This window comes from Macrotis lagotis, chromosome 8 (assembly GCF_037893015.1).
Source record: "Macrotis lagotis isolate mMagLag1 chromosome 8, bilby.v1.9.chrom.fasta, whole genome shotgun sequence".
Taxonomy (NCBI): domain Eukaryota; kingdom Metazoa; phylum Chordata; class Mammalia; order Peramelemorphia; family Peramelidae; genus Macrotis; species Macrotis lagotis.
In genome coordinates this window covers 178,680,650-178,824,828 of record NC_133665.1, presented here as the reverse complement: position 1 = coordinate 178,824,828, position 144,179 = coordinate 178,680,650, and the positions used below count along the sequence as shown (strand labels likewise).

Here is a 144,179-nt window from a genome sequence, read left to right as displayed (position 1 = left end):
AATGGGAAATTTTGTAGCAAGTTCTCTGCTAAAAGTCTCATTTCTCAAATATATAAGGAATTGAGTCAAATTTAAAAAAATTGGAAATATCCTCCAATTAATAAATCATCAAAGGAAATGAACATGTAGTTTTCTAAAGAAATTAGATATCAATAGTCACATAAAAAAGTGTTCCAAATAATTACTGATTAGAGAAATACAAATGAATACAGTTCTGACATACCAGCTCATATCTATAAGATTATCTAACATGGGGGGCAGAACCAAGATGGTGGCATGAAGGCAGGAATTCCCAGAAACTCATTCCCCCCCAAACTCCAAAAGCCATCAAATTATGACTTGAGCCAAAATTTAGAGGGGCAGAACCCACAGAAAGACTGAGTGATACAATTTCCCAGTCCAAGACAACTTAGAAGTTCCATGGGAAAGTTCTGTTTCACTGGAACTGGGGGTTGGGAAGAGCCACTGCAAGCACAGACACAAGCATAGTGCAGTACAGCTGGGTCAGGTGCCTAGATCCCTGGGGGCACCTGGGTCCATGGCGGAGACCCTTGTTTCTAGACCTCCTGACCCAGGGATCACTGGGAACAGCTTGAAGGGGTGATAGAGAACTCTGCCACACCAGAGTAAGTGAGGAGGGAACACCAACCTCAGAGCAGCCTTGCAGTGAGAACCTGCAGTGGGAATCGGGGAAATCAGCCTGCACCTCCAGAGCACAGGCCATAAATGGTAATGGGGTTGGGGAAGACTGAAGAGGTCCCTCTGACCCTCCTGGGGCAGGACTCTGCTGTTTACCACACTCAGATCCAGGTTGCAGTCTGGGTTCCCACACCACCAAAGCAGAGCAGGGACCCTCCTCACAGTTCCAGGGAAGAGGGAAGGGCCTTAAGCCTCTCATAAGACCTTGGAGGAATTAAGGACCCCGAGAGCTGTACCCCAAACCCCTAAAGTTTTGGAAGTGTGGCAAATCAGTCATAGGCTGAGGAAACGAGCAAACAGAAAAAGAAGAATCTGCCCATAGAAAATTACTTTGGTCCCATGGAAGACTCAGAAAATGACAAAATTAAAGCTTTTGTACCCAAACCCTCCAAGAGAAATAGAAAATGGGCTCAGGCTATGGATGAGCTCAAAAAAGACTTTGAAAAGCAATTAAGGGAGGTAGAGGAAAAATTGGGAGGAGAAATGAGAGTGATACAGATAAATTATGAAAACTAAATCAACAGCTTGGTAAAAGAAATACCAAAATTACTGAATAAAATAATATGTTAAAAACCAGTTTAGGCCAAATGGAAAAAATGAAAAATGAGAAGAATTCCTTAAAAAGCAGAGTTGGCCAGCTAGAAAAGGAGGTAAAAAGCTCTCTGAAGAAAATAACTCCTTCAAATGCAGAATGTAAGTAAGGAAGCTGATGACTTTGTGAGAAATCAGGAAGAAACAAAACTATTTCAAAAAACCCCCAAACTAGAAGAAAATGAAATATCTCATTGGAAAAACAACTGGCCTCAAAAATAGATCTGGAAGAGATAATTTAAAAATTATTGGACTACCTGAAAGTCACAACCAGGAAAAGAACCTAGACTTCACTTTTTAAGAAATAACACAGCAAAATTGGACTGAGATCCTAGAAGCAGAAGGCAAAATAGAAATTAAGGGAATTCACTGATCACCTCCTGAGATTTCAAAAGAAAAACTTCTAGGAATATTAAAGCTAATTCCCAAAGCTCCCAAGTCAAAAAGAAAATACTGAAGGCTGCCAGAAACAAATAATTCAACTACCGTGGCTCTGTAGTCAGGAATACAAAGGATCTGGCAGTGTCTACATTAAGGGCTCATAGGGCTTGGAATATGATATTCCAGAAGGCAAAAGGTCTTGGTTTACAACTGAGAATCAACTACTCAGCAAAACTGAACAGCCTCTTTCAGGGGAAAAGATGGACTTTCAATGAAACAGGGGACTTTCACACTTTCCAGTTGAAACAACCAGAGTTGAACAGAAAGTTTGATCTCCAAGTACAGGACTCAGGTGAATCATAGAGAAGATAGACAAGGACTAATTACGAGAAACTGAATGATGTTGAACTGTTTATATTCTTGCATGGGAAGAAGATGCTAACTCCTATGAACTTTCTTATTCATAACAGCAGTTAGAAGGAGCATATATAGACAAGTACAGGAAGGAGCTGAATATAATGGTATAATATAGTAATAAGATGGAGTTAATGGGTGATAAAGGAAAGTACTGGGAGAGAAAGGAGAGGAAGAAGGAGCTAAGATATTTCACATGAGTCAAGAAAAAGCTTTTTTTTTTTTTTTTTTTAGATTTTTCAAGGCAATGGGGTTAAGTGGCTTGCCCAAGGCCACACGGCTAGGTAATTATTAAGTTTCTGAGGTTGGATTTGAATCCAGGTACTCCTGACTCCAAGGTCAGTGCTCTATTCACTGTGCCACCTAACTGCCCCCAAGGAAAAGCTTTTTCAATGGAGTGGAACAGGAGAAGGTGAGGGGAAATGAGTGAGCCTTCATACTCCTCAGAAATGGCTCAGAGAGGAATAACATACACACTTAATAGGGTGAGGAAATCTATCTTACCTTAGAGAAAAATGAGATGATAGAAGAGAGGAAAGATTGTAGGAAAGGGAATTCAGATACAACACACTTTTGAACAGGGACAGGGTGAAAGGAGAGAGGAAAATAGAATAAATGAGAGTGGGAAGGAATAGTGGAGGGAAATACAGCTAGTAATAGCAACTATGGGAAAAATATTGAAAGAATTTCTTTGGTGGACTTATGATAAAGGGCAACTCATTCCAGAGACAGAGCTATTGGAATCTGAACACAAACTGAAATACATTTTTTTCTCTCACTATTCTTAAGGTTTCTCATCTTTTTAGGGGGGGGGAGGGGTTCATGTTTACTCTCACAACAAGATTATTGTAATAATATAATAAATAACCCCCCCCCGAAAGATTATCTAGCATGAAAGAAAAGAAAATGACAAATGCTGGAGAAGATAATGGCATTGTGAACTGGTCTAACCATTCTACAGAAGAATTTGCAAGGGATTCTGAAATTATGCATATCTACCCTGTGACCCAACAATATTACTACTAATTCTGTAACCCAAAGAGATAAAAGAAAAGAGAAAAAGACACATTTGTATAAAAATATTTCTAATAGCTCTTTTTAAGGTAATAAAGAATTGGAAATTGAGGGGATGCTCAACAATATGGGAATGACTAAACAAGTTGTGGTATATATAATTATGATGGAATACTATTATACTATAACAAATTGAAAGGAGAAGAACAAGGAGATCATTGTACACAGTTGCAACCATATTGTAAACCATCAACTATAAAAGACAGCCACTCTGATCAAAACAATGATGAAAGACAATTCAAAAGGACCTGTAAAGAAAAATGCTACATCTACATAAAGACAAATGATGAACTCTGAGTGGAAAATGAAGCAGACTTGTAAAAAACTTTATTTTTATTGGGAGTTTTTTTTGAGTGTTTTATCTTGCAACACTGCTAAATGTAAATATTTTTGCATGGCTTCACATGTATGATTGAAATAAAGCTTCTTGCCTTCTCCAGGAGGGCTAAGGGGAAGGATGGACAGAATTTAGAACTCAAAGTTTAAAAAATATTAATTTTTTACATGTAATTGAAAAAATGAATATGAGAAATATATTTTATTTACAATATGATATGTTATAATATATACTCATGTTATTAATATATTAAAGTATACAGTATATATTAATTATATAATGTGAAACATAATATAGATATCAAATAGATATAATGAAATAGCTTTTTTAAAAATAAAGCATTCCAGTCTTCAAAGTCTTTGTTTTATCGTACTTCCCTTCAACATGTCCCCAGTGTCCATTCCCAATGCTCAAGCAGCCCCATTTGACTAACTTTCATTTGGTGGTGCAATTTTTTTTCTTCTCTTGTATTTCTTATTTTTCCCTGATCATTTTAATCAATCATGGGTTACAAAAGGATAGGTTTTCAGTGTGATTTTTAAGTAACTGCTGTTATAAACTATTCATCATCTCAAGTTGGGCTGATTTATAATGAATCTAACATGCTCATGTGTTCCCATATCACTATTTCTTCAGGCACTGATATCTATTATACTTTTTCTATGATAAAACAAATTATTTTCCTTTCTTTTTGAGTTGTAGATAAGAACTCAGAACTCTCTCTAATTGTGATATAAAATATAGTGGTCTCAAACATCCAGGAAATTAAACTACCACAATTCTATGTGACGTTTCCACAGAACTTTCATGTTTACAAAATGCTTACATATGTTATATCATTTGATCCTTAAAACACTCTATGAATGTGTGCTATGAAGAGATTGAATAAATTGCGGTACAGAGGCTAAATAACTTGCCTAGAAGTATTTGACTAGCTAAATACACAGCTGAAACAGAATTCAAACTCAGATCTTCCTGACTCTAAGCCCGATACAGTGTCTACTTGGCTACCTAACTGACCAAACATGTTTGTCATTTTTAACATGCAAAACACAGACCCTTTGTCAATTAGATTTTTTTTTGATGACTCACACCTGCCAGTCTTGAAGGAAGAGTGATCACCAAGAGCCAGCATAGCTTCACCAAGAACAAGCCTTGCCAGGCTAACCTCATTTCCTTTTCTGTTGTGGCTGCTATCCAGGGCAGAGGAAATCTTCTATTATTTTAATTTTAATTTTATTTTATTTTTAGGTTTTTTGCAAAGTAAATGGGGTTAAGTGGCTTGCCCAAGGCCACACAGATAGGTAATTATTAAGTGTCTGAGACTGGATTTGAACCCAGGTACTACTGACTCCAAGGCCGGTGCTTTATCCACTACACCACTTAGCCACCCCGGAAATCTAAAGAATACATTGTGATGGGGCTTGTTATCTCTGTTTTGCAGATGAGACACTGGTTTTTTGAAAGAATTTTTTTAAGGACAAGGAGTTGATAGTAGATCCTAAGAATCTTAAGGAGATTCTCAAGTCTCTTGCCTTCTAATTAACAAACTTTCCAGTTGGATTTTCTGTTTTTCTCATTACTAATGAAGTAGTTTGCACTGCTCTCTAGGCTTTTTCAAATTTGCATGCACATGATTAGATTTCTTTCCATGTTTAAGAAATGTGATGATTTAACTCAGACCATAGTTTTCTGCCATTTAAGTTAGCAATGAGATAGCAATTTAAAAAGAAACACATCAATAAAACCTAACAATAAAATGATTTGAGTCCAATTCTATATGCTTTGCTTTTGGTGAAAGATAATTTATTTTTCTTCTAAATTCTTTTTGAAACTTCTATTTTCATATGCTTTTCATTACTATTATATATAAACATGTATGCCTGTGTATTTATACATGTATGTATGTATGTGTGTGTGTGTGTGTGTGTGTGTCCAAACCTTTTAGGGAGCCAAACTTGTAACAAAGATTAGAAAAGAGCAGTTTAGCAAAATTGAACTTCACCTCCACTGTGTCTGACAGTATATAATATATGCTGTACCTATAGTCTCCCTATTCCGCAAATAAGGGAAGGAGATATATTTTTTCCCCTCTTTTTGGGGGCTAAACTTGATCATTATAATAAAATGACATTCATGTTTATAGTTTTGTTGTTCTCATCTTTCCTCTTATATTGCTGTATATTAGTTTCCTGCTTCTTTCCATTTCATTTTGTTCATATAACTCTTTTCAGATTCCTTGTATTCCTTAATTCTCTCAGAACAATGAACAATAAACCTCAGTACCTTAGTGTGCATTAATTTTTTTAATCATTCTCCATTCACAGAGTATCCTCTTCATTTCAAAGTTTTGGATTTTTTTAGCTACCACAGAAAGGCTATTAATAACTTAGCGTTAATTGGAGTTTTCCCTCCGACTTCCTGGGCTATGTGTTTAGCAGGCAGACCAGAATGCTATAGTCATTTTAAAAAATAATTCTGTGCTTTTGTGATCTAATATTTAGCTGGGATGTCAACATCAAGTGTGAATGGTAGCTCAATGAGGTTGCCTTTTGATGGAAGAAGTTTGGATTCTCACCTCTGTGGGGGGGGAAGAGAAGAGAGCATTGCCTCTGAACTTAGAGGAATTGGGTTCAAATTTCACCTGATGAAGGAACTGTGTTCATTTGGACAAGTTACTCTATGTGCCTCAGTTTCCTTGTCCATGAGAGACTTGGACTAGAAGGCCCCTAACATTCCTTCTAGATCTATGATCCTCCTAAAATTTTCCAGTCTGCCAAGAAAACTTGGAGTTCGGAGGCTGGGGAACATTGCCCACTCCCACACTGTCTGGTACTGTTTTGTTTACCTCCTGATTTCCTTCTATATGCATGAAGTTTACCCACCGCTAACTAGTCTGTAAATGCTAATGTTAGCACTATCATACATTAGTCAGAGTGTAGGTGGAAGGATGTAAGCTTCACAGAATTCAGAGCCCTTTTAATGAAAGGTGTTATTCAGAACTAAATATTGTTTTTCTACTTTTTTTATATTTAAAGAGGACACAGCCTCCATTTCTTCCAGCAGTGTAATCACCACCAACTCAGGCAGGGTAAAAGTTTGACTGCAGGATGGAAACGAAGATACCTTGAACCTGGGGGCTGTAGTAGATGTTTTTAATTAAATCGTGGTTGCTAGGATTTCATGAAGGTTTGGCCATGAAGGTTCTATTCCATCCCTGATTAGTTGCACCCCTACATCACGATTCCCAGATTTGAGGTTATGAATAATGAAGTACTCAGCAGGAAATTAGGGAGGCACTTTGCTATAGATGGAGAAGTTGGAAGGGATATGCAGCAAGAGGGTATATAGCTGGATTCCAAAGGTCCAATGGCTAACCTAGAGGTTGAAAAGACATCCATTTATTTGTTTGTCTATACCTTCAAAAAGCATTTATATTAAGTTCCTCCTATGTACCAGAAACTACAAGGCATTCAGATTATAAAAATAAAATTTAGTAGATAAATTAAGGTTGTGTGATTGTTTAGAAAGAAATAAAACCCCAACCACATGATATTTAATTCTGGTATCATTAGGCCCTAAGATCAGAATATTTATATCTAAGGAAAGATCTTGGATGCTATTTTTAGGTACAATTCTCTCTCTCCCATTTCAGATGAGGAAATCGAGATAGAGAAATGGAAAATAAAATCAAATACTGTGCACTCTTGTCTCTGAAGAAGAGACTGGGAAAATGAAACTTCTTTTTATTAATGAGATAGAAGTTTATAGGTGTTGATTGTCCCATGACCTATCAGACATTTTAACTCAGCATAGTTGGTTTAGCCTAAAGTACAGTTTTTTGGGGGGGGAGGGAGGTGGAGTTTAAAAGGGAAAGCTCACTGGGTGGTGTTACTATGCAGTAGGAAGGCATATGGGCATGGCTATGATTATAATATAAAAACAAAAGGAACCAATATTTTTTCCTAAAGAAGCCAATGAAGTGATAACTTTAGGCAACTTAAATTGTAGAGGAAGAATTTGAATGCCAGACTCTTTAGCTTGGAATACACTTCGCTGACTGTTCTCCCTGATTCATTTACCACTTGTTCAGAGCCAGATTCCACCTCAAACCTATTGGGAGGTTGGGCAGATGGCATAGAAGTGACTAGAAGCTAAACCCCATAACATAAAAATATAGTTTGAGTAAGAGATATAATGGAAATTCTCTTTTATGTAGCCTATAGCAATTCCTAAATCAGAACACAGATATACAAAGGAATCAAGAAAGATTCCAAAGGGATGAAAATAGAGTTCTGCATAACATAACTAAATAAAATCATACACAATTATAGGAAAGAGACAGAGAAAGAAAAGAAGGAAGAAGAAGAAGAAGAAGAAGAAGAAGAAGAAGAAAGATCTTAGAAAATGTAACTGAAGCCTTTCTTGCTGCTTCTATTCAAGTCATCACATATCTTCTTGTTAGGCGACAAACCATCCTGAGGATGAGGCAATACATTATTTACCCGTCTATCTCCACCAGTGAAGGAGTTGGCATCACATAACTACAGAGTACTTGAGGCAGGATGTGGTCCTTGGTTTTACAGATGCTGAATTCAGCACACTATCCACCATGCTAAGCTGTCCCTTCTTGTTATTAGTATTGAACATTTATTGAGAGTCTACCATGTATTAGATATTTGAGGTTTTCTTACAGCACATGCCTAAGATGTGCTCTCAGATCTATACCATTACATTCTTTCCTAAAAACAGTAGGCTCCACAGATAGCATATGTCAAAGATATATACCCATCTTATTTCTAAATATGGCTATAATACACATATATCTTCACTTTTCAGAATTAATGATTTTCCATTAAAAAAAAAGATATTAAAGCAGACCCTATGATCAAGAGCAATTGCCAAGATTATGTTTGCAGGAAACAAGAGGAGTCCTTATTTAATTGTTTTTTTGCAATCTATTATCATATGGACAAAATGATTTAGTTTTAACCAAGATTTGCTTGTAAAGATGGGATTATACATTTTAAGATCAGACATTTTGAAAGGTATCTAACATTTTATTTTATTTTGAAAATAGTTATTTGTATGTGTGCCAATGTACTATACCCTTATTCAATCTAAGGGCTTACTTTACTTTGAAGGAACCATGAATGAATTACTAAATGAATGCTTAATTATTTTTTTCTATGCTCACTACTGAGTGAAGGGTTGGAGATATAAAGAAGAGAGAAAAATAGTCCCTACTATCAAGGAACTCACAGTCTAATGGGAAGAGACAACTTCTTTAAGAAGATTTAGCTGGAGGCCTTAAAGAAAGATCTGGGAATCCTAAGGATAAAATAGCAGGGTAGGTGGCACAACTTAAGAGGGCCTTCTCAACAAGGGAGGAAAGCAACATTGACAGAGTTGGTCTAGTAGCCTAGTGGTCCTCTATTGACACCATTAGAACCCCTCTGTCCTAGGGCCCTTCTCTCCTCATCAGTGATGTCCTTGATGGGATCACAATTTTAAGAAGCACCCCAGTCATTCTTTACATTTTCATTTCAACTATTTCTGGATTCAACATTCTTCTAATCTGCTGCATTGCCCCCTCTTTTTTTCCAGTAACTCTTCCCTGAGTTACTATCTCTGTCCCAGAAAAAATTGTCTTATTTGCTTTTATTTGTATCTTCACAGTGTCTGATATACAGTAGGCATTTAATATGCTTTCTTATTTATTCTGTCCATCTACCATCATCATTATATACATATTCATCCATCCATTCAAATCTAGTGACACAGCTACCCTCTCTTTTTTTTGGAAGAACTACAGTTGGTGAAGCCCTTATCACCCAAAGTGGATTGAGCAATCATACTTGCCCTGAAAGGCAGGGATTCCCAGAGACCAGGATCACCACCATTGGAAAAAAGGAGTGGTTCTGAGGACTGAAGAGAATTGAGGATTCTGGATTTCATCCTGTAAGGATAAAAATGTGTACAGATAGGAGAGGAGTGGAAGAAGGCATTATTGACTGAGAAAGAGTATCCCATAACATGTGCTCCACCTGACGTCTTCCAGGATGGGCTTATTTTTTGTGGGCAGGGTGGGGGGGTGGCAAGGAAAGGGAAATCCATTATTTTATCCACTAGCACACTGTAATTCCTGCACACTTTCTTGTCCTTTTTTATTCTTGTCTATGTTTCCTGTGTATCAACTATATAGGATTTTAGCCCCCTCCCCAAGTCTTTTTCTCTTTGAGTATAAAGCAGTAACCAGTCATTTCTCGTCTCTTTTACTGCATGATTGTACCTCATACTTTTTTTGTAATCGCCCATCTTGAATAGTGTGCTTTATGCTGAAATCTTCATTTGAAACAAGTTGAAATCTCCTGGCTGCTCTTTGAGATGTGCCCTTATGGGATTCCATGATTCACAGGTAGATGGCATCATGGGGACATGATGGTTGTTCCTGGGATGGGTGGGTTGCTAGTGACACAGGGAGGGATTTGGGAGGTCAGGAAAAGCACCACAAAATTTCTCAAAGGCAATAGGTTCAAGCTTCTCTTTCTGATAAGTTCTGAAGCTAGTCTGATATAGATATTGAGGGATTCATTAGGCAGGCTGTCCATGCAGCCAGCTCAAGATAAGACAGGAAGGAAATAAACAATTTAAAAGGCTCTGATACTGGGCTAAGTGGTTTACAAATATTATCTCAATTGATCTTCACAACATCCCTGCAAGATAGCTTCTGTTAATATTCCCATTTTATAACTGAGGACAGAGGTTATGCCTGGCCCATTGTCACAGAACCAAATGTCTGAGGCAAGATTTGAACTGCACAGTGTTATCAATGTGACCTTCCTAAATTGCAAGTTTGATCTTATCACCCCTTCTCCCCCTTACTTAATAAACATCAATGGTTTCCTATTACCTTTACAATCAAATAAAAAATTCCCTCTTAGGCATTTAAAGTCCCTAACAACCTTACAACCTAGCTCTTTCTTCATTTCTCAGACTTATGTTTTTATCCCTTCATATTTCCTTTTTCTAAACTTTCCTGTGTCTTTCAATTTTACTACCAACTCTTCCATGACTCGGAGTTTCAACCTTGGAGAAGATCTTTATTGTTCTATCCATGTTACTCATGTCCAAGAAGATGACATGGTTTACTAATTACTTTCTTCATGATTGCTTGGGCCTCCACACAGATTCTCCCATTATTTCAATTCTAAAATATTATAGTAGTCACCCAATTGGTCCCTTTGCCTACAATCACTGCTTTCTCTAATCCTTGTTCACAAAACTACTAATAGTCCTAAAATGAAGGGGTGACCATGCCATCCTTCTGCCCTATAGGCTCCATGACTTTTAGGATAAAATCCAAATCCTCTTTAGCATTTAAATCCCTTTATGAGATGGTTCTGGTTGACCTTTCTACATAATCTACATTTCAGCCCAACCAAGTAGCTCTGGTATTTTTTAAATTTTATTTTAAATTTCCAAAATAAAACAAGCATTTCCATAACACAGTACAATAAAAAAGATGATTGCATATGAAACTGCAAATCTATTATGCATAACTTGCTATTCTATGCAGATATATACAACAAAATTATCATGTAAATTTCTTTTTTTCTCTTCCCTCCTCCCTCCCCCTCCTAGAGAGGACTACCCATAGATACAAATACACACATACTTATATTTTATAGATTTACATATATATATATATATATATAAAATAATTCTATACACACTTCTATCTATCATTTCTTCTCTGAATACAGAGAGTACTTTTCCTCATATGTCATTTATAGCTAATTTGGATCATTATGATAGAAAAATAACCTATTCATTCAAAGTTGTTCTTCCAACAATATTATTATTATTGTATATGTTATCTTCTTGGTTCTTCTCATTTCATTCATCATTCATGCATATTTTTCCATTTTTTCCATGTTTGAGTTCTGCATTTCTTAGTATTCCATCATAATCCTATACCATCACTTGTGCAGCCATTCCCTAATTGATGAGCACCCTTTCAATTTCCAGTTCCTTGCCATCATAAAGAGAGATGCTATAAACATTTTAGAACATATAGGTTCTTACCCTTTTTCCCTAATCATCACTAGTAATAGACCTAGTGGTGATATTACTGGGTCAGAGGGTAGTGGTAGTTTAATTCCAGATTGATCTCCAAAATGGTTGAATCAGTTCCCAATTCCCCCCCACAATGAATTAATGCCCCAATTTTTCCACATCTTCTCCAACATTTGTCACTTTACCTTTCCATCATTTTAGTCTATCTGATAGGTGTAAAATGATATTAAGACTGTCTGCTATTCCTAGAATGCAGTCCCTTCTCTTGAGTCTTAAAATCCTAATGCCCTGCAGAATTTGGCTTAAGCATCAGCTTTTACATGAGGTTTTCCCCCAATAAGAGCCATAATATTATATTTCACTTTTATTTAGAACATGAATATTTATAGAACCCTTTACATTGGTTAACTTATTTAATCCAATGACTCAAAAAGCTGCTACTCTCTTCTGCCTAAAACAGCCTTGGCTTTCTTTTGTATGTATTTTCTATGGACATCTATGTTTACCTGCTGTTTCTCCAACTGAACGGCTCATCAAAATATGCTCTTATGAATCCATTCCTAGAATGGGCTAACATCTGTCATGGAGAGGGGATAAGCACACACTGGAAACCAGAGAACTATATAGTAAGGGAGCTCTTTCAGGTCTCATCAATGGAAGAATGAAGGAGAATAGAATGGAAAAAAGTCCTTCCCACAACAACTGTCACAGCACACCTCTGGAAAAAGGAAGACAGAAAGGGAAATGATGTGAAAATCGCTAAGACAACCAGTAGTTCACTTGAACCAAAATTAGACAGAGAAAGAAGCTGCTACTGAGCAAGACTTCAACAATTCAGGAAGAAATGGTGATGGATAACAAATCTGAACGCATTGTTGGGGTTACCCTTCTTGTAAAATTGTTCCAACACCAGGAGAGGTGAAAAGAATTCTGAGTTTGGGGTCAGAAGATAAGGGTATCATCTTTGTGTCACTGGACTTTCTCAGATTCCTCTAGTCTGAATTGATTATCTCCTTTCTTCAAACGTCACAGATCACTCTGCTTCACCTTTTCTTAAATTTCTTGATACTGAAAGTTTTGCTTATAGGTTCTCCTCTCTCCTCCCTTCCTATATTATTAACTTGTTAGCCTGTCAAGGTGGTGGGTACTGGATCCTTTCATGATATATCCTAAGCACTTCAGATAAGTCCTTGAACATTTGGTTCAATATTCAATATCATCATCATCATCATCATCATAAGAGAATGTCAGAACTAGAAGGGATCCTTTAAGACAGTCCTGACTTTCTAGATGACTAAACTGAGGTTGCAAGAACTGCAGGTCACATAGCTAGATCTGGAAAGCCTAGTGATTTGGATTTCTAGACTATACCATGGCAACATCAAGGATCTCATTCAAACATATTAGTATTTATTTAAAGTCTACTGGTGGCAAATGCTGCATGAAATGATGACATACAAAGACAAGAATAAAACAATTCCTTCTTTCTTTTTTTTTTTTAGGGATTTTTTTGCAAGGCAAATGGGGTTAAGTGGCTTGCCCAAGGCCACACAGCTAGGTAATTATTAAGTGTCTGAGACTGGATTTGAACCCAGGTACTCCTGGCTCCAGGGCCTGTGCTTTGTCCACTGCACCACCTAGCTGCCCCACAATTCCTTCTTTCAAAGAGTTTTTGTTCCATGAGGCAGATAATACATGGAAATGCATGAACACACACATACACATATAGATATATAGATATACCTGCCCATAAATATCTCCCTAAGGTTATATTTATACTAATATGCTAATATATTGTAGAATATATAGAAATATACTAATATATAAATATACTAATATTTCTCCATATATACACACACATACATACACACAAATATATATATATATATATATATCTGTATTACTTAAATTTATTACTTAAAGTTTAATCACTTAAATTTTCTAAGCCTCAGTTTCTTCATCTTTAAAAGGAAATAATAATAATAGTAATGATAATAACAGTAACACCTTCACCATGGGGTTGTTGTGAGTTTCAGCTGACATAAGAAATGTCAAGTGTTTTGCAAACCTTGAAAAGTCATATAAATGCTAATTTTTAGGAAGGAGGTTATGTGAAGGGAGGAATGAGACAGATTTGAGATCTGAGAGGATTATCACCTAGCTCTAATTCTTCCCAGGAAATCACTGAGGTTATCTTTCTGTGCAATTAAGCAAAGAGGAGACAATGATTAATTTTGAAGCTCCTCATTATCCCATCTATTTCCCTATTATCATAAGATGCAGCAGATGAGACCCACCATGCTTTCTGGGCTTTGCATTTCTCATTGCTTTGAAGATATATCATCATGATTTTATGAAACACTGCAATTGATCACACTGTAAAAAAAAATTAAACCTTGGCACCAAAATTCAGGAAAAGGAATGCAAAGTCTTTTTCTTCTTCTTCTTCTTTATTTTTCTGCTCTATTTTTAAGTCTCAGGAAAGAGATCAGAGTGGGTTCTCAAGAAAATATCTGCAACAACAAATGCAATACTCATGTAAATCTAAAGAAAAGTTAGCTTTGAAAGAGCTGTTAGACCCATCCAAGTATGAGGTCATTACATAATATTCAAATTTTCAGTCTTTTCTACCTGTTCAAAAGTAGCTTCTTAGAAATTAAGTTGTCCCTAAAAAAGGCATTTCTTCAGATTTTGATTGATAATTCTCAGAAGACACTTTGCTTTCCCCAAAAGAAAGCAAATCTAATTCTTCAGGCCTCAGTTTCCTTATCTGAAATTGGAACGGTTGGACTAGTTGACTTTGTAGCTCCTGCAATACCTATCATTTCTCTCATCATGCTTGCCTACTGGCACCATAGTAACAGATTAAAGATATATCATATATTGGGGCACTAATGTAGGTTGGTAGAGAGAGGGCTAGTCAGCGCGAACTTAGTAATTGGGTAATCCTGGAAATATCATTTTGTCTCTTTGGTTTTAATTACTTAATTTGTAAAATAAGGATTTGAACTAGATTTTCTTTGAACCCTTTTCTAGCTCTAGGTATATGGTCTTATTATTACTAAGATTCCTTCTAGTACTTAAACCTAGAAGCTTATGATGCTTTCAATAAATAACCTCACACGGATAGCGTCCTGTGAAGATCTTTGCTGAGTCTGTCTCTACTGCTAAATGAGCCAAGGGCTCTACTTTCTAGGTGATGAGTTAATTCCATGGTTTAAAGTTAGAGTGAGCTTCTCTTTACCTCCCTCCCCATGGGCACTCACAGTATAGTTTTTATTTTCCAGGCTGCTCTTAAATATAGCAAGGAGTTCATTTATGTTTTAGAATTTTGATAACGAATTGAATACAATCCCTAGAACTCCCCCCTTAATATTTAAGAAATAATCAGAATGAATAGATATGGTTTTAGGCTTTGAAATTCTATATTATTTTTTCTATAAAGGACTCAATGAGTTACAATTCTGTTCCTGCAGATAATACTCATATTTTCTTAAAAACTGGAGGGGAAATTTAGCTAAAGATGTCAGCTCATTAATGGCAAAAAAAATGTAAACACTGGATTACCTCCATTTTCAAGTAGATTAGAGCTTCCATTATTGAAACGGAATGTAGGGACATCAAACATTACTTTCCTAATCTAATTCATAATATTTTGTTGGTTATTTTTTAATACTGATTCAAGTCCCCTGAGGGGAAAAAGAACAATTTTTTTTAATCCTAAAAAAAAACCCTATGGTTTTCAGCAATTGCAAACATTTGAATCCTGGGGTCAGATTTCAGAGATATTTTTGACTGTATCAAGCAGGCAAAGTGAAATGAAGAATTGAAGCAATTATGGAGATACATTTTTTGGGAGGGGTGGGAGGGAGGCTGTGAGTGGGAAGGAAGAACAAACTTTCCAGATTGATACTCTCTGTAATGACTGAATTCATGAGGCATTTGGCAAACTTTTTACTTTGCTTTATATAGGTATGAGTGAAGGGATTTTTCTTTGATCAGGATTCCTTTTTTGTTCTTTTTCTGTTTTTTTCTTTGGTAGTTCTTGGACTTTTTGTTTCTGGGGCCCACTTTGGGTAGGGAAATGATGCTTAAAGATCAAATACTAGGCTACCTCCTCTCCCTCTGCAGTCTTCTACAAGTATAACCATAAAATATTTCCTCTGATTAATTCTATCCAACCCTCAATTTTTTTCCCCTGGGAAAATAGAAAACAAAACACAAAAAACACTCTGAGATTGGTGGATTTTGCCCAAAACACTGGATTTGAAGTCATAAGACCCGGGGCTCTTTGATTTCTGGGATTTTAGAACATATCATTAATAACATTGTTATCAAACATAAAAAAAGAAGTGTTGCCTACAAAGAACCAGCATGGATTCGTCTTTAAGATTTCATTCCAAACTGACCTTATTTTCTTTTTTCCTCAGAATTACTTACCAATAGAACAAGGAAATGGGATTAATAGAGTTTAACTAGATTTTGGCAAAGCATCTAATAATTTGATCAGGCTATTTTTGTAGAAAGGATGGAAAGATATGAACAAAGTCATGGTATAATTTGATTGATTTGGAACTGGTTGAATGGCCACACTCAGAGTAGTTGGGGGTTGCTCAATGTTCTTGGAAGCAGACCTGTAATGAAATGCCCTAGAGGTTGCCTTTTGTATATTTTATCAAAGATTTAGTAAAGGCATAAATCATATGCATATCAAATTTTCCTTTGACACAAAACTGAAAGAGATAGATATTATACTGCAAGATAGAGACAGAATCACAGAAGAGGTTGAGAATTAGATAAATTTAATATGTTGGATTAAACATGATAAATGTAAAGTTACATTAGATTTAAAAAAGTCAATGTCTCAAGTCCAAAATGGGAAGATGTAGTTAAGACTGGCATTTGTCTGAAAAAGTTTTGGAAGTTTTCGTGTATTACAAGCTTAATATGAATCATGAGAGTGATAGACTACCCCCAAAAGATGATGAGATTAATTGCAGTGAGAGGCACAGTTTCTATGAATGAGGATGGCATAATGCTTCTGTACCATGTCTTGATCAGATCACATATCTGCAGGATTACTTTATGTTCTGGGAAACACAGTTTAAGGTAAAGTAGGGGGAATTCAGAAAAGGGCTATGAAGAAAATGAAGCACCCTGAATACATGTAGATGGGGATCAGTGGATGGAATGAGAGGCTATGTTCTGCAGAGCCTGGAGAAGAGAAGCCTCAATAGTATGACACGTGTCAAAAATCTGAAGGGTTGTCATATTAAGGAGGGATTTATTTTGTTTTTCTTGGTTTCAGGAACTAGTTAAAATGCATATAAATTACATTGAAGCAGTTTAGACTGGATGTAAGAGGACAAAAAGAGTCAATAATTTGTTGTTCAGTTGTGTTTAACTCTTTGTGACCCCATTAAGGGGTTTTCTTAGCAGAGATTGAAGTAGTTTTCTGTTTCTTTCTCAATCTCATTTTACAGATGGGGAAACTGAGGTGATGTTATAATGATGATAATGATGTTTGGCCTTTGTTCTTGAAGAAGATTATGGCATCAGGAAGGTGGTACCATGACGAGCATATGAATTAGATTCGAGTGGGGGTGGGTGCGCTATGCTAAGTCACCAGCCTCACTTCCTCCTTCAGAGCCACCTGGATTCAATGGTCAGATACGAATCAGGATGGTGGGAGCTGGTCCTGGATGTGAGGGAATCATATTTAAGTGACTTGCCCAACGTCACACTGCTAGTAAGTAGCAAGTATCTGAGGCTGGATGTGAATTCAGGTCCTCCTCCTTCTAAGGCCAGTGCTCTATCTACTGTGCCACCTAGCTGTTTGAAAATTAGGTATGTCTACATGTAAGATGAGCTGCCTTGGGTAGTGGTAATAGGTTTCCCACTGCTGGAGGCCTTCAAGCACAACATCGGGGTGGGTTTAGTTCACCTAGATGACTAGGTCTTTTTCAACTCTCCAATTGTATGATTATGATTCCTGGTGTCAGGTGGTATTAGGACATTACAGTCTGTCTGAGTTTCCATTGTCTTTCCTATAAAAGGCCTAAATGATCTCTAAGGTTAATTTGGACTCTTAGATTCCATGGTTCTATGGCTCTGTACTATAAGTTTGAATTGAGAGGGGAAAAGACAGATTCAGTTGTGGTCAATTTTGAATGGTTTCTCCCCCAGCTCCTGCAGCATCAGAGGAGCTAAGTATAGTAGATAAAGTGGCAGATCTACAGTCAGCTCTGATTTCAAAACATCCTTACATACTTAGGAAATTATTTTCCTTGGACTCCTGCCTCAGTTTCCTCAACTGTAAAATGAGATTACTAACAGCTACTACCTCCCCAGGTTGTTCTGAGCTCCTAATGCAATAATATGTAAAGTGCTTGGTAGTAGTAATAATAGTAGTAGGAGTGACAGTAGTAGTAGTAGTAGTAGTAGTAGTAGTAGTAGTAGTAGTAGTAGTAGTAGTAGTAGTAGAAGTGGTAGCAGCAGACATAGCAGTAGTCCAGACCTAGCATCTATTTTTAAAATATATATTTTTTATTTTTCCAAATACTTGCAATGATAGTTTTCAACATCATTTTTGCAAGATTTTGAGTTTCTCTCTCTTTGATAAAAGCTGCTGGGAAAACTGGAAGTTAGTATGGAAGAAATTTAGATTAGACCAACACCTCACACCCTATACCAAGATAAGATCCAAATGGATACAGGATTTAGACATAAAAAACAATATTATAAGCAAACTAGAAGATCAAGGACTAGTTTACCTGTCAGATCTATGGAAAGAGGAACAGTTCATGAGAAAGGAAGAGAGGGAGAACATCACCAAAAACAAACTAGATGATTTCGATTGCAATAAATTAAAAAGCTTTTGCACAAACAAAACCACTGTAACCAAGATCAAAAGAAATGTAGTAAACTGAGAAACAATCTTTACAACTAATGATTCTGACAAAGGACTCATTTTTAAAATATACAGAGAACTGAGTCATATTTTTTTTAAAAAGCCATTCCTTGATTGACAAATGATCAAAGGATATGCAAAGGCAATTTACAGATGAGAAGATCAAAGCAATCCATAGTCATATGAAAAATTGCTCTAAATCATTACTTATTAGAGAAATGCAAATTAAAGCTTCTCTGAGGTACCACCTCACACCTTGCAGACTGGCCAATACGACTAGAAAGGACGATGATAATTGTTGAAAAGGTTGTGGGAAATCTGGGACGCTATTACATTGTTGGTGGAGCTGTGAACTCATCCAACCTTTCTGGAGAACAATTTGGAATTCTGCCAAAGGGCAATAAAATGTGCATACCCTTTGACCCAGCAATACAACTACTGGGTAGTGCTTCATACCCTGAAGAGATTATGAAAAAGTGTAAAAACATCACTTGTACAAAAATGTTCATAGCAGCTCTGTTTGTGGTGGCAAAGAAATGGAAACTGAGGGATTGTCCATCAATTGGGGAATGGTTTAACAAACTGTGGTATATGTTTGTGATGGAACACTATTGTTCTATTAGAAACCAGGAGGGATGGGAATTCAGGGAAGCCTGGAGGGATTTTCAAGAGGAGCAGAACCAGAAAAACACCATACACACTAACAGCAACATGGGGGCGATGATCAACCTTGATGGACTTGCTCATTCCATCAGCACAACAATCAGGGACAATTTGGGGCTGTCTGCAATGGAGAATACCATCTGTATCCAGAAAAAGAACTGTGGAGTTTGAACAAAGACCAGGGACTATTACCTTCAATTTAGAAAAAAAAAACCCTGATATCTTATTGTCTGATCTTGCTATCTCTTATATTTTATGTTTCTTCCTTAAGGATATGATTTTTCTCTCATCACACTCAATTTAGATCAATGTAAACCATGGAAACAATGTAAAGACTGTCAAATTGCCTTCTATTGGGGTGGGGGAGGGAAGTAAGATTAGGGGGAAAATTGTAAAACTTAAAATAAATAAAATCTTTAATGAAAAAAGATTTTGAGTTTCATATTTTTCTTCTTCCCTCCCTTCCTACCTCTCTCTCTGACAGAAAGCAACCTTATAAAGGCTATACATATATAACTAGGCTAAACATGGATTTATATTAATCATGTTGTGAAAGAAGAATAAAATCAAAGCCGGAAAAACATTAGAGAGAAAAACCATAATACAGAAGACAAGACTTCCAAATTGAAGAGAGCAAGCTTTGGAGACCAAGTATCTATAGACTGGTTTCTGGAGCCTAGACTGAGAATGGGCATGGTCTATTGGTCTATCATGGAAGGCTTTAGTGTGGGAACTCATAAGATCAGAGAGTGAGTGAGTTGAGAGATAGTATGTGTGTGTGTGTGTGTGTGTGTGTGTGTGACAGAGAGAGAGCAAGAGAGAGAAAAGAGAGAGTGTGTGTTTGTAAGTGGAGCTTAGACGCCAGGGTAATACTTCTGGGACTTTACCTGAGAATAGAGACAGCTACTTTACTGTATCTGGGAAGTCCCTTGAGGCATGCTGGAATAAGAATGGAAATTTAGCAAGGAAAGTAGGAGAAGGCAGGCACCCTCAGCTTTCCTCATCACATAACTCAAGATGGCAGAGATCCCATCCAAATTTGACTTGTTTATTGCCAGTACTAAGAAATGGCACCTCTTCCAGAGGAGGGCAACTAGAATGGGCCAAATTCACACTATATGAGCTTAGGTGCTTCTGGCTCTCTTGTCTGTCCTTTTGAATTCATTCAACCTTTTGGAAAATGAAGGCAATGGGAACCAGGCATAAAAGAAAAGCAAAATGTAATCTACTTCATGGGGGGGACACAATATGCCATTAACTATCTACATACAAACTACATAGCAGATAAATCTGAAGTAGTCGACAGAGGGGTGGCCCTAGTATTGAGAGAGCAAGGAAGAGTCTTGGTTGAAGGTGAGATTTTGGTTGTAAGTCAGAGAAGTCAAGAGGCAGAGATGAGGAGGAAGAGAGCTCCAGGCCTCTGGGACTTGGGAGCTGGAATATTTTATATGAAGAATAGCCAGAAGGCCAGTGTCACTGGATCTCAAAGTACCTGGTGGGGAAAGAATGAGGTGTAAGTGTACCAGGAGGTGTAAACATAGGAGGGAGATTCACTGAAGAGAGGACTGATTTCATTACAGTCTCACATAGCAACTTCCTTTTTTTTTAAATTACATGAAACAAGTTTTCAACAATCATTTTTTTGGTAAAGTTTTGAGCTTTACATTTTTCTCCCTCCCCCTTTCCCCTGGACCTTTTCTTGCTCTACATATCCTTTATGAGTTCTATTTTTAATTCTCTGACTCCTCTCTCTAGAAATACCTTTGAGCATATTGTAGGTTTAATTTTTTTAGGCATACATCATCTCCTTTACTATAGAATGTAAACTCCTTGAGGGCAGGGGTCAGAGGGATTTCCTGGTGAGCAAGAAAAACGAGTGAGGAAGGAGAGTTAGAAGAAATTATGGTCAGAATAATGCAAACACTACTTACTCTTAGAAGATGAAAATGATTCTTATAGACAGAATCTGGATCGTTTTTGAAGAACTCATTCTTCTATTGTTAGGGCATTTCTTGGAGGACCAAGAAAGTCAATCTGTATAATTGTTATGAAAGCAATCCAACATTGACTGTCCATGTATAATCATGCTAAACATATATCCATGTTAGTTATATTCATATAGCATTTTCTACATACACTCATATTCAAATAGATCTTTGGATTAATTGGATTGGATGATACCTCAAATATTTGCTGATGATATCTGGACTCTTTCTAACCAACAAAGAAACCACAAACTTTGGATTATTATTATTATTATTATTTCTTTCTTCCCTCTGCTTCCCGAGCAATATTCATTATTCATTCACATCTTTCCATAGCAGAGGGAGGAGTTATAACTTTGAATCTCCTCCCCATAGGTAGGATTTTTCTGCTTTTTAATCTAAATCAGATAATATGGGCAGCAGTAAGAAGGACAGAATCCATCTTACCTCTGAAACTCCATGGACCAGCAGGGTGGCTCTACTCCCCAGTCCACTGTGAAACAGATTGGCCTTTTACAAATTCTCTGGGGAGCAGAGCAACCCCTGTCTTCTTTAGGCAATAAGGAAAGGTTTGGACTAGTTCAAAAAGAAAGCTAGTTTGTGGATCAGTAGTTTTGCCCCTGAGAGGGACATAAGGTCCAGGACCCCAACTCTCAATCTTTATACACATGGATACAGACATAATCTTTTCACTCAGGAACTGACATTTGCCAGCCCCCAGAGGGATCTCAAGCTCATTCTATTTTCAAATGCTAATCTCTGCTCTGAGAAATCAATTCTGTTGCTTATGAGTGCTGACCAATCTAACTGGGGTCAGTGAATTTAATTTCTTGTTTAAAAAACTTGTCTAAAGAAATCCAGCATTCCGAAATGTGGCCAATGAGCTCCCCTTGGTACTTTCTCTTTGGGAATGACCGAGGCTATTATTTCTTGTCCCTCACAGGTGACTCCTTTCTGTAAGGTCCCTTACAGGAGACCCCTCTGAAATGGATTCATTGAGATGCTGCTCTGGGTTTGTTTTTTGTCAGTTACTGAGCATCACCTCAGAAAGATGCAGGATCCTGGCTCCGGCAAAATTGCCCTTCCTGAGCCCTAAAAGACTTGGCTGCCCTGATCTATGAGAAAAACTACTGAGGAGAGTTCAGCTGAGAGTGTGCTGTCGTGTGAAGAGGGCCGGGCTGGAAGTAGATCTAACTAAATTTCAGCTCTGATTCATCCAGTGTCTGGAGGTGAGTCACTAAGTGTCCCCAGGACTCAGATTTTGCATCTATAAAATATGTCACAGGGTAGTTATAGTGGGAAACATTTTGCTCAATGTACCCTTTATGAGTTCTATCTTTAATTCTCTGACTTCTCTCTCTAGAAATACCTTTGAGCACGTTGTAGATTTAATTTTTTATGCATACGTCATCTCCTTTACTATAGAATGTAAACTCCTTGAGGGCAGGGGTCAGTTCCATTTTTCTCCTTGTGCAGCCAATATCTATCACAGCATACACGTAGGGGCTTAATAAATATTTAAGATGGTTCATTATACAAATTGACTTTCTTGGCCCTCCAAGAAAGGCCCTAGCAATAGAAGAATGAGTTCTTTATTTAAAAACTATCCAGATTCTGTCTATAAGAATCATTTTCAACTTCTATGAGTAAATAGCATTTGCATTATTCTGAGCATAATTTAGTCTAACTCTCCTTCCTCATTCGTTTTTCTTGCTCACCAGGAAATTTCCCAGACTCCCTGATGGATGAAAGGCAGATACGACAGCACTGGTCTTGTGAGGGCCCCAACTTTTTCCTGGGAATATTTTTAGAGTGGTTACTTGACCGATTTTTCTACCCTTTGCTGGAAAATGGTTTCTTATCATTCTGCCTTTCTATGAGTGTGTTACCCTAATGCACCAAGATTTCTCGGCAGGGTGCAATCCTCCTGTGAAAGTTTTGACAGTGAACTCCGATATCATATCACTGCTATTCCAATAGGAATTCTTCTATATCAGAATAAACAGACAAAAACAGCATAATGGAATAGATTAAATAACAATGACCCAGAATCAAATGGATAGTCTTTAATAAGCTCAGTGTAAGCCTGATCTCAAAGGGTTAATAGTAATGGGACCTTCTCCTTATTGGTGGAGATTAATGCCTCATGCCAATGTGAGGGGGGTAGGGCAGAGTGTTCTAGAAGTGGGATAGGAGAGAGACCTAATTTCTTCAGTCTCTTCATGCTCTTTTAACTTCCAGCTTCAAGGAGATGAGTGATGTCAACCTTTCTTCAGGGCACCGAAGAGAAACAAAGGCTCAGGGAACCTGAAAATTGCAACTTCTAGGTTAAATGATTATCCCCCAGAAGGGGAAATATTTAAGAGAGCAGACAGATGTACTTCTACTCCTGTACCCTTCTCTCAGAGGAGACCAGAGTGGCAGCCAACCAGTGGCTCCAACCTTTTGCTTTCTTTGGAGGAAAATGGGGAAGTAAATGCTAGAAATGTATTAGTTCTGACCTTTCTGCGAGCTGTACATGATTCCCCTCTGCCTCCATTGTACATCAGAATTTAAAGTAGGGGAAAGATTTGTTTTTCATTGAAATTGGGGGAGAAAATTGGAAAAAATTTGACAAAAACAGGCGTAGACATATATCTCATTCCATTCAACACAATAAAACAAAAATGAATAAGTATTTCAAATATTTTTAAAATGCATCATTAAAATTAAAGAATAATGGAGTGTTATCTCTTTCATGATGTGGAAAAGCAATGATTTAAGGAATTCTAAGAGACAATAGCAATAATAATAGCCAACATGTCGCTTTGAAGTTTGCAAAGTACTTTACATGTTATCTCATTTAAAATATCTTCATTCAATCACATAACAACTGCCACTTCTAGGTAGCATATCAACCACTTTACAATTATAATCTTATTTGATATAAGAAAAAGGGAATACTTCTCCTTAATCTCCTTAATAATATACAATGAATCCAGAATAAAGATGAAGCATTGAAAAGGGAAAATCATAATAATAAATATATTTAAGAAAATCTGCTAACCAAAACTGATAAGGACTTTCTATCAATTTATAAGTAAGTGTTATTACCATGGAGGTAGCTAGGTGACCCAGTGTATAGAACACTGGGTTTGGAATCAGGTAGAAGCGAGTTCAAATCTTACTTTAGGTATATACTAGCTATATGACCCTGGGCAAGGCAAGTCATTTAGCTTCAAGATCCTCATCTGTAGAAAGGGAAATAATAAGAGTCTTTCCCTGAGACCACTATTGGGAGGATCAAATGAGGTAACATCTGAAAAGTGTTTTCTAAACCTTAAAATGGGGTACAAATATTATTTATGTGATAACTATTATTAGATAGAGAAAAGATATGAATGTCAGTTCTTGAAGAAACAAAATATAATTACTCTAATAATGACAGGACATAAATTCAGCCTCTTTATCTCTTATGATTCTACTTTAAATGTAACTAGTATCACAGTAATTAGAATTCTGGATTTGGAATCAGCAAGAGCTGAGTTCAGATCCTACCTCAGATACTTGCTCCTCTGGGCAAATTGCTTAACATTTTTACCCTCAGGTTCCTCATTTGGAAAATAAGGCTACACATTGAATGCACTTCACAGAGTTATTATGTGAACTAAATAACAGAAAAGTACTTTGCAAGTTTTAAGGTATTATAAAAATGGTTCTTGTTATTAGATATAGGGGACTATGTCAAAAGAGACCTGGACTCCAAAACCATCCCTGATTCCTAGTAGTGTTGTGATCCTGAACTTCTTTAAATTTCATTTTTTTTCCATCTGAAAAACTGGGAGAATCAGTCCTGTTGAGTCAGATTCACTAGGTTGTTGTGAGGATCAAATCTGATATTATATATAAAGTATTTTGCCATCCTGAAGGTACTGTGTAAGCATCAATTATGATTCTTATTAAATGAGATGTAATTTCATTTTGGAATGATTATATAAAAACAGGCACACTCTCTCATTCATTGTCAGTGGAACAATGAATTGACTCAATCTTTTTACTAAGCAATTTGGAATCTTATAATAAGAGCCATAAAAATGTCTGTACCCTTTGAACAAGGATCATGCTATGTGGCTTGTGCCCTGAGGAGCATCTTGACAGGAAGAGATCCAGCTGTGTGAAAATATTCTGAGTTGCATTATTTGTAAGAGGCAAAAGGGAAAAAAATCATTCTAGAAATTGTGTGTGTTCATTGATTAGAGAATGACTGAGTACATTAGGGAATAGGAATAAAATGGACTATTACAGGCCATAAGAATTGATGGATATGGTAAATATGAAGAATAACCTCAGAATACATGTGAAGGATGGTGGAAGGATGGTAGAACCACCACAGAGAACAATGTTCTCTTGGGTTTTTGTCCAGATTTATGATAATGATGGTTTGTCCTTCATTATTGAAGAAAGCCATGACATCAGGGAAGTGATACCAAGACAAGCACATGAATTGCATTTGAGTGACAGGGGATGGGGATGGGGCACTGTGCTAAATCACCAGCCTCATTTTCTTCTCTGGAACCATCTGGGGCCAGTGACCAGATAGGAATCAGGATGCCTGGAGATGGTCCTGTATTGGTAAAGGGAACTCATGGTGTGAAATGTGTTGTTGCTGTTGAAGAGGGTCACTGGCATCTTGGGTGTGAAAATTCCCCTCATTAAGGCAGATAGAAAAGTGTTGATGTTAGTATTGGACACTCTTTAGAATTATTTGGGGCCCCAAAATGTGGAACAGCTTGCAGCTAGGTAGGAAAGAGATTATTGCACTAGACTCAGAGTCAGAAAGACCTTGAATCAAATCTAGCTTCAGACAATCATCTGTGTGACCCTGAGCAAGACATTGAATCTGTCTTAGTTTTCTCTTCTGTAAAATGGGGATCATGATAGTATTTTATTCAGTAGGTCAAATTAGAAGAATATTGGTAGCCCCTTGCTTTCAGACACAGGAGTGACTTCTAAATAAGAGCAAAGGTATTTTGATTGAATCACTTTATCTTGAGGAGGTGGGAATAATGCTGCTCTTCTCTAAGGATTTTGATAGGTCTACAAATCAAATGAAATGGGCTTAGTGAACATGCACTACCACCATCTTAAGCAGGCCACCTTCCACTTGTTCAAGCAGAATTTTAAAATAAGTTGCCCAGAATGACTCTATACAAATAGTTTACTCTGCATAGAACAAGAATGGACATCAACACTATCATTTTTGCAAAAGACATCAACCAGCTGTCCTCTAAGACCTCACTCATCATTCCTGTGATTTCCCAGTTGAAAACACCTTTCCTTGGTCATTAAGCCTCTTTAACTTTTTATAGTTTTCACCTATTAAAATGTGAGCTCCCTGAGAGGAGGGACTATCTTGACTTTTGTATTTATGTGCTCAGAACTTAGCACACTATCTGGTAATAAAGAAAAACACTCTTCATTCATTCATTCATTCACTGATAACAGGATAGCTATGTCTGGCATTGTAAAATGTGAAGTGTTAAAAATCAAATTATGAGTCTCTATTAAGAGAAATTACATAACTGTCCCTAAGATCTTCATAGCTCATTTAAGGTTTCCTTATGGGAATGAGGGAGAGAGGAAAAGAAGACACATATCGGTCTCTGTGATACCTCCAGCCACCAGATCTAAAAGCTCCCCTTTCTTATTCTTCTTCCAACAAAGTCATATCCTGACCTGAAATTCTTTCACATTTCTTTCTACACTGATGAAGAAGGATAATTTCAGTGCCTGAGGGAAAAGCTCCACTGTAGGTCTCCCCAATATTAAGAAATGAACTTAAACACCTTTCTAATGAACTCTAGCATGTTCCTTATTTTCAGGCTAGAGCACATACTGGTTCATGAAACTGGAAGGTGGATTTCCTAGCCCTATCCCTGGCTTGGTCATGGGCCATCTATACAAACAGGCAAAACCATAATTTCTTTGAATTTTTGAATTTTACAATTTTTCTCCCAGTCTTACTTCCCTCCCCACCACCCAGAAGGCAGTCTGATAGTCTTTACATTGTTTCCATGCTGTACATTGATCAAAAACTCCATAATTTCTTAATATTTTCTGATAAGCTTTCTGCTTTTGAGGAAATAATTGGGTTAATAGGTCTGGTGACTAAGGAGTTTTTAAGCATACTATTTGCTTAACTAACAAAGCAAAGGTAGGATGGAGATGATTATCTGGATAGTTAACACTGACATATTTCCTGCCCCTGGAACTACCTGGGTGATTCACTTCATCCTCCACTTCCCTTTTCTAACAGAAACTTGTTTAGAAGTGCTACAACACTAATTCACATCAGTACTTGGGGCCAATTTAGTAAATTGTCCCTTTCAGGGCTATGGGACAAAAATAAATATTTCAAAATATATTATTAAAAGAATACTGTGGATTAAATTATATAGAGCCAATTCTTTCTCATGGGAAAGAGCAGTTAAACGTTGTATCTGGAAAGGCTTTGTGGGAGTGGTACTATCTTTTTACATGGTGAAGTGACTATTAAGATAATTGGGGCACCCCAATTCTAAAAGAAAAATAGGGGGGCGGCTAGGTGGCATAAGTGGATAAAGCACTGGCCCTGAAGTCAGGAGTACCTGGGTTCAAATCTGGTTTCAGACACTTAATAATTACCTAGCTGTGTGGCCTTGGGCAAGCCACTTAACCCTGTTTGCCTTGCGCCAAAAAAAAAAAAAAAAGAAAAAAAAAGAAAAATTACATCTCCCCAAAGTTCTATGTTACTCTTCATTTTGTTTATTAAAAAATCCGTTAAATATTGGAATGCAAGGTGGAATCCAGATGGCAGATAAAAAAGAATCAATCCAAAGTCTCTCAACATTCTCCTTAAAACAACTATAAATTAATATCTTAATTCAACATTTAAAGGAGCAGAGCTGTCAAAACATCTAAGTGAGACAATTTTCCCGTTTAAGACAACTTTGGAAGTTGTTGTAAGAGGTGAGTGACATCAGAATGGGGAACAATCCCAGAATACAAGTGGAGGCAGCATTAGCGCAGGGCTTGGAGGCAGATGGGATGGTGGTATCTGAAGCTTCCAGGAGCTTCCAGCGCAGACACTACTTGATCCACGTTTCAGAGTGGAGAAATTCAATTGTGATCAGTCATAAGGGATTAAGGATTTTGGCTGAAGTTTTAAGGTAAGGAGGGGGTTCTAGAGCTACAGGGAAGTAGGGGCTCTATCTGGGTAAGGTCAAAGTATAGACCAGGAGAACAGTGACCATACCTATCCCTCTATCACTACATTTTGAAAGTATTGAAAACTTGAAGACCCCCCCAAATTAACACTAGAAACAACAGCATAGAAATTTTTGGACATGCCTCCCCACCTCCAGGTGAGCAGAGCCTAACCTTAATGTGAAGTCAAAAGGCAATAAGTAGACTTAAAAATGAACAAACAACATAAAAAGAGAACTTGACCACAAAGAGCTACTTCAGAGGTGAGGAAGACCGAGACATAAACCCAGAAGACTACAAAAAATATGTAAACAGAAACAAAGCCTCAAAGTAAACAGTTAATCAAACCCAAACCAATAAGAATTCCTGGGAGAGTAAAGAAAGAGAGAAGATAGGAAGGGGGAAATTTTGAAAAATAAATGAGAATTTTGCAAGAAAATTACAAAAAGAGAATGAACAATTTGGCAAAAGAGGCACCAAAATATTAAAGAAAATAGCATCTTAAAAATAGAATTGGCCTAATACTAAAAGAGGAATAAAAATTCACTGAAAAGAATAATTCCTGAAAAAGCTGAATAACCAGATGAAAAAGGAGGAATAAATATTCATTGAAGAAAAGAACTCCTTAAAAAGCAAAATTGGTCAAAGGAAAAAAAAAAAGAGGTACAAAATTTCACTGAAGAAAATAATTCCTTAAAAATTGGAACTGGAGAAGAAACTAATGACTTCTTAAAAAATCAAGAAACAATAAAACCAAAACCAAGTAAAAAATAATGAAACAAGATATGAATGATTACTGGAAAATTGGAACATGGCTGACCTGGAAAACTGATTGAGGAGAGATCATTTAAAAATTATTGAACTTAGCTGAAAACTATAATAAAAAAACCTAGACCTCATATTTCAACAAATTATCAAGGAAAAGTGCCCTGATATCTTAGATCCATAAGGTAAAATAGAAATTTAAAGAATCTACAAAACACCTCCTGAGATTCCAAAATGATAACTCCCAGAAATATTAAAGCCAAATTCCTCAACTCCTAGATCAAAGAGAAAATATTGAAAGCAGCAAGAAAGAAGTAATTCCAATATCATGGATTCCTGGTTGGGGATCACACATGATTTAATGGCTTCTACATTAAAAGAAAGTAGAGGACTTGGAATATGATATTCTGGAAAGGCATAGGAGCTAGGAATATAATAAAGAATCACACACTCAGAAAAAAGTTGAGTATAGTTGAAAAAAATATTTAATGAAACAGAGGACTTTCAAGAATTTTTGATGAAAATATCAGAGCTGAATAGAAAATCTGACTTCCAAACAAAAGACTCAAAAAAAAGCATAAAAAAGGTAAACAGGAAAATATAATCACAAGTTAAACTATTTATCTTCTTATATGAGATTATAAATGTAACTCCTAAGAACATTTTTTTTTTAGAAAAGTTACAAAAAGTCTACATAGAGAATATGGATGTGATCTGATTACATTACGATGATCTTCAAAAATAATGATGATGTGAGAAAGAGAGATGCATTAGGGAAAAGAAGTGGCAGAATAGGGAAAAGAATACATGGCAGAATAGGGGAAATTTTCTCAAACTTGGAGGCAAAATCAGGGAGGATATAGAGGGTAATGCTTGAACCTCAATATCATTGGAAATTTCAAATAAGAGCACACATAGTCATCTCCATAGTCCTGTTTCATAGCCTTATTTGAGTATTGAAATGTATTTATACCAAAAGTAAATTTGATGGGAATAAGAGAAAGAAAGGGGATGGTAAAATGGAGGTTAAGTTAAGGGAGGTAGTCATTCGGTGTAAAACAGACTTTGAAGAAAGGATAGGATTAACAAAAAGGGAAGAAAATGGTATGGGGGAAAATAAAATTAATAATCATAACTGTGAATGTGAATGGATTGAGCTCACTCATGAAATAGAAGTGGATAGCATCATGAATTAAATTAGAACCCAACAATATACTGTTTATGACAGACACATCTGAAACAGAAAGAGTTAAATAATCAGCTGGACATCACTTACTTTACGTTTAGATTTTAAAAGGTTTATCTTTAATAGATATATGAGATTATGACTCTGCTTAACTTTATCTTTCTGACATAGAAACATGGAATTATGATTTTATAATACTCTTGGCCACAGTACCCTTGTTTCTGTTGTAAGACTAAGCCCCTTAACTATTAGACATCAATACTTACTCAAATTGATTTGACACGAGCAGCAGAGATTATAGGATGATGCAGTTGAGGATAGAGGATAGGCCCTATTGTGATGCTGCACCATGAGTTGTTTTATCCTTAGTTTTCAAAGAGAATCAATGACATCATGGGGTGATGTCTTGACTCCTGTGTGAATTGGTTTTAAATGAGACAGTACTGCTGTCAGCCTCACTCTCTCTTCTAAAGTCACCTAAGTCCAGTAGCAGAACAAAAGTTGAGATGACTGATGATGACCCATGTACAGTGGATAATCTTTGCAAATTAGCTGTCTGAGCAAGCTCGGAGCACTGTTGAACAACTGCTTCAGTCCCCTTCAAGGCCATTGAACAAGTGTTCTTATCTGCTCATTCCACCTGGAAAGAAGTCTTCACATGCTTGGGGTAGATACCCTCTAACTCATGAATGGGTTTGAAGCCTATAGGTTTCCCTCAACCTGGTTTAGCCCATCTACTGACCTGTTTATCAGAATGTGGTCACTGCACAGGCCACAGCTTCTTGGATCCACAGGTGAGAGTTGAGGGGCAGGTAGACACCAAAAGTGGATAAACAGCCCTCAAAACAACATCTCTGCAAGCCATCACACCAGAGGTACCAGTTCTCAATGAACATCCCTATATTCCACATATATGATTAGCACTAGAGGGGTGCATGTGTGTGTGTGTGTGTGTGTGTGTGTGTGTGTGTGTGAAAGAATCAACATGAGTGACCCCTTTGTTTAACGTTATTCAGTCTTTGGGTATTGTACTCATCCATCTTACCAGAGAGGGCAGGGTTCACTTAGGACTTATCCTACCTACCTCCTATCAACTATTCCTATCTTCTGAAGGCTACTCTTACCACCTGAGGGATTCTCTCATCTCCATAGTCCTGTTTCTATCTCTAGATAGAGGTGACACTAGATAGAGCTGAGGTGACACTAATCCTGCCTCCCCATTGAAACCAATCAGGATTGTCTTAACCATACACGAAATTGTTTTATTCCTGTCTATAAAATCAACTAATGGTTGGAATTAGGAATAGGACCCATTTCAACTCATGCCTTGGGGTGTTAATAAGCTATTTTTTCCTCAAAAATAAAATAAGTGGCTGAAATAGAATCTAATATGCTTCAGCAGAAGTAAAAAAAAAGTAAGAATAGGAATCATGATCAAAGCAAAAGTAAAAATAGACCTAATTATAGATATAATCAGGGAAACTACATTTTGTTAAAAAAAAGTATCACAGACAGTGAAGTAATATCAAATTTTTTACAGCAAGTCTAATAAAGATGTCATTTATTTTTAAAGTGTTTTTATTTTATTATTTCTCAATTACATTTATAAACAATTTTGAACATTTTAAAAATAATTTTGTGTTCCAGATTTTCTCCCTTTTTCCTCTCCCCTTTTTGAGAAGGCAATACCTTTAATATAGATTATACATGTGCAGTCATGCAAAATATATTTTAAAAAAGAAAACAGACAAACTCCAAGAAAAATAAAGTTAAAAAAAAGTATGCTTCAATCTGTATTTAGATCCCTTCAATTCTTTCCCTGGTGGTGAATATTGTTTTTCATTCCAAGTTCTTAAGAATTACCCGGTATCATTGTAGTACTAAGAATAGCAAAGTCATTCACAGCTGATCATTGGACAATATTGTATTTACTTGTAAATGTAAATCTTTATGATTTAAAATGATCATCATTTTTGTCATTACAGCCCAATAGTTTTCCATCACACTCATATGCCACAACTTGCTTATCTATTCTTTAAATGATGGGCATCCTTTCAAATTCCAATTCTTTTTCACCACAAAAATAGCTGATATATATGTAACAAGACAGATGGAGATAGATACCACACATATTATATATGTGTATTTATATTATATGACCCACATTTTCTTTGATCTCTTAGGGATACAGATCTTGTGGTGACATAGTTGGATCAAAGGTAAGGCACAGTTTTACAAGCCTTTTAAGCATAGTTCTGAATTGTTATTCAAATACTTGGATCATTTCAGAACTCCACCAAGATTACATTAGTGACCTAATTTTTGTACATTTCGTTCAATGTTTGTTTTCTTTTTCTGTTTTATCAGCCAATTTGATAGTTTTGAGTTATATGACAGAGCTGTTTTAATTAGAATTTCTCTAACAGTGATTTAGAGCATTTTGTTTCATGTGACTTTCTTTTGAAAGCTGAATGTTAATATTCTTTGACTATTTGCCAATTGGGGAATGGTTAATATTCTTGCAAATTTCACTCATTTCTCTATATATTTGAGAAATGAGACTTTATCAAGGAAATCTGTAGTAATCTTATCCCCCATGCCCAATTTCCTGCTTTTCTTCTAATCTTGGTTATGTTGGTTTTGTTTGTATAAAGAATTTTTAATTTAATGCAATGAAAATTATGTATACACACAAATATATACATATATATTTCATAATACTCTCTATTGTTTGATCATAAATTCTTTATAGATCTGAAAGGTAAACTATCCTTGCTCCCTTAATTTGATTACTATATCAATTCTTATTTCTAAACCATGTATCTATTTTGATCTTATCTTGGTATAAAACTGTATTTGTTGGTCTTTAACTAGTTTCTGCCAAATCGCTGTCCAATTTTACCAGCATTTTTGGTCAAATAGTGAATTACTTTCCCAAAGCTCTTTGCATTTATCAAATACTAGATTACTATGATCATTTACTAATGTGTTCTGCATCTAGTCTTTTCCACCGATACCCCTCTATTTCTTAACCAGCACCAGATGGTTTTGATGATTACCACTTTGTAATATAGCTTGAGACCTGCCAGTCCACCTTCCTTCATATTTTTCATTAATTCCCTTGAAATTCTTGACCTTTTGTTCTTCCAGATGAAATTTGTTATTTTTTTCTTGCTCTATAAAATTTTTTAGTAGTTTGATTGTTATGGCACTGAATAAATCACTTAATTTAGGTAAAATTATCTTTTTATCATATTGGCTCATTCTGCCCATGAGTAAATTAATATTTCTTCAATTGTTTAGATCTGACTTTATTCAACTGAAAAGGATCTTTTAAGTGTTTTTATTTAATTCCTGGATTTGTCTTGGCAGGTAGACTCCCAGGTATTTTATATTGTCTAGAGTTATATTAAATGGAATTTTTATTTCTTTCTCTTGCTACTAGACTTTGTTGGTAATACATAGAAATTTTGAATATTATTTGAGTTTATATTATATCCTGCAACTTTTCTGAAACTGTTAATTCTTTCCAGTAGTTTTTAAGTTGATTTCCTAGAATTCTGTAATTATGTCATCAAATCACCTGGATTGTTTCTACATTGCTTATTAAGAAGGAGTCAGTTACCTGCATTCACATGAAAAATTCTGATGAACTACTTACTTCACACCTAACAGAAATAACATGCTAGAGAGGTGAAAGGAATATAATATACTGCTCATACAGTTCTGGACTGATCCAACCTTCCTAGAGATCAATTTGGAACTATGAGCAAAAGGCCATACAACTGTGAAATGATATGAACTGATACAAAGTCAAGTGAGAACTAGGTAATCATTGTACATGCTAACAACAGTGATGTAATGATGATCATTTGTGAAGGACTTGGATTCTCTAATCAAGACAATGATACAGGACAATTTCAAAGAACTCATGATAAAAACAAATGCTATGACCCCCCCCCCCCACCGAGAGTGAGAGAGTGAGAGTGAGAGGGAGAGGGAGAGGGAGAGAGGGGGAGAGAGGGAGAGAGAGGGAGAGGGGGAGGGGGGGAGAGAGAGAATAAACTCCGAGTGAAAATTGAAGTATAATTTTCTCACTTTATTTTTATTACTTTTTTTGGAATATGGCTTGAAAGTTCACATGTATTGTTGATATATTGTCTTTTCAATGGATAAGGGGAGGGTGAGAGAACTTGCCATGCAATTTTTTTTAAAAGAATGCTAAAAATAAATCAATAGGGGTAGTTGGGTGGTGCAGTGGATGGAGTGCCAGTCCTGGAATAAGGAGGACCTGAGTTTGAATCCAACCTCAGACACTTAAAAATTACCTAGTGTGGTCCTAAGCAAGTCACTTAACCCCCACTGCCTTGTAAAAGTAAAAAAAAATCCATAATAAATTTTATAAAAAATAATAAATGGGAAAAATCTTGAGATGACAGATGCAGTCATGGGTATTAAGTAGAATCTGAATATTAAGATACAATGGACTACTATATATATTATTATTTTGTGATATCAGTCTTTCCTCAACACCATGGATCTTGCAAATCCTTCTTTTCCCCCTTTTAAGTTTTTTCTTCCTTTCCAGTCAAACTGGAAAATTCGGAGTCCTGAAAGCAGGATTTAGGATTAGAGTCAATACCAGCATTTTAGGATTAGGGTATCCTTTTTTTGTTGTTGTTTTTTGGTTTTTGCAAGGCAATGGGATTAAGTGGCTTGCCCAAGGCCACACAGCTAGGTCATTATCAAGTGTCTGAGGCCGGATTCGAACTCAGGTACTCCTGACTCCAGGGCCTGTGCTCTATACACTGCACCACTTAGCTGTCCCAGATTAGGGTATCCTTAATGGTACACATACATCCATAGCTCAGTTTTTCTTTCTGAAATTGTGCACTAGTCAGAGTGAGGGGAGGGTGTCCCTGGGATTTGTGATTGGATCTGTGTTGGATGCCACTATGCCACCTACTTGAGGGAAGGCATATCTTTCCCTTTAAGGAGCTCACATTCTACTACAAGGAGATGATATCAATAAGATTGCATATAAGATATTCACATATGAAAATATGTATCTCATAAAATAAAATATAAAGGACTTTGCTAACCATAATCTAATGTAAGGATATGAAATACAAAAGAGTCTGTATATTCAAAAATAACTTTTGCTCCAGTGAAATGATGTTATGTTTCCTTAAATTCCTTCAAAATTAGCCTGTTTTTCAAAATAAAAATTAAGGATAAATGAGCCATATTATAATAGCAGATATGTGGAAGGAAGCAGATCTGGGCCACCAGGCCTATTGTTTCACACAAATACAATGAATATTGGGATCAGTGGTAATGACTACATAAGAATGTAAAAAATAACTGGAATGTTAATTAGTTTGCTAAAATTCTGTATTCAGACACTGTAAGTTATGAAATTAATTGCACTCTTTCTTTATATGGTTTAAGAAATCAGTTGCTATTGTCACTGCCAGATACTACAGAATTGACTAAATTATTCCAAATGTTATATAACCCACATAACCTTTTTATCTTGAATTCAAGTTGTATTTGTATGAGAAATATTATAGTGATGGCTAGAAATATTTGCTATTGCAATATATGAAGCCTATGACACTGTCTCGTCTTTTATATTTTTTATATCCTATTTATAAATATTCTCTTAATGCTTTGAAAATCATATTTCCCTAAAAAACGAGTATAAGATATTTTCTCATAAAAAATATGTAACATTATCTCATATAAGCTAAGTTAAGGGCTTTGCTAACCAGAAAACTATATTAATGTTAATTCTTATTGTTGAGCTGTGGGTTTAAGTAGTTACTGTCCAAGGTCCCTTCCTACTCTAAGATACTGTAATTCTCTTACAAACCCACAATATAGAATGACTTGCATGTGTATATAACAGAGGGGACAGTTCTCCACAACTCCACTGTCATTTATGAGAACATGCTTCTTTAATCATCTTGGTGGAGGCAAATGGAGCAAAATACCCCATTTATCTCAGTCTTGCTAGAATGTTCCCTTTGTGTCCCTTTCTACAGTTAAGACCAAAGTGGACCAAATTTTACTGGGCACTTCAGTCTCTAGTGTCTTCTTGAGTGAGGTCTGAGAGAGACTCAGATCCTAAAAAACTCTCATTCTTTATTGAATGGCATATTAGGAGAGGGCCACATTTTGTTTTTAATTTCTAAAATGAGAACATTGTACTATGTTATCTCTAGGGTCCCAACAGGCTATAAATCTTATGATGCTAAGATAGCAAGGTCCAAGTATATATTTCTTATATTCTTCTATGCTCTTTCATTTCAGCTTTTTTTTTTTTTTTTTTTTGGAAATGGATGGTTTCTTTTTGTAACCAAGGCATTTTTGTTGTCTGGTTCATCCATCTTTCTAGACTCATCTATCATCTCTCCCCAAACTGTCCCTGACCAAAACATCTCAATTTTAATCTGTAGCCCTTAAAACATCACTCCCCTGTGAATACCACAAGGCACATCAGTTGGAGTTCCTGTTGGTCTCTCTCTACTTTTGGAAAGCCTAGTAGAAAACCCTACTGACTCATAAAAATAAAGTTCTGTACATTTATTTCCATTCACCCAGAAATCCCAATGCATTTTATAAATCATAGATAAGTTTTCCTTACATCTTTCCCCTTGTCTCTGGGAAAGGTCTTCAGTCAAAGCAGCACAGACCATGTCAGAAGTAGAAATACCTCCAAGTTTACCTCTCTAAGTCAACACAAAGCATAAGAGATATAGAAAGGGTCCAGTCTACAAACACAGAGGGAGGTACACGTGTCACTTCCCTATTTAAAAATTCAAGCACCTCAATGTTTGTTTAAATTAAAACTGTCCTCAGTTACGGCATAACTTAGCTCTTGCCTTCTTTCTATTTTTACAGAGGCTTGTAATAATATGAACATGTTTTCTTACAGTCAGGGGCCTTCAGTCCTCTGACTTTTTTTTTTTTTTAACAACTGTCTAGGCTCCAGCCTCTTTTTTGGATATTCACTCTGTATTTTCTTCCCTATCCCTGTCTTGGAATCCACTCAAGTCATCCTCCTCCACCACATGTGGGCTCCCTTGGGGTAATCAGACAGTTTTCCAGCTGAATTTTGAAAGAAGGAGTGGAAGAGTAGGAAAAATCATCTTCTGGGAATCCTCGGCTCCCACCCTGTTCCGACTAATTAGCTTTCTCTGTATTTTACCGTTGTGGCCCAGACCATTTCCATACCTTCAAACTCAAGTTTTATGTTCCTGCCTCAGTGCTTTTGCATCACTGTCAAGATAATTTCTCTCCTTCTCCTGGACTTGGAGAGGATATGAGAGCATACTTTGTCCTGTTCTTTTTTTTTCTCACTTGGGTCTCCAGGGCCCACTGGATCCTGTACCATTTATCTCCTGCTTGCTTTCAGCTGTTACCACTTTGCTCCCCAAAATGTTCTCCCTGTATTTGATGACTTTGTCACTCGGGCTTATCACTCTGTTGACATATTATGTAGTCCTGGGTTTCATTAACTGAACATCCTGACTGTTCTTTCGGAAAAAGCAAACTGCCTTGATGCATTCAAGCTGCTCACGGCTGGGAAGAAGAGCATTCTTTGCTCTTTTATCGCCTGGAGTGAATGCTTTGCAAACCCACTTTTCCATCATTGTGTTTCTTTTTATCCTTTATGAGGACATAAAGAATGTTAGATTTCTGGGATTTTAAAACCGCATTATAAAATGATGAATAGTCAGGAAAAGGGGAGAATCGTTTGGTTATCTCTTCCTCCTTCCTTTCTTACCTAGCCATTCAAATCTCTTGTTAGGATTCTGACAATGCATGGATGGGAATGGGCCCAAATCTGTTGTTAAGTTTCTTAAGCCGGGGGCTTTTCATTGCTTCCTTTGGGATATAATTTTGCAGACTGATAGATCGTGATTTCTATTTCTAATAATTGACCTCAATTTTACTTTTTCCTAATTCCTTCCAGTTACTTTTAGTAAGACAGTCCTTTCAAAGTTATTTGCCTTTCAAATTACATAATCCTAGAATCTTGGAGCTAGAAGGCCCCATGAAGATTTTGAAAAATGAGGAAACTGAGGACTAGAATTAAGCGGTATCCTTGCCCATATCTTAGAAATAGGAGAATCATGCCAGTGGAGCCCAATCTCTGCCAGAGTGTAGAGTCCTGGAAGGTAATCGTAGTGATGTGCCTAGGCTGCTGGCTGAGGTACACAAAGGCTCATCAGCACTTGACTGGGGACAATGCAATGAATCATTTGGCCCAGAAATAAAGCAAATTTCTTTTGAATGATCCTCAGTCTGTACAATGTCTATCTGTGGTCTGAATGATGATGACAGAAGGGTGCTGGTCAGGAGGCTCTAAGGAGTCCTCAGGACTTTATTGCTTAATGCACAAATACTGATTTAATACAACATACTCTAAATATGAGATTCAAAATAGTGTATTGGAATTGGTAGTTAATTTCTTGGGTAAATCTCTCCCCCTATTAATGACTCAGTTTCCTCCATTTATAAAATGAAGCAATTGGATTAATAGGTCGCAGCCGCCAGGAGTCAGTGGGTGTTGGGAGAGTAATCCTTGAATTTGTGACATTTCTGCAACTATGGTCCTAGAGATTGCCCAGGGTCATATGTTCACCTAGTTATTTTCATATTTGAAAATAATCAGGTTTTTGTCCTTTCTTTGTAACTCAAGAGCTTAGGGCAGAGCCAAAAATAAAATATTATTTGGTCTTCATCTTCAAAGAGGAAGCATGACTTCATAGGTGATGTCTTGACTTTCTAATGAATTTAATTTTAAAAAGACAGAGTTGTCCAATGTTGGCTACCTCACTCTCTCTTTCAGGGTCATTGAAGACTAGTAGCAGGACAAAAACCAAGAAGTCAAGACAACTGGTGATGGGCTAGGTAGGATACAGTGGATGATCTTGGCATGTTTTGATGCTGACCAAGCTCTAAATGCTCCGCAGCACCTTCATGGCCATTGGAACAAATTGTTTTCATGTGCCCATTCCTGGGGAAGTCTTCAATGCTTGGAGTAGATACTCCCTACTCCCAATCCATCAATGAGTTAAAAACCCCTCAGTTACCCTCAGCCTGGTTTAATTCATCTGCTGGTTGACTATATCATGAGGAGGGTGTGAATGCAGGTCTTCTGACATATTCTTGCAATTATCTCATAACTGAAGATACCCAACTTTGAATCAGAAATAGATTGTGCTTTTCTTTACTATCAGCACTTAATTCATTTGTTTTATTCAATTCAATTTCTCTAAACTTAAATCCTTGTGACATAATAGAGAGATGACCAAGAAGACTTGGATTTGAGTCCTAACTCTTGCACATTCTGGCTGTATGACCCTGGGCAGGTCACTTAACTTCTTTGTACTCTAGGTAACTCTTTAAGACCATGAATTATGGAGAAAGTATAGGCCTACATTGGGGGGAGAGGTAGTTTCCTTATCTGGGAGTTGCCCAAAGAGATTAAATCATGCCTGTTAATATTATTTCTTTCCTCTCTGTCTTCCTTCTTCAACTTTGTTCTGCTTACCATTGGCTGGTATTTACAGTCAAAGGGTCATTTCTTCAGAGGTTTAAAAGGACCTTACAATCCACTTAGTCCAAACTCCTTATTTTACAGATAGAGGAAACTAAGACATTGCAAGGGGGAGTGATTTACTTGAGCTATTAAGTAGCAAAAGTTCATTCTCTCCAGACCAAAGAAGGACCTCAAACAGAGTGAGCAAGGATCATTTAGAAGAAATGCTTCTTCATTTCATTCTTTTCCAGACCAAAGGGCTCATTACCTTGTCATAAGCCAAATGGGGATGATGAGCCTCTCCATATTTAGAAGTAGAGTTCATTTCAGTCGGCACCTTCAAGTCATCTCAGATTGTCCTCTAGGACTCTCCAGCCTGACAGAGTCTGGCAGGGCCTGGCAGAGCCTGGGGGAGATTGAAAATAAAGAAAAATCAGTTAATTCAGCCATTTCCAGAAGTACTGCAACATGAAATCCAATACTGAAAAATAAAGAGAGAAGGGTTCTCACCTCCTTTGTATTCAAATTAAAACAAAACCACATCCCTGCTTTCTCTTATACTCCAAAGTCTATGGCACTTAAGGCTCAGGACCAAGCTCCAGGTTGGATATTCACTGAGATATTAGCCTGATTAAAAAAAGGTCATGATTCAATTTAAAAAAATGAAAATAAAAAATCCATTTCCTTGGTTCCACTGCATATTTCCAACTTTTATCACCCCTCATTGATAAAGCAGCATTTTTATTCTTAATGTCTCTTTGCAAATAAGAATTGAAAATGAACTCTTTTATTCTTACAGATAGGAATCTCCCATTAATATTCAGGGAGGGTCCCAGTGTTTGGCAGAATCATTGGATTCCTATTTGCTTTGAATGCTTCTCCAGCACCTAGCTTTCTAAACTACATGGCTTCTTGGTGGAAGGACCTCCCTTCCTTCACTAGAAAATTCTCACCTTTCATAGCATCTTGGATTTAGAGCTCAAGGGAACTGTGGAGATGAACAAGTCCAATGCTCCCACTTTATAGATCAAGACACTCATCTATAAAGACACAGAGAAGTAAAGGGACTTTTCCAAAGACAAACAGCTAGTCACTATTTGAGGTAGTATGTGAACTTGGATTTTCCTGATTTCAAAGTCAGCAGTCTATCTCCCATATAATCTAGCTGCCTACCTGCTTTAATCAGTTCTCTATAGGAAGGAGCCTAAGCTTCTGAGGATTTAGAAGACTTCCTAACAATCACTCAACATTTATCGAATCCTTATTTTGTCCTAGGCACTGTTATCATAAATTTAAAGCCAAAATGTCCTTAAGAGACCATTGAATCCAATTCCCCCTTTTTATATATGTTGAAATTGAACTACAGCTTTGATTATTAGGGTTGCTCAAAATGCAAATATCTGAGTCAAAATTTGAACCTGGGACTTCCTGACTTCTAACCCAGTGTCCTATTCACTACACTTTCCAATTCTTATAGGCAATCCTTTAGGAAATTCTTTCTTTTTCCTACTATCTAACTTTAGGTCTACCTTGCTATCCACCTGCAACATTTTTCTCAGATGTATTCACCATTACACAAGCTCCATGAGGTCCATAGTCAACCACAAGTCAGAATCAGAACAATAAGCATTCTTTATCCACTTGGATTTTCCTGTGTGAATAGTTAAGTCAAACATTTTTGCGAGGAGATCTGACTGACACATCTATTACTACAATAGGGTTTGTTTTGTCTGATTAGAATGGCTAGCATGATGCCCCTTCAAACCATGATTTTCCATGTTCATTCCTCTCAAAGTTCCTCATGAAGTCAAAGATGGGACATTTCTTAATATCTTAATTATTTCATAGTCCATCATTCAATCAATGGTGTATTATCAGTCTACCCTGGTACAGCAAGCTCTCACAATCCATATTATTTTTATTATTGTCAAAGAATGAGTTTTCAATTCTGCTACTGTGTACATTTTTCATACTTTAAAAGACTGATTATTTTATATTGGCAATTATTTACTATATATACTGAATGTGAAGCTAGAACTATGACATTAGGTCTTTCTAATTAATTTTCTAAACTTGCCTAAGTATAATACTCTTATACTAAAAATCCAAGGGCTATTCCCCCCTTTAAATCAAATGCTAATTTAGTTTAAATAATTTTAAACCAAAAAATAGTAATTTAATAAAAGTCATTCTATTTAGTTAAGTAACATCAACTGTTATGATAATAGAAATTAACAAACATTTTAAATTTTCTGTCATCATACTGTCTTCTACTTATGTAGTTACAGGACTCTTAAGATTCCCAAGGATTCACTGAACATTTTCTCTTTATGAGGAATGTAAACTGGAACAGTTCATGATGGGGCATTTTATAAATGAGGAAAGTGGAGGTCAGGCAAGTATAGAATGTTGCACATCTTGGCAGGCAAGGTCATTTTGTGGGATGTGGTAGTTTGTGCCTATGATTTCGTCAGCATAATAACTCCTAGCCTAAAAGCACCTTCCACTGCTGCAGATCAGCAGGCAGGCCTCCTACTTATCATTAATTTCTGGATCTACTCCCCACCCACAGGATCTCACTGTCTTGATCAGTGATCAACTCATCCAATCCATTATATCTCAGCAGGCTGATTCCTTGACTCCTGAACAGCTCTTCATCAGTCACATTGACATTGGTCATCCATAGCAGAGATATGTGTTGGAAGATTTAACCCCTTTGACTCCCCCACTCCCATGTGCTCTTCTTCCTCTCCCCATTACTGTCCTATTTGGAGAAGTGTATTATTTAGTTCATTATATCTAGGTAGTTAGATGATATGGGGGAATAGAACTCAGCTATACCTGAATTCAAACCTTGCCACGTTTCCACATTGGCAGCTCTTTGTGCTGATTAAGCATAGGTTTGGACCAAAATAAAAAGTCATGTGTGTATGTGTGTGAGATAATGTATCTTGTGTTTAATCACATATAACTATAGCAGCAGCAGCTTACTGGGACTTGGCTAGGGGATGAGCAGGGGAGGGGTCTTCCTGTAGAACTCAAATTTTCATTTATCAGGTTTGCTGTTGGAGGGGAAGAAAGAATGCAAGGTCCCTCTTATAGGTACATGTGTAGGGGACAGAAAAGAAGATGGATGGAAGCAGTCAACCCTTTGTAATACATATACTCATCTCCTCTGTCACTGGGGACCATTTGACAGTAATGGGTTGCAATGGGGCAGGGATATACTGGCAATTTGGATGCAAATATTTAAAACTCTGCTTTACTAATTGCTCTTTGGGGAGTAAGTGAAGGAAAGCAGAAAAAATTCAGGGACGTGAAAACCAGGCTATGAACAATTTTGTGGAAGTGTTCCTCATATGTAGGGTCTTAGGTGAAACAATTTCCTCTCTAACTTCAGGGTTGTATTTAACTAGTGGAACCTATAGGGCAGCAGGTTTCCTATCATTAATATAGTAATCATTGAAAGGAACCATCTGAATAGTGTGTGTGTGTGTGTGTGTGTGTGTGTGTGTGAGAGAGAGAGAGAAAGGGAGTTATCTAACTGGAATATCTATTAATGAAATAAGAGGGTGAGGAAACCAATTATATTAAAATATAACTATCAAAAATTATAAAAAATCAATTTCAAGAGCCTTAGTTTTAGAATTTTGGGGAGAAGAAATTGTCCACGCAGCATCACCATGCTTAGGAAGTGTCCCCAGTCAGAGCTAGTAGAGGCCCTGCCATGAAATGGACTTAGGTTGTTGGCACATATTCCCTCCCATCCCAAATCCCAGTGAATCTTCCTCCATCCAGGGAGAAGGACATACATAAATAGAATTGCAGGTTTACATGCAATCATTTTTTTTTTCAAATTAAGCTCTGTAATGGAAATGCTTGTCTTAGTCCATAAATGAAAAATAAAATAAAATTTAAAACTAAAAACTCTCTGAAGGCAGGGATTACCATATAAGTCCAACACTTTGTACAGTACCTCTACATAGTAGCCACTTAGAAAATATTCGGCACGTGAAATGAAGCAAAATGGAATTGAATTCCAAGGCCAAGACCTTAATTTTGCCTCTTGGCTGTCTGAGATGCTCTGCTTTGGGTTCTTCCTACTATCCTAGATGCCGTACTCTTCTACCCTGACCCCTCCATCAACATTCCCCTGACCTGGATCTTGTTCATTCAGAGCCATAAAGCCAACTGTGAGGGCCACAAGATGGTGGACTCCAGAGAAGAAGCATTATGTATTGGATGAGCACACTGGACAGGAGCCAGGAAGAGGTGAATTTCAGTCCTATTTCAGACCTTATTAAGTGCGTGAACCAGGTCAAGTCACTCCACTTCTGTCTGTCTGTCTCTAAAATAAGGAAAATTATAATACAACTCCCAGGACTGTTCTGAGGGTCAATGAGAGAATATTTGTAAAGTTCTTAGAACAATAGCTGGCACATACTAGATGTCTGAAAAATAAATGCTTCCTTCCTCCTGCCCCCTGACTTCTCCCACCATATCTGTGTCTCTGTCTCCCCTCCTCCTCACCTCTCCCCCCCTCTCTCTCTCACACACACACACATACACATACACTCTCACCTCTCCAGTATCTTTGCCAAGAAAAACTCCAATAGGATGACAAAGAGTTGGACATAGTGGAAATGACTGAACAATATGCCCTTATGGATTCTATTCTTTCAATATGAGCATTATTGGTACACAGTAGGCACTTAATAAATGCTTACTGCTTTGTTGGTTGCTATTAGACATTATAGTGTTGATTTAGGGGAAAGTGTTAGTGAGATATTTTTGGATCATTAGTTTTCTTGATGTCCTTCAATTGCACTGATTACAAAGGCCTGCTATAATTAAGAATTCAGCACTGAAGCTGTTGAAAAAGAGTGACTTTGAGTTGAGAAGACCTAGGCTCAAGACCTATCCTTGAGATTTGATGTCTACAAGTTCCCATACAAATCAATTTCCTTTTATGTTTCCTCATCTTTAAAATGAGTGAATTAGGGGGTGGCTAGGTGGAGCAGTGGATAGAGCACCGGCCCTGGAGTCAGGAGTATTTGAGTTCAAATCCGGCCTCAGACACTTAATAATTACCTAGTCGTGTGGCCTTGGGCAAGCCACTTAACCCCATTGCCTTGCAAAAAAAAAAAAATCTAAAAAAAATGAGTTAATTAAACTTATTTGCTGCTGAATCTCTTCTAACTTCTAAAGCCATGATAACACACATGATATACATGACACAAGGCAGGCTAATTCCTGTCCAATTAAAGCAATATATATGGAATTTCAGGAGACAACTGATATACCTCTCAATTTTGCCTCCTACTATCTCCCTTTCTCAGAAAGTACAAACCATGCAAGAGGCCCACCTCCTTTGCCATCCCCTTTACCCCCAAATGATGATTGGACATGTTCCTGAGAGTTAACAAGAATTGTATTATTCTCACTCATCCCAGGCTTAACTGGATATATAGGCATAGCCCCAGGTCAGGCATTTAGTCAGAAAGCAGCAACCTAGGCAGATAATTTTTAAATTTTGCTTATACTGCCAATCCATTCCAATTAGCCAGCAGAGCTGTAAGTAGAGCAAGCCAATCAGGAGTGTGCCTCAGGATGTGACAGAACTTATATTCTTTTGGCTGACAGAAGTAACTGAACTCAACATTCATTTTGAAAAGAGCAACTGGGTAAAATCATAAACTACCAGATCCAAGCTTTAGTTGTGATGAGAGCTTTGGCTTGAATAGCTACTTTATTGTCCAGGGTCATGACTTTCTTGGGACCATGAGTTATGACTGCTTTCTTGGCTGGTGTGGTGGCAACAACAGCTACTTTGACTGCTGGTACTTTCTTTGTTGGTGTAACCCTTCTAAGGGATCACAACCTCTTCACTGCCTTCTCCTTCCTCTTCTGACTTGTCCTCATCTTCACAGTCTTCTGTTTCTTTGAAGAGAAGAGTCATTTTCTTTGGCTAATTTGATTATTAGCATCTCTCTTGAGCTTCATCATGGTGGTATCTTGGGACTAAGGGGTGCAGAGACCTGGGCAATGTTTATGGGCACAAAGGAGGAGTTTGTTTATGAGTAGATCTTTGCTGGCAGACAGTGAAATAAAGATCTTCAGATGATTCAAAGTCAGCTACAGACAAAGCATTGCTTTATTAACTAAGGATAGTCATGGAAACCTCTTCTTGTTTAGGAACAGACAACCTACTTTGTCATCTTAATAATCAGACAGGTATCCACCTGTTAAAACATTTTATCATATTGATGAAGCCATCATGTAACTTGAATTTGAGAAAAGCCCCAAGTACTAATTACTTCTTTCACTGCTATCAGCAGGTGGGTATTTTCTGTGAGACTCTTTAGAATTAAAGGTTTTTGTAAAAATTGCCAATATATCAGCAATTCCGCTAGAGACTTGCTATAATGGAAATACTGAGATCGAGCATATGAAGGACTGAATTAATTTGGGTGCTGAGAAAAAAAGCACTTTACGTGTCATCAGAAGAACTGGGTTGTATTGTCACTAGCTGTACAATCTTTTAACAAGTTACAAACCTTCTGTAGATCTCAGTTTCCTCATTTAGATAAATGAGGGGTTTGAACTAGATGATCTCAAGGTCCCTTCCAGCTCTAATTTATTCTATAATTCATTGAATATATCTTCTTCCTCCCCATCTTCCCCTTCCTCTATTTTGCTACTTCAGTTCATTTTATTGCCAATCTTCCAGACAACCAACTCAAAACCTCAGTTTCTTCTCTCTCCCTCATCCTCAGTGTCAGTGTCCCTGAAACGATCATTTATTCAACCTTATCAAGAACTGTCTTCCCTCTTTTGCTCACTTCCTCCTTTCTGCTCACTCAACCACTACTCTATTTCAAGTTTCAACACTTCTCACCTGGAACATTGTTCCAGCCCTCTCTGCTCCTCTGGCTGCCACTCTAACAACCTCCTCTGCACCACCCCTTTTGTTACTCTGGGATCCTCTTGATCTTACCAATGATTGGTTCTAACTGAAAATTATTTCTGGAAAGCCCTAAACACTATGACTCCTCTACATGTTACTTTTCACTCATATTCTCTTCAACAATCCCCATGCTTTTTCTGCTCCATTTCCTCCAATCTTATGAGCCTAGTCTCTACCTGGGGATAAGGTGAGATGTGTTGAGGTTCAATAAATGAGTAACAAACTTGGAAAGAAGAACGATATTCCAGTGAGGGATATTTTAACTACCCAGATATCTTCTCTAGCTCTCTTTCTGCCAAAAGCAAAGCAGTTAATAAGTTCATTACTCGCCTCAATGATAATTTCACCCTTTAAAAGGTGAAGAAAACAGTAACGGGAACTGTTATTATGCATCTAATTTTGTCTGACAAAATGGGGTGAATTGCTGCAGTGAAAATGGCAGAACTTTTAGACCTAAGGGATGACTCCATGACAGTTTGTGCTGGAGATGGAGAGAGAGAGAGAGAGAGGCTGCATGTAATTTGACAAACACCTACACTTTGACAAATCAGATTTCAAGACTCTTACAAAGGATAGATAGGATCCCATGGATTTATATTTTGTTAGGCAAACAATCAAAGACATGTATGAAGCTTCTATAATGCCCTATGATAGGACAGGAAGACAAAAGCAAAACCATCTCTGTGCTTAAGGAGCTTACATTTTAACTTGGAGAGTATAATCATGGATAATATGTATACAAAATTAAAACAAGATTTTTGGGGAGATGAAATCATAAGCATCCAGGGCAAGGAATAGGAAAGGTTTTATATAGAAAGTGGCTCTTGAGCAGATCTTTGAAGGAAATCAGGTACCAACCGAGGCAAGGAGAGAGCATTTCAGTGTAGTCACTGAGACAAGAGAGGGAGTATTATGTATGAGGAAAAGCAACTAGTCCAGTATCATTGAACTTTAGAGAGAGGAAAGACAAATAATGTATAAGAAAACCATAGGAGTAAGAAGGGGCCAGGTTGAAAAGAGCTCTAAATCCTTAATCTCCTTTGACTTCAGTTTTTTTTTTTCAACTGTAAAATGAGAGAGGGGGATGAGATGGTCTCTGAAATTCTCCTAGCTCCAATCTATGCTTCTATTTACATTTGATCAAGTAAACTGGAAATGGGAAGTGCTCTCTCCACCTAGCCGCCCCCTAATTCACAGGATGCCCTTGAACTTATGGAGTTAGGCATGTGGTTTGATGACATGTGATGACCTGTGTTTTAGGAAAATCACCTAGGTGGTCAAGCAGAGGGTAACTGGAATGCACTCGGTCCAGGAAGGATGGTAGACACTTGAGAATGAAATTCTAAACACACGAACAGGAATGATTGCAGTGAGAAGGAAGAAGGGCGCTGCCAGAGGCTGTGTCTATAAGAGGAATACATAGAGTAACTTAGATCTTTGAAAAGACATTTATAAAAAATAGGAACAAAACACAGTGAATTGCAAAGGAAGTCACGATATCAAAATGACTCTGTTATAAAGAGTGCCAGAGGCATTCAAGTCTAGGATAAAATAAGGCTAGTAAAGAGGCATAAAAAGCTTTGTAAAGAGACCGGGTTGGGGTGGGATGGAATGAAAGGCAGTACAAAAAAAGCTTCCTGAAGTACAGGAAATAATGATGATGCATGAGAGGGCTCAACCATTCCATAGTTATGTTGTTTATGTTTGCTTTTCCAAGGATAATAATCTTTGGATAAGGAAAGAGAAGGTGAAAATGGTTATCAGTGAGTACAAACTCAAGAATGAAGAGATAGTAAGCAAACATCCAGCTGACCTGAATAAATTCAAGTCACTGGGCTGGCTTCATTAAATCTCAGGGTTTTAAAAGAACTAGCCGCTGTGATTGATGAGCCCATGTCAGCTATTTTTTTGAAAGAACTTGAAGAATGGAGAAGAACCACAATATTTGAGATGGACAAACGTTCTCTTTTCAAATAAAGGAAGCCTGGAAATCATTGGCCAAGGGGCTTGGCAACATTCTAGAATGACTTATCTTCAAGATGGCTTATAAGAACTTGGAAAGATTAAAAAAATGATTCCCAAAAGCCAGGACAACTTTAAAGATAGATTATGTCACACTATCCTACTTGATCTTTTTTGATAGAATAAGTCAAGTTGAAATTTTGTGTTTTGGGGGTGAAACAGACTGAGTGTCCTTAGATTTCAGTGAGACATTGAGACAGATGACAAAGACATTACGGAGAAAAGTGAGCTAGATGACCTGCTGGTAATATTCATTAATGCAAGATCACTGAGGGCAGAGATTATATTACAGCGTTCTAGAGTTGTCTACTGTTTGGGTGCAAAGTGCTCACGCTGGATGATGCAAGAGATCAAAGAGATGCAAAATTCAGTGTCTGCCTGCCGAGACATTGAAGTATAATTACGGAGATGAGATACATAGACCCCAATAACTGTGATGCAAAGCAGCATGTTAGATCTGTCATACACAGGTTATGTATGAGAATGGAAGTCTAAAGAGGGTTTCCTAAAAGAAATGGCATTGGATCTGAATCTTAATAGATGGATATGATTTAAACAGGTAGAGAAGGACTACAAAGGGTGAGGCTCATGTAGCAACTGACATGGAGGAAAGTAGGAAGAGCTGAAAAGATAAATTTAATATGTAATATATATAATTATATATAATATACAAAATCATAAATAAATATATTATGAACATAAATATATTAGAAATATAATATAAATTATAAATATATTACAAATACATAAATAATATGTAATTAATATATAATTTTATCTAAATTGAATAAACATTTAAAACAAAAGGGAGGACAAATATGGAAAGATCTAAGAACTCTGACATTTTGAAGAATGACAGTAAAACTTAGCTCCCTTCCCTTGATAAAGCAGTGGTGGACTCTGGGTGCAGAATGAAGTACATATGATCAGATGTATCTGATGTATTGGTTTGTTTTGCTTAACTTATTACTTAACTTAATTTATAATTATTTTAAAGAAGAGTTCTAAGGGGGGGAGGCATTGAAATTGATTTAGCTCTGTGTGTATATGTTCATATATATTATCATATATAACATATATATATATAGCCTTGTATATTCAGTATGCAAACTCTATATTGCACATACGTATATCTATATTTGTGAATTTACATAAATAGCTATGTACATACTTGCATATATAACCATAGTTGAATATTTATTAATATTAATATTCAATATGTATATTATAGAGTGAAGACACACATAAACTCTCACACATACATATAACACATACACAAATAGGACTTTTTTAAGCACAGAAGCAGCAATGGAATGGAATGCCCAAATTAGCTCATCAGGTAAGAAGACAGGTAACTAAAATACTGGGCTGGACCAAAGTGAGAGTCTGGAAATGTCAGGAGCTTTTGTCCTCAGTGGCAAAATGATGAGCGCTCAGTTCATTAGACTTACTGAATGATCCTGGGGAAGGACATATATCTTCATGAATCAATCAGACAATTAGGCATGTATTTATTTAATGCCTGCTACCACCTGTGTTTCTGTGCTTAGGAATGCAAAGACAAAGATGATACAGACCCTGCCCTCAATAAGCTCATATGCTATCAGGAGGAGCAGTTCCTATACATGAAAATATACACAAAATATAACACACATGAGTTTGGCCCTCCCCATAGTCACCCTGAACATGCCCCAATTCAATAAATAATCTTAAAAATATTTGAAGCTCTTCATATTCAGGATTTTTACTAAGTTACAGCATGTTCTCATCTCTGAATTTCCTTGTGGTATTATTCTACCTTGGGGATGATAAATTTGTAGATTGTACTCCCCCCTGTAAGATTTGATCCTTCTAACATAATTCCAATGACTTTAGACATCAAGCTCATTATTTCATCCATGAGGAATCTGAGGGCTTTAAGAGGGAAAGTGACAGACTTGGGGGTACATAGCTTGTTGGTGGTGGTCTGAAGTGAGTGAGAAGTCCTAAAACCCTCCCATTTGTGGGGAGAAAGACTGAAATGATGTGTCTTGATAAAGATTTCTAAAGTCTTCCTGTTTATCTTTAGTCTTTCCTTCTCTCCCTTTTGGTATGCCTGGTTTTCCCATGATCTAATGTACAACCTTTTAAGACTGATGGCTATCAATTACTTTGATATGTGAAGACTAATGTCATGAAAGGGGGTGTAATTTTTCCACTAGGCTCCAGATCCAATGCATGATTTAATTTGTTGAGAGGGGGACTTGAAATCACGGCACAATAAAATCACAGAATTTGAGAGATGGGGAAAAAAATATAGAGAGGAGGTCAGATAGCAATCTCTGCTACCCTAACCTAGGTTTCTTCCCATGTTGCTCCATTCCTATCACCACTTGTAGAATTTAGAAAGGATTTTGATGAGTTGGAGATCATGCTGAAAAGGAGGCAAAGGATGATGAAGGACTTTGAATCCATAGCATATGATGATTGATGGAAGAAATCAAAAATTTTTAGACAAAAGAATGGAAGAGTCAGGGAAGAAACCAGATCTCTTCAATTATTGAAAAACTGGTGTGTGGAAAAAAAAGAGATTAGATAAATTCTTCTTAGTCCTGGGGACCTGATCTAAGAGCAAATTTTAAGGAGACAGATTTAGGCCTGACCTCTAGAAAGATTTTGATGTCAGGAAAAGCTTCCTAATAGTATTCTTCAGATGGGAATTGAATTGCCTTAGGAGGTAATGGGCTCCCCCCTACTTGAAAAACTTCAATCAATAATCTACATGGTCATTTATCAGATAGTCAGTAAATAAACAAGTATTTAATAAACACCTAAAACTCTGGAGTTACCACTCCAGACTTGGGAACTCAGCACAGTCTCCTCCCTCAACTCAATGCCAATTCACATGCTTGTCTGGGCCTCATTGCCCTGATGTCATGTTCTTTTTCAAGAATGAAGGATAAACATCATTATCATCATCATCATCATCATCATAACTCTGGAGTTTTTATGAACTATGCATTCTAATAATAAATTAAAGGGAAGATTCTTTTTTTCAGATATGAATTAGATTGGATTGTTGCTGAGATCCCCTCCCACATTTAACTTTTGTCTTAAATTGTATTGATATCTTTGTTTTTATATGTTTCATTTCCACATTTAATGTCCAAATAGCATCAGTCATCAAAACTGTTTGGTATTGGCTAAGAAACAGATTGATTGACCAATAGAATAGACTTGGTGCAATAGCAGGAAATGATTATAATAATCTGCTGTTTGAGAACCCCAAGGAGTCCAGCTATTGGATAAAAACTCTCTTCAATAAAAATTATTGGGGAAAATTGTAAGTTAGTATGGCAGAAACTTGGATTAGATCAACACCTCACACCCTAGACCAAGATAAGATCCAAATGGATACAGGATTTAGACATAAAAAAAATATTATACGTAAACTAGAAGATCAAGGAGTAGTTTACCCATCAGATCTATAGAAAGGGAAGCAGTTTACAACTAAGGAAGAGATGGAGCACATCACTAAAAACAAACAAGATGGTTTTGATTACATGAAATTAAAAAGCCTTTGCACAGACAAAACCACTGTAACCAAGATCAAAAGAAATGTAGTAAACTAGGAAACAATGTTTACAACTAGTATTTCTGACAAAGGACTCATTTCTAAAATATGCAGAGATCTGAGTCAATTTTTTTTTTAGGTTTTTGCAAGGCAAATGGGATTAAGTGGCTTGCCCAAGGTCACACAGCTAGGTAATTATTAAGTGTCTGAGGCTGGATTTGAACTCAGGTACTCCTGACTCTAGGGCCGGTGCTCTATCCACTGCGCCATCTAGCTGCCCCTGGTTCAAATTTTTTAAAAAAAGCCACTCCCCAATTGACAAATGGTCAAAGGATATGTGCAAAGGCAATTTACAGATGAGATCAAAGCGGTCCATAGTCATATGAAAAATTGCTCCAAATCATTACTTATTAGAGAAATGCAAATTAAAGCATTTTTGAGGTACCACCTCATACCTCTCAGACTGGCCAATATGACCAGAAAGGACAATGACTATTGTTGGAAGGGTTGTGGGAAATCTGGGACACTAATACATTGTTGGTAGAGCTGTGAACTCATCCAACCTTTCTAGAGAGCAATTTGGAATTATGCCCAAAGGGCAATAAAATGTGCATACTCTTTGATTCAGCAATACCACTACTGGGTAGTGCTTTATACCCTGAAGAGATTATGAAAAAGGGTAAAAACATCACCTGTACAAAAATGTTCCTAGCAGCTCTGTTTGTAGTGGCAAAGAAATTAATGTCTTATCAATTGGGGAATGGTTTAACAAACTGTGGTATATGTACATAATGGAACACTATTATTCTATTAGAAACCAGGAAGGATGGGAATTCAGGGAAGCTGGAAGGATTTGCTGAGCAAGATGAACAGAACCAGAAGAACATTATACACCCTAACAGCAACATGGGGGTGATGATCAACTTTGATGGACTTGTTCATACCAACAGGGCAACAATCAGACACAATTTGGGGGTATCTGTGACAGAGAATGCCATCTGTATCCTGAGAAAGAATTGCGGGAGTTTGAACAAAGGCCAAGGATTATTACCTTTAATTTAAAAAAATGTTACCTTATTATGTAATTTTGCTCTATCTCATACTTTATGTTTCTTCCTTAAGGATATGATTTCTCTCTTATCACATTCAACTTAGATCAATGCATACTAAGGGAATTATGTAAAGACTAGCAAACTGCCTTCTGTGGGGAATGGGGGAGGGAAGCTAGATTGGGGGGAAAATTGTAAAATTCAAAATAAATAAAACCTTTCTAAATTTTTTTTTAAAATATAAAGGCTTTATCTTTTAAAAATAAAGATTTGAATTCAAATCTTCACAACACAAAATCCAACTGTAAAGAACTTTAACTACATGGGGTTTTTAGGGAAAGACAAGATATTGGGAGAAACATTCTGTGGCAAGCAATTTCTTGATGTAGTAGCTCAGGGCCAGGTATGGGAGTAGGATTATGTCACAATATACAAACCAGTAGAAAATCTTGAAGTTCAAGGCTTAATAGTCTCCAGACAGTCATAGGAAAAAGTCTCTTCCATGTTACCACCCTGGGACAAATCTCTGATCACTCCCATCCTTGTTATGCCTCTGTGCTAAATTTAGACAAATCATACTGCAATAATTGGTTAATGAAGATGCTATTTTTCTTCTAGCTTTTTTCATAACAGTTTGATCATATTAACCAAATAAATAAATCCATCAAACACCATTTCCTTCCTGGAGGACTTTAAGTTACCCTTCAAATTTTGTACAGTTTTTTATGTAACTGCTGTTGCCATCACCTGCGGATAGCTAGCATTGGCAATTCACCACTTTGATTGGCTCTGTCAGCACCACTTGGCCAGACGCTATTCCTTGTGGTTATGCATTAGATTCTTTATTCTGGAGTCACGACTCCTGCAACCAGAAAAGACACCATTTGAAAAATTGGTCCCATGTGTTTGGAATAGTGACAGGGAGAATTGAGTGTCACACTGAGTGTGTACTATTTATCAACATAACCTTGGGAAAAAACAATTGCAAATGCTCCAGGAAAGCACCAAAGATGCCATCCAAAATGGGATTATCCAGTAGAAAATAGCATCACATGTACATGAAAACTTCTGTCCATTTTCTTGCTGAAAATAAAACTGTAACTAGGGCAGGGCAACAAGAGTTGTGCTCCTGGGAAACAAATTAAGAAGATGCCAAACTTACAAGGTTTTTAATGGGTTTGAAGTCCTTTGGGACTGTCAAAAAACAAACTCAGCACCTAGCACCTAGTTAGCAAGAATAACTAGTTAAAGCAGTAAGCTAGTATTGGGAGGGTTGGAATAATCTGCTCCTCTTTGGTCTCCTCAAATGAGAGAAGACTTCAGGTCACTTGCTTAATGAACACCGGTTCATGCTCCAGAGACAAACATACATGATTGGGATTATGGCTATGGCTGAAATATCATAGAAGTCTTCAGTTGTGATTCTAAATCTAGCATCTTGATTTTTTGCATCCTCTGTCCCAGATGGCAGGAGACTAGGGAAGTCTCACCAGTGATGTCCCCAAACCATTAAGCAGTAGTAAATTAGACAGGCACAACATTATTTTTATTTCTATCCACATTGAATACTGCTATCCTCCTGCCACTTTCTATTGAGCCTCCCATTACCGTACTGAGAACATTTCCTTGCAAGCACTATTGCTCCAAATACAGATTCCTGAGAAGACAAAACTTAAAGGACAGGCAGAAATAAAGTCCATTGCATGGTTCCAATTAACCCTTAGTTGGACTCCTTCAAAATCCCAGGATGCAAATGAAATCAAAAGGCATTTATCAATCACCTATTATTAAATGCCACACATCAGGAACTGTGCTAAGCCTCAGGGGTACAGAGAATGGCAAAACCAGTCCTGCCTTTCAAGATCAAAGACTATTAAGAGTCACAACAAGACAGCACAGTTTATCAAATCCTCACAATCTTTCCAAAATAGGAAATGTGTTCAAGAGATAAAGCAATTTCAGATGCATTAATAGTCCTAGAAATCATGAGTCCAATCATAGCACAATGATCTAACATTAGAGAAGGCTAAGACTTGCTTAACACATGCTCTTAACTTTGGCTTCACAACTCAATGGATGAACTTGCAGTGGAACTCAAACCTGACCCCGGTACCCTTCAAGAAGGAGATAGAAGCATAGGAGAGCAGGAAGCTGACTATGCCTGCACAGCAATTATGGTATCATGCTGAGGCAGAATACCAGTGTATATGAGGCTCCACCAAGTCTGAATGAGAGGGTCCTAGCATCCATCTCAGATCAATTCTTTCCCCAGGAATCATTTGGGGCCAGAGATTGGGGTCAATGAAAACTGAATTCCCCAGCTGTGGGGAATCTGAGAAAGCTTTGAAGTCCAGCCCCAGGGAAATCATCATCAAAGGGGATGGAGTCAGAAGGTATACAACATAAAGGGGTTATAACCTAAATATAAAGAGAAAGAGATTGAAATTACTAAACATTCCAGGAATAAAAAAAACTCACTTAATGAACTTGAGGATAAGTGGAGCCAACAGGTAAGATATTAATAATAGAAAGAAATATGGCCTCCAGATTATTTAAACAAATCCTAAGATCTGTGAATAGATACTGCTAGATGAAGGAAAAGGAATCAATGTCCAATGAGGTATAAAATTTTATGATAAATTATTAAAATATCATGGAACCATAACAGGATGTTCCTGAATAGTTAAACAGAATGGGGGAAAGAATAAGGAAAACTGAATTCACGGTCTGTACAGCAGAAACAACTGGCAGAATAGGAAACTTTGAATCTAGATTGCCAAAGTTCATAAAAAAAAAACAAAAGGAGTTATTGAGAATGTAAATACCTATAAGTGAAGGACAATCTGGAAGAAGAGAAGTACATTGCCCGACACTTCTAAATATGTCACTTAGAAAGCTAAGTGTCAATTCAAATCAATCCAATTATTACCTTGAGAAAAGCATTTTTTTTTAAAAAGTACTGAAAATTTCAAGTAGTTAAATTTAATAGTTCCAGTGACAAGCAAAAAATTAAGTGTGCATCCAGGAGAAAGATCTTAAAATATAAAGGGAAAGAAATCTAAATAATACAAGATTGTTCTGCACCTATCAGGAATCATAGGAGGGAATGGAATATATTTCAAAAGAAAAATTAAACCAAGATAACCCAAGTTGACACCTTGAAAACCATTCTTTATGACATTTAATAATGAAGCATTTGAAATATTCCCACAAAGACAATCCACCAGAGTAAATTATTTGCTTGGCAAACATTCTAGACAACAGGAATACAAGAAATATAAACAAATACAACACACAAGAAAGGTTTAGATAGAGAAATAAACTATCCTAGGGAAAAAAGGAAAAAAATAACTAGAAATAAAAGGGTTAAAATCCACAATGACAACAACAAAATTACAACAGACGGTTCATACCGAGTCTTATTTCTGAACGTATTAGGAAACAAGGCTAAGCTTGGAAAATCAGAGGAACTGATGGTAGAAAACCAGGTCTGAATCAACATGAATGAAACTTCAAATTATCTCATCTTGGAGTGAGTTAGTGTTTTTGTAGGAATCAGCTGCAGAATTAGGTGGCACATAAAATGGAAGAAGCAAGAAGAATATAGAAGGGAATATACAATTTGCTCCAATCAAGTGAATGGTAAATGATGAAAGGAAAAGAATTCTTATGGATGGAAGAAGAGGATATAATGGAAAATGAATGTATTGGCAAAAGGAGGGATTAAATAGATGGAAAGTAAGAGAGGAAATTAGTTTCAGTGGTAAGAAAGGATCACAATTACAAAATATCTAAGTTGGGGGTGAGGGAGAGACAGATGTTTTTACAATGGGAGAAGGGAGCCTTCTGATGGGCACAATCTATAAGGCTATGTTCTTTAGAAAGATCATTATATTTCTGAAGAAATATTGTGCTCTATGGGTAGCATTCTGTCTCAGGAGAAAAGGAATTGGGGTTCCTAGAGGCAATGGATGGTGTAGCTAGGAAGTTATGTGGCAAAAGCACCAGACCAATAACTAGAAGGACCTCAATTCAAATTTTAACACAGATACTTTCTACCTTGTGACCCTGGGCAAGTCATTTCATATCTGATTCATCTGTAAAATGGGAATAATAATAGCACCTACCTCTCAGAGTTGTTGAGAGTTGAGATAGTAATTATAAATCAATTCACAACATAGAAAGTGCTGCCGTGTAAATATTAGCTGCAATTAATAATAATAATAATAATGATAACTGAAACCCAGAAAAGTGTGAAGGCACGTACATAGGTGAAATGAGTACAGTATTCATGGAGTAGACACAGGTAATAAAAACTACATAATCAGAGACATAGGAAAATTCCTACTATGGAGCAATACTTCTATATACTCCTGCATGAATTAATATTTCTAAGAAGTAACCACAACAGAAATAAGAGGATCTATAATTTAGAAATATGAAGAAACTGTTTAAAAGAGGGATTTCAAAATAGCTACATCAGAAAGATTAATCTCAGGTGGCTAGGTGGTACAGTGGATAGAGCACCAGCCTTGGAGTCAGGAGTCCCTGAGTTCAAATCCAGACTCAGACACTTAATAATTACCTTAGCTGTGTGCCCTTGGGCAAGCCACTTAACCTGATTGCCTTGCAAAATACCTAAAAAAAAGATTCATCTCTGAGGAATACAGAAGCTAAGGAAGGAATGAATAGTGTAAGGTTCATGAATGAAAGAAGTCTATCATTGAAAGGTAAAGGAAATAATTCAGACTAAAAGGGGAAGAATTTTTTTTTTAAAAAGGAACACAATTAAAAAAAAGATAGCGAAACAAATTGAAAGATACATTTTACCTGATTAATTAAATAAGAGGGAAAAAAGGAGAAAACATAATTAGATAAAAGAAATTAAAAAAATTAATTCTTAAATAAAATTCCTAAAACAACAGAAAGGGGTAAATATAGGGTAGGTGGGCTAGAGGGTAAGGGGAAGAGAACCAGGGGGAATAGGATTATCTGGGATTTAATTAAGCTGAAAAAAAGAGAAAAAAATACAATCATTATAGATAAAAAGAAAAATCAGAAAAATACAGAAAAACTGAGGAAAATATAACCTAACTCACATTACTTTAAATATGAATATATTACATAGCTCAATAAAATGAAAAAGTATCAGGGGAATGATTTTGCTGCTGATCTACCTGAGTAGTATAGTTCTGTTGCTGGGTTACTATGGAAACAGGAAAGTTTTTTGCTGATAGGTCCCATGGTGGCATCTCAATATTGGCCACCTGCATGGCAGGCCTTCACTAATGGTCAGCAAAGCGGTCAAGGCTTTGTTGGTGTCTTGTGCTGGTGGTACTGTGGTGGGGTCTTGTTGCATTGTACAGACTGCTCACTTGCCTAGGAAGCTGCTGGCTTGCAGAAGAATGGGACCTCACTGGTGGATTGCCCCAGGTCTGAAGTCTTGGTACTGCCCCCTTGCTTTGAAACTGTCTGCTGCTGTCCTTGGAACCTTACTACTCCCACTCCAGTGAGATAAACCTTTCCTCCTGGTCTGGTTAAAGTGCTTCCCTGCTCCTAGAGCAATTATGAGGTGGTTTTCTGGTTGTTTAGAGGGAAATTTGGGAGGGCTTTGGAGGGTTCTTTCCTCATTCCACCATCTTAACACTAGAAGTCATCTTTTTAAAATTATTTGAAATGCAAATTCAATCTATTAATTCTTTTTTCATTTTGTTAACAGATGCAAAAGCATTTCTCAGAAGGAAAAATAGTGGCTTTTCCTTCTAAGAAATACTAAATAATGATCAGATCAGAGAACAAATCATAGAAACAATAATTATGTGAAAGAAAATAAGATAAAAATGTCAAAAATTGCTGGGGTGAAGCAAAAGCATTTCTCAGAAGGAAAAATCATATATATATATATAAATGATACATATAAAAGCATTTATATATAAATAAGATGAAAATATTTCAAAAATTGCTGGGGTGAGGCAAAAGCATTTCTCAGAAAGAAAAATCATTTATATATATATATATATTTATCTTATTTTCTTTCACACAATTATTGCTTCTATGATTTGTTGTCTGATCTGATCATTATTTAGAATTTTTGCAATTTTCTCTTGGGGCCTGCTGATTGTTTAGTCTCTGAAGCAATGATTGTTTTTGATTGTATTAGATATTTAAGATTTCTGCTTTTCAAAATGTTTTGTAATTTCTCTGTACCTAATAGATGTCCAATTTCTGTAAAAGTTTCAGATAGGGCTGAGAGATGTATGTATTTTTTGCTGTTTCATTTAGAAGACCCCTTAAGTTTTTCAACTTTAATTTTTATCAGTTTGTTTAGTTCCATATATTTTTCCTTTTATCTTTTATACACACACACACACACACACACACACACACACACACAAAACAGAGATCTTGAAGCCTGCTGTCACTTTTGTCTTCTTATAGCCCAATTTATATTTCATTTTTTAATTTGAAGGTTAAAGCAGTTGGAGTATATACATTCTTCACTAATACTGGTTTGTCTATGGTTCCTTCAACTAGCTTTGTTGTTTTTCTCTTTATTTTTTGGATGCTTGTTTCTGTTTTGTCAGATAGCATAATTGCACCTCCTACTGTTTTGTATTCACTTGATATAGATTAAATGTTGTTTAAATCCCCTCATTTTATTTAATATATGTCTTTATTTTTAAAATCTATTATCAGAAACATATTGAAGAGCTTTGTTGTTTTCCAATCTGTCACTCTTTTTTCAATTGTTAAAATTTATTCACAAAGTTTTGAGAGTTGTGTTTACATCTTCTCCATTCACCTCCAATATTATTTTTTCTCTCTTTTGCTGTATATAGTACTATATTTCTTCAGTTACTTTATTTTTCCAATTATTCTCTTCCTCTCATATGTGATTACCTCCACCTTTTAGTGGTCCCTTTCCTTTTGGGATTTTACTTTTTCTTTATTATTTTTCTGGATATTTATTTTTCTCTCCTTTCCCCCTCCTTTCAATTGAGTAGATTGCCCTTTCCTTTTCTCCTTTTCAATTAGTCATGTTCATTAAATTTTAAATTTTCATATTTGAGCTCCTTTTCAGAAAGTTTCTCTCATTCTCTTCATTATCCATCTTCTCTTTCTGAATACTTTGGACCCTTATTCTCTGATTCCTGGTTTCTATAATTGTCTAGTCGCTCTCTATTTTCTGTAATCCTCATAGAATCATAACTTCCAAGGTTTCCATTTTAGACTGTCTCCTCTTTGAAGTTTCTGCCACCATTTTGTAAATATGACTCTGAGGATTCCCCTTTTTTAATTTTTCCTCAGTGGATAGAGCACTGGCCTTGGATTCAGGACAGGAGTTTGAATCCAGCTTCAGACAATTGTCACTTACTAGCTGTGTGACCTTGGCTAAGTTGCTTATCCCTAATTGTCTCATATCCAAGGTCATCTTCAGTAGTCTTTCTATCTGGCCATTGGACCCAGATGGCTCTGGAGGAGAAAGTGAGGCAGGTGATTTAGCACAGACCCCCTCACTCAAATCCAATTAACGTGCTTGTCATGGCATCACCTCCCTGATGTCATGGTCCTCTGAAAATGAAGGACAAAACTTTACTTCTAGAACAAAGCCCAATCCTTTAGGTGATAGTGAAGAGATACTGTCCCAGGCTAGAAATTCCATCACACCATTTAAGTTCTTGATCATGTAGCTAGGTGGCTCAGTGAAGAGAACTGCAACCTTGGAGTCAAGAGGACCTGAGTTCAAATCCGACCTCAGATACTTGACACTTACTAGCTGTGTGACCATGGGCAAGTCACTTAACCCTGATTGCCTTGAATCCAGGGTCATCTCCAGTCATCTTGATTCTTATCTGGCTACTGGACCCATATTGCTCTGGAGGAGAAAGTGAGACTGGTGACTTTGCAGAGCCTCCTCTCACTCAATCCAATTTACCTGCATGTCATGGCATCCCCTCCCTGATGTGAAGGTCTTCTTTGAGAACACAGGATAAACAACAACAATGCAGTCCATCCTGATCTCTACCCTCATCCTGGTTACCTTCCTTTGGCTCCATCTGCTTCAAAATCTCTTCCTGGGTCCATGGTTTTCAACTCTTACATGTACTGATTACCCCTAAGATATTCAACTCTCTCCTTCCCAAGGAAGGACACAAGGGGGTCTTTTCAAGTACCAAATTCCACAGACCACACCCAACACAAGGTCCCTGGATCCCTTCAAAGAATATAGCTTTTCATTCTCTGTCATGAATATGAACTCTTTCTCCTACTAAAACAAAGTCTCTTCCTTTCCCTTTATCCCTCTTCAACCCTTCTCCCTACCTCTTCCTCACTCTTCCATAGGTTCTTCTCTTTCTGAGAATACCAGGACAACCTTCTCCTTATTGTTATCTTTGGCTTTGAGTCATCCATATCACACTCTCCCCCTTGTAATACGCTGTCTTTTCCTATCTTTTCATCTACCCTTCCATTTTTGTAATATGGTCCCACAAAAACATTGATCAAGCTGTAGAATGGGTGTCTCCAGGGTCTGTCCAAAATGTCAAAGCTCTGCTTCTTGACTATGACCTCCATCTAACTTCCACTTCCACTCCCTTCTTTGTGTACATTTAGAAAGAATGTTTTGTTTCTTTGTTGTTGTTTTTTTACTCATCTCTGCTATCATTCTGTTGTTTTGTTGTTCTTAGTTATGAGGTTTGTTGTCTGGCGTATTTGAGAAGCAAATAATCTTTTCAAGTTTAGTTTTTTTCCTAAATGTCCCAAATACCTTTATTATTGAATGTCCATCCTTTTTCTCATTTGTGACTAAATTCAAATATGTTGAGTATCCTGTATCCTGAGTTTCATTCCCCTTCAGAGCATATTATTTCATTCCCTCCTGCATTTTAGGGTGGGTGTAGAATAATCTCATGTTACTAAAATTTCTTTTCCTTTATAATTGAGGATCTCCCCTTCCTTTCTAATCCCTTGAAGATCCTAAATCCAAATAGTAAAGTCTCTTGGGCCAGGGTAGATGACCAGTTTGCTTGGAATGCATTCCCAATTTCGGAACTAGATTTTGTTGCAAGTCCATGTGGATTGGCTAGTGCAAATAATGCTGATAATGATATGCTGCTGATAATGTGTGGTGTGGGAGAAGGGTGTTGAGTGAACTTGGGATAGAATCAGTTCATGATTTTTTAAAGCTCTTATGAATTCTCATTGTCCTGCATCATAGAGATAATTGAAGTTTTTTGTCTTTGGTATCTAATTTTTGTTTTGGAGAAGTATCAGAGATTGAGGAGTCAGTGAACATGTCTAGTCCTCCATTTTGTTTATCATTTGCCCTGGAAGTCATTCACAATATGTTTGCAACAAAAAAACAACTTTTAATTTGCAATGACCTCTTCTTTCACTCAAGTATCTGCCCTTTACAATATATTCCACACAGAGCCATTAAATGATTCTTCTAAAACTACAGGTTTAATCATATCACTCCCCTCCTTTATTAGAATGAAAGTCCCAGGTCTGTGTAATTTTTAACTCAGTAAACCAACCACTAAAAACTTATATCTATTTGGGCTCCAGGCCAACTTACCCTCCTCCTGATAATCAAGGTGTGCAATATGAGCAGCCCTTGGCATTACCTTACTGGAACAGATCCTTTGTCTCATCTTCATGATCAGAGATGGAGCTCTCTAATCCCTCACTTGTCACTGCTTACTGTGAAGCCATGGGCCTTCATTGAATTCTGGCAGATGCTATCACTAACACCCTGTAAGTACCATGAAGCTGGAAAGGGTATCAAAAAATCCTCTGTTCCAGTACTCTGCCTTCAGGATAATCAAAATACACTTGTATTTTGTGCTTCCGTGCACCCACCCATCACTGTCATCTTAAGTAATGGAGTTTATTTCAAAAGGATAAAAAATAGATGTCCTATTCTTCCTGACTTTTCAAGACCAGCATAACAGAATTATAGAACGAGAGTCAGAAGGAGCCTCAATGACTAGCCTCCTAATTTCAGTTTAAGAAATCGAGACAGTCAGATTAAACGACCTGCCCAGAGTTACACAGATAAGTTTCAGAGGTGGGTTTTGACCCCAGGTTGTCTTGGCTGAACTGTACCACATACTAATATAAAACTTTACAATGTATTCTTTGGGAAAGAACTACACAAGTGGACATTATTCCCATAGATACTTTGGTATATAAGCAGAAAGTCTAAAACATGGGTAAGAGGAAATTGAGTTGATGAAGGAAATGGTAAAAAATAATGGATCATCCTATCTGGATTTTTTTCCCTCAAGCACCAACAATCCTCAAAAATCATCCTTTCATTCCCATGTTTCTATCTATAGCTTTCTTAGTCTTTCTGTTTCACTTGACTTTATCTCTGGTTCACCACATTCCCAGCTAGGTGCCTTTCCATTGGATGCTCTCTTTCCTTACTTTCGCCTCCTGTTTTCAAGACCCTTCAAGACTTCCTTCAAATCCTACCTTCAGCAAAGACATTTCATAGTCTCCTTGTCCCCCCATGACAATTCCCTCTGAGATTAGTTCCAATTTACATTGTATATAACTTTAGGTAGCTGTGGCTTCCCCATTAGAAAGTAAATTTTTTGAGGTTAGGGATTGTGGGTTTTTAAAAAACTTTATTCCTCAGTTCTGAGCACAGATCTGGTAAATATTAAATGTTTAATAAATTGTAGTTAATGTGAGAGAAATAGAGAGGGTAAAGTAGATGGGGGGGAGAGAAACACACTAACAGGAAGGGGGAAGAGGTGGAAAAAGGGAAAGGAAAGAAATCAGGAATAGCAGAAGGGGTGAGAAAAGAGACAGCTATGGAAGACATTGAGCTAAGAGCATTGTTGTATCACACACACACACACATAGAACTTTTAGAGATAGAACCAATCTTAGCAATTATCTCAACCAACATTCAAACAATTGATCACTAGGCAATTTGGGGGTACCTACTATGTACTAAGCACATAGGGATGTGAAAAATATGACCCCAAAGAGCTCTTTCATTTACTACATGAGGAGCTTGAATTGAAGCCCCAAGTTATTAAGCAAACTTTCAGTGACAGAGCTCGGACTAGAACCCAAGTGTCCTCCTTCCTAGCTCAGGGCTATTTCCAGTTCATTTATATCATTGCCTCTGATGAATAGCTGTTGTAGAGAACTGGGTCAGACCCTGTGGGAACTGGAGAACTGGGACCGTGCCCAGATAAGGCATGATATGGCTCAAACTAAGGACCCAGTGAAGAATAATGATAGTAGTTCATGTATACGGTGCTTTATATCCATGATCTCATTGGATCCTCACAGACTCCCCAAGGTCAAAGTAGATGGGTTGGCATCTTCATCATTTAGTAAAGTACTAATGTAAATAAACTCATAGATGTCCAAACCAAATTCAAATAAGTCTGATAAAGCTTCTAAAAACAATCTAGTTGTGCTTCCTCCAAAAATCTCATTTTATGACCCTGCAGGATCTGATATATTCCACCTCTATTTCTTGTCTCTTCTTGAAGAGTCAAACTGAAAACTGCTCACTGCAGATCCTACAAGAGAATTAGAAGTCTCCTTGGGCTCTTGGAAATAATAATAATAATAGTAATCATTTTGAGGTTTTTTATTTTGTTAATATTTCTATAGTGCTTACTATGAATGAGATGCCAAGCCAAGCACTTTATTATTACATCATTTAATCCTTATAATGCTAGGAAGTAAACACTATTATCATCCACATTTTACAGGGAAACAGAGGCAATGAGGGGTTAAATGTTTGACCAGGATCATTCAGCTAGTTAGTATCTGAGGCCAGATTTGAATTAGGTCTCCCTGACTCCAGTTCCAGTGCTCTGTTCACTATATTACCATGAGAAGTTGCCCTGTAGGGGACAGATGAATAAGTCTATTCACCTCCTCTGGCTCAGTTGCCCTACCTGTAATATGAGGTAGTTAGATTATATGACTTCTGAAGAGTCTTTCAGTTCTAGGTCTATGATGTACTAATTTCACAAATGGGGAGAGCATGTCACTCTGCTAGGTTTTTCAGCTAACATCTTCTTATTTTAAGTAGCAGCCATCCAAAGGGATGATTCACTCCCATCCAACAAGCTGATAAATCATTGGCTATGCCATAACTTTTATTGACTCTAAACTCATTCTATGGGAGCAAGTAATCTATTTTATTTATTCTTAAGAGCACCGAGTTTACATTTTTCTGATGTTTTACAACTTTTTCAAAGTGCTTCTTTACTATAACACTGCAAAACAATAGTGCACTATCATTTATGCTTCATTTCTCATATTGAGAAACTGATGAAGAGAAATTAAGTGATTTCATTCCAGGTCACACAGCTAGTAAATGAGAGATCAGCGACTCTTACCCTGGTTCTTCAATAATATTTCCATTTTGTCATCCTGCCCACCCAAGTTCCTTCATCTCTCTTCTTCAACAGTTTCCTTTAATGTAAAATGTGGAAACTAGGTTAAATTTTCTTTAAAATTCCTTCCAGCATGAAAATTCTTATTTTGACCCTTATATTGTACTTTCTATTTTGACAGTTGTAAAAAGAAATATTATTTGACACTAATTACATTTATAATTAGCAATCATTTGCTCCATACTCTTTGCCTATTTATATTATTTATATAAGGGTTTCCTCAGTCTTTTCAGGTTCCACTTATGTAAGATATGAGAAGAAAAAAATTAACTGAGAACTTTGTTCCTAGATTTACTCTCAGTTCTTCTGAATTCATCAAGCTAAATTAAATATACAAGTTAAAAGTTCAATGACTATGGAATACAAAAAAGAATTAGTTTCCCTCTTTCTCCAGCAGATCATTTCAGAAAGATATGTCTCTCAGGGCTATGAAAAAAGTCTAATGGTCTTGACATCACTATGCCAGTCTCTTCTCAAGAGAGTGACAACAGTCCACAGAATCTGGGCATGGAACATTACTATAAGATTTAGTCCATGCAAAAATACTGACAGTGATATTTTAAAACTGAAGCATCTGTGTGTCCAAAAATAATACCTTGCCAAATATTAGTTTCCCCACCCTGCTTCAGCATGTCTCAATACTCACTCTCAAACTTTACATAAGAATTGACCATTCCAAGTGACCACCAAGATCAGGGTTTAAGTTTCCAAATCTCAAAAGAGTGCTTTGGAGTATATCTCCCCATTCAGGAGCACATCTCCCTTCCCAAGCACTATACTGTTTCCGAGGGACCTGGCCTTCCAACCTGAATGGGTCACTTGAATGGACTTATATTCTTGTGCTCCCAAATGCAACAATACTCCATGAGTTTTATTCTGTGCTAATATTTATATGTATAGAGTTCCCTTTCCCCACTTTTTCCCATTTTATATAAAATGACTATACCTTCATATTATATAAAACTTAAGTATAAAACAGGTCTCCATTGCTATGATATACTATTCTTGGCATTCTAACTTATTGAAAGTTTTCTGCCAACGTCTTTGGCTCACCACAGGCCTTTCCATAGATATAAATTGGATCTCTTTAAACAATTGCACCTCCAGTCGGGGATTGGATGCCAATGAGCACAGTCTTAGAAAGCAAGGGTCAAAAGGTGGTATCAGGAAGCGTTCCCTCATGCCAGAAGATTGTTGCAAGTCACACACCAAATAAGAGAGCAATCTGACTTCTGGGCAGTATTGTTAGCAAGGTTATAAGTTCCTTAGCTGCTTTCTGGATTCTGTTCTACATTCTGACAGCCTTCAGAATGGTTGGTATAATGAAGGTTTAAATCAAAGGTGCAACCCAGATCATCTGAGGTGTCAGAAGAAACAGTTTAGAGTAATAAAAAAGCTGTGTTCTGAATGTCATCCCTCACAGGTCATCCTACATTAGAAATGTGACTCTAAACAAGCAACTTAAATTTTCTAGATCTTAGTTTGCTCATATATAAAATAAGGATGTTGTAATTCATTTATCTATAAGGTTCTTTCAAGCTATTCCAACAAATTCCTGTGACAGGAACACAGTTGATATGATTACGTTTTTTTTTTCCAAATTAGTTATCAAAAAAGAACCAATGATCCTACAGTATTTTTTTGTTTTGTGAACAGAATAGAAATGGTACTGGAATTAGAGAGATAGGAATAGTTGGATTCAGGTTTTGTCCTCTGATACTCTGATACTTACTGTGTGATCCTGTGAAAGACATTATTTCCCTTTATGGGCCCTTCCAGATATAGAAAGACAATCCTATGATTTTGAAAGAATTAATAACCATATTTTGTTTAATAACAGCAACAACAAAAATCCAATGCATGTACATATCCCATGCCATTCTGGACAGGAGGTATAAGGGCTGTCAAGAATAAAATAAGAATAGTTTGAAAAGAAAGACTAGTTTTACATGAATTTAGAATATAAAATAATAATTTGTGATAATGGAAGTGAAGTATTGGGAATACTGAGTCATCAATAGAGTCAGGTTCACTTGGATTCAAGTCCTGCTTCTGATACATGCTGACTACATGATCGTGAACAGGCCACTTAGCCAAGCTGTTGCTGGGTGGCCCTGGGCAATTGTTTAAGATTATAATTTAAAGAACAGGTGTCAACCTATATTATAAATGAATTTTCCTCTTATGTAGTTAAGAGAATCACATTTTTTGAAAGTTGGAAGGGATCTCAGCAGCCATTTAGTTTGACTCATCCATGAAAGGAATTTGCAGTCTAATATACATGATAAGTGATTATTCAGTTGCTATACCTGGTCAGAGGTCAAGGACAAAACATTATTTAACTGTGCATTTTAAAGGTATCTAAGCTTTTCAAAACACTTTCCCAAAAACCAACCCCATGATGTTTGTTTGTGTTAATACATGTGGCAAATTTCAGAGATGAGATTTGAATACAAAACTTCTGATTACAAATCCAGAATGTTCTAGTGAGCACTGTGTTCGCTAGATCAGCTGAGATGGAGACAAATTGTGTAGAGCTTTGACTGAGAAGATCAGGAGTTTCTTCTTCATTAGACAAAAAATACAGACTCAAAGTAGAGATGTAGAGCTATAGATTAAGTACTAGTCTTAGAGTTGGGAAGATCTGGGTTCAAATCCCACCTCTGACTTTTAATAGCTATGTTACCACTTAAACTCTCTGAGCCTGAGACAACTCTCTAAGATAATAGTCAACTGAAGAGTTCTGATCTGTAGAGATGGAGTGGGTTCCCATGCTAATGTAGTCATAGATCCTTAAAGTAACAATTTAATGTTGGGAAAGTAATAGAGGAATAGAGAATAGAGGAATGATGTGATCAGAGCCGTGCATCAGGAAACCTACTTGCTCCAATATGTAGATTATGGTGAAGAAGGGAGATACTACAGGTCATAAAAACCAATTAAAATGTTATTAGAATAATCTAGGTGGATGATGAGCTCTTAAACTAGGTGGCAGAGGATGTGTAAAGGAAGGGATGAATACAAAGAATACCAGGGAGACAGAATTGATAGGATGGATAATTAATTAGATATTGGAGCATAAGGAAAAGGGAAGAATTAAAGATGATTTCAAGAGTATGAATTTGAGAAACAGGAGGGATGGGGGTGAGAATTAACCTGGAGAAGTAAAGAGACAAGATGGGTTGGAGTTTGGGGGTAAGACAGCACATGAGTTCAGTTTTGCACATAATAATTCTGAATTTCTATTGGAAGGATATTACAGTAGATATATCCAGGAAACATTTGAAAATATGAGACTAGTCTGTGAGATAGATATCATAATCACAATATTACAGAGAACAAATATGCTGGTAGTACTATTTGTAATTGGCAACAGAATTTCTTAAATAAAAACATCAGAACCATTTCATTTCACATCTATTTGTTGTCCTTTTCTACTTCAACTAGAAGTGTTCTTAGAACAATTTGACTTTCCCTAGATTTCTCTTCCTCTCCATTGCTTTCTATGTTTAATGAAGTAATGGAGTTCATAATATTTTCTACCCCCCCCAAAAAAAGTTTTTTAAGAGTAGCTTTTGAAATCTCTAGGTGATTTAAATAATCTTATTTTAAACCAGCTATAACATACGATGTATTAACTTCCTTTTTTAATAACGCTATCCATTGTCACATTTGCTCTACTCAATATTTTGATTACATGCAATATCTGAGTCTAATGTGACTTTCATATTAATTTAAAATTGCAAAAGTCATTTTCTTGTTTCATTGAATATCAGAGAATGTGTGATCAAATCACAGACACTGAGCATTCTTATCAATATGTAAATGAGTGTTTTCTGTTGAAAAAGAACTTGTCTACCTAAATTTAGACTAACTAAAGATGTAACTAAATGTAGGCAGAACCAGAAATCTGGCCAAGGAACTTCCAAAGGCCATCCACTAACATTAACATGTTATCTGAATCTATGAAGGGAAGACCTTCAATGAGCAAAATTCAGACACTTTGTCGTTTTGATTGTTTTTTTTCTAGCCTACTACCTACTATTATAGGAAAATAAAACCTAATTAAATTCTTTATTTAGGAAACCAAAGACCTCAGGATATAAGTGACCCACTATGAGCTGATTGCTCTAGTTACAAAATCTACTTTTAGAGCAAACATTTATATAGCATTTTAAGGTTTGTAAAGCCTTCCCTCCCTCCCTCCCTCTTTGTCTCTCTCCTTTTGTCTCTCTGTCTCTGTGTCTCTCTCCCTTTGTCTCTCTGTCTCTCTGTCTGTCTTTGTCTCTCTCCTTTTGTCTGTCTCTGTGTCTCTCTCCCTTTGTCTCTCTGTCTCTGTCTCTCTGTCTGTCTTTGTCTCTCTCCTTTTGTCTGTCTCTGTGTCTCTCTCCCTTTGTCTCTCTGTCTCTGTCTCTCTGTCTGTCTTTGTCTCTCTCCTTTTGTCTGTCTCTGTGTCTCTCTCCCTTTGTCTCTCTGTCTCTCTCCATCTCTCTCTCCCCCTCCCTCCCTCCCCTTCCTCCTTCCCTTCCTCCCTCTTTTTTTCTCTCCCCATCTGTCCTTCTATATGTCTCTGGTTCTGTTTCACTGTCTCTTGATTTCATCTATCTCCATCTCTCTAGATGTCTGGTTCTTTCTGTCTCCCTGCCTTGTCTCTCTATGTCTGTCTCTCTGAATTTCCTTTTTTCCTCTTCCACAGTATGAGATATAGTACAAGACAACATGTATCTTATTTTAGATTCCCATCTCCCCAAGAGAGGGATCTTGGATCTATGTAATTAACTCACAAGTGATTTGCACATGGCCAAAGGGGACAGGGGAATAATGGCTCCTGTGTTCTAAGGAACTCTGGTAAGCATTTGGAACTTTGCTGTGCTTTGGACTATTCCAACAACCAAAGTAGAAAAATAATGAAATTCAAGTATGTCTCAAGTAGAGCTACTTCACTCTTTTAACCAGTATTCCTTGAGCAGTCATTCTGATAAAACCTACAGACATATTTGCAAAGAATGCTATTAAATAATTGAAAGAAATAATACATTTTAATTAAAAGCAGAGAAAATAAAAATATTTTTTTCCCTTCAAGTTCACAAATTCCTCTGAAATCTAGCTACATCATTCTTGGGATTTTTTTTTTTTAACAAGAAGATAGCATTGACATGGTACACCAAGGATTGCAATTTTATATATAGACACACACACACATGTATTTATGTACCTTTTGGGTTTTTTGTTTTAGGTTTTTGCAAGGCAATGAGGTTAAGTGACTTGCCCAAGTCCATACCACTAGGTAATTATTAAGCATCTGAGGCCGGATTTGAACTCAGGCAGTCCTGACTCCAGGGCTGGTGTTCTATACACTGCACCGCCTAGCCGCCCCCTTTATGTATCTTTGTTGATGATGTCAGTCCACTCTCAAAGAAGACCATGGCATTAGAGAGGTAATGCCATGACAAGTGAATTGGATTTGAGTGAGGGGGTCCTGTGCCAGATTTTCAATCACACTTTTTCTTCTAGATTTTGGGTCCAGAATAAAGATATCAGGACAACTGGAGATGGTCTTGGATGTAAGGCAATTAGGGTTAAATGATTTGCCCAAGGTCTCATAGCTAGTATCAAATGTCTGAGGCAAGATTTGAATTCAAGTCCTCCTTAATCCAGGGTGGGTGTTTTTTAGACTGCACCGCTTATATTTATGTACAAATCTATGTACATCTATATTTGTGTTTATGAATATTATTATTTGATATATTACTGTTTTATATTATATCTTACAGCTATCAAATGAGGATATACTTTCACATATGTATCCTCATGGAGATGCTGATATATATGTATATATAACTATAGGTGTATAATGTGTATAATATTGAGTAATATATTATACATATTATATATAATACACGTATATAAAACCATACACATATATAATATTTAATTTCTGCATTAGTATATATATATATATATATACATCTATAGATACATACATATATCATATGTATTAAAGACCTATAAATGTGCCCTTTTTTGATCTAGAAAACAGAGTAGAAGCTGCTGTCCAGTAATATTTCCTGGCTATGACAAATCTCATATATATGGTGCTTGGAGGATAGTTGCTCTCTAAGACATCATTGGATCCTTCCAATTTCTTCTGCTTTACTTTTAGACTTTCCTACCCTCTACCCATGATTTCAGTGATCTAGAAAGTCAAGAGGGTCAATAAAAGTTCCATCAGAGAGACAGTGAGTTGTAAAGGCCTCAAATCCCCCTACTCTATATGCACTTAGTCACACTGACCCTCTAACAAGGTTTTTTTTTTAAAAAACTTGATAATATGTCTCATTGACAATTTGAATAAAGACATAATCACAAATGACATTTATAACATACTCTCCTTGATCTAATGTTATTTTTCTTTTTTGCTTAAAGACTAGGACAAATTTTTTTTCAGATTAAAACAAGAATAGCATAAAAATGATAAAGAAGATACTATAGGAACTAGGATGTGGAGAACCTTACTTTAAATGTCTTGCTCACTGGTTTATCTTTTATTCTAGAAAATATGAGGGATAAGCAAAAATTCTCCAACAAAGAAATAATATGGTTGGACCCATGACTCTGGAAGCTTATTTTAGCACCTATGTGGAAAATTGATTGCAGAAGTAGGTCACCACTCAGAAGTCTTTTATTGTGACCTTGTGAGTAGATAGAATTGGACAGTGAATGTAAATGTTTCAGACAAAGAAATGAAAGAATCTTGCAATTGGTTATCTAAATGGAACAGGGAGTAGGTGATTTATTACATATATGAGATGAGATATTGAGAAAAAAGATGTAAGAATGACTAATTTTGCAAACTTGGGCAATTCAAAGAATACTGGGTACTCAGTTAAAGCAGAACTGATGAGAAGGGCAGGCTTAGTAGAGAAGATGATGATAAATTCATTTTTTTTATTTTGAGTTTGAGGTGCCTACAGATCATCAAGGTGATATTCAGAAGTCATGAGGGTTCAGAAAATATTAGGGCAAAAGGAAATTAATGTAAAAAATGCGAAGGAAAGTGGTCTTGCCAAACCAGAACTTAAACTGTATTATAAAGTGAAATTATCAAAACCAATTTAGGATTGGGTAAAAAACAGAATGGTGGGTGAATGAGATAGATTCAGTACACTGACACAATAGTAAATGACCATGGTAATCTAGTGTTGTTAAATCCAAAGACCCAGACTTTTGGAACAAGAACTCAGTATTTGGGGGAAAAAAACAATTGCTGGGAATATTGGAAAATACTGTGGCAATAGCTAGGTATAGACAATACTATAAACCCAGATAAGATTAAAATAAGTATATGATTTAGACATAAAGAGTGATACTATAAACAATCTGGGAAAGCAAGATATAGTTTACCTGTTAGATCTGGAGATGGAGAGCATTATGAGATATAAAATGGATAATTGTAACTATATTAAATTCAAAAAGTTTTTGCATCAGTGTAATTGAGAATAGCAGTAAAGCATGATGCTGAGTAACAATTTTCACAGCAAGTATCTCTGATAAAAGTCTCATTTCTCAAATATATAAAGAATGCAGTTGAATTTATAAGAATATGAGTCAGTCCCCAATAGATTAGTGGTCAAAGAACATGAACAGGTATTATTTGTAAAAATACTCTGAATCACTATTGATTAGGAGAAATACAGATTAAAACAAGTCATATTGGCTAACCTGATAGAAAAGGAAAATGGAGACTTCGGGCCAAGATGGCAGAGAGAAGACAGGTACAGTTCTAAAGTCTATTGATCTTCCCTTATAAATAACATGAAACAAACCTCTTCCCAAGTGGGAAGACCTCAATCTCCTGTTCTCAGATTTAGATAAATCTAATCATAAAATAAATAAGAAAGAAGTTAAGGAGGTAACTAGATTGTTAGAAAATCTATATATGATAGACTTATGAAAGAAATTGAATAGGGATAGAAAGAAATATACCTTTTTTCTGCAGTACATGGCACTTATGCAAAAATTGACCATGTACTAGGGCTTAAAAACCTAATAATCAATTGCAGAAAGGCAGAAATCATGAATACATCTTTCTCAGATCATAATGCAATAAAAACCATATGCAATATTGGGCCAGGGAGATAAAGACCAAGAACTAATTGGAAACTGAATAACCTCATTTTAACGATTGAGTGGATCAAACAACAAATTATAGAAAGATTTAATTATTTTATCTTAGATAATGACAATAATGAAGCAACATAGCAAAACCTACCGGATTCACTCAAAGCAGCTGTCAGGGGATATACTATATCTTTAAATGCTTACATGAATAAATTAGAGAAAGAGGAAAACAATGAATGAAATATGCAACTAAAAAATTAGAGAAAAAACAAATTAACCCCCCCAACTAAATAACAAATTAGAAATTCTAAATCAAATGCAAAAAAACTTTTGAATTAATAAATGAAACCAAAAGTTGGTTTTATGGAAAAAAAGCAATAAAATTGATAAACCTCTGGTCAATTTGATTAAATAAAGGAAAGAAGAAAACCAAATTGCTAGTATCATAAATGAAAAAGGTGAACTTACCACTAATGAGGAGGAAATTAAAGTAATAATTCAAATTTATTTTTCCTAACTCCATGCCAATACATTTGACAATCTAAGTGAAATAGATGAATATTTACAAAAAATGTAAGTTGCCCAGTTTAAATGAAGAGAAAACTAAATACCTAAACAACTCTATCTCAGGAAAATAAATTGAACAAGTCATCATTGAAGCCCCTAAGAAAAAATCCCCAGGGCCTGATGGATTCACAAGTGAATTCTATTAAACATTTAAGGAACAATTGGTTCCAATTCTATATAAACTCTTTGGGAAAATAGAGGAAGGCAGAACTCTGCCTAACTCTTTCTATGACACCAATATGGTGCTGATACCTAAACCAGGAAGAGTTAAAACAGAGAAAAAAGAAAACTATAAACTTATCTCCCTGATAGGTGCAAAAATCTTAAATAAAATCTTAGCAAAATGATTACAACAAGTCATCACTAGGATAATACATTATGATCAAGTAGTATTTATCCCAGGAATGCAGGGTTGGTTCAATATTAGGAAAACTGTTAGTATAACTAATTTTATCAATAACAAACCCATCAGCAATCATATGATTATATCAATAGATGCTGAAAAAGCTTTTGACAAAATACAGCACCCATTACTACTAAAAACACTAGAGAGTGTAGGAATAAATGGATTGTTCCTCAGAATAATAAGCAGTATCTGTCTGAAAGTATCAACAAGCATTTTAATACAACAGGGATAGGCTTGAGGCATTCCCAATAAGATCAGGCATGAAACAAGGATGCCCATTATCACCACTATTCTTCAATATTTGTATTAGAAATGTTAGCTTCAGCAATAAGAGAAGAAAAAGAAATTGAAGTAATTAGAATTTGGAAGGAAGAGACAAAACTCTCACTCTTTACAGATGACCTGATGTATACCTGGAGAATCCCAAGAAATCATCTAAAAAACTACTAGAAATAATTACCAACTTTAGCAAAATCACAGGATATAAAATAAACCCTCATAAATTCTCAACATTTCTATATATGACTAGAAAGATAGAGCAGGAAGAGCTAGCAAGAGCAATCCCATTCTAAGTAACCTCAGACAATAGAAAATATCTAGGAGTCTATTTGCCAAGGCAGACTCAGAAATTTTTTGAAAACAATTGCAAAACACTTCTCACACAAATAAAATCAGATTTGAATAACTGGACAAACATCAACTGCTCATGGATAGGTCAAGCAAATATAATAAAAATGACAATTCTACCAAAACTAAACTACTTGTTTAGTGTCCTACCAATCAAAATTTTAAAAAATCACTTTAATGAGTTAGAAAAAGTTGTAAGTAAATTTATATGGAGAAATAAAAAGTCAAGAATTCCCAGGGATTCAATAAAAAAAGTGCAAAAGAATGTTACTTAGTCTTACCAGATCTAAAACTATATTATAAAGTATCAATCATCAAAATTGTCTGATATTGGCTAAGAAATAGAGTGGTGGATCAGTGGAATAGACTAGGTGCAATAGCAGGAAACGATTATAGTAATTTGCTCTTTGATAAATCCCAAGAGTCTAGCTATTGGGATAAAAACTCTTCAATAAAAACTATTGGGAAAATTGAAAGTTAGTATGGAAGAAACTTAGATTAGACAAACACCTCACACCCTATACTAAGATAAGATCCAAATGGATACAGGATTTAGACATAAAAAAAACAATATCATAAGCAAAGTAGAAGATCAAGTAATAGTTTACCTGTCAGATCTATGGAAACAGAAGCAGTTTATGACTAAGGAAGAGATGGAAAACATTACTAAAAACAAACTAGATGGTTTTGATGACATTAAATTAAAAAGTTTTTGCACAGACAAAATCACTGTAACTAAGATTAAAAGAAATGTAGTTTACTGGGAAACAATCTTTACAACTAGTATTTCTGACAAAGGACACATTTCTACAATATATAGAGAACGGAGTCAAATTTAAAAAAACAAGCCATTCCCCAATTGACAAATGGTCAAAGGATATGAAAAGGCAATTTACAGCTGAGGAAATCAAAGCAATCCATAGTCATACAAAAAATTGCTCCAAATCATTACTTTTTAGAGAAATGCAAATTAAAGCATCTCTGAGGTACCACCTCAAACTTCTCAGAATGGTCAATATGACCAGAAAGGACAATGATCAATGTTGGAAGGGATGTGGGAAATCTGGGACACTAATAAATTGTTGATGGAGCTGTGAACTATTCCAACCTTTCTGGAACACTGTCTGGAACTATGCCCAAAGGGTAATAAAAATGTGCATACCCTTTGAGCCAGCAATACCACTACTGGGCCTATACTCTGAAGAGATGATAAAAAGGGTAAACACATCACTTGTCCAAAAATATTCATAGCAACCCTGTTTGTGGTAGCAAAGAAGTGGAAATCAAGTAAATGTCCTTTAATTGGGGAATGGCTTAGTAAACTGTGGTCTTATGTATGTTATGGAAATTATTGTTCTATTAGAAACCAGGAGGGAGGGGAATTCAGGGAAGCCTGGAGGGATTTGCACAAACTAATGCTGAGCGAGATGAGGAGAACCAGGAAAACACTGTATACCCTAACAGCAACGTGAGGGTGATGATCAACCTTGATGGACTTGCTCATTTCATCAGTGCAACAATTAGGGACAATTCAGGGTTGTTTGTGATGGAGAGTACCATCTATATCCAGAGAAAGAACTGTGGAGTTTGAACAATGACCAAGGACTATTACCTTTAATTTAAGGGGAAAAAACTGATATCTTATTGTCTTATCTTGCTATGTGTTATACTTTATCTTTCATCCTTAAGGATATGGTTTCTTTCTCACGGATCAATGTATACCATGGAAACAATGTAAAGACTGACAAATTGCCTTCTGTGGGGGGGGGGGAGAAATAAGATTAGGGGAAAAATTGTAAAACTCAAAATAAATAAAATCTTTAATAAGGGAAAAAGATAAGGAAAATGATAAGCATTGAAAGGGATGGATAAAAATTAGAACACTAATGCACTCTTCCGAACTGAGCCAAACATTCTTGAGAGCAAAGGGTGATAAAACTATGTAAACTCTTTGATTCAACAATATCACTATATCACAAAGAGATTTTAAAAGGCAAGAGGAGGGGAGGAAGGACCTATTTTTAGAGAAATATTTATAGCAGTTCTTTTTGTGGTTGCAAAGAATGAGAAAATGAGGGGATACTCATCAACTGGGTAATGACTGAACAAGCTGGAATATTAATGTGATGTAATGCTATAATTCCTATAAGAAATATGAGCAGGCATATTTCAGAAAAACCTATTAAGACTTACACATGAATTGATGCAAAGTGAAGTGTCCAGAACAAGTAGGCCATTATATATAGTAAAAGCAATATTTTATGATGATTAATTATGAATGACTTAGTCATTCTCAACAATACAGTGATCCAAGACAATTCCAAAAGATTCATGATTAAACATAGTTTCCATCTCCTGAAAAAGAACTGTTGGAGTCTGCATGCAGATGAAAGCATTTTATATATATATATATATATATATATATATATATATATATATATATATATATATATACACACACACACATATATATGTATATATATATCCACTGCATATATGTCTATATTCCTATATATAATACATATATGTCTATTATATATTATATATATATATATGTATATGCCCAAAACTTTATTTTTTTCTTGGTTTTTTTTGGTCCAAGTATTCTTTCACATCATGACTAATGTGGAAATATGTTTTGAATGATTACATATATATGACCAATGTAAAGTTACCCTCTTCAGGGTGGGGTAGGGAAGGAGGATAATTGAGAACTTGGCTCAAAACTTTAAAAAATGAATGCTGGAAATTGTTCTTACATGTAATTGGGGAAAATAAAATATTAAAAAAAAGAAGCTTTTAACAATTCTTTCCAATTTTTACTCCTAGTCTTGCTTGAGGCATTGAAGGGTTAAGTGATTCATCCAAGATCACCTGGCCAATGACTGTTAGAAGCAGAAACTGAACTCAAATGTTTTTTATTTCAAGGATGGTTTTCTATTGATTATGCCACACTGCCTGAAATGTGTATGGCTGATGTCGGATTTTTTTTAAAAAGAATTTTATAATTAAAAATATGAGAAAAGGTTGAGAGATGACTATTGGACACCATAGGAGAATTCAAAAGTTCTAGATTAAGGAGACTTGAAAGTGCCTCAGATAAATTCATTTATTTCATCTTTAAAAAGAAATACACATATACCTTTTTATCCCTATTCAGAAATAACCAGAGATCAATCATACCTAACTTTTATGAATTCTATTCTACTAAATATTTTCTTTCTTTTTACCTTCATTTTGAGGTTTCCAACTATTATAATTTATCATTTCTCCTGGTAATTTTATTATTAATTTTTCTTTTGGGAATGATACTACACCATTTTGGTACATATAAATCAATTACTGATATTTTTTGAGCAGTCATGAATATCTGAGGAAAGTAGGGCAATATTGTGATAGGTGTATGGGAAAGAACTTTTAAGTTTGAATTGGAAAGAGGGAACTAAGAGTCTAGTCTCAGTTCTGTCACAAAAACCAGCTGTGTGACCTTGTGCAAATTATTCTATTTCAGTCTTAGTTTCTCTCTTATAAAATGGATGGTTAAATCTCAGCTCTGAGATTTCCTGGATAACCATAGGCTATGTCAACAATTCAACACATGTTTATTGTTCACTGTGTGTGGAGTACTGACTTTGAAGCAAAAGTACATAGAATAGGACATGATCTTTGTACTCCTGTACAATCTAATAAGGAAAATAAGATACAAAATGGACAAATATGCACAGTATATAAAAGCAGTTAGTTTTTATAAGCCCCAGTTCTTTCTAAATAAAATGGCAAAAACAAAAATTTCAATGCCCACCTCATAAGATTACTGTCCCTCAGATCTCTTCCCAAATTATTTTTTCTGTGTGAAATCTTTTTTGATTTAATAGCTTGTGACCCCTGCCCCTTCCCAATTTATCTCTTATTTGTTTTGAATTTATCATTAATATGATTATACATGTTTTGCTCCCTTATAGTATGCAAAATCCTCTGGAACAGCTTGCTTCATTTTTGACTCTGCATCACCAACACATAGCAAAATAATCACATTATCTTAAGAGGAGGTCACCAAAATATGTGTCATTATTTGCAAAAGTCAAAACCCTAGATTTATTTGAAAAAATTCATTTTGGATGTGATGATGCTTCATGATGATATTTTCTTTAAAATTCATATGAAATTATCAAACATACTTATAACTTGTTACATTGAAACACAACCTAGATCTTACAGTAATGAGTTTCCTTTTGAATTTTCCTCTTCTTGAATCCTATATGTTGTACTACTACATATGACTGAGATAACAAAAGTACCAAATATGAATACAAATATTTATGAATGTTCTTTAGATGAGGATTATGAAGTAGTGACTTGGTTTGTTAGAGATAATCAAAAGTAAAGTCCTAATAATAAAAATAATATTATTTTGTTATAGTCAGGTCTTTTAAAACTATATTGAATCTCCTTTAGAGAGATCATTCAAAGATATGAATGAGAATTTTAAATAATTTAGAAGAAATATTTATGAAATATAATAATTTTTAAGTTTTATTTCCTTAAAATAATTTATATTTCACTGTATTAATATCAGAATATGTCATATGAACCCATTAATTCTGAAAAAAATTTTTAAAAATCAAATTGTTCAATCCAATAAACAAAGTCCCTAAAAAAATATATGCCCAGGCCCCATCTACCCTACCAACAGTACTTCCTGTAAGAGATGCCTTCTCCATATAAATGCTGTATTACAGTCAAAATTCTAGCCCCCCTGGTTAAAGAGAAAATACTTCAAGTAGCCAGAAAAAAATAATTCAAATATCATGACAGTTAGGATCACACAAGATTATCAGCTTTCTCATTAAAGAGATGGAGGGCTTGAGATATAACATTGCAGAAAAAAATGAAAGAAACTAGGATTACAAGAATCACCTACCCAACAAAATTGAAATAATATCAAATGGTTTACAATAAAATCTTCATTTCTCAACTACATGCTGAGTATAGAACTGAGTCAAATTTATAAAAAGATGTCATTCTAAAATTTATAAATGATCTTTATAAAGATCAGCCAGTTTTCAGAAATCAAAACTATCTATAACTCACATGAAAAATGTACCAAATCACTGTTGATTAGAGAAATGAAAATTAAAAACAACTCTGAGATACCTCTTCATACCTAGCAGAAATGACAAATTCTGTTCTATAAGAAACTATAAATGGTCAGACTCTAGAGATGCATGGAATGACTCACAGAATCTGATGCTGAGAGATGGGAGCAGAATCAGGAAAACAATGTACACATTAACAACAACATTGTGAGATGATCAACCTTGATGAAAGAAGCTCCTCTCAGCAGTTCGGAGAGCTAGGACAGCAGTATGAGACTGGCTATGGACAATTCTCTCCCAATGCAGAGGAAGAAAAAACAAAACAAAACAACCCTTCAGAATCTGATGAACACTTTATAAAAATTATCTCTTATGGATCCCTTTCCCTTAATAGTAATTCCTCATACCAAAAATGACTAATCTATAAACATGTTTATCAAAAATATGTACGTATAATACTAACCTGACTGTTCGCCACTTGGGGAGGAGTTTGGGAAGGAAGGGTGGAAGGAAATTTTGTAATTTAAATATATACAGGTGCATATGGATGAAAAAAAATAAAAAATGAAAAAGAAAGGAAATGGCAAATTCTATATGGATGAGAGAAAAACAGGTACACTAAGGAACTACTGATAATTCTGAAGAATAATTTCAAACTAAGACCAAAGGGCTATCCAAATGTATATATTCTTTGGTCCAGAAGTACTATGACTGAACATGTTTCCCAAAGATATCAAAGCAACTCTTTGGGTGCTGGCAAAGAATTGGAAATTGAGGGGAAGCTCCTCATTTGGGGAAAGACTGGAAAAGTATGGCATATGAGTTTGATAGAGTAGTATTGTGTTACAAGTAATGACAAGAGGGCTGGTTTCAGAAAAAAACACCACCAAAACCATGGCAAGACGAATATGCATTGATGAAAACTCAAGTAAGAACCAGGACATCATTGCACACAGTAACAACATTGTTGAAGTGATAATCAACTGTGAAAGACTTGGCTACCCTCATAAGTATAATAATCCCAGACAATTCCAAAGAACTCCTAATGAAAAAATGCTATCCACTCCAGAGAGAGAACTGATGAGCTTTTAGTATAGATTGCAGTAAAATTTTTCTCAGTTTATTTTTCTTGTTCTTTTGAAAGAGCAGAAATAGGTTTTGCATGACTTCACAGGTATAATTGCTATATTACTTGTCTTCTTAGTGGGAATATGAGAGAATTTGGAATTCAAATTTAAAAAGAAAAGAATGCTTAGAATAGCTATAAATAATAAATTAAAATGCTAAATTAAAAACTATCCTGTCATTGTTATGAATTCTTCTGGAGCTCTGTTTCTAAAATTACTTTCATAGCTGGTCAATGAGGGACATTAAAAAAAGATTCTCATCTTGCTTTTTGGTTAAACTTTATTTTGGAACCATCATCATCATGATCACCCACTTAGCTCATCATGGCCTTTGGTTATTTTTTCAAAATCAACTCATCCTTAAGGAGTAAATGTTTTCTACTATATGGGTCAAATTCTTATTTATGTATTTTTAGATAAGTAATAGAACTTATCTAAAAGTAGATAAATATGGGACAGACAGGATAGATTGAACAATAAATTGGGCCCAGAATTGAACTGAAGGAAGAAAGTGGGTTAGATTGCCTTCAGGAAATCACAAAGCAATTTAAATGACATTAATTTTCCCATGGATACAGAATCATATAATTTAAAAAATCACAGTGTTCAAAGATAAGTTTTTATTGATGTATTTTATTTTTAGATCACTTTAGCTGTCCCCAGTATCCTTCTCCTTTCCACTCTCAGAAAGTCATCCTCTTCAACAAATATTATTTTAAAGATAAAAAAGGAGTGGAGTGACTGGGTGGAGCAGTGGCTATGGCACAGCCTTGGAGTCAGGAAGACCTGGGTTTAAAAACGACCTCTGACAAGTTACTTAACCCCATTGCCTTGCAAATTGCCCCCACCAAAAAAGATAAAAAAAGATGAAAAGGGAAAAATTGGTATAATTGGTCAATGCATTGAAAAAAGTCTGAAAATATGTGCAACATTCTTTCTGTAAATTCTGCAAAAAGTAGGGTGGAAGATTCTCATATCTTTTCTTTTAAGCCATTACTATTTCTTATAATTTTATTACATTCCCTCCTAATGATTTGTATGTATGCCTGTGTATATGTATGTGTGTGTGAGAGAGTATTCTTCTTTCAATTAACATTGTTGAAATCATTGTGCTCATTGTTTTCTTGTTTCTGCAGATTTCAATCTGCTCCACTTCATGTACAACTTTTTACACTTTTCTGTATCCATCCTATTCATCATTTTTGGCAGAACCATAATATCGCCTTATATTTATGTTCCACAATTTGCTTTGCTTTTCTCAAATCAAAGGAGCTTCCCTTTTTATTATTCTTTACTATCACAAAAAAGTGTGCTATAAAGTAATTTGGTGTATATAGTTTTTCTTCTTACCAAAGTTCTCCTTATAGTAAATGTATTAGCAAAATCTTTATGTTGGAAGGTATAGAAATTTTAGTTACCTTATTTACATAAATTCAAACTGCTTTCTAAAGTGATAGTACTGATTCACCATTTTGCTAAAAATGCACCAGCATACTTACATTCCCAGAACCCACTCCTCAATATTACCTGTGTCCAAAGGTGCAATGTTGTTTTAATGTATATTTCTCTTGTTATTAGTGATCCGTATGCTATTACAAATATACTTTAACAAAATAGAGGATTGATGAACTTAATATAAATTTTAAAAATTAGAAATCCCAGAAATAAAAAAAACCTGATCATAAGAGCAAAAGAGGAGATACTAAAAATCAGAGGGGAAATAAATAAATTGCAAACCAAAAGCCTATAGAAATGATAAATAAAACTATTAGCTGGTTCTTTGAAAGACTAAAAAATTGATAAAACATTAGTTATTCTGATTAAAAAGAGAATAAAAAATCAAACCAATAAAATGAGAAAGGTAAAATCACAACACAATCAGAATTAAAAGAACTTACAAAATATATTTTCCCGGTTATATACTAACAAAACTGAAAAACAAAAGAAATATAGTATCTCCTTCAAAAATAGAAAATTGAGAAAAAAAAACAGTTAAAGATCTTAACCATATTCCCCAAAATTAGGTAACTAAGGCAACCATCAAAATGTGTGAAAGGTAGAGTTGGAAGGTGGGGTAGGAACTCTAGTCCTTCCAGAGTCATAGAATCATATTAAATTTCTATTCTTTCAGAATAGTTTGTCTGTAATTTATAAATTAACCTACAAAGCTAGGAAGGAAAGCACTTTATCAGAATCCTTCTGAGACAAACATAACTCTAAGAACTAAACAAATGAAAGATTTTAAAAGAAATGAAAACAAATGAAAGATTTGAAAGAGAGAGAAAATTATAGGCCAATTTCAATTAGCATTTACTCAAAAATTTTAAACAGTCATATCAAATAAACTATAGAAATTTATCCAACAAATCATTCATCATAACCAACTGTGATTAATACAGCAGATGAAAAGGTGATTCAACAATTCAATATAATTAATATAATTATAACAAAAACTAAAATATCCTATATCACATGATTATCTCAATAGACATATGAAATACCTTTCATAAAATATAATACTCCTTAATTCTAAAAAACAAAGTATAGTGAGAAAGGAATAATTTTAACATCATAAAAACATCTATCTAAAACTAAAAGCTAGGGGATACACCACAATTTTTTTTCCAGTTAATACAGGAGAGGTACAAGGATCTTTATGTCATTTAGCATAGTTCTGGAAATGCTAGCACAGCAATAAGAAAAAAAGAGAGAAATTAAAGGAATTAAGATAGGCAGAGAAGAAATAAAACTATCCATGTTTGCTGATGACTTGATAGTTTGCTTGAAAACTCTTTAGACAATCAAAAAAGATATTAACTGAGATGATTAATATCTTTAGCAAATATTACAGGCTATAAAATAAATTGTCAAATCAATAGAATTTGTTTATAAGAATAACAAAACAAGAAAAATAATATAAATGGAAATGCTATTTCAAATAGTATTTTGAATGCACAAAAATGCATAAAATATCTGGGGATCAACTTCCAAAAACATAGAAAATACCTGTATAGTCAATTACAAAATACTCCTTTAAAAAAAATAAAGTTTAAATAGCTGGAGAATTATTCAGTGCTCATGGTTAGGCTGTGCCATTATCTAAATATGACAAAACTATGAAAATTATATTCATTAAAATGTTACACCTATGAAATTTCCAAGAGAACTTTTTAGAGTTTTATAAAATAGTAACAAAATTAATTTGGAGAGAAAAATATATAGAATATAAAGGGAAATTATGAAAATTAGGAATGTAAGAAGAATTGAATTTTCAGACCTCAAACAATATTAAATAACAGCAGTCATGAAAATCATCTGGTATTGGTTAAAGAATAGATAAATAGAAAATTGGAACAGATTAGACAAGGGATATTTAGGAACAATAGAATCAGTAACCCAGTATTTGATTTATATATACACACACACACACACACATATATATATACATACATACATATATATTTATTTATAGTGGAAAACAAAATATAAAAAAATTCTTAATAAAAACTTTGACCACTACATTATACCATATTCCACAGTATATTATTCCCCAATAGCTAAATGACCAAAAGATATGAGCAAATAGTTCATTTTTAAGAAAGATTTTATTTAATTTGAATTTTACAATTTTCCCCCCAATCTTGCTTCCCTCCTCCCCCCAGCCCCCACAGAAGGTAATATGTTAGTCTTTACATTGTTTCCATGATCCATTGATCCAAATTGAAAGTGATGAGAAAGAAATCACATCCTTAAGGAACAAAGTAAAAGAGATAGCAAGATCAGACAATAAGATATCAGTTTTTTTCCCTAAATTAAATGTAATAGTCCTTGGTCTTTGTTTAAACTCCACAATTCTTTCTCTGGATAGAGATGGTATTCTCCATCACAGATACCCCAAAATTGTGCCCGATTGTTGCACTGATGGAATGAGCAAGTCCATTAAGGTTGACTATCACCCCCATGTTGCTGTTAGGGTGTACAATGTTGTTCTAGTTCTGCTCATCTCACTAAGCATCAGTTCTTGCAAATCCTTCCAAGCTTCCCTGAATTCCCATCCCTCTTGGTTTCTAATAGAACAATAGTATTCCATCGTATACATATACCACAGTTCATTAAGCCATTCCTCAACTGAAGGACATTCACTTAATTTCCAATTCTTTGCTACCACAAACCAGGCTGCTATGAATATTTTTGTACAAGTATTTTTACCCTTTTTCATAATCTCTTCAGGGTATAGATCCAGTAGTGGGGATCAAAGGGTATGCACATTTCTGTTGCCCTTTCGGCATAATTCCAAATTGCTCTCCAGAAAGGTTGGATGAGTTCACAGCTCCACCAACAATGTATTAGTGTCCCAGACTTCCCACATCCCTTCCAACATTGATCACTGTCCTTTCTGGTCATATTGGTCAGTCTGAGAGGTGTGAGGTGGCACCTCAGAGATGCCTTAATTTGCATTTTTCTAATAATTAATGATTTAGAGCAATTTTTCATGACTATGGATTGATTTGATTTCCTCATCTGTAAATTACCTTTTCATATCCTTTGACCATTTGTCAATTGAGGGATGGCTTGTCTTTTTTTAAAAAAAGTTGACTCAGTTCTCTGTATATTTTAGAAATGAGACCTTTGTCATTAATACTAGTTGTAAAGATTGATTCCCAATTTACTCCATCTCTTTTGATCTTGGTTACAGTGGTTTTGTTTGTGCTAAAGCTTTTTAATTTACTTGTCTAGTTTATTTTAATGATGTTCTCCAACTGCTTCCCTCTCCATAGATTGACACGTAAACTACTCCTTGATCTTCTAGTGTGCTTGTAATATTGTTTTTAATGTCTAAATTCTATATCCATTTTGATCTTATCTTGGTATAGATTGTGAGGTGCTGGTCTAATCCAAGTTTCTGCCATACTAACTTCCAATTTTCCCAATAATTTTCATCGAAAAGAGAGTTTTTAATCCCAATAGCTAGACTTATCAAACAGCACATTACTATAATCATTTGCTGCTATTGCACCTAGTCTATTCCACTGGTCCACCACTCTATTTCTTAGCCAGTACCAGACAGTTTTGGTAACTGATGCTTTATAATATAATTTTAGTCTGGTAGGATTAAGTTACTTTCTTTTGCACTTTTTTTCATTAAATCCTTGGAGATTCTCAACTTTTTATTTCCTCATATGAATTTACTTACAATTTTTTCTAATTCATTAACGTAATTTATTGGAATTTTGATTGGTGGGGCACTAAACAATTAGTTTAGCTTTGGTAGAATTAGCCTATCCATGAGCAGTTCATGTTTGCTCAGTTATTTAAATCTAATTGTATTTGTGTGAGAAGTGTTTTGTAATTGTTTTCAAAAAGTTTCTGAGTCTTGGCAGGTAGACTCCCAGGTATTTTATATTGTCTGAAGTTACTTTGAATAGGATTTCTCATTCTAGCTCTTTCTGCTGCATCTTGCTAGTCATATATAGAAATGTTGAGGATTTATGAGGGTTTATTTTATATCCTGTGATTTTGCTAAAGTTAGTAATTATTTCTAGTAGTTTTTTAAAATGATTTCTTGGGATTCTCCAGGTATACCATCAGGTCATCTGTAAAGAGTGGGAGTTTTGTCTCTTCCTTCCAAATTCTAATTTCTTTTTTCTTCTCTTATTGGTGAAGCTAACATTTCTAATACAACACTGAATAGTAGTGGTGATAATGGGCATCTTTGTTTCACCCCTGATCTTACTGGGAATGCCTCTAGTCCATCCTATTGCAAATAATGCTTGTTGATGGTTTCAGATAGATGCTGCTTATTATTCTAAAGAACAATCCATTTATTGTTCTCTTGCTCTCTAGTGTTTTTAGTAGGGATAGGTGCTGTATTTTGTCAAGTTTTTTCAGCATCTATTGATATAATGATTTCTGATAGGTTTGTTATTAATATAATTAATTATACTGACACTTTTCCTAATTTGAACTAACCCTGAATTCCTGGGATAAATCCTACTTGATCATAATGTCATTTTGCTAAGATTTTATTTAAGATTTTTACAGAGATAGGTCCATAATTTTCTTTTTCTGTTTTAATTCATTCTGGTTTAGGTATCAGCATCATATTGGAGTCATAGAGTTTGCAGAATTCTGTCTTCACCCATTTTTCCAAAGAGTTTTTATAGAATTGGAACCAATTGGTCCTTAAATGTTTGATAGAATTCACTTGTGAATCCATCTGGCCCTGGAGATTTGCTCTTAGGGAGTTCAATAATGGCTTGCTGATTTTTTTTTCTGAGATACAGAGAATTTCCTCTTCATTTAACTTGGGCAACATATTTTTGTAAATATTCATCCATTTCACTTAGATTATCAAATTTATTGGCATGGAGTTGGACAAAATAATTCCAAATTGTTACTTTACTTTCCTCCTCATTAGTGGTAAGTTCACCTTTTACATTTATGATACTAGCAATTTGGTTTTCTTCTTTCCTTTATTTAATCAAATTGACCAGAGGTTTATCAATTTTGTTATCTTTTTTCATAAAACCAACTCTTAGTTTTATTTATTAGTTCAATAGTTTTCTTGCTTTCAATTTTATTAATTTCTCCTTTAATTTTTAGGATTTCTCATTTGGTATTTAATTGGGTTTTTTTTTAATTTGTTCTTTCTCTAATATTTTTAGTTGCATATTTAGTTCATTGATTTCCTCTTTCTCAGAGGATGAAAAGGTATAGGTGGGTTGCATTTTATCTAATTGGAGTGAACACCAGATCCATGAGGTCAAATTTTCATGAGTATTTGAGTTTGCAAAGCATACGTACATAAATACATACATACATACATGGATAATGTGGATATATCTGCCTTCAAAATGTAATTACTTTAATGTCTTCAGGATAATAAAAGTTTGTAAACATTTTTTGTTTGTATGTCTTCTGTGTCTATTTTTTTATTTGATTCTCACAATAGCCCTAAGTGGAAGATGCTGAGTATTTCAATTTTATAGGCACTTCTGAGACAAGCAGTGAACCCAGATCTTCCAAATTTCAGTCATTCAATCAATAAGCATTAAGCACCTACTATGATCCAGACAGTGTGCTAAGTGTTAGGGATAAAAAGAAGGGTCAACAGAATAGTGGTCCTCAAAGAACTCACTCTAATTGGACAGGAAACATATAAATAACTAGTTACATGAAAAATATACTCAGAGTTGATGAAAGGCAATCTGAAAGGGACTGGGGGACCAGGAAAGGCTTCCTGCATAATGTAACAAAATTTGATCTTAGAAGCAATAGACAGTAACTGATTGGTTCTTGTCCTTCATTATCATTACTAAAGACCAAAATGACAACACTGTGTTAGAAACAGTGTGTCTGACTGTGGTTGATTAGAATAGTATGAGCTCAGAATGGTCTACCACAGGTCAGGTACAAATAGTTCACATGAACATCTAGGGTGGCTATTCTAAACTTATGCATCTCACATTTCCTTTGAGCTGTTTCCATTCTACACAGCACCCTCTCTGAGGAGGACACTCCACGCTGGGTGGTATCTCCCATGCTACACAATCCATTCCAAAATTCTTAAGAGAGACCTTCAGAGTTTCCTGCCCTGTGTGAGTTCTTCATATAATAGTCTTTTTAGCAAGTCTACTTTTGGCCACTAGAGTTTACTCATCAGGAGGGTTACACAGTTAGACCCAAGTTTTAGAAAATGACCATGATGGCTGATTGGAGGAAAGATTTAAGTGTGGAGCAACTTGAGACTTTTAAATACCTGCGATAGTCTAGAGATGAGACTCTTAATTTGGATTGGAACATTTCTTACATGTATGTAAAGATAGTAGTGACAATGTTTGACAGTAGATTCAACATGTGTGTGTTGGGGAGGGGCTAAGAGTGAGTAGTTGAGGATGACATTGTGCTGTAGGTCTGGGCGATCCATGATGACAGAGCCTTTGACTGTAATAAGGAAGTTAAGGGAGAAGAGATTTTTTTGATGGAGGTAGTGGGTAGATTGGAGGAATTTCCTGGCGTGGAGAGAGAGAATGAGTTGTGTTTCAACATGTTGAATTTAAAATGCCATAAGGACATAAGAGTTTGTGTCTTCCAAGAAAAGGTTGGATGTGCAAAACTATCTTAGGAGATAAATTAGAGCTGGATATGTGATTCATCTACAGAAAGATAAGCATTGAACCCATAACAGTTGATTAGATCACTAAGTGGAATACAGTTGAGGGAAAGGAGATTGGGGACCAGAAAAGAGCCTGGGTAACACCCACAAGTAGTGAGTGGAAGATGAGAATTCAGCAAAGGAGATTAAGAATATGTTCACACAGATAGGAGAAACAGGAAAAAGTATTGTTCTGAAAACCTTGTATCCATCAAGAGAGGATGGTCAACTGTGCCCCATGCAGTGTAGAGGTTAAGGAGAATTGATATTGGAAAAAAAAGACCATTTGATTTGGTAATTAAGAGAGTTTTAGAATTCTTAAATCCAGTGCTTTATTGTCTAAGTAAATAAATAGTTTTTGCTCAATTCCCACTTCTTTGAAATCTCCACTGCATTTAGTACTGTTTTGCTTGACTATCAATATTTGTAACAACTCTCCCCATCCCATCCCCACTCATATGGGAAGATATAACAGGAGGGGAGGAAAAATAAATGTTTATTGAGTGAAAAAAAACTGAAAAGATATTATTGGTAACTTTGGAGAAAATATCAGTTGAAAATGTCAGACATCATTGCACAGGATTTTGAAGAAACTGAGAGGGGAGGAAATGAATGCACCAAATGTAGGCTTTCTTAAGGAATTTACACACAAAGGGAAGGAGATATCTAGAATGATAAATAGCAGGGATGTTAAGACCCAAAGGGAGATTTTTAAGTATAGAAGGATATGAGTAGATGTAGAAAGACTAAAGAAATGAGAGACAGAGACACAGAGAAAGAAAAATAAAAACACAAGGATACTCAGTGGGTCAATTAATATTTATTAAGTGCCTATTATGTGCTAGGCTCTACCCTAAATACTGAGGAGGGGAAAAAAAAGGATCAGAAGACAGTTAGATAACTATTGCCTGAAAGGAGCTTGTAATATAATGTGGAAAAGGAGAAGCAAAGAAATTTGTCCAACAAACTACATACAGGATAAATAGGAGATAATCATTAGGAGGAAGGCAATGGATTTAAGAGGGATTGTGAAAGACTTCTTGTAGAAGGTGGGACATTAATTAGGACTTAAAGGAAGCCAGAGAAGTCAAAATGAGGACATTTTTAAAAAATGAGAGTATTCCAGACATGGCAGACAGCCAGAGAGTGTGCCTAAAGCTGAGAGATGAAGTGTCTTCTTTGAGGAACAGGAAGGAAGCCAGCATCCCTGTACCGAGGAGTATGTGATAAGGAGGACCTAGTTTATGAAGGGTTTCAAATTGCAAGCAGAGGATTTTGCATTTGATCCCAGAGGTGACAGGGAATTATTGGAGTTTTATTTATTGAGAGGAAGGTTAGGCATATTTTAGAAAAATCACTTTGGTGATTGAGTCAAGTAGATTTACCTGCAGGTTATTATTGTATATGAGGTGTGTCCAAGGTGAGGGGTAATGAGGGCATATACCAAAATGGTAGCAGTGTCAGAAGAAAGAAGGGGGCATATTTAAGAAATATTACAAAAGTGAGATCAACAGGTCTTGCCAATAGATTGGATATGGCAGGATGAGAAACAGTGAAAAATGTAGGAAGGTACTTAGATTGTGGGCCTGAGAGACTTAGAGGATATTGTCACACAGCTAGGGAAGGAAATCAGAGGGAAAGGTTTAGGGGAAAGATAAGTTTTATTTTGGACATGTTAAATTTAAGGAATCCAGTGGACATCCAACTAAAAAGCAATTGGAGATGACAGACTGGAGGTCAGCAGAGACTAAGGCAGAATTGGTAGATGTAAGAAAATTCAGTATAGACATGCAATTAGATACATGGAGTTTGATGAGATCATTAAGTATAGAGGGAGAAAAGAAGACAGCCCAATATAGAACCCTATAAGACACCTATAGTTAGAGGGCATGTGTGATGTGAATGAGGATTCAGCTAAGGAGGCTGTAAAGGATTGGATAGGTAGGTCAGATAGATAGAACCATAGAGACAGACTGATAAACAAAGACAAAGAAAGAGAGATAAAGACAGTGGATATGAAAGAAAAAGAAATAGAATGATAAAGAGTGAGAGAGAGAGAGAGACAGAAAAAGAGACAGCCAGAGTATGACAGAGGGCCCACTTTGTGGGAAGAGATAGAATGGGATCTATATTATACCCTATTCTTAATCCTTGTCTCTATTTCTTTGCCACAGCAAAGTTGTCCCAATTCTCCTACATTTGTATTCCAGATATTTCCTGGACTTGTCAGTTGAGCATTGAGCATCTGAATCAAAGGGCTCAATTAAATTAGTGTCTTTACCTCCCCCAGATAGCAGACTGCTGTTAGTTAGCACCTCCATGCTGAGAAAAATCCAGCCCTTTCCTCAGGTAATGGACCTTTATTTGTTAGTGGGAGAACCATATTCAGTCTCAGGGGAAGGGATGCTGTATCTTCTAGTTATGAAATAGTTATTTTCTATCTGCCTTGGATCCCTGACCAAGAAAAGATATATATTTTATTTTTATTACAGTATATTTCATTGCCATTTACACACATAAATGCTATATCCTGGAGAAGAAGAGGTGACAAGAAAATCCCAAGCAAAGCCAATTCTCTCTTCCCGGGTATCTCTTGGGGCCACACGCACTTTCCATTTCCAACTTATGGTCTCAGGACCAGCGCTGACTCCCTACCTCCACTTACATAACTACAAACTAGAATTCACCTAATTTACAAACCTGCTTAAAAGTATATTTAATAGGTCTACCTTTTCCCCATTCCCCTCAAGTAGAACGAGAGTTTGTGTCATTAGCATCACAAATAAATTCAGAGACATAATAACCTTAGCCAATATTTCTGAACCAGATCTTATTCTGGAAACCTTGGATCCAGAAAGAAGAAGAGGAAAATGGAGAAAAAGGAGGAGGGAGGATGGAGGGGAAAGAAGTAGGAAGATGAGGAGGGGAAAGAAGTAGGAAGATGAGGAGGGAAGAGAAGAGGGATGGAGGGAGGAGGAGGGAGGCAGGAAGGAGGAGAGATTTGACAGCTGAAAGTTCTGGATGAGCCAGGAGGCAGAGAGGACAGTCCAGAGTAATCAAATAGTTGAGATGAGTTCCTGGAGGGAAGAATAAGTGAGGTTGAGATATATGAAGTTCATACCCTTACAAAGTTTCTACCCCAGAAAGAGAAAAGATGAAGGCACACAACATCTAAATGCCAGACTGAATATGAAGAGTTCTTCAAGTAATGCTGCTTCCAAATAGCACAGTGGTTAAGGTATCAAGCCTGGAGTATGGCCTCAGGCACTTACTAGCTGTGTTACTCTGGGTAAATCACTTAACCCCGTTTATCTCAATTCCCCATCTGTAAAATAAGCTGGCAAGAAAATAGCAAATCAATCCAGGGTCTTTGCCAAGAAAACCTAAATGGGGTCATAAAGGGCTAAACATGACTGAATCAATGGATCAAAATAATTTGAGATAATATTTTATTAAATCAAACAGCAGTTTGGAGGACAACTGTCTAATACTAATATCTCTGTCAATCAACCAAGTGTCCTGGCTTATAGCAAGAAACCCAGAGTGTAATTTACCTTGATAGAATTTTCTGTTTTAGAGAATTTTCAGTAATTACCTCTGACTACAAAGTTCTTTTGAAGTTACCAAATGAGAAGTGTTTTCCTAATGGAAAGGAAAACAAGTCAAAGGTACAATTTGTGATATAAGATCTTAACAGTTAACTCAAAGCTTCTGGGACTCTAGCATGACTTAAAGACCCTAATTCTTCAAAAGCTCTAACAGATGGTAATAAAATATGTTGCCAAGTTTATGTCCCTTAGATCTCATTCCTTTATGTCTTATGTATCTTAATAGAAATTGAGGAAGATTTCTTATAGCAGGTAACAAATAATGCAGGATCCTCACTAATTTACATGGATCAGGGAAAACCTTAAGTACTTACATTCTAATAAATACCATGAAGGGTTGAAGTAACTGCTATCTTTCAAGAAAAAAAATTAAAATACATATAGATGAATCATTTTATTGAAACAGAAGGGGATATGTTTGAAGTATGAGTTCAGTGACTCCAGTTTTCTACAACTGACTCCCTTGAGCTGGGATACTCTTTGACTATAGGTAAATGAAGTTATATAGATCTGATTTTTAAATGTGGAAAATTGATTGTCATATACATATGCATATATATATGTATATATATATATATATATACACACACGTATATATTACATAGACAATTAGCCCCATTATGTCCTTTCCTTTTCTAGCTTTCTGTATAGATCTTACATAGAGTAATGTAAGACAGTGAGAGCATTTCAAACATTTGTGGACTCTCTTCCAAGAATAGCCATAGGGATCAAGTTTGCAGCACTGAAATAATAAGCTCTCACTTCCTTCTAGTCCAAATACATCCTATTCATATAATCTCCCCCCCTTTTTCTTTTCTTTTTTTTTTTTGCAAGGCAATAGGGTTAAATGACTGGCCCAAGATCATGCATCTAGTGCTGAGGCCAGATTTTAATTCAGGTCCTCCTGACTCTGGGGCTGGTGTTCTATCCACTGCTCCACCAACAGCCTCCTTAATCTCCTCTCTTGATGATTATTCTACTCTGTTTCTTTGACCTGAAATGCCCAATTTCTCTGGCCAAAAACAGCTTCATTGGTCCTTCATCCTCACCTCTACCCCTCAAAAAAGACTTACACAAAGGAGGTCCCTTGCTCATGGGTCAAGTCCAATATTTTATCTCGTTGTTTGGATCAATGCCTTCATCCTTAATATCTCAGCATATCTCTAAATATTTTCATGGTGTAGTTTGTTTTCAGGCTTTCCCCAATTACATACAGGTCTTCAGTGTAGACATTCACTATAAAATGGAGTATTGGTTTTAAAACAATATTCACTTCCCTATGACAGACTATATAATATATGGATATTTGTAGAAACATATCAATAAACTACAATGGCATTCCATAGAATACAAATCACACTTTAGGGTTGCCATATGAGCAACCCTTTACCCTTGGAACTGTATTGTTTAAATAATTCATGACTACACAAAAATTGACAAAGATCATATCATTTACCACTTCTGCTTTTCCCATTCCATGGTTATAGCATGTTTTTTATTTATTCAGCTTCCAGATGACTTTTTTGGTAGTGGCCCTTTATCTCTACATGTGGAATACCCTTTAAGGTGAGCTCCAGGGCTGTCCTTTCCCAACAATCAGAACTAGTCAAATTGTCTCCTTTCTTCACAGGAACAAGCTGAAGGCTTTTCACGTTGGTTGCTTTCTTCATTGAGCTCTGATAACCCCAGATAATTCTTCATTTTGATGAGAGAGTCACGGTCAACTGATGGGAAAGAGTGCTGTCAAGCACACTAACTTGGTAGATTAGAAAGCATACTTGACTATGAATAAGGAGTCATTAGTTCTCGTCATTTCGGTTCTACACCCAATTAATTTCTTGTCTCTTACATTCTCTAGTTCTTATGCTCTTCACTTGTAAAAGTTGGGGACTAGACTAGATGACATGACCTCCGAAGTCCCAGTCCTAAGATTCTAAAAACTATGTTCAAATTGAGACTCTGAAGGATGTGCTTCTGAAGAGATAGCGAATGGTAAGACAGGCCAGTTGTAAATTCTGGGTCATGCTGAGAAAGTTGTTGTTGTCATAGCAACAGCCAAGTCCTAATGCCAGAGTAAGTACATGTAAAGACATTCTCAGTGTTTTTACATGGCAAGAGAGGAAAAATACTTTCACTAAATCATTCACAATATTATTGCTGTGTTTATCTTGGGGTAAAAAATACCCAAGAAACTGAATTTGAATTTTGTTTGACTCAGTAAAAGGAAGCTACTTTAAAGAAGTAGTTATCTTGGGTTCCAGTTCATCATCTGGGGCATCTCCATTCATTGGAAACTAATCAGAATTGACAATTTTTCTTTAGAAAAGTACCCATGTCTATCACACATAAAGGAAAGATATGTTTGAATTCATAGAATAAAAAGAATCCACCAGTTAACCTTTCCCACTTTAGAATAGAATGATTCTAGAGCTCAGAAAGGTTTTCTCTGTCTCTTGAAATCTGCAGTTATATCCTTGTCATTATTCACTGGTTGCCCCTACCCAGCCAAAGGTCTCCTACTCTTAACTTTAGAAAGCCGCCATAGTTCCCAGCACCTCCCAAAGAGATTTTCAACCTGGTAGTGGATTGGCATCCAAAGTCATCTTACTATTTTACCTGGGACTATGTCCATCCTTTTGGAGGCAAAAGGTCATGAAGATTCTTCCTGTACATGAATTGCAAGATGGTCTGAGTCAAATGGTTCTTCCATTGCCAGACCCTGGACTGCATGCAGCCCTTTATGATTCATGGATCACTTTTAGTACCATGGACAGTTATCATGAAGCACTGCCCTGACCTTATTATTGCATGGGCACTCATCCATCTCACACAAATGGACATCAGACTGTAAATGCCTACTGAAAAAGCAATTGTCAAGCTGTGCAAGCTGGCAACTCCCCTTAGATTATCCCACATAACAACTTCAGCCTGATTACCACAATTTGAAATCAACTAGGAAGTTAAAAAAAAAAAAAGACAAGCCAACCTGTTATGGACCTTACATCATTTCTCCTCCTTCTACATTTCACATTTTATTTTCTGCTCAATTGTCTCTAAAAATATGATTTCATGCCTTCATCTTTACTCATATATTCTGGCTTATTTTTGCCTTTCATTGTTTTTTTCCCTCCTTCTCTACTTACCTTATATTTGGTTGTTATTTATTTATTTGTTATATACTCATATAAGTTCTTATTGTCTCTCTTCCATTGGAATAAAAACTTCCAGGAAATAAGTTTTATTTCATTTTTGTCCTTTACCCACTTCCTGGGACGCGGTAGGTGTTTTTTAATGTTTGTTCAATTGAATTGAATTGATGATAGCATTAAAGAAAATAATGCAAGCAAGCAAAAAAACCCATTGATGATATGCCTATTATGCTTGGTACTTGACAAATTACTTACATTCTACTTGCAGGAAACCCAGATAGAGGTAAGTCCATACATAGTCATATACACATACATGTATACAAAGGAACATATCCTTGCAACATACATATGAATGTATGCATGTATATCTGTATAATGTTAAATACAAGTCATTTTGTGGGTGGGGGAAGAGGAGTGACAACTCAAAGGATCAAAAAAGGCTTCATATAAGACATGACATGAGCTGAATTTAAAGGGACTCAGAATTCCAGAAGGCAGAGTTAAGGAGAGAGAGAGAGGATTTGAGGCTGGGGGGCTGGGTTATGCAAAAACATGCAAGCAATAGATAGAATAACTGGAAAGAGAAATGGCAAATGTGCATAGAGTTGTGTAGTGAAATGTGAAATCAATCAGGAAATATGGGTTAGAGTTATATTGTTTTAAAGGTGAAACAGAAGAGTTTGAATTTTTTCTTGCAGTAGTAAGCTTCTGAGAAGGAGAGCACTGATAGGCACAGCCCTGTGCTTTTGGAATATTGATTTGGATTGGAAAGGGAAGAATTCTCCATGTGTAATGTGCCTGATAGATATTAATAGATTTCAGTGTGTGTATATATATGTGTGTGTGTGTGTGTGTGTGTGTGTATGCATGCATACATACATACATATTTTTATTGAAATATATTAAGTATAAAAACAAACACATGCATGTATTTCCACACATATATACATAGGTATATGTGTTTATGGCATGTGTACATATATTTCCTATGAAGAGACTTCATTGTAGTGGTTCAGCATATATATTTGTGGTATTCTACATTGATCATTGTGGCATTTTCAAGTTTAAATCAATCAAAATTCCCATCTTGCCACAATCTTCAGATAATATCTTTGTAATAGCTGTAGTTTATACAGATACTCATTAGGGAATCACCAAGATCCCTTCCAGCACTGATATTTAATAATTCTGAGTGCTCAAAATCCTCTAAAAGCTCTCAGTCCCTCCAAAGCTTTCACTCTGGTTCCAGCTGCTTAGCTGGCACTGAGGGGTTGCAGCCATCAAATAGTCAGAGGATCCTCATGTCACTAGTTTCCAAAGTCATCTCAGGATTTTGTGTATTCTAAGAGTCTCTTCAAAGACAGGGACCTACAAGTGCCCCTTCCTGAGTGACAAGTGAATTCTATAATTGACTGATAGGATTGCTTGGGGCAAGGGAATGGGTAGAGAATGGGTGCTTTTTGCCATAAGAACCTTTTCTACCTCATCTCTGCTGACTTGGATAATAAAAAAATGGGCACAACCAGGACTGGGCTGTATTGAAAAATGTCAATTACTGGCATTTAGCCAACATTTGCCTAAGCTAGGTTTTGATATCCTCCTAGGGCAGAGGAGAACTGGCATGGCAATCTTCTGTTTTCAGCATTGCCCAGAGGTCACATTGGGATGGAAATGTTCCCTTCCAGGGTAATATTAAATTCACAGCTATCAAACTATTTTTTGGTCAAAGAACACATCACTTTCCTTTGGGGGGGAAAAAAGCAATGCCATTTCATGACAATCCAACCAGCTCCTTTGTTTCTAGAATGTTTTTCATTTCATAAAATACATTCACTTTACTGCCCATGCCTCTTCCCCAATTCTGAACTGGAATAACAAAATAAAAAAAAATATATCCTTAAAATAGAGACCTGATTTGAAGAGTGATGTTCATTTGCTCCCTGTAGACATGGTAACTTTATCTCATCTTATTTAGGCCTTGTATGAGGAGCCATGTCACAGAAGATTTTTTCCCCCTGGTGTTTACTATTCATAACCTGGTTCTAGTGAAAGAATGATTAAATGAATGCTAGTTCCTGTGTTTATTGAACAACTGCTATACACATGTTGTTGGAAGGAGAAAGAAGGAGAAAGTTCGAGAGAAATAATTTTGGGCAATTAATCATTTTATTAAGTATGCTAGCAATAATTCATAAAAGGGGTCGGTGACATTCTGAAATGCTAATCAATCTAATATGCCCTTGGATGACTGGGTGCTCCTGAGGGTGGCAATCAATTCTGATTCATTAATAAGTAATGAGAGAAAATGAATATTATAATAAGAAGTGTGTCTATTCTAATGAGGGGCTGGGAGGTGAACAACATGATTTTGATTATGTCATTTACTTCCAATCCCCCACCCCCCACCCTATCACCATGCCTTGGACAATCTAATCAAAGAATTTATCCCCACCCAAAGCTGACCAGAACACCATAGGTGGGGTCTGAATATGACTGAGAAGACAGTAAATTCAATCTCACCATTATCTCATGTTCTTCAGATGCTGGCTTGACCTAATAAGATTTCCTAAAGGAAAAAAAATCCTGTGACTCCCCAATATTAACCATGAGTTGTTTTATAATTATTTCTCTCAGAAACAAAAGAATAAAGGAAAGGGATTTGAGTGGGAGGAAGGGGAAAAAAAGAAGCTAAGGAAAAGGAAAAGAGAAAGAACAGGAGGAAAAAGATAAGGTAAAAGAAAGAAAAAAGGGGAATGAGAGAAATACCTTAGTTATTCCCCTTTATAGTTCCCTATTTTTACTAACTGCTTCTGAGAGTTTCTAGATTCATCCCTAGTTGGCAAAATTCTTGTTGCCTCTTCCTAATTACGACTCTAAAAATGGGAAGAAGACATTCAGGCTAAAGGAAAGTTTAATTTTTCTAAGGTGTTCCCTTAAAGCACCCAGTGGGGACCTGATAAGCATTATCTTTGAGCCTCAGCAAAAAGAGAAAATCCATTGTGATAAGTTGTAAACAGCTTGTAGCATCATGATTTTGACAGGTAAGATGCCACAGCTGGAAGAAAAGTAGGATTTTCTGGTCAATTTAAAAATAAATAAATTGACTGCCTCATCAAGCACAAGGTGGAGTGGGATTAACTTAATGAATTCAAGTCTTAAAGTTAGGCATATTTGGAAGATAACCATCTAAAATGAATGCAGTTATGAATCATCTCAAGATACATTTAAATTTGTCCTGGTAAATACATGTATGATTGTTTGTTTTATTTACTACTGCATATCTTTTCTATCCCTCTGAATGGAAGAAAATTAGAAGAAATTGAGACCTAGATCCCATCAATGCTTGATCAAGGAAACTGCTGGTAATCATTCTATAACTATTATTTGTCTTGTTATTATTATAATGCAAGGGAAAGTGTGGGATTTTTAGTGATAGCCAATGCTTTGTCTCACTGGAACAATGAACCCAAGCAAAAGAAATAGAAGAGTTATTATGGCTTCTGGCTTTCTGTTGCCAACCAAAAACTCCCCCTGCCCCCCAAACACTAGGTATCTGTTTAGGAAACATTTTATATATACTTAGATATTTTCACATTGTCTCCCTTGGTAGGATTTTAAGCTCCTTAATGGAACCATTGCTAGCACCAAGGATAGAACCCCAGGTCATAATAGGTTCTTTTTTTTTTTTTTCTACTTTTTGCAAGGCAATGGGGTTAAGTGACTTGCCCAGGGCCACACAGCTAGGTAATTATTAAGTGCTGAGGCTGGATTTGAACTGAGGTACTCCTGACTCCAGGGCCAGGGCTCTATCCACTGTACCACCTAGCAGCCCCTCATGATAGGTTCTTAATAAATGCTTGTGGATTGTCGGTTGAATGTTACTAATACATAGTAGTAAATTTAAAAAAAGGACATTAACTGTCTAAGGAATCATGGGATCATTTATTTAGAACTGGATGAGCTTAAAGGCCATAAAATCCCAGACTTCTTTTTTTTATAGAAAAGGAAACTGCAGTGGCTTTGTGAAAATGTAAAGTGATTTTATGAATGTTTCTCACTTTGTTATTTTGTTTGTACAAATGCAGGTTTGTAAAGGATCAGGGACAGCTGGGTGAATAGAGGAGAAAGAGCAGCAAAGCATTTAGCCAGAGTCAACATGACTTAGGCTGATTCATCTCAGGGAAGAATCTTGTCAGGGAAGAAATAATGGCAAAATCAATCATGTTTTTAAAGAACTACATCAATTCTAAAGAGTTGAAGAGCCAATTTTTTTAAATTACTTTTCAGAGAAATTTGTCATTTTCCAGTGGCATTAATACTGCCTAAAAAAAGTTGTGTCCATAACAAAAGAGAAGATTTGATAGCTGTAGTGGCTTTTTAAAAAGCATATAGAAACTGAATCTTCACTTTAGATATTTTTAGACAGTGACTCATTTTCACCATCAGTGAAACAAATGAATCACTTGATCCCAGGGGGCAGATCATGGAAATTACAAAGAAACCATTGAAGACAATGTCAGGAAAAAGCAAAAAACAAAAGAAAATTGAAAAAAATTGCAACTTTCCCAAATAGGACAGGTTGCTGTGGGAGTTGGTAGAATGCCCGTTTTGGAGACCTTTATTTTAGGCTGGTTGACTAATTGTGGGGAATACTATTGGTTAGGGGTTGGGGTTCTTGTTGAGATCTGGGTTGACCTTGATGGTGGCTGAGGTGCCTCCTAACTCTGAGATTCTATGATTTTGTGCCAAATGTTACTATGGTCAAAGATATTCTTAAGGTTCTAGCTTCTACTATAAATTTTATATGTATATTTCTCAAATCAATACTTAAGACTTTGACCTTCCCTCTGATCTTTCCTATGGTCCCATGTATTCAACTGCTTGCTATCTACTTCTGCATGAATTTAACTCCAGTCTTAAAGCCAGTATGACCCAGTCCCAACTTCCATCTTCTAAAATTCCCCTGATCTCTCATTATCTCCAGTTCAAATCCTTAATCTAACTGAACTGGTATATTCCTTGCCGTCCAAAGATAACCTTGTTTTGGATGTTTCCTCTTTTTTGCTTTCTGATTTCTATTCCTGTCTCCTTAAAAACCAAAGTCCAATCCTATCTCCTATATAAATTCTTCTCTTAGCATAATACCCCACCTGGAATAAATCAACCACTCATCAAACGCTTAGCATGTGCCTGCTGTTTTCTAGATGGCTGAGACAGACAAAAATGCATCAGTGACTGCCCTCAAGAAACTCCCATTCTATGAAAGGAAACTCTGTGGATGAATGCATGTAGAATAGAAAATGCACACAGTACAATATGGAAGAGGAAAGAATTTTGATTCTAAAGTTTTAAGACAGAAAAGGTCTTGTGAAGAGAGTGAGCTTGAGCTATATTGAAGGGAACCAGGGATGATGGAGGCAGAGGTAAGGAGAGAAAGCACTCCTGGAATGGAAGCCTATAAAGTTCAGAGGAATGCAAGTAGAAAGTGCGAGGAACCACAAGTAGTTCAGTCTGGTTGGGTTGCAGAGTGTGTGGAGGAGAGTAATATGAAATAAGACAAAGAAGGGAGAAAATTACTAGTTGTAAAGAGCTTTTAATGCCAAAGTAAGTCCGTATATCCTAAAGAGGATAGGGAGCCATTAACTGTTTTGAACAGAGGACTGGCACAGTCAGACCTGCTCTTTGTGAAAATTGCTTTGGGCCCAATGTGGAAGATGCCCTGACCTTTTTCTGAAATATTTTTCCTGTAGTATTGATCATCTATGCTATTCATTTGCTAATTAATGACATTATTCTCATATATGAAACAAATGGAACCCAAATCTCTTAGAACTCAATGAATTATTCCATCACATTATATTAAGCACTTACTTTGTACCAATCCCCCAAGCTAGACTCTAAGGATACAAAAATCCAAGTGAAACAGTTCCTGCCCTCAAAGAGTTTCCTAGGAAGACTTGGAATCAGATTTTACTCCTAGCATCAAATGTTCATGTGAACTTAGCATTTAAAGGTCCATCCAACCAGGCCCCTTCTTATTCCTGTCAAGACTCCTCTCTACGAACTCTGGGTTTCAGCCATATTGACCTCTTCATACAGTGGGCAGCCCAATTTCCAGCTATTGACAGTGTGATCCTGGGCAAGCAATCCATTGCCCCAGGTGATTCTCCATGATGATACATGGAAGAGCAGGTGCTAATGTTCATAGCTAGAGGGAGATTCGTACCCCAAGGAGATCTAGGACTTACTTTCCCAGGTGGTTGTGAAGACCAAATGAAATAATGGATGATGATGATGATGATATCAGCCAGCATTTATATAGCCCTTCAATATATTCATTATCTCATCCTATACTCATACAAACTTTCTGAAGTAATGCTATTCTTGTTCTTATTTTACAGGTGAGGAAAACTGAGGTTAAAAGATATATGCACAGACAGGCAGATAGAACTTTTCTTAAATAATTATGATTATCCAGATACTGTGATAAGCACTGAGTACATAAAATAAGACAATGAAATGGTCCTTAACTTTGAGAGGCAGTATATATAGAGGCAGTAAGGTGACACAGAAGATAAAGTTCTTGACTCAGAGTCAGGAAAACCTGAATTCAAATCTTGTCCCAGAGGCTTACTAATCATGTGACCCTGAGCAAGTAATGTAACTTCTGTCCACTTCAGTTTCCACATCTATAAAACTGCATCTAATGGTCACTGTGAGGACAAAATAAGTGAAAGATTTCTGCAGATCTTCAAGAGATATGCAAATTGTAGCTACTATGTTCTAATAGAGGAAGACAAAACAAACAAGAGAGATAACAGATGAGGGTGGGAAAGAGGCACTGGCAGCTGGTGAGGAGGTGGAGCAGACTAGACAGTGAGTTGGAAGTGAAGTGAGCAGCAGCGTGGGTAGGGCTCTTCAGGATGCAGCAGTCTGATTCCATGACTCACCAATCAGCAAGGAGACCTCAGAAGTCCTTAGCTGGACAAGGCCACTGGTATGAGGCCTGGGGGTGGCCATCCTCAGCAGTGAACTGGAAGGGACACTGACTTGCCAAAGGCCACACAAACAATTAAATGTCTGACATAGAATTTGAACCCAAGTCTTGTTTTTTATACATTTCATCATCTTCTTGTTCCAATATATGTAAAACTCTTTGCAGACCTCAGAGTGATATATTATTATCATTATTATTATTAATGAAATGAGCAAGCAACTAAAATGCAAAGTGACCCCTAGACCTGTGTTCCCCCTTAGGTTCCTCCAACCAGACCACAAAGTGGTCTTCAAAATGAGGAATTTCGGTCATTTAGTATGCTCTTTTCCAGAGGTCACATGATTTCCTAGAAAGCATCCAAAATTGAGGCTTGGCCTCTGTGTATCCCAGGAGGTGTGTGAACATGTGATTAAAGGAAGGGAAGATGGAACATATCTCACGTTTCCTGAAATAGCCAATTATTTGCTTGTCTCCAACACAGTACAACTCTCTATGAAACTATTGATACTCTAAATGGGATGGAATGCAAGTAGGAGTATATTAGTGTTGACATTTTCGCAACAAATTAAATGAGAAGGTATAACAAAATTGGTGTGAAATGAATGAATGAGGAACAAATACCTCTCCTTGGAAAGGCAAAGAAATTGAGGGAGGCTGTTTCATTTTTATATAAAGACATCAGGAAACATTATTTTGTGACAGTCTTAGTCATCACCAAGCATGTATGCAAGCAAAAGAGATCACCATGAAAGGGATGATAGCTTATGCATCAACACCTTTTTCAAAATAAGGAGAGATATTCTGGGAATAACCTAACCAAGTCAACAAATTGATTAGTGATTGGTGACTTCACTGGAAATGTGGCCTTTAGGGACACAAGTGAAGAGCTGAGTCAAGACTAACAAATTAAAAAAATGCTAGGAAACAATTCAAGAGCTTCATACCTACGTATTAAAATAATTTCTTCAAGAAGAGATTTCCTGGGTAATGGAAATTGTAAAAACTGATATTACCAAAAAGAAAAACCCTAAATTGACCATATTTTGTCAAAATGGATTTTAGGTGGGGAATCATTTCCCCATCAATTTATTTGTGAAGTTTGGGCCTCAATTCACCAGAGAAAATTTGAATATCAATAAGAAATTAGAAAAAAGGGCTGAAGAGGAGAAAATACTAGATGTTTCAAGAATCCCAATGACCTTTGACTCTGTCATTTCCATTTATTGGCTGGGGGTTTGAAATTTTTCTTTCTGATCTAATATGAATAAAGGAGAGGTTTTTCTTTGGTGGGGGGATGCCTGAGCCTCTAGAGAGTAGCTATCAAGGAGCAAAGTCTATAAGAAAAAGAGGTTTCTTGTTGGAGTCTAGGTCAAGTCACTTACAAGCTTTCATTTTGAGCACTTTACCTATCTGTGCCTCAGTTTCCTCATCTGTAAAAAAGAGGAGGTAAGACTAGATGGTCTTCTACAGACCCTTGCAGTTTTAAACTAATGACCTATAATTTTTTTGAACACTTCTAGGTGTTAACAGTGTGACTAAAAAGTAGGAGATAAATGCAAAAGACAGAAGTAGTAAATGATTGGTCTTAGTGACAGATTGGATGAAGGAGGTGAAAGTAAAATAAGAGCAAAAGACGTATGTCCAGTTTTCAATCTTCCCCTCTCCTCTGCCACTTAAGAATGCTTACAATGTTCAATTCCATAATGCCTGGGAGTCTTCTCAGTCTCTGAAAGGGGAAGGACATGGGGAGATCAAGGGAGAGAAGGAAATTGGATATTTTACTCTTAGTTTACTCCTCCAAGCCAACTATACCAGTCACCTACTTGCTTGTTAATCTCTTCCTAGCAACTAAAGCTATGCATGCACAGTTTCCATATAGAGACGATACGGTCCTGGACACTTTGCTTCATGGCTGACCTTGTCATGCTTCTAATATTTTACTCCCTGTTATTGTTAAGTCATTTTTTCACTCATATCTGATTCTTTTTAACTCCATTTAGGTTTTTCTTGGCAGGGTTACTGGAGTGGTTGGCCATTTCCTTCATCAGCTCATTTTACAGATGAGGAACTGAAGCGAAAAGGATGAAGTGACTTCCCCAGGCTTACACAGCTAGTATCTAATATAGAATTGAACTTCTGAAGTTAACTCCAGTCCAGCACTCTGTCCTCTGAACTATCTAGCAACCCTTTACTCCCCTACAGCAATCCTATGATACAGCTCTAATGGAACACTTGTTTTTCCTTCCACATGGCTCTCCATCTCCTGCCTTGAGATTTTTGCTCTCCATGCCCAGAATGCTTCCCTCTATACCTATGTGTGTACATTTGCTATCTTCCATCAAGATTCATTTCAAATTTCACTTCTGCAGGATGTCTTTTCCAATCTCCCTAGATACTAGCCCTTTCCCTTTTTAGGTTACTTTCCTTCCATTCTGTAAGTAGATTATATCTACCTATTATATACATTGGTTTATAAATATATATCAATATACAACTACATACACTCATATGTTTATATATCTCTTATTTGTTAAGAAAGAAGTAAATAAAGAAAGAAAGGAGGAAGAAAGAAAGGAAAGGAGAAAAGGAGAAGCAGAGGGAGGAAAAGATGAAGAAGGGATGAAGAAAGGAGGAAGGAAGGAAAGAAGAAAGAGAAGCAAGGGAGTAAGGAAGGGAAGTAGGGAGGAAGAAAGTAGAGAAGAGAGGGAGAGAAAGGAAGAAATGGAAGAAGGGAAGAAAAGAGGCAGAAGGAAGGGAAGAATAGAGGAAGAAAGAGAAAAAGAGAGGGAGGAAGAAGGGAAGAAAGGAAAAAGGAAGTGAAGGAGAGAGGGAGAGAAAGAAAGGAAGAAGGGAGGGAATGAATAAAAGAAGGAAGGAATAAAGAGAGAGTTTATTAAGCAATTATTATGCACCAGGCACAGTTCTAAACACAATACACAAAATCAGCTGAAAAGGTGTGCTGATAAATGCTTAATAATCATTTCTCCCCAAAAGTACAAAAAATTTTCAGTTAAATCTGTATCATTAACATTTTCTCCATGATTTTCTTGTTAACAAATCATTAAAAAAATAAAACATTAAATCAAGCTATATTTTGTCATATTTGCTGATTTCTAAGGTGTAAATGTTCTCAATGAAAGTTAAATAATGTGGCAGAGCCAGTATGTGATGCCTCCAGAACACCCTTGGGAGAAGAGTAGGGGTGGGAGGTGGGGCGAAGGATGAGAAGGATAGAAAGTGAGGAAAAGCGTCTTGAGTGGAATGAAGGGAGTTTCCATAAAGGAAATCATTATTTGGAAAATGGATTAAGATTTACAGAAGGATGCTCTATGATGAGAAGCTCATAGAGTTGGTAGGGTACTCCCGACCAGGGGAAGGCAAGAAGACAATAGACATTTAATATTTTTTGATTTATGATTTCTTTTTCTGTTTTGATAATCCAAGGTCAGTGGCTGTAGGTGCCCAGGTTTTCAAGTGAGGCATCATTCCAGGCAGTCATTCAAGAGTTTGGTTTGCTGCCTTGGAGAGTCTCCTCCAAAGCTTTTATGACAGGCCCTTTTTGCCATGTTTCCCCCTTTTCTTGTATACCTATGGCTCTCCATAGGTCCTGGTACATAGTATTCAATAAACATTAATTAGTGACTGATGTACTCATTATTCTCCTCTCTCTAGACGATCTGGGCCAGAAACTGCTAAACTTTTCATTGTTCATGGACTCTGCTGCTGCCACTGCACCAGCCACCAGGTCTCATCCTTCAATTGTCATTTTCAAAATTATTCTCTCCTCCACCATTACTTCTGGTTGTATCTTTCAGTCAACTGGTTCTCTCTTCTTCTAGAATCACATTGTTTTCTACAGTAACAGTCTTCAAAAGTAGAGACCTCAACCTTACAGACCCCAAAAGATTTGGGATAAATTGACCTTTATGAAGCATTTGACATCCCCTTCTGAATGTTTAATTCTTTCCTCTCTAAGTTATGGGAAATTATTTCTGTGGTTTTCATTAAAAATAAAATAAAAACTTCTTAAATCTTCATATTTAAAAGTCTTACAAACAAAAACCCTAATCTACTTAAAAATGTGAAGAATGTCAGAAGGATTTGAACTAAAAACTAAAATTACATAATAGTCATTCATTTGCAAGGATAACATTGGGGAACTTGAAAATGCATTAATTGAATTTCAGTTAAACTTTTACATTATTGGTGGATTAGATGGAAAAATGATTAGCATGATTTAATAAATTCAGTCAATAATTTAATTCTCTATTTAAATCTGTGCCTTTCATGAGGCTTATTGTTAAAAAGCTTTGAAGGTCAGAGAAAAGCCAATTTTCAAAATAAATTGAACTTAGAAGCAGACCTTTGAATGACTGTAGAACAAGGTATTAAACCTAGATGTTTAAAAACAAGGAATCATATTCAAACACATTTTATTTATTAAAATATTGTTGTTAATGACATTTTGATAAGACCTATTAGGATTTTTGTATCATTAAGAAAATGAGAGACAGTGAATTACAGTAAGTAGAAAGATGGACCTGGTTTCTAGTCTTGCTTGTGACACTGACTGGCTATGTGACCCTGGGCAAATAATTTATTTTTTAGAGCCCTAGGCCAGTAGAATCATACACAAATAAAAAACAGGGGCCACTAAACTGCCTAAAACACATTGATTTAGGAAACCACATATTAATATTATCTGTTTCATTATATTTTTATTTATTCTATTAAGTAATTCTATCTTTTTTTTATGTTTCCCCTGTATCTAGTATTTAAAGATCAATTTTTCTATTCTACTCTGGTCTTTTCATCAGGAAAGTTTGAAAGCTCCATATTTCATTGAATGCCCATATTTTCCCCTGAATAATTACCCTCAGTTTTACTAGGTAGTTGATTCTTATTTGTAATCCAAGCTCCTTTGCCTTATAGAATTTCATATTCCAGTTTCTCCAGTTCTTTAATGTAGAAGCTTGCCAAGTCCTGTGTAATACTGACTTTGGTTTCTTGACATTTGAATTGTTTCTTTCTTGGTCCTTACAGTATTTTCTCCTTGATCTGAAAAATTCTGGAATTTAGACAAATTTCTTGAAATTTTCATTTTGGGATCTCTGTCAGGAGATGAGTACTGAATTCTTCCAAAGATTACTTTACCCTCATGGTAAAATACTAGACCAGTCTTCCTTGAAAGATGAGATATATCCAGGCTCTTTTTTTTTTGATCATGGCATTCAGATTACCAATAAGTCTTAAATTATCTCTTCTGGATCTATTTTCCAGGTTGGTTGTTTTTCTAATGAGATATTTTATAGTTTCTTCTATTTTTCTTTCATTTTTAATTTTGTTTGATTGCTTCCTGATGTCTCATAGAATAATTAGCATCCATTTGTCCAATTGTAATTTTTAAGGTATTATTTTCTTCAGTTTTTGTAACTCCTTTTCCATTTGGCCAGGTGTACATTTTAAGAAGGTGTTTCCTTCAGTGGATTTTATTTACATCTGGTAATTCTATTTCTTAATGTGCTGTTTTCTTCAATCAATTTTTGTGCTTCCTTTTCCAATCTGTTGACTCTTTTTTCATAATTCTCTTGTATAAATCTCATTTCTTTGCCCAATTTTTCTTCTCCCTTTATTACTTTATTTTAAAAAATCCTTTGTGAGCTGTTGTTGCAAAAGGAATTTTTGGACTTGAGACCAATTTATATTCCCCTTTGAGGCTTCACATGTAAGCATTTTGACAATCCTATCTTCTGAGTTTATATTTTGTTCTTCCCATAGTGGAGTTTTGTTCTTGCCATAGTAGAGTAGCTTTCTATGGTCAGGGATTCTTTGTTTCTTACTCAGTTTTTAGCCCATTTCATGACTTTTAAAGTTGAGATCTGCTCCTGAGGCACAGAGGGATCTGTCCCAAGCTTCTTGTGGTGAAAACCAGGGACCTGGTCAGTGGATTTCTATGCCAGAGACTCAGATGCTTGCAGCTTACATATTGTGCTGAGGTGACCTGACCTAGGCACACCTTTTGTGTTGGCATTTGGGGGCTCATAATTTATACTAGGGCTGAAGGCCATATAACTGGCCTACTGTGCCACTAGCCTCCTGAACTAGGTCTGAGGGGCTTCTGTTGTTGAATTGTACTGGGGTTAAAAGTCTCTTGCTGGCTTGGAGACATCATCGCTGGACTATGTCCTCCTTTTACCAAAGTGAGACAGACCTTTCCTAAAGTCCTTTTAAGCTGGAGAATTGTTTTACTTCATTTTTGTGGGTTCTGTCACTCTCAAATCTATTCAGAGGTCTGATTTAATATTTCTGAGGGAAACTGGGGAGAAACCAGGCTTCTCTCCATCATTTTTGTTCCACTATTTAGGATTTTTCAATCACATTTTAATCTGGTTAAAATACAAGGTGTTATCTGGGTTTTACATTTGCTACCTCTCACTAGGCATGCTCTAGAACTGTAAAACCTAGTGAAGATCCCAGCCTACATTAATTAAGGGAATTTCCTTGGCAGTTACTAGTCCTAATTAAGTCATACCTTTGGTCCTTATCCTCTAATAGACTATTACTCTTAAGATATTAGTTCATCTTTTTTTTTTTACATTTTTTGCAAGGCAATGGGGTTAAGTGGCTTGCCCAAGGCCACATGGCTAGGTAATTATTAAGTGTCTGAGACTGGATTTGAACCCAGGTACTCCTGACTCCAGGGCTGGTGCTTTATCCACTGTGCCACCTAGCCGCCCCTAGTTCATCTTTATTTCTTTTTTTTTCTATTTTTTTGAAAGTTTTATAAATTACAGAATTATTAGTATGGTGGCACATACTTAGAACTAAATAATTATACCAAGTAGAGGGGGATATACTCAAAATTTATTAATGGGTAAAGACATGTGATTAAAAATATGTGGAAACCACTAACCTAGATTACCACAAAAATATATTGTATTATTTTCAATGGACCTGACTCCAAATCTCTATGTGTAGTTCCTTCCCTATATGTTTCTCAAAGTTCTTGGACATTTTTAAAGGACAGTCTAAGCCTATGCGCATATATATTACTGGCTTGACTTAGTCACTCACCCTCAATGAGGTGTCAGTGGCCCAAAGGGTACCCAAGGCAAGGTACCCATGATCATATGCTTATTATGGAGACAACATCAGGGTACAAAGTCCCAAGTGTGCTATCAGCCATGATGTTTTCACCTCACCTTCAATGCCCAAACAAAAGTCTCTTTCAATATCATTAACTTGGAGCAGATGCTTCCTGGGCATAGCCCTTCTACCCATAAGACTGCATTTGTTCCAGGTTTCAGATTCATTTACTCCAATGAACACTGACAAATCTAATGCCAAAGATACTGAGATGTCTCAGAGTTAACGTCTCAAGGATGACCTCTTTATTCTACCCTGACTCCTTCACTTTAAGTACTTCCTATCACTAAGGATGAATTCTTCTCTCCAAGATACAAACACAAACTAAGATGTTATATAGTTAATGAGACTTTGTACCTAGAAGGAAGAGTGGGTTCATCAAACATGACTTTATTTGAGATTTTTGCCTTTCACTGGACTATGTGGCTAGGTCTATTATTAGGACTTATCTGTGTCTCTTTGAGAATGATCAAATCTGAGTGAGACTGAAGATGAATTGATTGGCACAGGCTATGAAAGATCAGAGCCACCCCTTTTTGTCAGGCCTGTCTCAGGGAGCTAAAATACCTGTCTTGACTCCTTTGAAGAAGTCCTATGTAGAATAGAGCACAGACTAGAGAGCATCAAATTCTCTGCTCCCAGGAAGGCTATTATATGTACAGAACCTCCTCACTTGGAACCATTAACAATAATGTTAGGCAGGGGAGAAGCCCCTCATAAGGTTCTCAGAAAGAATGGATCCATTTATTCAGTTTTCTACATAGAGGAGGAGAAATTTCCAGGAAAAAAATGCTAATATCAGAAGAGTGCATGGGGTCTAGCCTTCTAGAGAAGAAAAGGGAAGTTTCAAGTATAGCCCTAACCTTCTGGAGATGATCAAGACTATGATTCCAAGTTTTGGAAAATAAACAAAGACCTGAGCATCAAGGGGTGAAAATTTACATTTTATTCTCTACTCCTGTCAAATTTAGATTCAATGGTAAGAAATTTGCCTCTCTAAGCCCAAGTTTGTTTTCTTTCAGGGGGAGTCCAAATCTTCATAATATCATGATTTTGGAAGCCTACTAGGCTATTGGAGCAAAGGCGGTATTCAGTGGAATATTAAGGGTTTACTTCTCTAACATTATCATTTTGTTTTTCAAAAGAAGTATGAACCACAGGGTAGTGTTTTGAATCTGAAGAATTATATGAATTTTGTGGGGAGGTAGAAGCAGCATTTCTAGAGCAAAAAGGTCTTTTCTATATTCCTCTGGGTTCACTTGTTTTTCTGCATTCTATTTTTGAGATAAAATAAAGGCTCTCCTGTTCCCTTTATATATCTGATACCTCTAGAGCTTTCATAGAACTGGAGTCCTTTCACTAATTTCTGTGAAGACCTAGATCTATTTTATATCTTGAAGTTTCCAAAGGAGACTCTTGGAATATAATACAATTTGAGGAACCATCATGCAAATTTAGAACTTGAGTCTGCGTCATACCTTAGAGACAGAAACTGAAAGAACGATTAATTTAAATATGCGACCCTTGAACAAAGGAGCTTTATGTGCTGCTGTACTTGTCCATCTCTATTCTGCTCATTACTGATATATGCAAATGGTCCTAGAGTCTACTAATTCGAGACCGGTTCATTTGCAAGAACATCTGACTCTATGTTCTTTGGTACAAACCATTGTTATTTCTGTCCACTGAATGCCATAGGTCTGAATCAGCCTGAAGTTCAGGGCAGAACTAATTACTTAGAACTACTACTTGTGCAGCTACATTTCCTTATTGAAGACAGAATGAATGAAATAGGTCAGAGGAGACACTTGCCTCCTTTGCTGTGATGATGATGCCATGACAAGCATGTGAATTAGATTTGGGTGAGGGGCGCTGTGCTAAGATCCCAGTCTCACTTTCTCCACCAGAGTCATCTGGGTCCAGTGGCCAGATAGGAATCAGGTTGACTGGAAATGGCCCTGGATTTGAGACAGTCAGGGTTAAGTGACTTGCCCAAGATCACACAGGTAGTAAGTGTCAAATGTCTGAGGTCACATTTGAACTCAGGTTCTCCTGGCTCCAGGGCTAGTACTCTATGGACTACACCACCCAGCAGTGCTCTGTGCTCTGGTCAGTGTTGGGAATGGGAAGATCAAGCTGGAGAATACCATGTGAATACTGTGGACTTCCAGGAGACCCACATTATTTCAGGTACTGGCAGGTATCTTTCCCACTTTGATCCCAGTCCTTTTCTCTATCTACTATATTCCTGCAATAAATTATTAGCTAAATATTTAATAGATATGTATATATCAAGTTTTATGGATTGTATCTCTGTTCCCAGTCTGGACTTGGGAGTCACAGAAAGGTTATTGATACTCCATCCAAAAAAAAAAAAATGGAATGCAGAAATTTGGACAATTTAACATGAATAAACACTATCATAGGTAGAAACTGTGATCCAATTTTAGGTCAGTCCAATGATGACTGTTCTCTCCCTATTCTCTAGTCACAGAAGGTAAGTCAGGCAACAGGAAGAAAGGGGAGCAAGTTCCAGAATCTGGATAGCTTTGTTTTTCCTAAACTCTTCAATTGTCTTTTGTCCCAGAGCACCCTTGAGGCAAAGAAATCTAAGGAGTCATGCTAACAAGTACTGATAGTATTTCTGATACATTTCCTTTAAGACTGGCAACCACCAAGCTTCTCCATTGAATGTCCACACTATGAAGAGTCATTCTGTTGGTATAACTTGCCCTCTTCAGCACTTTTACAGAAGTTGTTTTTAGCCTTCTTTTGAAAGCACAGCCCTGACACTTTATACATTTTTTTGGTGGATGAATATGTTCTTTTCTGTTGTCTATTAACTACTTGGCTCATGAATCCTAATGGGGAATTTAGCCCTGCCTTAGAGTCTAGAACCTGCCCTATTCACATCTTTCAGCTCTGATCATCACTCACCAGATTTAATTCAGAAATAACCCAATCATCCTCCTACACCCTGCAATTACCAGTGACTAGCATCACAAAATTGTACCCACTCCTTGGCCTCACTTCTGAAATATAATCACCAAGCCCTTTCCACTGATGATCTTTTCCACTGATGAGGTCCCCATCAGAATAAGCTCATTCAGTTGCATTTATTCTGGGCTACTTGTAGTGAAAAGAACATTGATTTTAAAGTAAAAAAAAAAAAACCTAACTTTCAATCCTCGATCTGATGTTTATTATCTGTGAAACTCTGGGGAAGTCACTACACCTCTATGAACTTCAGTTTCCTCATTAGAAAATGAGAGGGTTAGACTTGATGAATTCTCCATTGTCTTTCAGCTTTAGATCTTTGATTTTATTTCTTCTTCTCTGGCATCAGCGTTCCTTGTAAAATGGAATGGACATCCTCACAAATTAACATAGCCTTTTTTTTTCCCTTTGGAGATAAACAGCATGTTATCAAAACCAAACCTAGAGCATATTACTGAGAATAAAGCCTCGTTTTTGTAAAGCCAGGAAACAGAGGTAAGGAAGGAGAAAATTCCAAGTATAGGAGACAGCCAGTTAAAATGCTCAAGGTCAGACTAGGAAATATAGAAGAACAGAAAGGATGCCAGCATCACTAGAACACATAGTACAGGGAGGGGTATAAGAAGTAAGCAAATCAGAAACACATGGGTTGGTGGTGGTGGGGTCAGCAGTGCCACAACTCTGCCAGAAATAGGTTAAACTTTCAATGTCAGAGTTTATATCTTGGAAATTGGTAAATACTGCAAATCTGGCCTGGATTTGCTGTCTAGACTTAAGAATAATGGAAATGTTGATAATGCAGATTAAACAAAAAAAAATGTAAACAGAACAAAGTTTAAAGAGTTGTCTTGTTCAAGGAATAGCAAGGAAGTCAGTAGTGTTGAATCGGGGAGCATTGGGCAGTCAGTTAAGGTGGAAGAAAACTTGAAAGGTTGGAAGGGACTAAAGTATGCAAGGATACTGTATACAGGGCAACCATTTAAAATTTGTCTAGTAAGTCTGAGAACATGGCACCTGGGTTAATGGTGGGTATTCATTCCTCTGATCCAAGATTTGTATATAGATATTTGCAAGCACAGATTCATAGGCCCTTGCTATATTTATCAGACTGTGAGTGTGGAAAACTTGTTTATGAAATCAGTAAGACATTTTCATTGTAACTCTGATTTTTGATGTTAATCTTTTTTAAAAATTTTATTTATTTAAAGCAATGGGGTTAAGCGACTTGCCCAAGGTCACACAGCTAGACAATTGTTAAGTGTGTGAGGCCACATTTGAACTCAGGTCCTCCTAACTCCAGGGCCACTGCTTTGTTCACTGTGCCACCTAGCTGCCACAATGTTAGTCTGTTTTAAAAAGCAACCAATTAAAAGTAGCTTATACAACTTAAAAGGCCCAAGTCTGATATTTTTGCCATATTTATTGATATGAACAAGTTTATTTAAAGATGATACTGGACAAATGAAATTTCATATTATAAATTTTGTATTGTCTTATTTTCAAAAATAGGGCCCAAATTCTATTCCTTGCTTCAATAGAGATGACCCCTCGGAAATTCATTTGGCTTCCTTGGGTCCAGCATCTCCTGCTAACAAAAGGCAGCATTCAAGATATTGACAGGCAATGAGGAAGAAGAGAATCTAAGAGGTGAGGTGGGAGAGCCTTCCAGGGACAGGAACAGCCTCTGGAAAGTCTCAAAGGCAGAGGGCTTTATGTAAAGAAGAGCAAGCAAGTAGCCAGTATGTAAGAGAGAGAGGGAGGACTTGAGAGGGGAAGGAGGGAAGGAGAGGAAGGCAGTAGAGAAGAAAAAAAGGATAGGAAAGGGGAGGGGAAAAGAGAGAGAGGAGAGGAAGAGGAAGAGAGAGAGAGGAGGGAGAGGGAAGAAGAAAGGGGAAAGGAAGGGAGAGAAGTAGAGAGGGAAGGGGAAGGGAGAGGACTGTGTGCTGATGTAGACAGTCTGATTAGCTTGGGCTATAACCAGAGAGACAAGGAATGAAGACTCAACAGTCAACTCGAAGGGTCATTTCAGTTCAATTTTTATTCATCTATGCCATGTCTCATGTAGGACTTAGAATGTCAGGTCACCCAGCAAGGATGGGGTCAGATTCTACATGCTTAATATCTTATCAGGAAAGATAATGACCCATTTACATTCCCATCAGCTTAAAATGGAATGTGGTATTTCTATCAACAGTAAGTGAATCTGTTATACATGAAAAGTGCTGAAATATTTAAAAAGGGCAATTGGTGAACTTTTCATTTTTAGATCGGGTTTATTACTGGTAAAAGAGTCTTCGCTATATACATATCATTGGGGAAGAATAGTGTTCAAAGCAGGAAAGAGAAGATCAGCAAATTTGTTAATTACCATTTTGCTTATACAACAATTCTGAAAGTTAATTGCTAATTTGAATAAATCTTTAGGCCTTCATCATCAGTATTAGCATGTGAAAATATTACAGAATTATAGGATGTTAGAGTTGGCAGAGACCTTGTAGATAAGCTAATTACAGAATCACACAGTGGCATAATTGTAAGGGAACTCAGAGGCCATCTGGCCCCACTCCTTTACTGAGCAAGAATTCCATCTATGACATAAACAAATGGACATCCAGCCTTTGCCTGAAAATATCCAGAGATAAATCCAATCTCCTCCCTCAGGCAATCCATTCCACATAAGAATAGCTCTAATGGGAATTTTTTTGCTTAATTTAAACTTAAATCTGCCTCTCTATGCCTCTCATTTCTCCTAGCTCTTTTGGAAACTAGAAGAACAAATCATAAAAATCACTGAATCTCACTTGGAAGGCATCTTAGAGACAACGGGTTCTATTCCTAAGGAAAGCAAGAATCTACTATTTGACTGCATCTCAGCAAGCGGTAACTCTGATTATTGAAGACCTCTATGAAAGGAGAACCACCTACTTCCCAAGGGCCATCCCACTTTGGGATAACTCTAAATGTGATGAAGTTTTCCTTTATTTCCAATTTGTAACCCTTTGTTGCTTCCTCCTATTGTTGTTAGTTGTAGCCTTTGGAGTGAAGCAGAAAAAAATACAATTCTACAACAATTCCTCGTATGTTTGAGGAACCAGCACTGAGAAGCAGATTTTGGTGTCTGCAATTTGAACTGATGCCAAAGTGTAATGGGTATCTTGAAAGTTGATGGATCCTTTTTAATAGTGATCTTTACATAAGGCTTGGATGAAAATATTTGAGGCAAATTTCATTTGGGTCTCTCCAACCTAAAAATCTGTGAATTTATTAGACAGATGACCAAAGGAAACAAAAACCTAAGTTTGGGAAATTTCATAAGCTTGGCATAGGGACACGAATAGAGATTAACTACTCAGATGTCAGAATTCATAAAAATTTTCCCCATCATATGAGAAATGATATAATTGGGATAGAGGTAGAATTTGAACAGGTCTTCCATTATTCACCATGTTGGCCTCTACTCCTTTATGGATGAATGGATATTTTTCTTTGAGTATTCCAAGAGTTATTATTGGCAGAAGGATTCAGTTAGTTCTTATTGGTCCCTGAGGGAAGAATTAAGTAGGAACCTGTAGACAGAAAAATTTTCATTTACTAAAAGGACACACTTATTAAAAATTCAAGCTATCCCAAAGTGTAATGCTTTAGATGGTAGAAGATTCCCCATCTACCATCGGCAGAGACAAGAACTCCTTGCTCACTTATGCATTTTATAAATGATTGTGCAGAGATTTTTTAATGCTGGGGATCCTGCAATTCTTTCATTTCCCTGATGTCCACCTCTTTTTTAACCTCCTTAATCTCACCCTGTAACATATTTTGGTTTTGATACCTTTTGCTCTGGTATTCTAGTCATCCTAGCCTGCCTTTCTCTCTTGGATTCTGCAAAACAATGAATTTTGGACTTTGACTTTTAGAATGCTCATAGGTGGTTATCTCTCTCTCCCTCTCCTTTCCTCTCACATATGACTTTACCCCATTCCCTCAAGATGTTTTATATTTTTCTACTCACAATCTCTCCCAATCTTTCCAAACCCCTCCCTGATGCTGGTTAGACATAACAGAGAGATTTCTGTGGGTTGGAATGTCACTTCCTCTTGGGACCATTGGGCATAAGGCCTTGTGAACCATCTCACTTATCAAGGGGTTATGTAACCATGTATACCCCCAATACAGTACTCTTGTGACAGCTGAGCTACAATACAGAACAGTCAGAAACAATTCAAAGAGTCCTTAAAACAAGGCAGGAAACAGATCATCCTAAAATAAATGGTCAGAATCTTTTCATGTCATACATCCTTTTTGCTGTCTATTGAAGTTTATGGACCCTTTTCAAAATATTTTTAGTTCATGAAACACACAGGAAATCAATTATGTTGAAATACAGTAAACTATGTATCTATCTAACCAGTTATATTTTGAATGATCACAGGCTTTAGCATAAGAACTCCTAATGAAGCAGGTAGATTCAATTGTCCTGCATATTGGTGGTATACTGAGTCATCAAGAAACACTTTACAAAGAAGATAAAAATCCCTGCAAGTTTTTTCATATGTATAAAGCTATTTTGTGCCCTTTCATCCTTAGGAATTCTTTATGACCTGATTTTTATAGTATGGGAAATGACTTATGGGTCATTTCCCTCATAGACATATGGGCCTGTGCCAATGGTAGCAGTGTCAGAAGAGAGGAGGGGACATATTCTAGAGATGTTGGAAAGATTGAGTCAATATTATCTTGACAACAATTTAATTTGGGAACTGAGGGAAAGTACAGAGTTGTGAGTGATGTCTAGTTTGTGAACCTGCTGACCGGGAGAATGGTGGTATTTTCAACAGCAATAGTGAAATTAGGAAGAGGGTGTGGAAATAAAGAAAGTAGGAAATATGATTAAGAAAACAAAGACAAGAAAGTTATTGTGATCAGAATAATAAGATGAAATTGGATGGATTATTCATCGTTAAGTTATCTTATTGAGTGACATGCTTTTGATAATATATGTACTGTTTTTGAATTCGAAGTTTCCCCTGAGAATATGTTCACATATCTTCAATGGATGGATATTAGAAATCACTTCCTTGTTAAGCTTTAGTTTCAGAACACCTTAAATATTTCTTGATTTCCTCATTCTGATCCAGGGCAGGTAGGAATTCTCAATTAAGATATTTCTTGAGCTGCAGTGATTTCGAGTCATGGCATAGTATAGGAAGGTAAGTATGAATCCTGCTTCACACATTTATTGGTCCAGTGATTCTGGTTAAGTTAATCTCTCTAAGCATCAAATGTTAGATAAATACTAAGCATAATTGTGATGAAAGAAAATGCATAGAGACCACATATACAATACATATGTCTAGGGAGCATATCTTGTGGCCTTCTGCCTGGTTTATGAAAGAAGGAAGTGACATTCTTTTAAAATAAAAAATCAGCATCATGTAGTGGGTGGTGTCTTGAAGTCAGCATCAAGAAGACTTTGAATCTTGGCTCTGAAACTAGTCATAAGGTCATGGGCAAGTTAGAGTCTTAAGATTCCTGATCTAAAGCAAGAAAGGATTTTATAGGCCTTTTAGCCAACACTTAGGCAACCTAACCATGCTTCCTCATTTGAGTAATATAGATACTGATACCCAAAGTACCTACCCTCTCGAATTGCTCTAAGGATCAAGTAGAATATTCTACATAAAGTGATTGGTAATCCAGAATACAAATTATTAGTTGATTTTTATCTGCATGAAGTCCTACAGCATGGGCACTGGGAGTTCTTCTCCCCATTGCAGAGAGAATATACAAGTTTTCTTAACTCCAAGTCTAACACACTTTTCAAGGCATTGTTTTTATCCGAAACACCACATTTTTTTTTAAAAAAAAAACATTATTCAGTTGAGTTTCCTAACTGAAAAAGATGATGTACACAAGTGGAACTTAAGAAATTGTGGAATGTGACTAATATGGAAATGTGTTAAAATGATTGTACATATTAGGTGGCATGGTGAATAGAGCACTGGCCTTGGGGTCAGGAGGACAGGAGTTCAAATCTGACCTCAGACACGACTTCTGGTAGCTATGTGACCTTGGGCAAGTCACTTAACCCTGAATGTCTCGCATCCAGGGACATCTCCAGTCATTCTGATTCATATCTGACTACTGGACCCAGATGACTCTGGAGGAAAAAAAGTGAAGCTGGTGACTTAGCACAGCCCCCCTCACTGAAATCCAATTCATGTGCTTGTCATGGCATCACCTCTTTGAGGTGATAATCTTCTTCAAAAATGAAGGACAACCATTATTATATCAGATTACTCTCTGGCATTGGGGGGGAGAGGAGGGAGGAAGGTAGAACTCAAAAGCTTATCAAAAAATCAATATTGAAAACTATTTTTACATGTAATTGGAAAAATAAAATAAAATATAAAAACTGTTGAATAAAATAATTAACAAGTTGAATTTTATGGTGTGAAGAACTTTCCTTCCATTGTACCACACACTGAGTAGAAACTAAAGCTGGATGATTGTGGGCAAATAGCACTAATAACCCCAAATTAGTTTAATTATCACATAATTATGTAGCTCTTAAATTGTGTAAAAAATGCATTTTAGCTTTATGAAGCAGATGCTGCTTTATTTTGTTGTACATTTTGTGTTCCAGCAATCAAAAGGGCTAAGATTTAGAGCATCTATTTCAGTTTCATTATGACAAAAAAAGCAACATTAAATAACTACATTGTATAGATACAAAACCATCTGGCAGGCAGGGCCCAGAGGTTGAGACAAAAGGGCCAAGAGTTGAAAACTAACTTTTGGAAGAAGAGATAGGAAAAGATTAGGAAAAAGAAATGAATGAAGGAGAGAGAATAAGACTCAAAGAAGAAGATGTATTCATCTGAAATAGAAGAAAAGCCAACCTTTGCCAGGAGTTTGGAAAATGAGACAATGTCACATAAAGTAATAAGGAAAGAAATTTGAAGGAAAAAGTCAAACTAGGTTCTTTCTGAAGAGGAGAATGTTCTGAGAAGGAATGATTTTGCATAGTTCTCTGGTTCCCTCAACCCTATTTCACTGAGGGTTTGTCATTTTCCATCACTCTTTTGAAAGCTGCAGAAAGATTACCATGTTTATACACTCTAGTGTCCCACTGCCCAGTCATTCTTGTATTCTCCTGACCTGGACAAATCATTGTTCTAGCTGGTGTAGTTATAGGACTAGCTTTAAAGGCCATATTCCATTGTCAGATGTCATCTGAGTTAGCTTTTTATTTCTCAAATTTTTATATTCTTTCTTTTTAATTCCCTTGTCTTCAAAAGGAAGCCATGAAGAAACCACAACCCGGATCTCAGTGGTTGTTTTAGTTCTTTCTGGCAAACAGCATTGGTGCTAATGTGAACCACTAGGATCTGGTTCCAGTTGTATATCTGGACAAGTCTTGGGGAGGGAAATTTCTTTTATATCTTTAACATATAATTTGAAAAGACAAAACAGACCCCTCAGTTGTTAAAAGGTCCACAAATAACTGCCTCAGTGTTCCTGGGTAGGGAGTCACCAACCTTCTGTCTTGATCTGATCCTTGTTGGATTGTGGCAGTGATATTCTATCATTCCTGAAAAAAAATATATCATTCCTTCTCAGAACATTTTCCTCTTCAGAAGGAACCTAGTTTGACTTTTTCCTTCAAATTTCTTTCCTTATTACTTTATGTGACATTGTCTCTTTTTCCAAACTCCTGGCAAAGGTTGGCTTTCTTCTATTTTAGATGATCAACACCTCCCTCATGCCCACTCCCACCCCCCAAGTCAAGTCTTCTTTTTCTTTTATTCTCTACATTTTGAACACTTCATTTTTTTGGTAATCTAGAGTAATCTTGATTTCACCTTATTCTCTAGGAAAAAGACAAATAGAAGTCACTTGACTATGACAGAAATGACATCTTTTACCCTCTGAAAAAATTTCCTGTTTCCATACTGATTGAGATTCTCAGTCTTGGTTTATTTTTTTTCAAACATTTATAGATGTTTTATCTCAGAAAATAAGATTAAGATTTTTACATTCTATTATAGCCTTTAAGAACATAATGGCCAGGTCTATATCTTGTCTTATCAGCTTCTCAAAGTGCCTAAGACACAGAGACTAGGGGCTTTAAAAGTTTACTGACTAATCATTTTTGCATTTCTTTTCTTTAAGCATTGAACTATTAAACTTTTTGAAAGACCAATTTAATAGTATTTTGCCTTGTCAACTACTTTCTCCTTTGAATTGACTTTTGTTCTTTATTCCAAACTTTGGTCTTCCTTTTTTTTTTTTTTTTTTTTTTTTTAAGGTTTTTGCAGGGCAAATGGGGTTAAGTGGCTTGCCCAAGGCCACAAAGCTAGGTAATTATTAAATGTCTGAGACCAGATTTGAACCCAGGTACTCCTGACTCCAAGGCCGGTGCTTTATCCACTACGCCACCTAGCCGCCCCATCTTTGGTCTTCCTTAAGATGCTTCAGCATTAGTTCTTTTCCTTCATCAAATGTTCTCCTACAACTTTCCCACAAATTCTTCCAAATTTCCCCTCTCCAAATTCAGTCTCTGACATTATTCACCAGTCTAAACCTCACCAAATTTTACTAGGAAAAATTCTCTTTTATCCTACTTTTTCATGTACTTTTTTACTCCCACAGAAACAGAAATAGAATCTGAATGTAAATAATTTTGTCTTTTATGTTAAGATTTCTCATTTATTCAAATAATGTTTACTCTAAAGTAACTGGATTTTCCAGACATATCAGGATTGTCTCTAAATATTATTCTGACTTATTCATTTTTAATGTTAATCCCTCTAATATTTTCTTCTCTGATTGAAGGTATTTTAAATTTATCAACATATATTGAACATAGCATTTTTAATTTATAAACATTTATAGAACATATATAAACATATATATATATATATATATATATCAAATATATTAAATATAGAATGGTAAAAGTAGACACCCTAGTTTTGTGCCTGATCGTAGTGGAACAGTTTCTAAAATTTCTCCATTGCAGTTTTGACTCTCCATTTCAAGTAAAGATTTTTTATACTTGAGAAAAAATTTTAGTATTGATATTGTTATATTTATCCATATAATTGTCAATTAATTTGTCATTGCATAAAAGATTTTCCCTTTGTTGTAATTAGAGTCCTACAGGATTTTGGTGGCATTATATACTATATTAATAAATTTCTAGGCTTTGATAATTGATAACAGTTCTTTATGATCATGAGATGAACAATTTTAAATACGTTTATTATTTTCATTAGTAATTTTGCAACTGTATTCAGGAGGTAAGTTGATCTATAATTTTCTTTTCTTCAAATGGTGAGTTTCCTAAGACCTAAAATCAATACCATAAAAATATTTGGCAACCTTTGATTTATTTTTGTGAGTTTTTGAGCAACAAATGTCCCAGGTACAAAATAATTACTCAACAAATGTTGGCTGATAGATTGTTTAATTAAAATAATGGATTTTTTCCTAGAATGTTTGAATAGCATCACACATGAACTCAATTTTAAAAGCACAAAATACTAGATAAGCATGAATAGGTTATTAAATAATTATAGTTGTGAAGAGGTGGAAAATTCTTAGCTATTAGATGGAATAAATTATAGAAGACAAAGTAGATAAATTTCATTTGTAAAACAATGAACTTGTTCACAATGTAAATCATTTATCCAGCATTTTAAAAAATAAAAGAAAAATGTATTTTGAGAAATATTTCTGATTCATCTGACATTCAAAATCTACAAGAAATTCAGGCAAATTTTAAGCATGCTACAATTAAATTTTGTACATCCATAAACATAATATATACTTATAAATAAAACATAAATGTAAATCATATGTTTCTATATATAAAGTATAAATAAACTATACTTATAAAATAACAAAGATTAGAAATAGCTATATTTAAAACAATGAGCAACAGAAAGAGCATAAATTATCACTATTCACATGAAACCATAGTCTAGTATGAACTTCATTCTATATTTCACCCCTTTCTGCTTTCCTTTATCTCTTTCTGCTTCTCTGACATCTGCCTGTGTTCTTTTCTTTAGCCTCTTACTTTGTTCATTTGATATGTAGCCAACTGTAACCTGACTTTTTTATTTCTATTTTTCTACATTATTAATACAATTGGCATTCAATGCTATAAATTTGACTCCAAGAAGTGCCTTTTCTTCATCCCATGGGTTTCACAATACAGCACTAGAGTCATTAAATTTTAAATATTCTTTTATTGTTTTTTTAATTTCTCCTTCAGCTCACTTTTTTAACTTAATAGAATTTTTCTATTTCTAGGCTACCTCATAGTCTTAGCTCAGGTTATTATCATCTTTTTTTTTTTTGCAGAAATACATTAAACTTAGGCAACTTGACTCCTAGTAGCTTTCTCCCTATGTCTCCATGGAATCACTCCAAACCCTGTCTCCTTTGTCGTCATTGAGACTTCGACCTGACTTGGATGCATAAGGAACTTTCTATTAAGATGATATTTGCTCTCTAGATCTCTCTGTTTAGTGGGAAAACTCCAAATGAAAAAGCTGATGTAAAATGTGAGAACCCATTTATTTATCCAATTCAGTTTCATTCTCTGAAATTATGAAGTGACAGTGCTCAGACCTGACTGACATTTGTCATGAGCAACTCACTCAGAAGTTAGGATAAAATCATATCAGCCTGGAAAATCATTATTTAAATTAAAATTAAATTGTAAAATCATTATTTTTAATTTTTAAAAAAAATCTCTTTAAAAATGGGTCTCCTTCATTCTAGGAGTCATTGAAGATTTTTTTTAGACAAAGGACACATCTGGTTCTTATTGACATGTAATCTCTTTTGGTGGCAAGACCATGAGTTCTTTATCCAAAGGACTTTTGTGGATGATCTCCTTAGTCTTGTAATAACTTATCCTCACCATGACCCATGATTTCATGTGTGTAGCTTCCAATAATTAACTGTTCCTCTTTGTTCCCTCATTTTTTTTTCTGTCTTGTTCTGTTTTCTTATGTTTCTTCTCCTTCAATACAGACTATGTTTAGCCTATAGTCTTTTTTTTTGCAAGACAATGGGATTAAGTTAAGACTTGATCAAGGTAACACAGCTAGTAACTATCAAGGGCTAAGGTTGGATTTGAACCCAGGTCTTCCTGACTCCAAGGCAGGTGCTCTATCCACTGAGCCACCTAACTGTTCCCCAAACATCTACTCATAATTATGTTCCTTGGGATTTGGCATTCTTGAATCTCTCCCAGATCTTCTAGGGACATTAAACCTCTTACTTAAGTTGTTCCTTGCTAATACAGTGGGCAAGGACTTTACTCCAATGAATGAATAAAAACAACCATTTATCAAATGCTTATTATGGGTCAGGTTCTGTGATGAACCAAAATACAAATACAAAAAAAACCCACAATAGTCTTTGCCCTCAAGACATCTATATTCTAATGGGAGAATACTAATCTCATAGGGATATGATAGCCATGGAAGGGAGATTCTGTCTTGGGAGTCACAGGGGTGGTGAGGGTAACCCAGAGGAAAGTTTCTCCTATTCAGAAATAGTACTAGTTGATTTGATTACTCTTTTCAAAACTAGACTTGGAAATTATGAGTTAAATTCCAGCAGTATAACATGAATATAGTCAGAGAGCAGCATGATGGGTCTAGCTCTGAGATGGATGTGAAGGATTCACCAATGATTCCAGGAGCTCAGGCCCCAAAGCAGGAGTTGGTGTGCCAGATTTGAGGTTTATTATGAAGCAGGAGTATTCTTTTCAGAGCTTTGTATAAGACTGGTAGTAGATGATGGGATTGGGGGAAATTAGCAGAATGAAATGAGTTAAGAAACTGATATGCTGCCATCTATGTGGCCAATTTGAAAAGTCATAAAGGTTCAAATTAAAAAAAAAAAAACTTTCCCTACTATCTCCCTACTCAACTCAAAGAGTTCAGAGAGTTCCATAAGAAATTTAACCAAAGATCCAAGAAGAGTTGCTACCATAAAACCTACCCTTCCCTTGTCATTGATGCTATCATTTAAATCTGAAGAAATGAAACCTGAAAGCTCCCATAATCCTCAAAGGCCCAGAAAAGGGGAAGCCAAACGCTTTGCTGAAGGAGAGAAAAGGTACCATTGATTCCAAAATTATGTTGCCATATTGTCAAGCTATGCCAACTCTTTTTCCACAGCATTCTCGCCTCTGTATATTTCTACTCACAAAGCCATGGAACTTAGTCCAAACCTCCATCCACTCATCTGGACTATTTTAGTCATCTACTAAATGGTTTTGCTTCCTCCAGTTATTTCTCTCCCCAGTCCATCCTTCGTGTAGCTACCAAAGTTATTTTCTTAAGCACAGACATGAGCACATGATTCTCCTTTTCAGAGTGACTTCAGTAGCTAGACTTTCCAGCCTTAATATATATATGTTACTCTTACACTATGGTCCAGTCAAAGTAGCTTTGTTACTTTGTTATTCTCTACACATTTCACTTTTCCCACATCAGTGCCTTTGTACTGGAAATATCCTTTACCTTATTGCAATATCTCTCCTCATCTCTCCCTTATTTACAGAATAGGAAGACTATGGGTACAGCATACATTATATACTGTCAGACATAGTGGAGGTGAAGTTCAGTTTTGCTAAACTGCTCTTTTCTAATCTTGGTTACAATTGGCTCCCTAAAAGGTTTGGACACATACACACATATATGTATAAATACACAAGTATACATGCTTATATATAATAGTAATGAAAAGCATATGAAAATAGAAGTTTCAAAAAGAATTTAGAAGAAAAATAAATATCTTTCACCGGAAGCAAACCATATGGAATTGGGCTCAAATCATTTTATTGTTAGGTCTTATTGATGTCTTTATTTTTAAATTGCTATCTCATTGCTAACTTAAGATGGCAGAAAATTATGGTCTCAGTTAAATCATTACATTTATTAAACATGGAAAGAAATCTAATCATGTGCGTGCAAATTTGAAAAAACCCTAAAGAACAGTGCAAACTACTTCATTAGTAATCAGAAAAACAGAAAATCCAACTGGAAAGTTTGTTAATTAGAAGGCAAGAGACTTTAGAATCTCCTTAAGAGTCTTTTTTTTTAGGTTTTTGCAAGGCAAACGGGGTTAAGTGGCTTGCCCAAGGCCACATAGTTAGGTAATTATTAGGTGTCTGAGACCAGATTTGAACCCAGGTACTACTGACTCCAGGGCCGGTGCTTTATCCACTACGCCACCTAGCTGCCCCCTAAACCAATCCGTTTTTGATCCATTACTGATTAAAATGATCAGGAAAAAAGAAGAAAGATAAGCAGAGAAAGAGAATTGTGCAACAAAATGAAAGTCAGATGAGCATTGAGAATGGACACTGGGGACATGTTGAAGGAAAGTATGATAAAACAAAGACTTTGAAGACTGGAATGCTTTACTTTATTTTTAAAACTATTTCACTATATCTAATTATTTGATTTCTATATATAATTAACATATATTATACACTATAATATATTAATAATATGAATATATGCTATAACACCATATTGTAAATAAAATATATTTCTCATTTATTTTCTCAATTACATGTAAAAAATTAATATTTTTTAAACTGAGTTTTAAATTCTGTCCATCTTTTACCTTAACCTTCTTGGAGAAGGCAAGAAGCTTTATTTCAATCATTCATGTAAGAACATGCAAAAATATTTACATTAACAATGTTGCAAGATAAAACACCTACATTCATCGACTTTTCATTTTTATCTCCAATACCTGACTTAGTAAATGATTAATAAATACTTGTGAGTTGATTGTTTGATTGGTGTACCACCTGCCATCACCAGAAGAGGAAGAGGAAATGGTGCCTTAAGGCTAATGTTACCAACAATCACCTTTGTGTTTTAAAACATATTGTAAGGAGGAAAGAGGTATCTTGTCCATCTCTACACCTGTGATCTCCATCTTTCACTGGGATGGTAGCAGAAAAAGATAGAGTCATAAACTTTCCAGGACTAGAGATTCTCTTCAGAAAATGTCTGTCCTGACCATTATGACCATCAATATTCTTTTATATCTTCTCACTTAGATAAACAGTCACTCCCCTAGTCCTACCTGCACCAAAAAAAAACTTCCCTAGCCATCATCACTATACAAACTTCCATTGCTATTAATGAACTTAACATACAATCCAGTGGTATTTATCTTGTCCTATGGTTGATAAACTCCTACATCCTTTGATCCTTGAAATTCAAAGTCAATAAAGGCTTTCTTTCTGAAATGCTTTCCTCTTCTCATCCCTATTCAGCTGAGTCCTTTCCCATCCCAGCTCCTATTTCTTTGGTTTGCACATGATTTACAGATCTACTTACTTTCCTCCCCAACAATCTCTTCTACTTTGAGAGGTTCAGTCAATTCATCTTATATCACAATGATCAGAGTGACTTCAGTAGCTAGACTTTCCAGCCTAAATATATATTACTCTTATACTATGGTCCAGTCAAATTAATTTTGTTATTCTCTACACATTGCACTCTTCCCACATCAGTGCCTTTGTACTGGAAATCTCCTTATTGCATCTAGCTACTACAAGCTCCCATGTCCCTCTATCCTTCAAGGACTTTAGAGTCTGGTCTATAGTTCCGAGTGAAGCAGCACAGATCTCTGACAGGTTGACTCTGCCGTACAGTGAAAGTTTGTCATCAATTGTGCCATTCTGTTGAGTTGTGAGAGAGGTAAGCTTTACCTTACTGGCAAAAGACTATCACCAGAAAATCACCATACTGGTGATTAGACCATCAAGATAGAGGTTTGGATAGTCCAAGTCCTATTTCCTGTTAAATCGGACCATGGGATAATAACAGTTCTGGAAAAGACAGTGAGAAGGATGTCTTTGCACAACATTTCCCTCACAATAATAAATATAAGCATATATATGATGACATGGGTCTCTGATTAAGGACAATTACCACTTCTCTAACACTCCACTCACAGACCCCCAACTGGGAGACTTGTCTTGACTGTCCTTCCTTCTCAATTCTGCCTACCCTTGTCTACAGTTTAGACTTCCTTCAAACAATGTAAAGATTATCAGATTGCTTTCTGTGGGGAGGGTGGGGGGAGAGAGGGTGGGGAAAATTATAAAATTCAAAACCTTACCAAAAATGATAGGTAGAAACTACTATTGTATATAATTGGAAAAGAAATAAAATATTTATATAAAAAAATTAAAATTTTAAAAAAAGACTCCCTTCAAAATTGATCTCTTCTGCTAGCATTCTTTGGCCTGACATTTATCAGTCCTTTCTGCCTTCTCAAATTACTTTGCATTGTTTCTTTGTATTTCCCAATTTTCCAACCTTTTTAGGCAGAGATTGTTTCTTTTCTGTCTTTGTATCTCTGGTACTTAGTACAGTGCCTTGAATGCAATAAGTGTTTAATAACTATTTCCTGAATGGATTAATAATTTAGACAGAAAAAAGCATTTATGAAAGTATACCTCTTGTACTGGAGAAACAAATTTAATCAATAATCCTTTCCCTTAAGTAGCTTACATTTCAACAAAGGAAGGATACTTTTATTGAGGAACAAGAGTTGGAAAAGGAAATGAGAAGGAGATGAAGGATTCAGAGGACAGAGGCATAGTTTGGAAATGTTCAAGGAATAGTATTGAGGTCAGATTCTAAGCATCATAAGGTGAAATCCTACATATCATAGCTAAGATCCCAAGTCAGGAGTCTGAGTTCTGATAGTGGATGTCATGGTTTGGAGATATCTGGGAAATGCCTTTTTGGCCCAGTTCTAGCCAAGACAAGGTGAAAGCTCACCTATTAGAATGATTGCCTAAATAGCCTTACTGAAGAATCCATGAGTTTAATCATTGTTGTATAGGCTGAAGACAAAATTTACAAATTTGTTGATTGCAAAATCAACAAGTTATTAAAACGGCCTGTTTTGCAATAGCAGAGGGAAAATATATTAATTCAGTGCCAATAGAGCTGGGAATTGGTTCAAATTTTTTTGGAAAGCAATATGGAATTACATAATGAAAAATTATATAATCATATATATACCCTTTGACCCATCAATTTCACAGCTAGATTTATATTCCTTAGGAAGCTCTATGAGTGTGTGTGTGTGTGGGGGGGAGAGATATATCAACATACACCTAAGTGTACTGTTTTAATAGGAAAATGCTAGAAACAAACTATTTGTGCATCATTTGGGGAATGGTTAAAAAACTAGCAAAATAACGGCCTAGAATACTAATGTACCATGAGAAACGACAAATATGAAGAATTCAAAAAATGTAGGAAGGCTAGAATAAAGTGGTGCACAATGAAAAAAGGCTGGGAAAGAACACTGTGCACACTGATTGCATCACGGAAAATGAAGGCAACATTGACAGGTAACACAATTCAGGTTGGAGGCAATGGATGACATTGGCACTACTTTGTTAAAAATTTAAGCACATAATCTTTTCTCATAAATGGTAATCTTTTTTTTTTTAAAAAGGATAGCTTCATACACTATCAGTTGGGAACATACTTTTATGTTATTTTGCTTGATGTTGTTTTTTCCCCCCAGAAGTAGCCTTTATGTGTTTACTCACCAGGAGCTGTGTTAAAACGCAATTTATCTATGGGAGGACAGGAGTATACACCAGAAATATGCTGCCCTTCATAAAACTAAATGATGACTAATTCCTGTCTTATAAATGCAGGTCCCAAAATATCCTTACAAATAAGCTGTACCAGAACTGACACAAATACCAGTTCATAAGAGTGATCCTTAATGATTTTAAAAAAAAAATTTAATAGATGTTGTCACAGAGACATGACCATATCTGCATGACATGGAATGAAAAAGAAATTCTTAAAATATAGAATGATAACTGAAGAAATCCAAACTAGATGAGGACAGGATGGGCTAGCTACTTTCTCTCATATCCCAAAAGGAGTGATCCCAAGGATGCTTTGAGTGAGCCTTCAGAGGATGTACTTACACCCGAAACATTAATTCAATCACCTACACATTCATTCAGTCCGGTGAGCATTAGCATGAAATAGTTCTTTAGAATACCAACCTGTTTTAGAACAGTTTCTACTTAAATTCCATTAAATGCAAAATAAGAAGGATGAGACTAAAATAAAAATAACCCACCCAGAGTCTTCTTTTTTGTGTGAATGCTAACAGAATTTGACAGACTTTCCTTAGAACTGAATGTTTGATAGTGAAAGAATTGGTAGAGACTTGACAGAACTGCCATGGTGTCACATGTAAAAGAAATGGTTTTAGATGATAGACAAAGGGAAGCAGGGCTTTTTGTACACACTTGATGATGCCTGTAAATCTATGGAAAAGATCTGGAGTGTGAGAGAGAGAGAGAGACAGTTTGGTGCAATTGGAAGATGCTTACATGAGGAATTGGAAGATCCAGATCCGAGAAGAGAGGAGGGAGCAAACATGAATTAATCAAACAATTACTATATGCCAGACATTGCTGTGTTTCCAACTATGACCTGGAGAGATACAAGTAGAAAGAAAAAAGAAAAAAAATCATCCCTGTCCTCAAGGGTCTTAACATTCTCATGGCGGAAGAGAATATACAAAAGGGAAGTGAAACATGTATTGTGAAGAGGAAGGCAAAATGAAGGTACTCATTTGAGGGGTATATTCATGACGCCCAGAGAAAGTCAGGAAAAGTGTCAGGGGAGAAATGATGGCAAGATGATCTTAACCACTTCACAAAATGGCATCTCTTGAAAGAACTTACCAAAAGGAGAATTTAGGCAGATCTTGCAGGATAATATTCCAGGGTGAGTGAACTGTAGGCATGGTAGGAAATCTCTAGCAGAGGAAGTCCCAGGTCCTTGGGGAATTTCCAGGCAAGACGGCAGTAGAGGCATGATGCTGAAATCCAGAGAAAGTCAAAAATAGGACTGTGAGGAAAGATGCCACTAATTTCCTATGTGACTGTCAGTAAGTCACTTACCCTACTTGGATTTCTCTTCTTATCCTGAAATATGGTATCTTTGATCCAAGGACATGTCTAGGTTCAGAGCAACATTGGACAAGAAGGATAGCCCTTGGGATGAATGTTAAGTGATCTTGTAACTAGACATTTCCATCTCCAACATTTCATAATGTTAAGAAACTGGTAGGGAGAGTAAGGTAGTTCTCTGGCTAGGGCTGTACACAAAGGAGCTAAAAGCAGATTTTTAGAGGTAAAGAAGTAGAAAGTGAATTTGTTTCAATTCAATCAGTTTATAAGAATTGTTCAAGAACTTATTCTATCAAACACCTTAAAAAAATCACTGGGCGGGGGGGTGGCTAGGTGGCACAGTGGATAAAGCTCCGGCCCTGGAGTCAGGAGTAACTGAGTTCAAATCTGACCTCAGACACTTAATAATTACCTAGCTGTGTGGCCTTGGGCAAGCCACTTAACCCCATTTGCCTTGCAAAAAAATAAAAACCTAAAAAATCACTTTGGGGAACTTATATTTTACTGAGGAAATACAATAAATTAATCCAGAAAGTAAGAATTCATAATTGTAGGAATCAGAAAAGGCTGTGTATATATATAATTTTAAAATTATATATATATATATATATATATATATATATATATGAGTTAGAGCCAATAAAATCATCAAATCAAAAGTCCTCATTTTATTGATAAGGAAAAAAGGCTCACAAAAGTTAAGTAACTTATTCAGTCATACAATAGTAAATATGAATATCAGATTTGGAACTCAGACCTTATCATTCCAAAGTGAATATTCTCTCTACTTCTGGAAAGAATAGATGAATAGAACCTCAATTTGGAGGTCCATTTTTTTTAAGGATTTTTTTACAAAGCAATGGGGTTAAGTGGCTTGCCCAAGGCCACACAACCAGGTAATTATTAAGTGTCTGAGGTCAGATTTGAACCCAGGTACTCCTGACTCCAGGACCGGTGCTCTATCCACTGCGCCACCTAGCCACCCCTCCATTTTCTTTTGAGTCCTAAGTTAATAAAAGAGGAATTGATATCAAGAGAAATAGCTTTACTTCTGTACTATAGCATTATTGCTAAAGAAAAGGCAAAGGAAATGCAAAAATAGAGCATTAGAATCAGAAAACAAGATGAGAGTATTTAAGTAGGAGAATAGAATAGCTTCATCTATTTATCTATATGGATAGATACATAAAGATGTAGAGCTAGAGATGTCACTATAATGTGTGCAGTGGTCTTCCTGGATGCACTGAATCTCTTCAACTATTTCTTGAATCACTTGTTCCTAAGGAATTCCCGAAGGAATGAAGAATTTCATGTTGCTTTTCATGCATTTTCACTTATCTAGTAAATAAACTAGATCAGCTAATTGATGCAGTGGATAGAGCACTACTCTAGTAAAAGAAGACTTCTCTTTCTGAGTTCAAATCAATCCTCAGACACTTTCTAGGTATGTGACTCAGAGAAAATCATTTCACCCCGATGGTTTCAGTTTCTCATCTATAAAATAAGCTGGAGAAGGAAATGACAAACTCTTGCAATATACTTCCTAAGAAAATCCAAAAGGGGTCACATAGAGTTGGACACAAGTGAACAAGAAGCAATGAATTAATTGCCATCGACGATTTTCCATACAAGCTCTTTGAGCAGAGGGATTGTTTTGTCCTTGACTTTGTGTCCCCACAGGCTAGGATAGTGAATGGTGTAAGAGGGACTTCAAAATGTTTATTAAATAAACTAACCAAAATTAACATACCCTATTACATTTAATACCTATTCTAATTTATAGATTATTTTCATTTTATCCTATTGGAGGCTCAGTTCTTATAACAATACAATGAATTTATCTGTATTTAATGTGAAGCTTTAGATTGGTGGTTTCACTGATGCTGGAAATTCTCAGTGTGGAAACTTTCTCAAGCAATGCATGTTGGCAACTCATGTGGCATTCATTATCTTACCAATTCTAGTTAAAACAAGAATAGCTTCTACTTCAGTGATCACTGAGAGTTTAAGTAATTTGTTCATGGTCATCCAGATAATATTTGTCAGAGACAGGAATTGTAAACAGACATCCGTCACTCTAAGACCAGGATCTATTCATCTTGTTGCTCCTCATTTAAAGGTAAAATTTTAAACAACTGTCCTTTATTATTCTAGAAAATTACCTACAATATAATTACACTCTACATTTCCATGATAAAAACAGAGATGTTTGTCCTTTCATTAAAGTCTTCTTTTAGATCCTACTATGGAGGAGAGATGACCCTTAGTTCGAGAAAGCCATGTCAACTGAGCACAAGCTCATTTAGATGCCACAAATCTAGAAGGGCTTTGATAATTTGCTGTTAATGCCCTCTGTCTCATCTGCCAATGACCAGCCTATCACACAATCATAGACATCAGAACTGGAGGGGCAACAGAAGCTATCTAGAGTTGTTCAACTCATACTTGACCAAGAGTCCTTTCTATAGCATTTTTTTCTTTTTGCAAGACAATGGGGTTAAGTGACTTGCCCAAGGTCACCCAGCTAGGTAATTAGGAAGTGTCTGAGGCCAGATTTAAACTAAGGTCCTCCTGACACCAGGGCTGGTGCTCTATCCACTGCACCATCTAGCCATCCCTATAGCATTCTTAATAAATATATGCACAAATCTCACTAAATATGGGATACCAGGAGATAAATGCATTTGGTCAAGGTTGCTCTGGAAGACTACCAGCTAAAGAGTGAAGTGGTTGCTACCTGAGTCATCAGAGGAATTGCCTACTCCAAATAAACAAATAAATGAGTAGGTATTATGTACATGCATATATATAAACATGCATGTATTGAAATATAACATAGATATCTAAGTGCATGAATCATAAAACCAAATGCCCTAATTTGACTGTTGCGGATACTTAGATTGGAAGCTATATAATTCATTACCTAATGTCACATAGGTAATAAGTGACAAAACTGGGATTTGGACTCAAGTTATCTATTGTCAAATCCAGGAGTCTATTTTCAACACTATCATAAAAAATAAAAACCTATAAATGTTACATATTAATTTATTAAAATAGTGAATTTATTTGTTCTTATTTTCCTTTTAATGCTCTTTATTTTCCAAATTTTTCATTATGTATGACCCTATCCACACCAATTATCCCCCATATTTTGACTCAACTTTTATTGCTGTTCAGTTGTGATCTGATTCTTGATGACCCCATAGACCACAGCCCATTAAGTCCTATCCTCCACTGTCTTTTGAAGTTTGTCTAAGTTTATGCTCATTGTTTCCCTGATATTCTTTCATCCCCTACCCTTTTCCTTTAGCCTTCAATCTTTATTAATGTTAGAGTCTTTTTCCAATGAGGGTAAAACCTAGTCATTATATTTATATCACACTCAATTTTATTACTATTGTTATTTCCATTAATATTGTATATTAATTTCCTCATTGTGCTGATTTTTTTTCTGCTTCAGTTCAGAAGTCTTCCCATGCTTCTTTGCTTATAGCACCATAATATGGTAATGCATTGCATAATATTGCATTGCTCTGATGTCTCACAACTTGCTTAGCTATTTCACAATCCCTAGGCATTTACTTTATTTTCATTTTTTTGTACCACAAAGTGCTTCTATAACAATTTTTCACTTCTTTTTTCCCTATGCTATGTTTAAAACATCTTGACAGTTCTACTAGTTTGATCAATGATAGAATTTAGGTTTTCAGTACCCCTGTAGAGCTATTACTTGCAAAATTATGCTTCTTGTTTTACTTTTATCTCATTACTCCTAAAAACTCTTATGTGAGTAGTTTGCTTGTTCCTTCACTCCCACAGAATTTTTACCAGCTGGCTCTAAAAGGATTTTGCTTTGGTTAATTCAGAGTGGGGTAGTTTGGGGACCTATTTGCCCCTATGCAGGTCCTGGTTGGCCCAGAATGATTTTAGGCTGTATTTGTTGTGATCAACACTCCATATGACACTCTGGATTTGTCCTAGTTTTCTTTCACATTCGTAAAGGTATTTTGTTTACTGGAGACCTTTCTCTTTTTCTTCTTCAGCACACTACAATTTAATGAAATTTCAAAAAATTCCACTCCTTTCTGCTCCCAATACACAGGAACTGTCTGAACAAACTGATATTTGCCATATCCAACCAAGACAGTCAAATGGGAAAACCCAGCTTAAGACATTCATCTTCTCACCAATATTTGGAGATAATTCAACACCACTGTTAGAACCCAAATTTGTTTTGAAAACTAATGAACAACAGCAACATCCAACCTACTTTGATAAAGTGATATGGTACAGCAGAACAAACACTGTCTCTCTAATCGACTGACTTGGATTTACATATCATCTCCAATGTGTACCACCTGTATAGTGACCTAGGACAGGTCACAAACTCCCTGGATGTCAATTTTCTTAGCTCTAAAATATGGGAGTTGGATTAGATGGACTCTGTTGTTCTTTCTACATCTAAGTCTAATTCTATATGGCCATAGAGATTAAAAGTGACCAGGGAACAACATTAAAAAAAATGTTGACTAGAGAGACTCTGCTACTCAGAAAAACAGTCTAATCAATGATCAGCAACTCCCAGTTGATCATGGCCAGATTCAAATCTTGACCTTAGTACTTACTACTTGAATAGTAAGAATTGAAAAAGCCTGGCAGAGCCAAGATGGCTACAAGAACAGATAGGGTCTTAGGCGCTTTCTCATAAAACTTATAAGCTAAGGACTCTAAATTTTCAAGAGACAGAACCCACAGAGGGACCCAGTGAGGCAGTTCTCCTACTCAAGGTAACCTGGAAAAGAGCAGAAAGGCTCTGCTCCCTGGGGTCGGAGGGGCAGCCCACCAGAGAAAAAGAACTTTAGCCTTTGGGAGGCAGTCCCAGAGCACTGGGAGCCCTGGCTCACAGCAGCGGGGGAGTTTCCTGAGCTATGCCCCGGGGAGCACCAAGCACAAAGTGAGGGAACAGGGGGGACCTCTGCCAGAGTGAGCACATGGAGTCCAGCCCTCAGGGCACACAGCCAGCAGCTTGGTCTTGTGGCAGCCCAGTTCCAGGAAACAGAAGCAGGCAGAGCCGGTAAGCAGCAGCCCCCAGGACATGAGCCCATTGAACCTAGGAAGGGGAGCGAAGAGAGAGAGACTGCTGAGCTCTGTCCCCGGAACAGGACTCTGGGGTTCTGACCACATTCAGATCCTGATCGCAGTCTAGGACCCCATAGAACAGCAGGGCCCCCTCCACCTCAGCCCCATGGCAGAGGGGGGGGGTGCAAATGGTCATTCACAGACCAGGAGGGAGGACAGAGCCTCACACACTGAGACCCTTGCGTGAGTGTCCCAAATGCTCAGGAAGCACCCCAAAACCAGGCTCAGGCTGGGAAATGAGCAAGCAGAGAAATAAGAGGAACACCATTGAGAAATATTTTGCAAATGAGCCCAAGAAGGATCAAAACACTCAGTCTGAAGATGAGGAAGCACAAGTTCCTGCATCTAAAGACTCCAAGAAAAACAGAAATTGGGCTCAGGCTATGACAGAGCTCAAAAAAGACTTTGAAAAGCAAATGAGGGAGTTAGAAGAAAAACTGGGAAAAGAAAGGAGAGACATGCAGGAAAAACATGAAAATGAAGTCAGCAGCCTAGTCAAGGAAATACAAAAAAAGGCTGAAGAAAACAGCATGCTAAAAACCAGCTTAGGTCAAATGGATATAACAGTTCAAAAAGTTATTGAGGAGAAGAATGCTTTAAAAAGAAAAACTGGCCAGATGGAAAAAGAGATAAGAAAGTTCTCTGAGAAGAACAAATCCTTCAGACAAACAATAGAATTCAGGGAGATTGATGAATTTACAAGAAACCAGGACTCAATACTTCAAAACCAAAATAATGAAAAATTAGAAGAATATGTGAAAACATCTCATTGACAAAACAACTGATATGGAAAACAGACTTAGGAAAGATAATTTAAAAATTATTGAAATACCTGAAAGTCATGATCAGGAAAAGAGCCTTGACATCATTTTCAAAGAATTACTACAGGAAAATTGCCCTGATATTCTAGAAGCAGAGGGCAAAATAGAAATGGAGAGAATCCACCGATCACCCTGAGAAAGAGATCCCCAAAAACTAACCCCTAGGAATATTATAGCCAAATTCCAGAGCTCCCAAGTCAAAGAGAAAATATTACAAGTAGCCAGAAGGCCATAGCTCAAATATCGTGGAGCTGTAGTCAGGATCACACAGGACTTAGCAGCAACTACATTGGAAGCTCATAGGGCTTGGAATATAATATACCGGAAGGCAAAAGAGCTTAGAATGCAACCAAGAATCAACTACCCAGAAAAAATGAATGTCCTCTTCCAGGGAAAAAGATGGACTTTCAATGAACTAGGGGAATTTCAAATGTTCCTGTTGGAATGGCCAGAGCTGAAAAGAAGGTTTGATCTTCAGATATAGGACTCAGGTGAAGCATAGAGAGTGGAGGAGAGGGGGAAAAGATGAGGGACTTCATGATGACGAACTGCATGTATTCCTGTGTAGAAAAATGACACTGATAATACTCATATGAACCTTCTCAGTTAATAGAGCAGGTAGAGGGAGCTTTTATAGTTGGAGCACAGGAGAAAGCTGAATTCGAAGATAAAATATGGTGTAAAAATGGAGTCAATAGGAAAAAAGGAAATGGAATGGGAGAAAAAGGAGAGGGGAAATAGGCCAAGATATTTCATATAATAAGATTTTTCTTTATTACAAGGAGCTATTGCAATGATATGGAAGGGGGGAAGGCAAGGGGGAATGAGGGAATCTTTGCTCTCATCAGAGGTGGCTAGGAGAGGAAACAGCATATATACTCAATGGGGTATAGACATCTGGAGTAAGAAGGAGAGGGGAGCAGGGGGAAGGGGGGGGTGATGTGAGTGATGGAGGAGAAGATGAACCATGGGGGAAGAGTGGTCAGATATAAGACATTTTCGTTTTTATTTCTTGCAAGGGGCTGGGATTGGAAGGCCTGTCTGGGCCCATAGGGCCCGGTGGATGCTGGGCCTAAGGGGTGGTATGGGGGCTCAGGGCTTCTTGGCCCCAGGACCAGGGATCTGTCTGCTGCGCCACTCAGCGACCCTACAGCAGAGTCAGAGTGAAAGGAGAGAGAAAATATAGTACATGGTAGTGGAGAAATACAAAAGGAGGGTTGCTATCAGCAATGGCAACAGTGGGAAAATATGGAAGTAACTTTTGTGATAGACTTATCATAAAGAATGTGATCCACCCATGACAGAGTTGTTGGAACAAAGACTCAAGCACATTTTTTATTATTATTATTTTTTTGGGGGGGGAGTGCAGGGCAAATGGGGCTGGGTGGCCTGCCTGGGGCCACATACCAGGGTGATCGTTAGGTGTCTGAGGCCAGATTTGGACCCAGGTGCTCCTGGCTCAAGGGCCAATGCTCTGTCTGCCACCCAGCCACCCCTACTATTACTACTATTTTATTTTATTTTATTTTGGCTCTTTTTTTTTCTGTTTTTTGGTTTTTGCAAGGCAGTGGGACTCAGGTGGCTTACATGTCACATGGCTGGGTGATTGTTGAATGTATGGGGCCGGATGGGGGCTCAGGTGCTCATGGCTCCAGGGCTGGTGCTCCAACCATTGTACCACTTGGCCATACCTACAATTATTACTATTATTTTTTTAATTTTAATTTGTTTCTCTCCCCTTTACTTTATCCCTCAAGCGATTCTATATTTATGGGGGAGGGGGTATTTCATTTACTCTTAAACAAGAATAGTTTATTAATGTATAAAAACATTATTTGTACAAAATGAGAATATTAAATAAAAGAGAAAAAACAAACAAAAAAAAAAGAATTGAAAAAGTCTATCAACCTCTTCTGGTCTTAAGTTTCTTCAATGGCAAAATGAAAGGGTTAGAAATGACCACAAAGTTTCCTTCAGGTTCTATCTAAATCTCTTGTCCTATAATCTTTGATGCCAAGACAGTTAGAAACTGCTAAAGCTCAGGTATAAAAAGCCTTGTCAGAAGCCATCCAATCCAATTCCCTATCTGAGTAAGACTAGAGTCTCTGACAAGGTGCGATCCAATTTCCACTGTAAGGCTCCCAGTGAAAAGGAGCAACAACAACAAAAAAGAGTCCCTACTGCTCTTTTACCTTTTCCATGATTTTAAATACAGTTATGTTTGGTTTTCAGTCATTTCATGTCTGACTCTCTGTGATCCCATTCATGGTTTTCTTGGCAGCAATACTGGAATATTTGTCATTTCCTTTTCCAGTTCTTTTTTACAGAAGAGGAAAAGGAAGCAAACGGGGTTAAGCAACTTTCCTCGATTCACACAGTGAATAAGTGCCTGAGAACAGATTTGAGTTCAGGTTTTCCCAACTGGGGACCCCCAAAACAATCCCATATCTCACATAGCTTCCCCTAAGTACAGCGTGCCCATTCAGTCTTTTCTGGTCATGGGTTTCATCCCATCAAATCCTAGTCATATCTATGAGAACATATTTACCTCCTTGAGTTAAGACAACTACTTCATCTTCTTTATAATTCAAAATGTGGGCATTTATGTGGAGTTAAATGATATAGGGAATAGGGAATTGGACTCAACTCAGAGGGACCTAGATTGGAATCTCACCTTTGATGCTAACTATATCTCCTTGGACAAATCACTTAACTATCTTAAACTTCAGTTTCCTCAGGAGTTAAAAACAGTACTGACTTCACAAGATGGTTATGAAAATCAGTATATATGTTTTACAAGATCTGGTGTGTGTGTGTGTGTGTGTGTGTGTGTGTGTGAGTGAGAGAGAGAGAGAGAGAGAGAGAGAGAGAGAGAGAGAGAGAGAGAGAGAGAGAGAGAGAGAGCACGCTGTAATTAATTTAGACATTTGAGCTCTTGGATTTTACTACTGGCCTCCTAGGAAGGGAGGAAGGAAGGGAGGGAGGGAGGGGGGAGGGAGGAAGGAGGGAAGGAGGGAGAGGGAGGGAGGAAGGAGGGAGAGGGAGGGAGGAAGGAGGGAGAGGGAGGGAGGGAGAGAAGAAGGAAGGAAGTGAGGGAGGAAAGGAGGGACAGAGGGAAAGAGGAAGGGAAGGAAGCAAGGAGGGAAGGGAAGGAGGGAAGGAAGGAAACAAGAATTCATTAGGCACCCACCATGAGCTAGACCATGTGTGAAAGGCTTTCCACAAATCATTCCATTTGATCCTCACAAGCACCACGGGTGATCGATATTTTATCCTCATTTTACAGTTGAGGAAATGAGAAAGCTGTTATGTACTTGTCCAGGGTCACACAGCTCATGTGGACAAGGTCAGATTTGAACTTGGGTTTTCCTGAGTGTAGGTCCAGTATTCTAGCTGCTGCACCACCTAGTTTCAGATTGTCTCACAATTTTTCTTACGTTGGGATAACAATTTTCGTGGCTCTCTTTAGGTATTTTTCTTTCTGTTTTTTTATTTTTTATACTTTAAAGCTTCTTTGTCAAAAGCAAAACCTATTCTCAGCAGCTTTTTCTTAGGCCTTCTTCATCCCTGGCCAAGAGCCCATTTTTCATTTATCTTAAGCTATAGTCCAAACATCCAAATCCAGTTCTTATAGCCTATCTTTTTAGATAATTGTTCTTTCCCAAATTAGTTTTTTCCCCTCTAGTAGACCTTGACTTCAAGGGCTAGCAATGATACTATTGCCTCTCTGGTCTTTAGTTTCTTGCCCAAGCCTCTGCAATATTTGGCGATGCTTTCTATGCTCCTTTTAGCATTTGTGCCTATGTGACTAACCAGCAAAGGATAGCAGCATCTAGGTGATTCAATGAATAATGAGAGAATGCTGAACTTGGAGTCAGGAAGACTTTAATCCAAAATCCGCCTCATACACTAAGCTGTGTGCCCCTGGGCAAGTCACAACCTCTGTCTGCCTCAGTTTCCTTATCTGTAAAACAGTGGCAATAATAGCTTCTATATCCCAGGGATATTGTGAGAATAAAGCAATATAACACTTTGCAAATAACAAAGCATTCCATCAATGCTAACTATGGTTACATTATGTGGGGCACACTTGTGTCAGAAGACAGTGGACCTCTCTGTTGTTACCAGGTTGATAAATAAGTATCTCCTTCTCCTGAGGAGGGAATGGCCTTTACTCTTCTCTTCATCCTGATGGTTTATGGGGAGATCCTTTATTATTCTTTGGGGGGGACATGCCTTTATTCCCTAATCAGCAATCCAGCTCCTTGTTTAGGGAAAAAACACACCCATTTGTTTCTTAGCTCTAAGAATTGTTTCTTTCCCCCCTTTCTCCTCTGTATGATGTCCTTTCAAACTCCAAACTCCTGACACTGATTAATATCCCTTTCACACTATTCTTCTTGGTTTTCAAAGTGAAAGACTCCTTTCTTATTTCTAAAGGAACCCTCATTCTCCCTGAAAACCTGGATTACAGAATCACTCATTACATTTCTTTCACCATTAATTGAACAAAGGAGACAATATAAAAGCAAAGATAGATATTGTCTTACAAGTCTTGCAGCATCTACCCAACACTTAAAGTTTCCTTAATATTTTTATGTCGTTTACCTATTAATCTTTATTGTGATATGACATGTACAAGTTTGGATTAGTATTTGAGAGGCAGTGTAACATAGGGGAAAGGACACTGGAATCAATAAGAGAAGTTAGGCATTTATAAGCTGCACTATCCTGAGCAACTCAGTGCCTCAGTTTCCTCATCTGTAAGTAAGGGTATTGAATTATTGGCCTCTGGTCACTTTTATTCACTTAATAAATGACCCTATGATCTATAATCCTATGGCTTATCAATTAATCAATTGAAAATAATTTTTAAAATAGCTACTATTTATCAGGTACCAGAGAGATACACAGAGAAAAAGTGAAATAGCCCCTGCCTTCAAGGAGCTTACACATTCAAGTGAGGGAGATGCACATATATGGAATATATAAAGCAAATTCCCAACATTTTAGATGATAATTGCAACCAAGAGGGCAGAAGGCTTCTTGCAAAAGAGGATACTTCAGATAAATATTAAATAAATACAGAGATTCTATTTGACGGAGATTAAGAAATGAGTGTTTTGAAAGTAGGGGACACAGTAAATGCAAAAACCCAGAGGAAAGAAATAGGGTGTCCTATGTGAGGAACAGCAGTATAAAGAGGGTTAGTTGAAATTACTCACTTGTTCAAGTATCCATGGCAACCTAACTGAGGAAAGAGTACTGGGATGAGAATTAGAAATCTTGAGGTTTATATTACTAAAACAAGATAAGTGACTGTGGACCAGTCACTTCATTTCTCTGGACCTCAGATTTATCATTACTGAAATGAAAGAGTTGGATTAAAATATCATTTCTAAATTTCTTTCTAATTCTAAGGACATATGAACTTGTATTAAAAAAATCTAAAGGCCCCTACAGCTTGAAAAGGAATTTAGATCCTTGAAATACCAAAATGAAGGTGATAATTCAAGACCAAAGTAATCCCATTTTTTTTTCTCCTCTTCAACTGTCCAAGTCACCCAGATTATTGCTTCAACTTTGCAGATTATCCATCCCATTATGGAGCTACTATAGCAGGCATCCCATGACTTATAGAACTTTGATAGCTAAAGGGTTTCCCAGTGCACATCGATCTTCTCAATGGGAACAGATTCTTGGAGGATCTTGAGTCCAGACCATGAATAGCATGTTGATAGAAATACAGGGAAGGTGACTTGCCTACCTTTGTCAGCTATTCCCTGGGTTTTGTTTTGAGGATTTCAGCTCAGGTTGAGGACTGCAGATGTTTGGAAGGAATGATTTCTGGATGATGATGAACAAGGTCAACAAAGGTTGAAATGTAGACTTTCCAGGTAGCTGAAAATTATAGTCACTGAGAATAGAAAACTTCTGTTTTTGGTTTCAGATGTCACAAGTAATCACTCCACTGCTCAGTACAGACTGAAGCGGGCAAGAGTTCACTCAGGCCATGTCAATAGGGAACCACTGACTGAATTGTCTAAAAGATTTGGGGATATCCTCTTATAGGTCAGCAATGTATGATTTTCAAGGGTAAGATAATAACAATCTTATGAATGGTTGTGACAATAATAACTCACAGCATAGGATACTCGAAGGAATGGAAAGTATTGTCCTTACCAAAATTCAACAAAGGGGACATTGCAACTGTCATTATTCCCATTTTATAGCTGAAGAAACTGATATTTTAATATGTGAACACAAGTCGACAAAGGAAGTAAACAGAAAATCCAGGGAGACAGAGTC

General features: G+C 36.3%; 2 long non-coding RNA genes across 3 annotated transcripts in view; one reads left to right on the top strand and one right to left on the bottom strand.

The window, feature by feature from the left end:
- Nucleotides 1-30,768: 30,768 nt before the first annotated feature.
- Nucleotides 30,769-107,485, top strand: LOC141495030 (uncharacterized). Of its 2 annotated transcripts, XR_012470640.1 has the most exons (4): nucleotides 30,769-31,183; nucleotides 32,492-32,527; nucleotides 100,051-100,107; nucleotides 107,415-107,485. It is a non-coding gene; the product is annotated as an uncharacterized LOC141495030 (long non-coding RNA). The 2 variants fall into 2 exon arrangements; XR_012470641.1 differs by lacking the exons at nucleotides 100,051-100,107; nucleotides 107,415-107,485 and adding an exon at nucleotides 95,227-95,365.
- A 13,913-nt stretch (nucleotides 107,486-121,398) lies between these two features.
- LOC141495029 (uncharacterized) overlaps nucleotides 121,399-144,179 on the bottom strand; it is a 110,274-nt gene continuing 87,493 nt past the window's right edge. Inside the window, exons 2-3 of the long non-coding RNA XR_012470639.1 lie at nucleotides 131,680-131,816; nucleotides 121,399-121,476 (exon numbers count right to left, since the gene is read on the bottom strand). This is a non-coding gene — a long non-coding RNA (uncharacterized LOC141495029). The remainder of the gene's footprint in view (nucleotides 121,477-131,679; nucleotides 131,817-144,179) is intronic.